The 138,552-nt window shown below is 43.5% G+C and overlaps 1 protein-coding gene and 1 non-coding gene across 2 annotated transcripts; both read left to right on the top strand.

The window, feature by feature from the left end:
• The first annotated feature begins 17,037 nt into the window (after positions 1–17,037).
• Positions 17,038–73,476, top strand: ETV5 (ETS variant transcription factor 5). Its single transcript, XM_044251943.1, has 13 exons — positions 17,038–17,125; positions 20,425–20,543; positions 20,675–20,762; positions 20,895–20,942; positions 21,036–21,086; positions 44,362–44,491; positions 45,412–45,699; positions 57,411–57,670; positions 59,698–59,757; positions 64,133–64,201; positions 64,361–64,530; positions 68,914–69,015; positions 72,624–73,476. Exons 2-13 carry the CDS (start codon positions 20,499–20,501, stop codon positions 72,843–72,845), a joined length of 1,533 nt encoding a protein of 510 aa, XP_044107878.1. The 5' UTR covers positions 17,038–17,125; positions 20,425–20,498; the 3' UTR covers positions 72,846–73,476.
• On the top strand, positions 38,353–38,459 carry LOC122910958. The gene has a single exon (XR_006385310.1). It is a non-coding gene; the product is annotated as a U6 spliceosomal RNA (small nuclear RNA).
• Positions 73,477–138,552: the final 65,076 nt, after the last annotated feature.

The raw sequence follows: 138,552 nt of genomic DNA, 5'->3' as shown, positions 1-138,552 counted from the left end.
CACATCCCCATTTCACTGGCTCTTGCCTCCTCCTAAACTTCCGAAAGCATTATGAAAAGAGCACAGTCTCAGTGGCCCACAGACTGAGACTCAGCTTCCAGCGAGGTGACTGGTTACAGGGAGCTCACTGCAGAAGTTTGGGAGTGATCCCGTGCTATTTACCTTACCTCTCTTGACCTTGATTTCCTCATCTATAAAATGGGGATGATAATATTTCCCTCATAGGTAACCATGAAGATGACATGTATCTTACAAACATCAGACTTTCTGTAAATGTTAGTTTGTGTTCCTTGTCTAATGAAATGGAAATAAATCATTCTTATCTGGCCAACTTTGAATCCTGCAGCAGCTTTGTCCCTATCGAGAGAGGGAAAAGTAATGAAAAGCAAACCAAAATTTGAGAAAGGGAGCCAGCTCCTACCATCTGTCTCCTTGTTTGTTCTTTAAAAAGCTCCACAAAATGCAGATCCAGCCAGGGTAGCCCGTGAGTTAGGAGGAAGCTAGCAATCCCCTTGCTTTCCCAGCAGGTAGACCACACTGTCCTTTCTTCTGACCTTTGCCTCAGGGATTCCTGCCTTTCAACCTCCTCAGGCCCCAAGCCCGGCAGACCCTGTTTTTGCTATTCTGAGCTCAGGAGGCTGGAAGTGCCTGGAACCACGTCTGGGGTAACCACTTAGGTGGAGAAGGTACCCAGGAATCGCTCAGAGATTCTGTCGTAAGGCCCGAGTCTGAGCTGGGGCTGAGCCTCAGGGAAGGCAATGGCTCCTTTAACCAAGAATCTCACATGAGCTCAGGAAGAGGGACAGCTGGGGAAAGCAAAATTGCCATTGTCTGGATAAGAAAGCAGTTATCAAAATTAAACACTCCCTCCTAGCTTATTTCTGACTGTTCACCCTCCCCTCACACACCCCCTCAAGAGTCTTCTCATCTCCAGGCCTTTTCTGGCACAGCTCCTCTGCCTGCTGGGCCCTCCCCCTCCCCTGTCACCACCAGCCTGCTCCTCCCCACCTTCACTGGGCACTGAGCCTTTCCACTTTCTGTCCTACCATGCCATGACCAATAACAAGTACACCGCACACACACACACACACACACACACACACACCATACACATCTACCCCAAAAGTCTTTCTTTGCCTAAAAGTCATCCCTTCCTCACTTCTACGACCACCATGATCAATACCCACCACACACACACACACACACACACACCCCATACATACACAGCATCATCACACACCCATACCCATCACCACTACCACACCCTCACACCCATACTCACCACCATCACTTACTACATACATGTACACTTACTCCCTTGAACACGTACACGGCACCCCCCCCCACACTACAAACACATGCACACACACAGAGCCCCCACACACAGAGACACATATACAACACGCCAACTGTGTCAATTGCCTCCTATTGGTCCCCCCATCCTTACACACACCCAACACAGAATCAGAATAAATACCCACCTCAGAACATTTGATCTCCTGAGTTCTGAAGACTTAATCTCTTTCACCTCGATTAGAGATAATCATATATAAACATCTCACCTCCCCTACTGGACTAGGAGAGCCCTGAGGACTGAGTCCATTTCTCTTTTTGTTTTTGCAAACTGTACGGCTCTTGGTCTATGGTTAGGGCTCAATAATTTTTTTTTTTTAATTTTTCTACTTATTTGAGAGAGAGAGAGAGTGCACAACCAGGGGGAGGGGCCGAGGAAGAAGGAGACAGAGACTCTTAAGCAGGATCCATGCTCAGTGCAGAGCCTGACCTGGGACTCGATTCCAGGACCCTGCAATCAGGACCTGAGCTGAAGTCAGATGCTTAACCGACTGAGCCACCCAGGTGCCCCACAATAATTATTTCTAAATGAATAAATGACTCAGTTAATCAATCACTGTGAGTCTGCAGGGCCTACATGAGGTGAGGGGGAGAACCAATGTTGTAGGCCTGAGCTGGCCTGGCCACCCCAGGGGGGAGGGTGGGAGATGGGGGGGGCTGTCTTTCACGGTTAGTCCTGCCTGATCCTGCTCGGCTGCCTCGGTTTCATTCCAAGGGAAATATTTGTTCTGTGAGCAAATAAAATGTGAATATGTTCTAATCTGTTGCAAAGATACACAGAGCTGCCTTGGGCCTGATGCTTAGCTCTCTGAGGGCACTTCAAAGAAGTGCGAAAATAAAATGTCCCCAGTGGGGGCAGGAGGTGTAACTCTTTCCTTCCCAGAGACAAGAGCAAATGAAGATTAGGTATTACGACTCCCCTTGAACATTTCTAAGGAAAACCTACTCCTCCAGGGTTGCCTGGCCGGCTCAGTCAGTGGGGTATGTGACTCTTGATCTTGGGGTTGTGAGTTCAAATATCATGTTGGGTGTAGAAATTACTTAAGAATAAAATCTTAAAGGGGCACCTGGGTGGCTCAGTGGGTTAAAGCCTCCACCTTCGGCTCAGGTCATGATCCCAGGGTAATGGGATCGAGCCCCGCATCGGGCTCTCTGCTCAGCAGGGAGCCTGCTTCCTCCTCTCTCTCTGCCTGCTTCTCTGCCTACTTGTGATCTCTGTCTGTCAAATAAATAAATAAAATCTTTAAAAAAAAAATAAATAAAATCTTAAAAACAAACAAACAAAAAAACCCTCCTCTGGGCCTGTCAGGATCCCAGACATGACAGGTCATGGTAAGGTTCTATTACCCATTGTTCCTCAGCTTCAGAAGAGCCAAACCCATGAAAACACATCACCGCACACTCACACCAGAAAACTTTGCTGGATGCCCACAGTTAACTAATGGAGAGTCTACCTCCCAGAAATGCATGTGTGTGAGCCGAACTTCTCCATCTCCCTGGCCCTCTGAAGCTAGCCTCCTGCTCACCCGAGCATCACACCCACACCAACATACACCATGGATCCGTGTTTTAACAAACAGGCAGAATGGTTGGAGAAGTCAGGAAGAAACAAAATTCCTAGCTGCGGAAAACCAGGAAGGGAGCTTTCCATTTTGTATGTTTCCTACTAAGGGATTCTTAGAAGTTCAGAACCTTCCATAATAAGCTGTCATCAGATACAGTTGTTGCCGAATATGGCCTCAGGTTTGATTGCAGGGTTTTTAAGCATCTGACCCCAGAATGCAATGTTTCAGTGTTCCCTTAGCCCGGCCCTGTCCCTGCTTACAGCCTGGGACAAAAAAAAACACAGCATTGAACTATCAGTTAAGGAAACTCAGGGTGTCCGAGTGCAACCATTTAGTAAATGCCTCAAGAGGCGTGACTTCAGTCCCGGCAGTAGATTCTGAAAATATAACTCAGGACTCCCCCCTGCATGTCCAGGCACTGGAAATCTGAGTCTTCCAGGTTAAGCTATCCTGAGGCCAGGCATACCTGTCTACGATTCCAGTTCGAGAACAAGCCTCAGCTACTTCTTAGGGCACAGTCTCTGTGCCGTTCGCAGATCCTTCCTTGGTGTTTGAAGCCTCTCAACAAACCTCAGGTGAAAAATATTAGCGTCATCTGCTTCATTTCAGAAGGGTGGGGGGATCTGGGGCTCAGAGAGGCCAAGCAACTTGCCCAGTGCAACCCAGCTAGAGCCAGAATTCTGATTTGCTGACCCCAAAACTCCTTTCCAGGGGACTGCTTCACCAAGAGAGCCAGCCTGCACAGAACTTCAGGAAGCCAATGTCTGCTTATTCCTACTAGTTTGTTATTCAAAGCAACTGCTATTCTCTCCCTCATTAGATCCTCTATTTTTTAACACATACAATTTTAAAAATTTTAACACATGTAAAAGCAACACAATACTAACCCAATCAATTCAAAAGACTTCTTGAAAACCTCTATGTTTCCTTTGAAAATGAATTCTCTTTCAGATTCCTCCATTACGAAATGGAATTGCAAGACCTCTCTGATGCCTTTACAACAGCCCTGTGCTCTGGGCTTTGGTGCCTCTTCCAGGGACCAGGGCAACACCTTCTCCAGGGGTTTGGGGGACACCTCCAGTGTAGCCCTTCCTTCAGCTGACAGCTGTCATTCACAGTGAGAAGGGGGCAGAGGACCCTCATCTGGCATAGTCAACAGGGTCTGGCCCCATCTCCAGCAGTCACACCTGTACTAAAACTAAAACACGCGTGTGTGCACGCGCGTGCACACACACACACACACACAGATTGTCATGGTAGTGTTGTTTCTAACCTCAAAATATTGGAAACAGCCTAATCTCCAACCTCAGGGAAACAAGTACATGATGTTATAGCCATAACTAAGCATACTAAGCAAACCTTAAAAATGAAATTTATGAGAGCTTTTAATGCCCTGGGGACATGCCTATAATCTTGGGCAAAATGCAAAGTTATATATTAAAAAATATATCTCCATTATGTAAAACAGTGAAGAGAAAAGCCAGGGAAGAAATATGTTTAAATGTTAACTGTATTCATTTCTGGAATTATGGGTGCCTGTTAATTTTGAATCATTTTTGTATTTTCCTAATTGTACACAATGAGTATATAATGATTTCATAATTTGTATGATATGTTTTTAGAACTTTTCAAAGACCAAATCCCCAATGTTCGTGAATTAAGAAGACTGGTTTTTAAAAAAGTACAGAAACAAACAATTCTGGGGAAAGTGTAAAAAAAAAAAAGTGAGGCTATTAAATATCTGATTGGAGTTAAGCCATAAATTTAAAAAATTTTAAAGTATCATGATAGATATGTAAGCCTGCCAGTTGAAAGAACAATTTCTACTTCCGATCCTACTCCCTGACAAGTAATAATGTACCAAATCTTTTAAAATAACAAATGTAACAGGCTTCAGAATTCTGTTCCTTGTCAATCCCGGACTTGAGCTCAAAATGCCTTGCACTGACCTCCACCATTCAGGGTCAGTCTTCAGGAGGGGCTCTTGATGAAATCCCATGGGGGAAGGGAGGCAGAGGTGTAAGCAAACAGGAGCCTCCTCTCCAACCTGGTGCGAGCTTAGTCACTTACTGGAGGAATTTAGAACTCTGTTCCCCCTCCACTATGCAAGCTAGCAGAGGCAGAAAGCAGCAGCAGAAGGAAATGTGTTGATTCCAACCATTCTGAGGCACTCAGAGGGCCAATAGCCCATAGCCATTCTTCTTGTATACCCTGTCCTGTTCATTTGCACTTTGGAGCATTCTGATCCAAGACATGGAGGCATCTAGAATGAATGTTTGTTTTTTTTTAAATCCGCCCCCCTCCAACTCTTCATCTGACAGCTGAGCTATTTTTCTCTTACCTCTCTGTTCTGATGTACTTCAAGCCACCCTTCATATCCATTAGATGTGTCTTTCCCAAATTTCCCCTTTTCCTGTGTCACTCCCTTATGCCAGACCCTACCACAGCTCCATTTCCCTCAAGGAATCAGATCCAGACTCCTCAGATCTTCACTACCCAACTTCTGGTCCTTACCCAGGTCCCTCCAAACTCACCCTCCTCTGCTCTACTTCCCCTCTTCACTCCCCCCGACTCCATTCTCCCTACCCTCACCCCAGCCTCCAGCCCAGCCCTCTCCACCCTACAGGCTGCCCTTCAGTGGAACCTCAGAAGTCCCATCAACTGGAAAGAAATGTTCTTTCACTAAAATAGAATAATGGAGTCCTGTCCAAATTATGCTCAAAGATACAATTTTCTCAATGTTAAGTTTTCTCCCACTGACTTTTGTTAAACCTTTGGCACTGGCAGCTCTGCCTATCTCTAGTGAGAGCCCACAGATGGCAGAGCGAAAAAACAAGTCCCTGGTGAAAAATTGTGGGAAAGCCTCAGGAACAGCCCATCGTGTGTCTTCAGTAGCTTATTTATTTCACAGACATGTGCTCACATTGTGGTTGTATATGCACACAAAAAATAAATCCTCATTTTCTGCTAATTAAATTGCTTGGGCCTGTGTGAGAGAATTCTATACCATGTGCTTTTTGTGATCCTCTTTAAAAAAAAAAAAATCCTGGTGTTCTTTGCATAAGAAAATTCTGATTGTTGTGAGCCAGGACACCTGGGTGACTTTATAAATCATTGCTTCAGACCCTCTACCCCCAACATATCACACACATGCATATATGTGCCTTTGTCGTTCTGTTCTGCCCGTGCTCTCCACATCCCCTTCTCTGCCAAAGAATACCTCCTCAGCTTTCTACAAGATCCCATTCATATAACACATCCTCCATGAAAGGCATTCTGCCCTCTGTCCTGAGATCCAACAGAACTCCTTTAGTTCCTTCAGAAATCAATGAAGAGAGACACACTCTCGACATCAGAGAGAAGTAGCTAGGAAGAAAACACCAGTGAGATCTATGAGAAAGGAAAATATCACATCGAAAAGCGAGATGTTAGAAACTCTTTCATTTATCCCAGGAAGTACTGCAAAGGTCAGGCGTGGTCATGCAAGGTTCACCCAACACCTGAATTTGTACAGAGAAGAAAGGAGTGAGAACATGTGTTATGTTTCTAATCTATCCCACTGTGCTAGATGCTTTTCAAATATCCTATTTATTCCTTCTTAGAAACCTAAAGGTTTGCATTGGCATCCCTAGTTTATAGTGATAAAACTGAGGCTCAGAGAGATTAAATTTGCTCAAATTCACCCACTTGGCAAGTGACAGAGCCATGATGGAAACCCAGTCCCACCGCTCCTGCCTGCTCGCCACCGGACATCTTCACACCCAGTCTCCCTGGACAGACTACTTTGTGTAGCAAGAGTTATTATTCCCATTTTTTAGATAGGACACTAACTTGCAGAGAAGCGAAGTGGCCTGCACCAACAGTCACATAATTAACAGTGATGGAGCTGAAGTATGAAGTGGGGCTTTGTCTCTGTATTCACACTCTCCTCCCTCTGTTCACCATACAAGGGAGCACAGGTATAATTTAGTAACTACAAGAGAAGGGAGTGAGTCTGGGAAGCAGGGAGAGGTAGTCTAGCCCACTGAAGATTTTTTAATAAACAAAGAGCTTCTTCCAGACATGAGTCTATAGAGCTATTACCATATTACCTGATGGATTACCTCACAACCATTTACATCTGCGCGGTGTACACAGACTTGGAAATGAATGCTACCCGCATTCTTTTGGGAATGTGTGGGTTGGAAAAGGTAAAACACGGATCCTGTAATGAAAAATTACATCTCATCGTGGAAGGTAGTCTAATACATAGGGAGGAAGAGGAAGACCATATTTAGCATTTATATTCTCCTGTGGTTGAGATGACCCTGTTGGAACAGGCCCTGGGGTCAGTTTCCAGGTATAAAATGAACATTCCATAGTGGGAAGGTGCAGATGAAACCCAGATAAATAGACAAAGCAATTAGTTATGCAGAAAAGAGCAGCAGGAGTGAGGAAAGATTGCAAGGGCAGTTCAAGTCAAAGGGCAGGGGAAATTCTCCCAATCAGGGTGCTACCTGGTGAAAAAAAATTCTTCGAAGTTCAGGTAGAAATGCTGATGTTTCTGGGCTGTCTAAAGGGGACTCTTAGGGGTAGGGGTCTCTTCCAGGGAGCTGACCACAGTTAGGAAGACCAGGCAGACTGAGGAGAAAGGGAAAGTGGTTCTTCCGACCCGTTTCATGTCACCAGTCCAGTGGCTAAGGGGCCATCCACAGGAGAGGATCTAGGTCGAAAGAGTCAACAAGGGGGCTGATCCCCTTTTTCTGAGCAAGGCCTGGATTTCCAAAATGGAAAGGGAAGATGTGGGCATTTTAGTGCAGTATGAATTCCCCTGGGTTGGCAAGGACAGAGATGAGGCTGGAGGGTTTCACCGAGCTCCATGCCATCCCCAATCTGGCTAAACTGAAGCCCCACATTGGGCGCAGGTAGTGTTGCTAAGGAAATGAAGCAATTCCCTCAGCACACAGCCTGAGCTGGTGCAGAAGCCAAGGTTACCAGCTCTTCATTCCTCTCCCACCATGTGGGCAGGCAGAAGCTGGGTATGCCTAAAAACAAATCCACAAAGAGACGCTCACCCACCCACCCTCTTTCTCAGGCACCGTTTTGCAGTGCAGGTGAAATCACTTGCCGCTCATTCATGTACTCATTCATCCTTCGGTGACCACCTGTTAGGTGCAGTAGCTGTGTTTGGGGCGGGGCAATCCAGGCAAGCATGGAAGGGGATCCGTAGGAGAGGGTTTCTTCCTGTGGATAATACAGACCCAGGAACAATGTGATCGATACTTTGATCAAGGGTGTCGTGGAGGAGGTGATGTTGGAAGCAATCATTCCGTGTCTTTTGGCTCATCGTTTTTCAGCACCTAAGAGATGTAGCCCACAATTCCGAAATGTGGATGATCACTCCCAGAATGACTGTCTACATCCCCTGACAGCTTATCCCCCAAATCCCTATCTTACTCCATTTCATTCATCTTCCAGCCCTACCCTCCTTCCATCCTGGGGTCTAACCACACACGTCCCTGAACGTGCCAGTGACTGCCCAGCCTTGCTATGTCTGCGGGAGTCCTTCCTTCTGCCTGGAAGGCCTTCCCCTTCTTGCTCTGCCCAGCAAAACCCTAGTAATTAAACATTCCAGGACTGGCCCAAATATCAACTCTCTCTGATGCCTTCCTTGACCCTAACAGGAAGTACTCACCGCTCCTTCATTTGTACTCTCAGAACCCATTTACCGGTCTCTGTTTCGACACCTGTCAACATCATATCATAGCTATTTGTTCCTGTGCCTTATACCCACCTCCCACCACACTGGGAGCTGTTCTCAGACAAGCCCCACTCTGAGGACACCAGCTGCTCCAGAAATGTGTATGGAAGGAGGCATGAAAGTTCCAGCTGTATAAAGTCACATGTGTCTTACCTTAATAAAAGCACATTCAAAATGATAGCCCGGCTTTGTCTGACAGGAGGGGTGGGCCACTCACCTTCCAGGGCCAGAAACCCTCATCTGATGATTGCCAGGACTCTGTAATGCTTGGGGGGGGCACAGAAATCGAATGTAGTAAAATCCAGTTTGTGGGGTTTTTAATGGTATAATGTATATCCTTAGATATGATTGCCTGAGCAGTAGAAAATACCTAGACCGATACACAAGAAACTATTAATAGGGGATGATTCTGGATATGGGTAAAGGCTAGGAAGATATAGGGGTTTTTGTTTTCCATCCCACACCTTTTTGTGATGTTGAGAATTTTTGTCACGAGTCTCTGTCACTTTTCAAAGAAATAAGACACAAAAAATGGATCTTATGACTATATATTTTTTAATTTTTTAAGTTTTAAATTAAATTTTTTAAGTAATCTCTGTACCCAACTCACAACCCTGAGATCTAGAGTCATGACTGAACCAGGCAGGTGCCCCTTATGACTACATTTAAAATGAACCTCTTCAAGTTAGGTTTATAATGTTACTAAAAAACACAATCTGCAGTCTTACTAGAATGTTCATAGCCATGTCTCTAGGAATAGCAAAAACAAGAAACTGCCTGAATGTCCATGAACAGTAAAATGGATATATCAGCTGTAATATATTCATATGATAGGATACTATGCAGCAAAGACTGAATGAAACAGAGCTACACACTACAAAAAGAATGACTCTTCCAAATATAGTAAAGAAAAGAAGCTGGACACTGAAGAGTTTGTACTGTACAATTCCATCTATAAAAAGTATAGAAAGAGGCAAGACTGGTCCATGATAACAGAAGACACAATAGGGGCTACTTTTGTGGGGAGTGGGGAGAGGGGAGTCACTGGAGAGAAGGGGGCACGAAGAAGTCTTTTGGGAACAGGGAACTGATAACGTTCTCTCTTGTAATCTGGGTCTAGATGCACGGAAGTTCTTGCTTTGTGAAAATTCATCAAGTTCTACACTTACGATTTGTGTCCTTGCCTGTATACATGCTTCAGCAAAAAGTAAACAAAGTCACAAAATAGGTCACAATTGAGAATTCGGAGCAGTCCTTACCTCAAGCTGATAATCTCTCTTAAGAGCAAGATGCCAACCTTCCGGCCTCCCAGAACATTCAGCGATGGGACAATGGAGATGGGAGCCCAACTGTGCCCCTGTGTCCTGCCCCGAGGCAGAGCCCACGAGTGAAGAGGAACAGACAGAGGACCTGAGCACTTCCAGAGAAGTCAGAGCTTTCCTGGGATGGGAGGCTGTTCTCATGTTTTGCTTTTTTTTTTTTTAACGTAGTTTGGCTATTACATGGGAGAGAATGTGGAGAAGGGAGAGGAGCAGGGATGAGGAGAGGTTTTTAGGTGGGCTCTGGTTTAAACAGAAGGTGCCTTATGTCCCGAGGTAAGCGGCAGGTGACAGACTACTAGGAAGAATCATGGTAAAGGAGAGACAGAAGGGGACATTACCTGTATTTAAACACTGACCGTTTGGCTCTATAGGGCAATAAGGGGGAAAGACTGCCTCAGGTCTAAAGGGTAGGCTGGATGTCTGGTTGAAGCCATATGATCAAATCCACAGATGGGGCATTTCACTTGGGAGCTCCCGTACCAGTGGCTGTCCTTGATCTTTCCTTTGTCCAACTCAAACTAAATGCACCCCCCTCCACAGGCCTGACAGAGCCGAGGCAGAGGTGGGCACTTCAGAAGCCAAGCCAAGAGCTGAAAGAACAGCCCTCCTTACCACCCGCTCTCCAGCTGCCACGTTGAAGCAGGCCCATGAGAGAATCCACATTCCAGCCCCGACAGCCTGCCCTTCCAGCAGGCCCAAGGGGCGATGCCAGAGAGAGGCCTTGCAGAGCCCAAGGCGGCAAGTTCTGAGCCTGCTACTCATACGTGGGAGGCTGAACTGAGACCATGGCAGTAAGTGTTAACCCCTGGCCATAAGGAACTCTCCACAATGGCATAAAGGAAGCAAAAAGAGGACTCTGAATGGTCAAAATAGATTTTGCCAAGTCGACACATTCAAGTTCATCCACTTCCTCATTGGAGGGGGCCTTGTGGCTCTCACCCAGAACCCGTGGACCCTTTCTCTACGCCCAATTCAATCTCACTTGGTTGGCTGCTTTCCCTTCGCGGATCAGAGGCAGCAATTTACAGCAGCCATGAAAGGCTGCTGGAGACGCATGTTCTTAACATGCAGACAAGTTCTGACTGACACGCTAGTGCGGCAAAGGAGCAAGAAAACTTTAAAGATAAGACCCAGGATTCCCCCCCAAATTCCAGCAGCTTGGTGGGGCTCCTTTCTGTGAGGACAGGCAGTCCTTCTTGGGCCTGGGGGGTTGAGCAGGATGTTGGGCTGTGACTGTCCCACCGGAGGGCCAAGGAGGCTCAGGAGAGACCAGGGGCACTTGTATACAGCAGAGAGCCCACCACAGAGCCGGACCCCTCCCTGAAGGCTGTGAGAGTCCTAGGAAGTTTCTGAAGATTTTCACTATCTTATTATTTTTCTGTTTAAGGTTTGGGGCTCAAGGAAAAAGAATTCCTCAGCCATGAGGAATCTAAATATGACATGCACTCCAGGTTTCCTGGAGAGTAGATGTTTTCTAAAATCTAAGAATTGAAAGTTAGGAGAAGGAGGCAGGAGAGAGGATGTTCTCAAGCTTAGGAAATGAGCCAGGAGAGGAGTGAGGTCCCACTAGGCCTGGCTTGTGGGTCAGAGGCCTGGCTTTTTCCCTCCTCACGATGACAGCTCAGACAAATTTGTTAATCTCTTGCTATGACTCTCAGTTTTCACAGCTGCTAATTGGGTGTTCTTGCTCCCTCTGACGAGGATTGGGAGTATTAACTAAGACAAAGTACACGAAGCGCCTAGCTTGGCGTCTAGGGGACAGATGATCAGTAAACGCAATTTCCATTCTCTTTCTAAAGTGGCTTCACTGAACACCAAGTCTTGCTGGCCCAGGAGTGTCATTCAGAAGTCAGAGTAGCTCTGTCTTTAAGTGTCTGCGTTCGGCTCAGGTCATGGTCCTGGGGTCTGGGATTGAGCCCCACATCAGGCTCCCTGCTCAGCAGGAAGCCTGCTTCTCCCTCTCCCACTCCCCCTGCTTGTGTTCCCTCTCTCTCTGTCAAATAAATAAATAAAAATCTTTAAAAGACGAAGAAGACGACGACGACGACGATGACCAAGAAGTAGTAGTAGTAGTAGTCAGGTGGGAGTTGCTGGAGCAAGTCCCCAAGGAAGCACTGGGACCTCCGAGGGAGTGGTCAGTAAGCAGCCAGAGCACCTAAAGCAAATGAGGGAAAAACACAGAGGGAAACTGCAGAAACATAGACTTCATGAAGTGTTTCAGGGCAAGGACTCCGTTCAAGATCTACATTCAGCTCCTGACTCCAACTCCTACTCTTAGATCTTAGACCAATTCCCTAACCTCTCTTGGCTTCCTGGTCCATGAAGGTCTAGGAAGGTCAAGGGGGTTAGTACAAGCATACCCCCTCACCTGCCTGGTGCAGCAAAATGCTCTCTCAGCTTTGGCTGTGGTCCTGCAGGTCCTTCCCTTGGGCTGAGGTGTCCCAGCAGAGTGGGGACCCGCGGGCTCTGGAGGGACCCTTAGAGACACTCTCTCTCTCACTGGGTGCTTGTACTGTGACCTGGAGTGATTTATGGAACTTTCCCAGGCTGAAAATCCTTCATCTGTGAAAAGTAGATGTGGTAATAATAGTACCTCCCTCAGAGGACTGTTGTTGGGACTAAATGTGCTAACATGTGTGAAGGGTTTGGGAAAGTGTCTGGCTCATATGAAGCACTCAGTAAATGTCAGCTGTTATTATTCTCCGGCTATAAGGAACCCTGAAGGCAATATGGCCCCTGTTTGTTTAAAGAGACATTGAATCTAAAAAATTTTCTTTTCTCTCTCTTCCATTGTTAGGGTATTTGCTTCTAAATTTTAGAAAGGAAGATATACTAGCCAAATGGAGTTCTTTATTTCTCCCTTGAAGACAAAACAAACAAATGAACAGTTCCTCACCTTTTTGACATTGCCCTCAAGTCTCTTCCTCCATATTATACTGGATGTGTCCATGCAGCCCACACCCTAGCCTCCATCCAGGGCTACACTCACCAGGACAGTTCTAACAGAGGAATGGGAGGCAGTCCCCCAAGGTGAGGGACCAGGAGCAGGACGCTGCCACATTTTCTGCCGCCATTTTGGTGATCAGCTGGAGGAAGAGTTGGCCTTACGCTTTAACCTGCTTTGGGGATTTTAGGGAAAACTTTAAAAGCTGCCCTCTAAGGGAACATGTTTTCAGGCTTGGAGCAAGGAACTTGTTTTTCCATCCTTCCATGTTCTTTTCCTGAAGACATACTGCATATCAAACAACAAGGTGTGAGTTATCCTGTTGTAATTAAGTGAGTTTTGCTACCACTGGAAAACAAAAGTTAGGTTGACACTAGATGAGTGTTCCAGAGGACTGGTCACTCTTTTTGGTATCTTTTCCAGCCCTGTTACTCTCCTGGAACAGAAGAAACAGTACATTATAACATACGTTGGACAAAACCTTCAATGTAAGTGATGTTCTAAGGAGGAAAGACTCAATGTACTAGACAAAGAACTTCTTCTTCTTCTTCTTCTTCTTTTTTTTTTTTTTTAACCAGGGGTACAGGTCTGTGAATCGCCAGGTTTACACTTCACAGCACTCACCATAACAAATACCTTCCCCAATGTCCATAACCCAACCACCCTCTCCCTACCTCACTCCCCACAGCAACCCTCAGTTTGTTTTGTGAGATTAAGAGTCTCTTATGGTCTGTCTCCCTCCCAATCCAATCTTGTTCCATTTATTCCTTTCCTACCATCCAAAACCCCCATGTTGCCTCTCAACTTCCTCAAATCAGGGAGATCAAATGATAATTGTCTTTCTCTGATTGACTTATTTCACTAAGCATAATACCCTCTAGTTCCATCTACATCATCACAAATGGCAAGATTTCATTTCTTTTGATGGCTGCATAGTATTCCATTGTGTATATATATCACATCTTCTTTATCCATTCATCCGTTGATGGACATCTAGGTTCTTTCCATAGTTTGGCTATTGTGGACATTGCTGCTATAAACATTCAGGTGCACGTGCCCCTTCGGATCACCACGTTTGTATTTTTAGGGTAAATACCCAGTAGTGCAATTGCTGGGTTGTAGGGCAGCTCTATTTTCAACTTTTTGAGGAACCTCCATACTGTTTTCCAGAGTGGTTGTACCAGCTTGCATTCCCACCAACAGCGTAGGAGGGTTCCCCTTTCTCCACATCCTTGCCAGCATCTGTCGTTTCCTGACTTGTTAATTTTAGCCATTCTGACTGGTGTGAGGTGGTATCTCATTGTGGTTTTGATTTGTATTTCCCTGATGCCAAGTGATGTGGAGCACTTTTTCATGTGTCTGTTGGCCATCTGGATGTCTTCTTTGCAGAAATGTCTGTTCATTAGACAAAGAACTTCTAAATACTGACACCTCTTTTTTTTTTTAAGATTTTATTTATTTATTTGAGAGAGAAAGCAAGTAGAGGGTGGTGAGGAGCAGAGGGAGAGGGACAAGCAGACTCTGCCCTAAGCACGGGCCCAATGCGGGGCTCAATCCCACCACACTGAGAACATGATCTGAGCCAAGATCAAAAGCCTTAACTGACTGATCCACCCAGGTGCCCCCTAAGAGTAAAGGAACTCTTATAAAGTACAGATAACAGGAGAAGATGGGGAGTAAAATAGGGATGGCAGCAGAGGACATAAGTCACCAAGAAGGAGAAACAGACGAAAAGGAGGAATAGGGGTGGAGAAAAGACATCAGAAATACTAAACAAAAAGGAACCAACTCTGGGCCCAAGAGTCAGCCTGCCAAAGTCGGTCACCATGAGTTACACCATCATGTTTCACACTATAGCTATGGGGCCTGGGCCCCCAAGGACCTCCCTGTTCAACCCAAGCTCCAAATTCCAGAATCATAGACTCTTAGAGCTAGAACAATTCCCTGCATGCATCTATCTGCCCCCCCCACCCCAGTCCTTTCACTGAGCCACTCCAGACATCCCAAAGTCCTGCCTCATACTACACTAAGCTAATATCTGCTTCCCTGTGACATCAGCCAGTTCTGTCCTCTACTATTTGGGGTTCAAATGATATTTCCTGGTGATTTGCTGATCAACTGAGACACATGCAATTTCTCTCACATAGGGACTCTGGAGCCTGCCGGCCTTAGAGCAGTGGATGTAGAGCTAATCTGGGCGGGGAGTCTAGCTGAAGAGAAAAGGCCCTCAGGGCTGGTAGCAACCCAGTGGCAGCACAGGAGTGGGGTAAAATCTCCATCCACCAAACAGAAATAGCATTACCTGGCAATGAATAGAGGTTCTAAGGGAAAAACTGTTCTTGAGCTGGGGTCAGAAGCAAAATACTCTATTGGAAAATTAAATATCATGGAACTGCTTGTTGAAAGTTCAGAGCACCTTCCCACCCATCAACTTGTGCTACCCCCAAGTATCTTGCAGAACCAATAGCTCTCACGGGACCAGTGCTGGGTCCAGGACTCAAGCAGTGTACTCCAGTTTCCTTTGGTGTACCCTAACATTTCTTGGGCTATAAATGACAAAACAAGTGGCTTCTCTCTTTAAGATACACAACTAGAAACAGAAAAGAAGGTGGGCAAATTTTGACTTAAAAAAAAATTTCCCCCCTAAAAATCCATATTGCATTCCCCAGGCAGGGGTGGTGGCAGCCCCACAGTTGGCTACCCTGGGACCCCCTTCACTGGGGGAGGGGCTCTCCTCTAACATTTGATGTTTTTCCTCCCTTCCACGGGCACACGGGGTGAATGGCAGGGCACCCCAGCATCCTGGGGGAGAGCAGAGAGCTGCCCTGCCTTCACAGAAGGGGGTAGAGGGAGCAGAGTGGGGAGAGAATTGCTTATTTATTTGTTTCCTGGAACACCCTGTTAAGAATCTCAGCAATTGCAGTTAGTGCCCGATCGTTTGGCAGGCAGAGTAGCTTCTCGCCGTTCCCAGCTGCACGGGATCTAATTCGCAAATGCACCATCTTGCATTCAATACTTAAATGGAAAACAAGCAGTCCCGGAAGGGAAGCAGGCGGTCTAACTCTGCAGGCCGGTTTCGGAGGGATTTACGTTTCTAGGTCGGTTGACTGGTTAGTGCCATCCCCGGAGAGGATTTCTTTGAGCTCCGACCCTCTCTCATCTCATCTCGGGTCCAGAACCCACTCTGGCGGACGTTGTAAACTGCAATTAAACAGGGGGAGCAAACGGAATTTGTTTGGGCCTTAGGCCTTGCCAGAATAAAATAGTAACTAAAATCTGTTTGAGAGCTCAGATTTTAAAGGGAGATACTGCTTATTTCTCCCCACTGGAAGCCTGGTTAAAAGAAATTAAGGCCTCTCTTAAAGGTACATAAGATTAGAGGGCTTGGTTTCCGTTTTCTGTGTTTCTGTGGGCCAAACGCCCAGGTCGGTCAGCGAGTTTCTTTCTGGGTGGAATGACGAATTTCTCTCGCCTGAATTCTAAAATGATAACTTTGCTTGGTGCTGCAGCTGCGAACGTCTGGCGCCCAGTGGCCCATCCTAGCAGTGGCGTTGCGGGGCGGGGGTTGGGGGCGAGAAGCAGGGGTGAATGGAGATGTGGAAAGAGCCAAGCCTCGGTGAAAAGTTGGGAGAGCTGTGAGGAGGGAAGTAAACGCGACTCTTCGCGGCTTCGTCCCCTTTAAGTGCTTCACTGACTCAGCTAAGCTTCCCCCTCAGGTCGCGTTTTTTATGAATGAAAAACGTCCTTACATTCATTATATAAACAAGCCTGTGCTGATTGGCCAATGGCCCCCGGTGCATAAATTATGTAAAACAGACCCCTGAGGGGGCGGAGAGGGACGCGTTATTGACCAATGGGGGCTGTAGTTGATGGGGCGGCTTGGCTGGATTTGCCCGCAGACAGGGTAAACAAGACGTGATAGACAGGCGGAGGAGCTGCCTCGGGCCAATGAGAACCAGGCTGAGCTAGGACTGCTGGCCAATGGCGGCAGGCGGAGCAGCACGCCCCGGGGGGCCGGGCCAGCGCTCCAGCCTGGTTGGCAGCTGCGGCGCAGAGTCCAGCCGCTGGTGCGCAGAGCGGTTCAGCGTCCCCGGAGCGGTTCGGCCCAGCCATTCGCCCAGGCGCCCAGGCCCGGTGCGCGCGTGCGTGAGCGCGCCTGCGCCCCGGGGCCGCTGCAACGGGAGGAGAGCGGCTGCCTCAGGTGAGGGGGCGTCGAGGACGCAGGGGGGCATCGAAGGGGGTGTCCAGTAACGGGTCCGAAGGGCCCAGCTGGCGAGAATTCACTGGCTGATTCAGAATCTTCAAAGTCCGGGTGTACTTTCTATCTGGACTGAGCTCTCCACCCCCACCCCCGAGCGGGCTGCCCCCTCCTCGCGTGACTCGCTTCGGTTCGGTTCTTGGGAGGCGTAGGGTGGGGATGGCTAACGGTTCCGGAGCGTTCGGAGAGCGGGTTTCCGCACGTCGCGAGGAGGCGCGCCCGGGCGCGAGGTGCTGGGGCTCTCGGGTGGGGATGGGCGGGGGAGGGACGCTGAGTTGCGGGGCTTTACAATCTCTGGAGGTCTGAGAGCCCGGAGGAGACTTGGAGGCTCGCGAGAAGAGACGCCCGGCGAAGCTTTTCTGGTGGGGAGGAGGGGGCGGGAAGCAGCTTGAAGGGGAATATTTGAGAGGTGATGCCCCCCAAAGTACCAGGAAGGGTTAAGTGACACAGGCATGTGCAGCCTGAGGGTTTGAGGGTTGGCCAGGAACTTATGCAGGCCTTGCAAGTTTCAGATTGTGGAAAGTGGACACTCAATCCCCCAACTCCCACCCCCAGCAGCCTGAGGGCGTCAGGCTGCATCGTGGTTCTCGAGAAATCGGGGAGCATCAGTGCAGCGGCCTGAGGATAGTGGGGGGGAAAGCGGGTGCGGGGTGGGGATGGAGAGATGCTGGAGCCTCTCGCTGGATTAGGGATCTGTCCGCATTTTCAGAGGAGAGGAGACCTCTGGGGGGAACCGAACTCCTGGTTGAGGAGGAGTGCCAAGAAGAGCTGTTTGGATGTTTGGGGGTCGGGGGCCGGGGGCCGTTGCGGGTGGTTGGTAGCGCCCGGCGCCGCGGCTCGATTTTATGAATGTGGATGACTTTATGAATGAAGCGGGTTTCTTTCGTTGGCTCGCTGCTCCCTGCGGCTTTTTTTTTTTTTTTCCCTTTCCCTTTTTGTGAATGAAGCATTGAGCTTTCTTCCTAAATCGCTGGGAGAGAGGGGCCTGCGTCGGAGGCTGGGCGTGCGTTGGAAGTGGGGGCGGGGGCTCATCCAAAGGAGTTTTCATGAATGGGGAAGGCTGGGAATTGGGTGGAAGTGTGTCTTGTTTTGTGAATGGGGCCCAGCGCGAGGGATCCAGTTACAGCCTTTACCTGATGTGGCGGCCGCGGCTCGCTCTTCCATTCATAAAACCAGGCCCGCTGCGCGCCGCGGGGGAGGGGCCTCGATCTCGCCGCTGCGCCGTGTTAAAGTTTTCCTGGGGGCACTGGGAAGGGGGGACCACAAAGGAAGTGGTTTAAACTCCCCTAAGGCTTTACAAAAAATTATACTTCGAACAAGATTTTCCTAGCCCTGGAACTCTGAGAGCTGCTTTAAAAATTCTCGATGCCCCTCCCTGGTTCGCTTATGGCAGCTTCTTTCTTTTATTTCATTTTTAAAAAAGGTATTATTGCTCTTCGTGGTGGAGTATCTTGCAACGTATTTCATCGTGAGACTCGGAAATATGTCCCCCTCCGATCTCTTCTCCGTTGTGCCTTTTCCCCTATAGACACTGACATAAATTCTAAGGTCACGATTTAATCTGACAGATTTTGAAGTCTACAGAGGACTTATTTTCATGGCCCTCAACTCACTGCTGACGTTTCTCAGATTTTGTGTATGGGTTAGTGACATTTGAGAAAGACGCTTTATTCGGAACGTTTAGCGCTGTTTGGAAGGCATGCAGGCATGCCAGCGGGAGTGTTTTTCTAGGAAATTATGGACTGTGTACAGTTTTGCTCCTCTCCCTCTTTCTCTTTGACTTTGAAAATTTCTGAGTAGTTGGGCCAGAGTGCTGAGAGGACCATGAAGGGTTTTCTTGTATCCTGCTCACTTAAGAAAAACAAGTTGCGTGGAATTGCCCACTGAGAGAAAGTTCCCTATTTAAAATTTGTATACAAGGTAAACAAAAGAATTATCTGCAAACATTTTGCTTTGTTTAGAGCTGCGTAAATGAAATTACTGTTTTCTCCATTTTGTTGATTTAACCGCATTTCTATTTGGAGAATGAAACAAAGGTGGTACCTTCCTAAAATTGTTATTTATTCTTCTGAAATTAGAAAATGTTCCCTCCTGGGGCGCCTAGGTGGCTCAGTGGGTTAAGCCTCTGCCTTTGGCTCAGGTCATGATCTCAGGGTCCTGGGATGGACCTGAGATTGGCTCTCTGCTCAGCAGGGAGCCTGCTTCCTCCTCTCTCTCTGCCTGCCACTCTACCTACTTGTGATCTCTGTTGGTCAAATACATAAATAAAATCTTAAAAAAAAAAAAAAAGGAAAAGAAAAAAGAAAACTTTCCCTCCTTTCCATTTTGACCTTCAACCTGTCTTCCCAGGCCCAAGACTTGACAGTGCTGAAATAAGTTTTAATATTTTTTTGCAAGTTTGGGGAAAATTGACTTCACTCTAAGAAACAAACTGAATTTTCTGTATATGGATCTTTTGCTTTTAATGCTTTTTTAAGATCTCTGGTAGAGATATATTTAAAATCTGTGTGTTGGAATTTAGTTTCCTTGATTCATTACTTTTCATGGCTATTTTATTTATTTTAGAAGTTGGTGATATCACAGATAATCTCTGTAAGTTGCCATAGGAATATTTGTGACATTACAGACACTAGATCTGTTTGAACAGAAGAATTAGGATTTAAAAGAGTGTTGTGTGAAGATTAGTATATCTCTGATCAATATATGCCTGGAACTATATATGGTATCTTATCACTGACCTACAAACTACTTTTAGAAACACTATGTATGTCAAATTTTTAATTGCCAATAATTTGGAAGGCTTAAACCCATTTTTCTACTTCCTGTCACTGTACTGTCAAAAATTAAATTATCTCTTAAAAAAAAAAAAAAAAGACCTAACATTATAAATGCCCTGGAGAATCTTCTATTGGAGAGAAACTTGAAATCACCCTTTTATAATGACAAGAACAAGTTTTGGTTTTGGTTTTTATAGGGAACAGACAGTAACAAACTTATGATGTTAATGATTAGAGAGAGGGGGAAGGACAACTAGGTAAATGGATTGACACTAAGTACACTGTGAACTTATGATGCCCTTAATCAGGCACACCTTTAGTCTGTAAATCTTACACCCTGACTGGGCTTTAAGTACTTCAGAGAAAGGTAGTGATTTTGCACAGGCCCTACAAAAAGAGCAGTAAAAATTACTTCATTTCTCCTTTTCCCTCTCTCGGTTAAAATCTCCCAAATTCCTATTACAGGAGGACCCCTTTCCCCCCAGAAAGTACTCAATGCTGAAACCTTTCAAAGTGATATTCGAGGCACTGGAAACACCATGGATGGGTTTTATGATCAACAAGTCCCTTTTATGGTCCCAGGGGTAAGTTGATGTGGCTTTGGTTTGTTTTGTTCTCTCTCTTCGAATATGAGTCTTCTCATTGGTTTAGTAGCACAATCCCCTCTGACCCATTTATTACCCTTGAGCCTTCACCGTGTCTTGGCCTCTTTCAGAAATCTCGATCAGAGGAATGTAGAGGACGGCCTGTGATTGACAGAAAGAGGAAGTTTTTGGACACGGATCTGGCCCATGATTCTGAAGGTAGTGAAGCTTTTTCCCTTTGGTCTGTGGCTTCTTCAAATGGTCCCCTGTGAGAGCCACATGTAGACTCACCCTCCCTGTTCTCCCCAGCACAGGAGTTCTCATTCTGGTGTCTTCTGTTTTCAATTCCAGAGTTGTTTCAGGATCTCAGTCAACTTCAAGAGGCTTGGTTAGCTGAAGGCAAGTTTCTTGGCTGTCCGATTTTCCATATAAAACATTTCGCTGTGCTTTGTAATCAAACTTAAAGGTCTAAAATAAAAATCTCTTTTCCAGCACAAGTTCCTGATGATGAACAGTTTGTCCCAGATTTCCAGTCTGATAACTGTAAGTACCTTTCTGGGGGTGGCACGTTTGTTCCGAAAACGTTTGGTCTTGGAACATCCATGTCTGGAAGACTCTTTTCAGCCATTGCCAGCATATTTGGACAGTGGGATGCATTTAGTTTCTTTTAATAATTCAGAGTTAACCCCCAAAACTTTTGTTTCATTCCTTATTGGAGTTATTTCTAAAATGCTTTTATTTCTTTGCAGGTAAGATTTACTGAACATAATTTCACCTAAATTTCTTTTTGCCTAAGAATATTGCAAGCCTTCAAGCTCAGAATTATCAATCAACTGATATCATATAAATAAGATGTTGGACTTAACATCCATTAGCCAGACATTATCTTATGGTGTTTTTTTTGTTTGTTTGTTTTATAAATTAATTCCTCCATGCAGATCATGAGTCTGACATTTTTTTCTCTTTTAAAGGTGCAGAAAATAGTTAATGGAAGATTCCAGTTAATTGTGACCTCACCCAACATGTTGTCAATTTTGTTTCTACTTCTAAGTTGACACAGGGTGGTCACGGTGTGACCTGATTGACTCTTATTTCTCGTGTAGTTCAGGACTTATCTTTCAGAGAGGAGTCTAAACTTACTCTTCGAATGTTCGTGAAGGGCCCCTATCATTGTGTTAATAAACGCAGTGGGAAGCTCAAAAGATGGCTCTCGGTGCTGGCAAGGGCATGGTTAGCTTTGTGCTGATCTTTCCAGGCTGTCCTCAACAGGTCTGGGAGCTTTTATGGTCCAGGCAGAGCTATCAAGGACAAAGCCAGCTGATGAAATGTGAGCAGCACAGGGCAGCTCTAGAGAGCATTAGTCACTGGCGAGTGAGCAGGTTTAAAGAGAGGCCTGGAGAAAATGCTGCCTCTCTTGAGGGTTGCATCATAGAGAAATTCATGTCTCTTAGTCATAGTTTATAATAGCAAGCACCTGAGCCAGGCAAGGATTCGATTTCTCATTTTGTACCAACAAATTCTTCCCTGCTTTGTTTTAGTGTGTGTGTGTGTGTTTATGTGTGTATATGTGTGTGAATGCCACGGGAGAGAGGTGGTTCTTTGTATCTAAGTAAAAGCTGGCTATTCGAAATTATTAGATAAAAGACCAGAGGTACCAGCTAAACATTCTCTAATGCACCCTGTTCAAGGCACAATGCCATGAAATTTAAAAGGGAGTAAACTCTAGCCCACAGATGCGTACTTACCTTAGCCATGTCAGAGCTCGCTATAGTTTTACTATAGGAAGGGGCATGCATGTTAATTATTGCCCTTTGATTGCTTTCAAGTGTTTGGGAGGGTTGCCACTAAAAGGCTAAATAAAGATAACCCAAATATTGTGTATGTGCGTGTGCGTGTGTGTGTGTCCGTGTGTGTGTTGCAAGATAAAAGACAGGATTTGTAATCCCACTTTGTTCTGTGTTGACAATTCGGCCCAGCCTTTCCCGTTCCTGCTCAGAGCAGCATAAACTGCAGTCTGCTTGGGAGGTGGCTTTCTTGGCAGAAGTTCTTTGAAATGCTTTTATGACACTTTTGTTTGTTTCTCTGTAACCCAAAGAGTTAAGAGGGTGTTGAGATGACTGCATTCAAATTGATTTCATGTGCTGAAGCAAAGGTATGCTCTTTAGAGAAAGATGTCAGTAAACAAGATTTATATTTGAGATGAGAGATGTTTATCTGCAGGAATAGGCTAAAGTGAAGGAATCAATAAATGTGTTTTGGCTCCTTAGAAATAATTCCCACTCAGCCAATAGAATGTGCTAAATTCTTCAATTAAATTGCCATACCTACCTAAAATGGAGATGCTTTGAGAGGTTTCTGCTTACCAAGTGGGATGTGTTTTTTACTTTTGTTTGCTTTTTGCCTTAACTTCTTAAGGTTGAGCTTTTCTCTCCTTTAAGGATGAAACAGACAGTTGAGTAGCCTCAAAAAGTGTTTTAATCATTCTCTCCCCTTCTCTGACTCTTATTTCGGGAGATGGAGCTTTAAGAAGGAGGGCTTCAAGCAGATCAGCTTGCCTTAGAAGTTAAGTAAGAGTACAAGGTTGGGGTGGGATGTTCTTGAGCTGTTCGCCTTTCCTGTTGTTTGTGACTGGTTTGACTGCGGTTGTGACTAACAGTGGAGATGGAGGGGGTGCTGGGCAGACTTTTCTGGGAGCACCTCTCACAGCCTTGGATTGAGGATCAGCTTTGACTGCAGTCACCTTCTGGAAGAGCCCATGATTATTCTAGGGGAGGAGGAGAAACTCATTCAAATTTAATAAAACCTTATGAGTTGATTTGAATCAGCCAATCAATGAACTGTAAACCAAACTGCACTTGCCCAGTAAAGTAAACCTTTTCCCTATAGTAGCAAAAGCATTTGTAACAAATATTCTTCTGTAGCCTGCCACACTGATTATACTTGGTCCTTTTAAGATGATTTGATTAATTTTCCTGTGTGTGTGTGTGTGTGTGTGTGTGTGAGGGAGGGTGCAAAGGCAGAGAGAGAGAGTGTGTGTGTAGGAGGGTGCAAAGGCAGAGAGAATCTGTGTGTGTGTGTGTGTATGTGTGTGTATGGGAGAAAAAGAAATACTAAGTAATGTGGTAATTTTTATTTTAGAATGTCAGTTTTGAAGATTATGGCTTACTTTTTTCAGTAAGTGCTATGAGCTCAGCTTCTAAAGAGATTATGTTTTGTAAGTTTTCCAGATTTGGGTTCCTACCCAGAGGCATCTATCCATAAGTGTGATTTGAATAAATGAAACCATTGTTCTTGTAAGTCTTAGAGAAATGTTCAGCTTACTTCTAGCTACATAGACTTCACCTTACCTCACAAATACAGACATTAGCAAAGTATCCCCCCAACTGGAAACTCTTAAAGATCAAATTCAAGGCAACAGAAAGTGCAACCTATAGACGATAGAGGTTCTGCCGATGCCCCCCATTGTCCCCTGATCCTGAGAAGTAACCTTGAAGTCCTAGATTGTTTGGGCTGCAGGTCCCTTGTAGACATAGCCTTCCTAACCCCTTCATTTTACAGAAGGGATAATATAAGGTCCAGATAACTGGAGAGACTGACTGGTAGGTTGGGGCAAAGGGGAGGGGTTAGGTGAAATGAGAAAAAGAAATTATAAAATTTTATCCTTACAAAAGCTCTCACAGAGCTGCAGGGCTGGGGGGTATCGGCACATGCAGGTGTGGTCCAGGCTCTCCCTAATGATTCCAAAAAACCTAGAGCCAGCGCTCAGAAAAAACTTAGGGAGACCAGAGGCCAACCAGTTTGACACCTCAGTTCTCTTCATTCTGTGATCCTGAAAAACTTACTAAATATCTTGGTGCTTTGAGTTTTTCCATCTAGGATTTGGAAGAGATCTATAAAACAGAAAAATTCTAAAACTGACATCTTTCCTATAAGGCACACTAGTGTACATACAGACAAAACTTATCTGTATACATCCTATATAATATAAATAAGTTTGTGTATATATATATCCATATAAATGTGTGTATAGCTAAATATGTGTGTTAACACAGAGCTGCATACCTGGACTCTGGGTCAGTGGTTAGCTGTGTATATGTTTTTACTGTACATTTTCATAGAATTAACTATAAATCAAAACCATGAATAAGATTGGAACTCAAAGTGCTTAGATTTGGGGAGGGGGAGCTTACATTAATTTTTCTGGACTGACTTGGCACTTAAAGGTATTACTAGATTTTAGGATATATCAATAGTATTTTTTAAATGCAGATTTCAGTTCTAATTTTCTTTTAATTACACTCATTTGTTTGAATTGTAATATTGTGAATGTTTACCTGTCAGCATCTTGAATAACAAAAATATTTTATAGTGGGGAAAAGGCATGATAAAAATCTCATTTTAAAACCATGTCCTCCATAGCAAATATAATTTAGAGAACTGTTTGAAAATCCAAATGACCTCATTTTCCCCTTGAAGTGTTCTTTTTTAGATCTGTGTTTCAAAAAGAATGGACCGATCAGAGGAAGTACTAGTAATTTCCTAAGGACTGGCTAATTAACTGATAAAATCGACTTCTCATAAATACATTGTAATAGGTGGCTCGGGAAAAAGGCAGCCCTTGAGCCTAAAACGCATTGATCTTAATCCTGTTTTAATATGAAATTATTCAACTGGACTTTTTTTTTTTTTTTTTTTTTTTAACTACATGTGAAGTTGATCGAGTAGAGACAGAGCCTTCTTTTGGAGAGTGAATGCACATCATTTGGGGCCCACTTTGGAGCAAAACTCTTAAGTTTACTTGCTCTGTGGTCTTAGACCATTTCTATTTGAAAAGATGGTCCCTAAGTCTTTTTGTTTGGAAGCTAAGAAAGTAACAGTAGGCACTTTAAGCACTTGGAAAATGAGAAATGTGGGGAACTTAAAGCTATCAGTTTGTCCTTTTTGGGAGCCAGAAATTCTGAAGGTAGAAGACAGGAGTGTTGGGGGTGGGGGGGTGAGGAGGAAAGAGGCCATGTGACTCCAGGCTACAGTGTATCTTTCAGAGTCTTTGTTCTAGCCCACTACCTTACCACAGAGAGGGTGCTAAGCACTGGAAATCCTTCCTGTTTTGATAGCCTCTAAGATCCATAGACCAGACTCTTAAGGATCCAAGACCTAGAGTCCCCATTTATCTAAGAGAGCCATATGTTCACACGAAATCTATTTTCTCTGACTTTAATTCAGTTAGGCTTATTAAAAACAATGACTTTTTCTCTTCCTCTTTGATGTCTTTCTGCTCTTAGCCCTCTAATAAAACCCAGTAACCTTTCCAGTCCTTTGTGTTTGGCAAGAACTTGGAACGGGGAATTACATGTGTGTCTGCCCCAGGCACATCACTTTTGTAAATGCCAGAGCTCACAAAATCCTGGTATCCTTCGAGAAATTACCATCTACCCTGTTTTCAGCATTCTTTTAGTTTTGTAAGATTAAGATATGGGCGGCACGACAGAGCTGCAGATTTGTATTATCTGCCATTTTTACCATCTAGGGGTATCATTGTTTTTATTCCAGTCTCAGGAGAACTGTTCGTGGTGGTAGGCTTGGGTGGGGTGTGTGATTCTCTACCAAGGGACTGTAGCCTCCACATGTGACTTCAGTTTTAATGGCGGTAAAGTAGAACCAGCCTCAGAGGCTGACAGCCCCCTCTCGGGCGCACGGCTGCCCTTGAGGCAGCTTGGGCCCCATCTGTGCCCTGGCACACAGTGCTTCTCCACTTGGAATCCAAGGAGCTCAGAGTCTTGTCATGTTGCAGCTCCCAGCTCTTGGACAAGTGCCAGGCTTGCTGCTGCCAGTACCGGATTAGGTTGCTTTTTTAAAAATTCATTTTGTGAACTCATCAAGCTCATTTAACAGAGGCTTTGGTCGTCAGTTTCTATCATTGTCCCAGCCCTCTAAGAGGCTCGGCTTAGAGGAGGGGCAAAATACTAGGTCCCCATTGTATACACGGGTGGGCGCAAATGAGAGAGAGAGAGAATATGTGTGTGTGTGTGTGTGTGTGTGTGTGTGTGTAACCACAATGTAAGTACTCCTTTAGGCTTGGTAAGGGAGTAGCAGCTCTTCTTAAGGGAAGAGCCCCCACAAAGCAAACAAAGGGGGGGCTCCGCTGCCCAGAATGAGGAAACCTCGGGGGGGAAGATTGCAGGACAGGGCGCAAAGACTCCAGGGAGCAGAGTAAGATCTAGCTCTTAAGAGACCAGGAGTTTGCCACTGGTCTGCAGAGCAGCCAAGGCATTGAATGGAGGTTCTGAGGTCAGAAAAGCTGTAGAGAAATGCATCCCATGTTGCCCTCCGAGTTCACTAGTGTGGGGGAGGGGGCTGGGAAGGCGAAGAGAAGAGGTAGAGAGGAGGTATTTGAAAATAGCCAAATATGTTCTGAAAAAAAAGGAAACAACCCAAGAGCTAATTTATCTTGTGGATTTGATTTTCACAAAGTAGGATGCTTTTCTTGAAATAAACTCTGGCTGTCAGACTGGCTTCATCAGATCTTCAGGGTAATTATTGAAGATTTGGGGGAAAAAATCTCTAAGAAACCAAACTAGTTTTTAGCCTTGTACTTTGCGTTGTCCTTGGAGTGGATTGCACCCGCCAACCCCAAGATATCCGTGCTCTCCCTTTTGATGTCTCTTGGGCATGGGCGGGGGTGGGGGGGGTGGGGGGATTATAAACCTTTCAAGCCGGATGTGAAGCCAGGAAAGGAACTGTGAAGCTGTTCATAATAGGTAACTCGCACCCTCCTCCCCTCTGCAGCCAGAGTATCTAGTAGTGTCTCTGGAGACCCTCTCCCTTGAGGAGGATGCCAGGTGGCTCCCCATGTAGCTACTGGCAGTGAATGGAAAAGCAAGGAGTCTGCTAAGGCTGACTTCCATAGAGAGCTGTCCTCTAATGCCAACCAGCTTGTCTGGGGGCAGGAGAAATACCAGTGAAGTCTTTTCTCAGCTGGTAGCTACAGTCGGATTCTGAACAGGGCAACGCAAGGTAGTTTGCCTTTCCCCCTTTTGCCGGCGGGCGCTTGCCGACCTTACTTGGAGCCGACTTGCCCATCCTTGCAGATTTCAGCCAGGGTCTTGGCCTTCTGAATCTCAGGGAGGGAGCAGAGCAGGCAGGCGCCTGCAGTGTCTGAATTTCTTACATAAACACAGCGCACTGGGCGAGCAAGCGTCCCTGCGGCGACAGCTGGGCTCTGCTCCGTCCGCCCCAGCGAGCTGAGCTGCCTAGTCCCCCTCTTGCCTGAATGGAGCATTCCAAATTGGTTGTGAATGGAGGGCGGGGCTCCCTTGCAGACTTTTTCAATGAATAACCAGACCCTATTGTGCAGCCTGTGGAAAAACAAGCAACTCAAACAACACTGGGACTGTTAGAAATATGCTTGTGATTGGCAGCTTGGAGAACCTCCAAAATTAGTTTCCTTTGGCTTCCCTGCTGCTCCCAGTTCTCCGAGCCTGGGCTTAATGAGCCTGGGCTTAATGGGGTTCCAGTTTTCTTTTAAGTGCTGGCTTTAACCCTGCAACTGCCGGATGGATGGTCTGGGCTTCAGAGGCAGAGCCGTGCCTGACCACGAAGGCCAGTCCCCTCTCTTTTTCTCCCGTTTTAACTTGAGCTGTCTGAAGGGGCTGCTAACAGAAGAGGGTGGTGTAGCTTTCCTGGATAGAGGGGTGTTGAGACTTGATCTGAGGATATTAGCCTTTTATCTCCCGCTTGCTTGTGGTGGGGCTAGAGCTCTCATTCTCAGTGAAGGTTCCTGTCTGCTCTTTGCCACTCAATCCAGGCTTGACTGTGGGCCTGGGGATTGGGTGTTCTCTGCAGCGCCCGGATCTCTTGGCGAGGCATTCATTTTGACTCGGCAATGACAAAGCTGTAATTTCCCTACTCCTTGGTCTTCTCTGTCCTGTTTAATTTCCCACTGTGGTCGGATACATGTCATTTTAAAATGATACTTCCCAGACTTACTGAGCTACAGGGGAGCCTTGCTCTGGCTGTGACCCTTCTCCAGCACTCCAGCACGCATCAGATGCCTGGCCCCCTCCAGTGAACATCCCAGGAAGTACCAGAAAGAACCCTGCCTCTGAGCAATCCCAAAACCGGAGCGGCCGCCTCACCCCACATGAGGCCAGGTTCTAGGGGGACTCTAGATGTCCTCAGCCACATCCCCTCGAGACACCGTCCACCCTCTTGGCCAACAGCTCACAGAGCACCCCCAGAGGGCTGCGTGGGCTAGACCAGGGCCATGGGATAAACATGAAAAGGACAATCCGTTAAAAAAGCAAAACAAAACTTAATACTGATTCAGTGCAGCTTCCTCGGTGGGTCTTAAAGAGCTCTTCCGAGTGCCTCCTCCTTATCCTCACACCTGAAATGAGGCTCTTTGCATTTGTGTTTCACTAGAAGGTGTTTTTTTCCCCCTTGAAATATTGCCTTTGCTATCAATTGGGCCTGCAAGAATGTCTTCCTTTCCTTATTAAAAAAAAAAGAACAGGCCTGGGCAGATTGTTCTTTTGTGAGAGGGTTTGAAGCCTCTCAGGAGGTGACCTTAGAGAGCAGCCCTGTAAGAGGATGCTGACATTTGTGCTTTTCCAGAGGGGCTGAGGATGACTTCGGCTACCAGAAACACTTTCAGTTGAGTGCCTGGAAAGGCTTTGTGACTCCCTGAAAGGGCACATAATGAGGGTCCTTTATACTTTTCTCATAGGAAAGGTAGATTCAAGGAAGGGATGTGTCTTCTATGGGGGCTGCCCTGCCCACAGTGAAAACCAGATCCTGGAATGTCTATCCCAAGTGTCCGAATCAGACTCTTAATGGGGGAGTAACTTAGTGATGGCTTCCCTGTGCCTGTGCCCATGCCCAGGGAGTCCTCACGTCAGAAGATTTCTGCCCCTCAACTCCCTTTTCCTTTTTTTCCCTCTTGGAATTTCTTGAGGAGTGAGGAGAAAGCCGCAATGGGCTTTAATGTCATTTCTATTTTGATAAATATTAAACTTCGCCCCTGCTTCCCAATGTACATTCTTGTTAAAACAGGAAACAATCTCTCGAAAAGCAGAGAACTCCCATGTTGTTTCTTTCTCTCTGCTGCAGTCCCAGCGCGGGGCTCTGCACACTGCCAGTACTTGGTGAGTATTTTGCATACATACCGCATTCTCTTGTCAGATTCCCTTCCCAACCCGTCTTTCAGCAGCCCCCAGCAGCAGCTTCTGACTGCTCAGAGAAACAGAGGATCTCAAAACCAGAGTTCTGAGAGTCCTTGGGATGACTTTAGAGATGCATAGGGAAAAGCTAGGTAGGACTAGTTCTCATTTTCTAATTCCTCCTTTAAGCACATACATATACAAGCCAAGTGTTCCTAGGCTGCATTTAGACTTTGTGCAGCTCATGCTATGTCTCCCAGTCAGACTGCGTGTGCTAGAGAACAAGTCACGGTGTAGACACCCTTGACACATTTGCCGAGTTTCTGCTTTTAGGAGAAGGAGGGCCAGAAATAGAGGAATGGCTCTCAGAGAAGCTGATTTCCCTAATTTCTCTAGAGTTTGGATTTTTCTCCCGTCAGATTTTAAGTTCAAAGATAAAATTTTCCACAGTGCTTAAGTCCTGTTTCAAGTATCATTAACACTTTTCTTTAATGCTAGTTCAGATGAAATCACATAAATTGGGAATAAATTATAGGAACGGTGTTAAGGTTTAGTTTTGCATTTTTTTCCCCATTCAGGAAAAACGCCCTGTTTCCTCTTTTCTTGACAGTGTGTTCCCACCGTGAGCAGCCCTTCACAGTATAATCTGTGGTTGACGTAAGGCCCACAGGAAAGGAAGCCATCCTGTCCTCTCTACCGCAGAGGCTCTCTTTATAGACCTGTTTCTCACGAGTAGAAATCAAACAAATGGTTATCTATCATATTGGTGAAAGTTCTAAATTCTTGGAGCAGCTGCCCCAGGAAAGGAATTACTATGGATAATGCTCAGATTGTCCTTTTGGGGTAAGCAGGCCAGTCAGTCACCGTTTCATCCTCCTAGTCTCTTCAGCTTGAAAGTAACCAAACGCCCCAGGTAGAAACCTGCTTTCTGGGCTGTGGGTCTAAAAAGACCCACCTGGGGGTAGTCAACATGGGGTGGTTCTTTCAAAGCCAGAAAGACCACTTATTTTTATCTTGACTCTCCTCTGAATCAGCTCTCTGTACTTGCACAACCCTTTTCCTTCACTGTCCAACGCTCTGGTTTCGCCAGTGGCCCACAAATTTGGGGATATGACACACTGATGCAATTAGATATATTCGTTCTGTACAAAATATTTTGGTGGAAGAACCCCATCTCAGTTAATACACAAGCCCTAACTCAGTCAACATGGGGCTGGTAACTTTTCGAAGCTTTCCTCTGTTTAATTTCTACCTCTTCTAATCAAAGCCTCTAGGTTTCCACTTTCAAATTCTAAAGTAATAATCCTAAGTTATTAGGATAAATGAGTCTTTGAAGAAAAGAAACTGCACAGATCCAAGCCATTTCAAAAATAATACTGAGGTGTGGAGAGTGTGAACTTGAAGTAAATCTGAGACTAGTTTATCTGGGTCAAAAAAAAAAACAAAACAAAAAAAACCCCGCCTCTCTGCTACCATTGGCATTAAATTATCTTCCCGATTTGATAACAGAGGTTTTCTATTTGGAAATCACTACTTGAAAGATTTGCGATTCTGTGCTGAGAACAAGAAGGAGCTGTTCTGGGATAGACCCTTGTTCTTCCCCACACTTCCCCATCCGTGAGTCAGGACATCTCTGATTCAGTACTTCTGTCCAAAGTGGGCTCCTTTTACCAACATGACCACTTCTTTTAAGGAGGATTCATACAAAGAATCTCGTTCCTTCTCTTTTAGGCGGACTTAGAATAGAACCCTTCAAACATCATCTGTGTCATTATTGTTAGTACTGATGGAGTTTAAAGAAAGGGTAAGGTCAATATCCCAAATTCTATTTAGAAACTCTCCTCCTACTTGATGAAAAAAGACAGAAAAGACAGGACCTGCCAACTTTTTTACCCTGGCAGACTTGCTACTGGACAGCCCGTGAGGACTCTTGCTTCTAAGGCCTACAATAGGCATGTTATTACCCTGAGCTCTCCCCAGGGCCCGTGCAGCCTTTGGAGGTGGGCAACAGCTTCTAGCCCCTCATGACAGAAGAGGCAAATAGCCTTGAGGACCACTTTTGCTTGTCCTAGCAAAAGCTGTTCCCCCAGCCCCACCCCCTCTCTCCTTTAGAGCCTGAATGTCATCCTTCACTTGGATCACATTTTCTCCTCTCTGGAGGGGGAGTAAAGAGGTAGGGAAAGCCTTGAGCCCCCCTGGAGGCAGAGGTACTCCCCCTTCCCCCATATTCTGAGTGGTCAGCTTGTGTGGTACTAGCCCACCTCTTGGGTTACAGTTGTGTATTACACAATGACCTCCCAAACTGATGTTCATGGGCAAAATTGAGTTTTTCATCTTTTGACCAACAGTATTTCAGCTGGTGATTTGATTCTGGGATACCATGTGCTGGTTCTGCCCGCCAGCTGCTGCCTTTGCTGGAGGAGACCGTGGAAGAGGGGGAAGGGGAGGGAGGAAATTGTTTGTGGGATGTTGTCATCATTGAGCTGAGCCTAGCAGAGGCAAACCTTCAAACCATCCCATTCCTGTCCCCATGACATGAAGTCACTAGATGATACAAACATTATAGTTCAAATAATATGATCCTAGCAGTCTAAGAGAACTCCCAATAAAGCCCTTTCCTGTAAAGTATAACCCCTTGTCAGGTCAGTCACAGAGAAATGTCAGTTGTTTTGTAACTGGTTTTTCTCTTTTTCTGCTTTTACCCTTGTCAGAAGGGCTTTGTTGGAGGGGGCAGGGGCCGACTACCAGAAGTTTCCACCGGGGGCCCCCTCGAGCTCTAACTACAGATGTGCTCTGGCATCTTTGAAGTTGGATTTCTCCATTGTCGTATCTGTCTTGTATCTATTCCACATTACAGGGAGCAGTAAGGGTATACAATGTCCTAACACTGGCCCGATACAAGACAAAATTTAGAAACTCTTTACTTTCCCCAGCCAGTGTGAGCATTGCGGCACCTTGTCATTGCTCCAATGGCAGTCCTAGATACAGCCAGCATCTCCCCAGAGAAGGCAAGTTTCTGCGAGTTCAGTAAATGTGGATGGCCTAGCCTAAACCCATGTCGCCGTGAGCTCCAGACCATAGCAAAGATTTAGGGTTATCCAAGGTAAACAGAAAATGGAAGAGGCTTCCAGAGCATGGCTTCAGGGTTTCAACTGCTTCATGGTATCAATTCCGTTGTCTAATTTAAAACCCAGGTGGGAGAAATTCTATCAATAACTCTCATTCCTGTATCCTGGGAGGAATTCTACTGCCTTTGCAGGTGGCCACTTAGAGATATTTCAGATACCACTTTTCACTAATGCTATTTATACATTTTCAGAGTTGGGCCAGTGCTTTTCTAAGCTCCTTTTCCTTCCCTTTAATTTCTAACTCTTGTATTCAAGGCCTCTGGGTTGCCATTTTCGGAAATCTGAAGTAATCTTCTAATGTCCCCACTAACCCTGTTTCTCTGCCACCCCAGTCATGAATTGAGAGTGGGCTCTCTCGAGATGTAGTCCCCGCCCCGTCTTGCAAGTAAGTGCCTCTCCGGTGTAACAGGATCTCACCAACATGATCCCTGGGCTTGTGTCCTCGAAAACGTTGCCAGCTCTTGATTTCCAAATACTTAGTATAACCTCACCTGTCCTACAGCAAAAAAAAAAAAAAAAAAAAAAGGTTATCTTCTTCCCTCACCTCTCTTCCTTTACGAGACCTGGTTCCCTAGTTATTCTTTCACTCTGGTATTCCCCAGGCCGTGTTCATGCAGGGTCAGAATATTTGAATCTCACTTTTGGATTGGTCCTTTCCGAATACCAGCATAACCCCAATCCTATTTATTGGATCTGTCTTTTCCCACGGTCCACGTCATGATAACAAGGTCAAAGTCTTTTTTTCTTGAGCTTATTCTATTACCCCAAGTTTCTAGCTCTAAATCATGAAAAATAAAGTGGGTTTTTGTTGTTGTTGTTGTTGGGTTTTGTTTTGTTTTTGTTTTTGGCTTTTTTTGGTCCACACTCTAATTCCTGAAGCCTCTCTTTTGCTGACTATAGGTTTTTCCCACTGCATAGAAGAAATCTGATTCCTGAAGCCAGATGTTCTGGGAACTAGCTTTATCAGTTCCTATTTTGGCTCTTGTGATATTTATTGTAGAGAAGATAATATTGGCCGTCTAGGAAGGGCTTCTAGAATTGTTCATTGATGAATTCTGCTACCTCAGGGTTGATTCTGTACCCTGGGGCCCAGAAATATACCACCAGGGTGATAATACTCAGTCCCTTGGTCCCCAACTAGCAGCAAGATAAGTAGGAAAAAATAACCTGGAATAACACTGTAAACCCCCACCCCTACCACCGTGATTAATCACCGATCTAAAATCCTGAATATTGCCACAATGCCAATCCTAAAGAGAACTTTCCCTTTACCTTCTGAGACCAAATCTATTCCAGGGAGGAAGCCTTGCTTTCTCCATGTAGGACTCTGTCCAGGACAAATGAAGCTGTTCCTGCCGAGACTGCAGAAGGAGTCTGCCCTGAAATCCTAGTCCCTGTGTGCGTGTGCTCACCTAGGTGTTGGCCTTGCCGGTGTTTGTCATATCTCCCATGAGTTTTGTAGAGAGCCTTGATTCCACACCAGAGTCCTGCTGACATCCTTGATTCCCAATACACAAATGCACAGGGGGTTGTCCAAGCCAGCATCCCTTTAAAACACAACTTCGGGCTTTCATCTGCATTTCTAGCTGGTCCGGCTGGGTAAGCCAGTTTCGTCCATTGACACTGTCCTTTCAGACACTTTGTGCCTTTTTTCCCTAATGCTCCGAGCACCAAAAGCCAAGGCCACCCATTTCAAGCTGTTTCTCCTGGCTCTGCTCAGCCTTTATGGACAGAAGGAGCCAAACCAGCTGTGTAGAAAGAAAGAGAACAAAAGAGAACCTCAAGGAAGAGGACTTTAATTCTTTTTTATTCTGCCAATCTTCACAGATTGGTGACGACTACACTGTGTCCTCTTGAGGATTGGGGGGATAAAATCTAAGGAGTTGTCCAGCTGTTCTGTTAATGTTCTAAACCTGTTGCACATTTATATTTACAAGGGTAGACATTCTCCATCTTTTTCCAAGAATGCTCTGTGGTCTTGAGTTGGGCATATGTTTTAGTTTCTGTTATGTGTGTATTGATATGTATGTGGAATTACTGATAGATTTTACTTTTGTTAATGTATTGTACTTATGTAATTACTGTCTTTTTACCCAGACAATGGTGAAGGTGGCCATGGGCCATAGTCATGATGGTAGAAGTGGTGATTTTCATTTTGCCCTCTCTTGGGTGTTCCTTTCTCCTTTCTAAGTGGACCAGGGCCAAAAAGGATTTGAGAACCACTGGCTTAGATGTTAGAATGTGACCAACATTTGTCTTTGTGTAATTTTAGTTCCTGGAGCTGTATTATCCAAACATGGTCAAGGATAAAAAGGATAGTACCCTTCCAATTTGGTAATGAGCCAGGGGTGACTTTTTACTTGTGTGAATGCATGGTTTTGAAGTTTTTAGCACATCTACTTTTGACCTGTTAGTCAACCGTAAGTTAAAGGCATTTTTTTCCCTCCAAGTATCTCAGAGGAGATGGACTACGTCTGTCTGATTGATTTATTTTTATTTTTTTTTAAAGATTTACTTATTAGAGAGAGCACAGTGGGCAGGGGCAGAGGGGGAGGGAAAGAGAGAATCCCAAACAGACTCCCCAGTGAGCATGGAGCCCAACATGGGGCTTGGTCTCCTGACCCTGAGATCATGACCTGAGCTAAAATCAAGAGTTAGACAGTCAACTGGCTAACCCAGACACCCCCTTATTGACTGATTTTGAAAACATATTCCTATATTTGCTTCATTTCTCTGTGTATAGATTATTTTTTTCTTCCTCAACCATTCAAAAGCAAGTTGCAGACATGAATTTCACCTCTAAATACTTTAGTGTGCATCTCCAAAGATTAAGGATATTCTACATAGCCTAGGAAAATTAATTTTTATACAGTAATATTCAGAATTCCCCAGTTGTCCCCCAAATATCTTTTATAGCTGATATTAATATTGTTTTTGATCTAATTCAATTAAGAATCCCATATTGCATTTATTGTTACCTTTTATCTTCTTTACAACACTCTGTCCTTTTTTTCCCCCCATAACATTGACCTTTTCTTGAAGGGTCCTAGACAGTTGTTTTGGGAGGGTACTTTTAAAAAAGATTTTATTTATTTGAAAGAAAGAGAACATAGGTGTGTGTGTGCATAGAGGGGGAGGGGGAGGGAGAAGGAGAGGGAATCTGAAGCAGACTCCATCCTAAGTATGGAGCCTAATGCGGGGCTTGATCTCATGAGAGATCAGGACCTGAGCCGAAACCAAGAATTAACTGAGCCACACAAGTGCCCCTGGGGGGGTACATTTTTAAAGGATACATAGAAATGGAAACAACACACAAAAATGCTGGCCTTAGGCCCAGAAATATCCTATGTTGCTGATTCCCTTACTCTTCTATCCATGTTATTACACTGACCTTAAAATACTAATATAAAAGAACAGTGAGTCAGATGAGATATTTAGGTCAGAGATAGTTTGCGCATGTTTGGGGAGAGGGTTTTTGAGGGAATCATTAAAATTTTTTTAGCACAGCTTACTAAATAGTTGATTTTACTATTTATGGGTGATTTTTCACTATATTCAATTTTTTAAATTTAAGCTTAGCAAGGTTAGCTGTGTCAGATATTAAAGAAAACAGCACATTCTCCCATACCTCCTCCAATTCTGCTTTTAGAACTTGTGCCCCCTAACTACATTTGATAACATTTCAAATTTTTATTTTTGGAAACTGTTGCCAGGCAGAATTAATGTTAACTGTTCAAATGGGTTTGAGCATGTTTCTTATTTGGTTTGGAAATCCAAGAGGCGTCTCTTTTTCCAGATGCTCTTTTAAGTGCCAGAACCTATCCACTTACTTTATCTCCCTCGAACCTTCTTGGTTCCCAGAACAGAGTATTATCTCCTGTCCTTGTCATTCACTAGTAGTGCTATAGCAATTACAAAGAATATCGAAACATTAGGAATACATTTTATGCTTGAAATGAATTTTTAATCTACTCAGCCCTAAAATAAAGACCTATTTCTGACCTCTTCTGGTAATAAGGTAGAACTTAAAAAATAAGCCTCGTTCTCTCTACTTCTTTTTTCTTACTAACTGGCTGTTTGCACTTTTTCTCAGAATTTGTCCAAAAAAGGCCAGAGCTAAGGAAAGGCAGCAGTACATTGGAAAGTAGGCCTGTTGGCTTTGTTGTGCTCTTCAAACCACAGGTCCCAAGGGATACTACATCTGGTGACTTAAAGCCCTCTGGTCTTTGCTAGTGGGGCACTCTGACAAATTAAGGGTACATGAGGAGAGAAGAGATCACACCTGCTCTTCCTGGTGGCTTCTTTGGTTCATTTTACATCCTGTTTGTATTCCCATGTCCTTCTGCTTGATGGTTTTCCCCTGCCTTCTTTCCTCGTGCTCTACTCACTGCCATAACCAAAGAATAATACAGGCAGACGTCTCGGGCTCTCCCACCCCCCCACTCTTGAACTAATCAGTACGTATTTCCTTACTATGGAGGGACATGAGGTGAGATGGTAGTGGTCTAAGAAAGGAACAGTGCCTAAAGTTGGGGCAAAGGGAATAGTAAAGCTCAAGAATAGACCGTCACTGTAGGACTATCACTCCAGAATCTCGAGAAGTCTGACCACGACTACCTACATTCCACATTCAGGAGTGCTATGAGAAGTTCTGGAGACATAGGCTGGCCACCTAAGACGTAGCCCCATGGACATGCCATTTGGGAGCAGGTGTTGGGGTTCTGACCAACTTTGTTATGACACACAGCTTTCTGTGTAAAGTAAGAAGATCATGGCTGTCGAGTGTGACCACATAAGGTCCCCCCTACCCATGGCAGGCCTGCATAACTCATTTGGAAAAGATGAGTCTGCTCCAGATGAAGGTACTGAAACTGAATAAGGGAGGAGGAAAATCCCAAAACAAAACCCGAGCAATGACCATAAACAGGAAAGTAGGCAAAGCCTGTGTGTGAAGTGGGAGAAATAACGATGGGCTTAGTCTTTCTCCCTCTCAGACTGCAGTATCACTGATCAGCAATTTCTTTAACACTCAATAACTACGTGAATGTTATACGTATTCACAACAAAGTTAGTGGCAAATTGAAACTTTGAGATTATGGGGACACCGAAGGAAAGCGGTATTAGAGGAGGTGGGTTTTGTCTTAGTAAAAAAAAAAAAATCCTTTTAAATCAAACTGTCGTTCATCATAACATTCAACAAAAGTGTTTTCCTTTGTTTTGATCGTATGTGCTGTAATAGTGAAGTTCACTGCCAGCACTGGCATGGGGTAGCTGCCTTGGACAGAGTCCACAAGCCTGTACTTGTGGGCAGGAAACAGATTTTGTCAGCAGAGGGAATTATTATTTCTCTTGAATGGGCCAGTTTGTCTATTTTTTCTATTTCAAAACAATTGGGTTATTTCTTTGGAAGACTGTTTCTATACCATCAAAGAAGAAAGATTTTCTAAAATTTGAGAATTCTTAATAAGTATTAACTCAATGATGCTATTGAGCAGGGCTGCTTGCTTTAAAAATGAGAAACTTGTGCTCCCTTCAGCAGCACATAAACTAAAATTGGAATGATACAGAGAAGATTAGCATGGCTCCTGCGCAAGGATGACACGCAAATTCGTGGAGTGTTCCATAGTTTTCCCAAAATAACCATGTATCTTAACAATGCTGGAATTAAACTAAAAAACTTAATACAAAAAACAGAGAAACTTGACTGATATGATGTATAGATCATAAAGCTTCACAAACTGTACAAGCATTTGGATCAAGACCCAGAACTTATCAGAGCACAAGAAGACTCCTTATGCCCCCTGAACAGGCACTACCCTCAGGGTAACCTTCATTCTGACTTTAAACACCATCTATTAGTTTCCTGCCCTTTTGAATGTTATATAAATGGACTAACGCAGTTTGTGCTCTTTTGTGTCTGGCTTTTACTAAGCATATTTCTGAGATTCCACGTTGGTCAATGTAATTGGGATGTCTTTATTCTCATTTCTGTGTAGTGCTGAGATTTAGTTTGGGGTTGCAATGAGCCTGTAGATAAATTTGGGAAGAATTCATATCGCTATAATGTTAAGCTTTCTAAATGATGAACATGATATATCCTTCCATATATTGAGAGTTCTTTTATTTTCTTGTGTTTTACAGTTCTCAGTTTAGGCATCTTACATGTCTTTTATTAGATGTGCTCCTAGGCATTTGATGTCATTTGTTGCTCTTGTAAATTTATTTTTTAAATTTCACATGTATACAGAAATGGTTCGTTTTTGTATTAGGCTTGTAGCCATTGGTCTTGGTAAATTAGTTTACTGATTCCTATATTTGGGGGATACTTCTATATTTTCTACATACCAAATCAGGCCATCTTTTAATAATGACAGTTATATTTCTCCTTTTCTAATCCATTTGCCTTGTATTTATTTTTCTTGCCTTATTACGTTGGCTAAGATCAGGGCTGATTTTAAATTATTTGTTTGTTTGTTTATTTATTTATTTATCTTTCAGAGAGAGAGAGCACAAGCAGGGGGAGCAGTAAACAGAGGGAGAGGGAGAAGCAGGCTCCCTGCTGAGCAAGGAGCCTGATGTGGGATTTGATCCCAGGACCCTGGGGTCATGCCCTGAGACAATAGTAGATGCTTAATCAACTGAGCCACCCAGGAGTCCCTCAGGCTTGATTTTTGTGTCAGATAGAAAAATCTCCCAAAGAGTTCCCTAATAAGAAAACCAACTATAAAGTTAAGTTGATTGATCTTGAACATAATATCTAGATTTAAAATGGTGTTATGGTGGTCTACAAAGCAATATATTGTACTTTGTGGTACACGTCCTTAGCTACAGACTTAAATCTGGTTAAACAGGAATCCTTATCTTTCCTACCCCTGACAAGCAGAGACTCTCATAGTGTATGGATCCTTAACAGAGTTTTTTGAAGTTCAGTAAGAGTCCAGTTAGCTCACTCAAAGTGTTCTTTCCTCACAGGTGGCATTGAGAGGGAATTGTCTAGAAGCACTTTCAGGAGAGGCAGGGAGATGGTATCCATGGCCATAAGGTGGGATCTGGCCAGTCAGTGACTGGCTGTGGAAGATACCAGGTCTTCAAATTCCTATGGCTGTCTTAATCAGAAAATATTGGTCAGCTGGATTATAGAAGGGAGGGGAGATCTTTTAGGTGGAATGGGTGGCAAGGATTGCTAAGAAGTAAAGGCTACTGGAGTCAAGAGATGTTGGTTCAAGATAGGAGTGAAAGAGGGATCTTGGGCATTTTGGTGGCCTAGGGACAAGAAAGGTATGAGTTGGATGGATGCAGGTGTATCAGGTGTGTCTCCCGCTGGAGACTGCAGAGTAAACATGAGGGCTGAGTAAACATGAGGGATCCTGAGAGCGTGTCTCCCGGTGGAGACTGCAGAGTAAACATGAGGGCAGAGGAAACATGAGGGACCCTGAGAGCTGGCAAAAAGTATTCTTCTGCTCTCTTCTCAGGTGGTGTCTTTCTTCTCTCTCTTCCCCCATTTCTTTTAATACCTTTTGAATTTAGTCTTTTTCTTGCAGATTCTCTCAGGAGGCAATATGGTAGAGTCACTAAGCACTGTTTAAGTAGGAATCTTGACCACTTATAGCTAAGAGACTATGCCAGATTACTTACCTTTTTGAGCCTGGGTTTTCTATCCTATGAAAAGGGAATACTAGAAATAGCTTTTTCATTGTGTTGGGAAGATGGACTGAAATTATGTATGTAAGAGCAACTTACCACAAAGTAAATGCTTAAGGGGTCTGTCTGGCTGCCTCTTTCTTGTCTGTCTACCTTGTTCTTTTCCAGAGGTTTTAGTACTTATTTCATTTTTTTCTTTGTTCTAGAGTACTTTCTCTCCACCAGGTGTAATGTGTTATTTTTGTTTTTGTTGTGGGGGGGGGTTCGTGTCCTCTATTTTTAGTGTACGAAGTGGGTGAGCAAAATGTCTCCCATTTCTGTCAGTGCCGTAGATTACTGAAATGACAGAAACACTTGCTTTCTTTCCCCTCTAATAGCAGCTCCAAGACCTTGAGCAATTACTTTAATTCCTTTGGGCCTCACAGTCCTTATAAATGTAGGACCCTGAATGAAGAGGACTGTGTGGTCTTAGTCTAACTATAAGTGCATCTAAGAGATGATGCTAGAAGTCAGATTCCTCACTAAATTGTGCATGCCATGAGAAAGGGGCCATGGCTGTAAGGCATACATCCTGTCCCCAGCATCTCCAGAATGCCTGGCCCATAGAAGATGCGCAGTGAGTGGGTGAATGGATGAATGAATGAATGGTATCTTTATAACAGCAAAGGTTGTCTGTATTCAGCGGGGATTATTGGGCCCATTTTCTGTAACTCTGAGCTTAAACTCAAAATTTCTAATTGCAGAAAATGTTTATCTACTTACCTAGTCAACTCTTTTGGCATTTCTTCGCCAACCTCCTCAGGAGTTCATGACCTTTCTTCTTTCCAGTAGGTTGCCATGCTTTGTAGTCCTAGGTCTCTGTCATCATTTAGGAAGTTGCCTGTGCGAAGTTAAATACTCTATTTTTGAAAGCACAGTGTGTAATTACACAACATCACAGCACTGTAAGGTGCTGTGCCATTTTCTGTATTTCTCAAGGCAGCATCACATATCTCATTTTACAAAGGAGGGAGCAGACTGAAAGCAAGGAGCATTCCTTGGGCTTCTAAGTTCCTGCTTTAAATACACCACTATCTCTGACTAATGCATGCCATAATTAGGTTCCTTCACACATCCTCTGGCCCAGCAGTCCGTTTGGAGAGCTGAGCCTTCTTCCTTACCACTCCAATGGCCCCTAATGATTGTCTTCTCACTAACCTGTGGAACTTTCAATTCTTCCTCTGGCCATTCTACTTTCTTCTCTCTCTTTGCAGTGGTTCATTCCTGGGGAAAACATATTTATGACTAACACTGCCTTGCCTTGTAGGTTAGAAGCGGTCCCAGCCTTCAAGGTTAAGAATTAATTGGAAACAATCCGCTCAGTCACTCATTGTCTTAGTCCATTCAGGCTGCTGTAACAAAATACCACAGACAGGATAACATATAAACAACAAACACTTATTTTGAAAGTTTTGGAGGCTGGAAGTTTGAGATCAGGGTGCCAATATGGTCAGGTGAAGGCTCTCTTCTTGTTTTGTCCTCACATATCTCTGCCCTCATGATCTAATCACCTCCCAAAGCACACCACCACCACCACCACCCCCCTGCCAATACCATCACTTCGGGATTAGGATTTCAACATATGAATCTGAAGGGGGACACAAACATTCAGACCATAGCACTCACCAGATATTTCTTGAACTCCTCCTTTGTGTAGAGAACATAAGATTCCAGGTATAAGACAGTTTGGGGGGTAGTAGAAGATGCCATTTTACTTTATAGGCAAAATGATAGGTTACACACTAAGAGTACTGTGTAGATCTGAAGAAATCAGGACATCAGGCTTAGCTGTCAGTTTAGATTCTCTTTCAAAATGGGTATATGCTCTTCCTGAAGCCATTAGAAAAATGTTTCCTTCCGGACAACTTTGGCTTACCCTCTGGAGTTCGTCTTGTCAGCAGAACTGGTAACTTTTTAAATAATCCTGTGAAAATGTCAATACATTTCCAAAACCTGAAATAGGAAAATTGAGTGATACCATAAATTTTTAACTTTCTAAATGTAGATAAAGTCATGATTAGAAAGGATTTTCTTTAGATAAAGAAAAGTAGACTTTCCAAGGACATGTAACTTGTGTTTACACCGGGGCATCATCAACCTTCCCTCATGATTTTTCCAAAACTTTTATGGCAGAAGGCTAATGAGAGGCAATGACAAAGGGACCGTGCTGAGAACCACCAGAATACCACTGCATTGGAGAAGTGCTTTTCGGTGTCAAGCTGTCTGACTCTCCCTTTTCATGTACTAACAACATTCTCACAACAACAAGCTTAGCCATTTTCTGTGTCTGAATGTCTGAAAACATTTGATAACAATTGAGGGTTGCTGCCATGATGTCACCATCAAAAAATCACGAGAGCGACTCTAATGACTTCTAAATATAGTCTTCCAGTTCCGAACTTATTGCATGTATTTAGGAAAAGCAGTTGGCATTATGTAGGAAAAGAATTATAAAAACCTGTCCTTTCCAGTCAGTCACTGGCAGGACTTTGCTTTATAAACTTGTCATCTGTGAAGGAGTCATTTGTCGCATTTGTTCACGTCGGAGACCTGAACTTGGGGTTGTAGATGGCACCTGAGCAAGCAGTTGGTCAGAAGATTGTTCAATCTTCTCAGCAGAAAACAGATGATCGTTTCGCTAATTCTGCCTGGTATCATCACTAAGAATGAACTAAGCTCCTGAAAGTGTTCTAGGGGCAAGCACTAAGTCAGACCTCAATTTTGGTGGGATACCAGGGCAGTGATGGTGGTTAGCTATCTAATGAGACCTTTGATAGGGTGGAGAGTTGCTGGCAACTCGTCTCTCTCCCACCCTTCATGAGAGCTGGACTGGGAGCAGCAATCCTAACTCATAAGGAACAAACAGCCCCCGTGGTGTAGCGTCTTTTAGAGTTTGTCCTTCTACTTTGGGTAAAATGCTCTCACTAAAATGAGTCAGCTCCTAGATGAGACAGAAAAGGCAAACCTGGTTTTATTTTGTTTCATTTTGCTACCCTGTAAGTCACCTTGATTTGAAAAACTTTGCACTCTCAGAATCACTTAAGGAATACGCACTTTATTTCCGAACGTTAGGCAAGAGCTCTGTGTACTGTTTCATCGGTTTTGGAGAAGTAATTGGCACTTATCTGAAAAGATTGGTTATGAAAACCTACCCTCAGGGGTTGATCTGTAGGAAAGGCACAGAGCAGACATAAGCACAAAGGTTTCCAGGACTTGTACTTATGCAGTTACCCTTAGCTAAGGTTGAGGTTTGGGCCATTGTTGGATTTCTTTGCTCTTAAATTTTTTGAAATCCCTTTAAAGCTCAGTATTTCTTACTCAGAGCTGATATTTAGAGCTGCTTGAGGAAGGACTTTTAAAAAGTCAAATATTTAATTTATATGCCTCTGAATAAGAAATATACTTACCAGAGCAGTTTCAAGCCTTTGGTAAGTTAATGTGTACTGTCTCCCAATGTATCTATGGCTATTTTGTTCCTTTTGGAAACAGATTTCTTCCATGTCTGCAACCCTTGGTATTCTGTCGCACCTGCATTTTTCTGGACGAACCATCCCCTGCAGGAATTTTAAGGAAGTAGACCCAACACCACAGATATGGGGGAATAAAGACATGGCTAATTAAAAGTGTCAGATGATGACTTCCGACTTGAAAGAGCTTTTCATTGGTTTTAGATGGAAGGCTCTGTGTTTCAGCGTTTGGCTTTCCCCCGCATGTGACTCGTATGACTTCCAAGAACCATCCACTGGTGACAGGGGTTACAGAAGGAAAGCATTGTGCTTGCTGTTAATCAGCTATCCTCTCTCTGCCTCCCCCCCCCCCCCCGGCCTGGCCCCAACCCTCTTCTGATTGCAGTGGTGCTTCACGCCCCACCTCCAACCAAGATCAAACGGGAGCTGCATAGCCCCTCCTCGGAGCTGTCATCCTGCAGCCACGAGCAGGCTCTCGGTGCTAACTATGGAGAAAAGTGCCTCTACAGCTATTGGTAAGTGGACCCAGAGAAGGGCCAGCCGGAAAGGAGCCCCCCGGCAGGCTGCTTCAAGGACCCTTAGCAGACACTTAGAGTAGAACTCAGAGTCGCCTCTCAGGGCAATGTCGTCCTCTAGATGGGGGTTTGGTACAAATGGGGGCCTTTGTGCTGCACATGAAAAGCTAAACTGTGAAACGGGCTCTGCAGGGGAACTGAGCGCAGGGGGTACTGAGCCCTCCTGAGGGAAAGAACCCTGAATACTGGGATATTTGATCTGGGGCTTCTAGGGAGGGAATATATACTTCTTCATGTCTATCATATGTTAATGTGAACTTTAAGCACCAAAGAAGTAATCTTCAAATCAGAATATATGAAAAAGTCCCCGTGCCTGTGCCCTTTACTTAAGAATATCCAGGCCCCAGGAATGAAGCTTTAATTTTAAATCAGTCTTTGCTCTAGAAGATAAACACAGATCTGCCTGGGAAAGGGGGAGAAGAGTCGTTAACTCAAGCGATGTTACTGTTACGGCAGAAATGTGTCTTCCACAGAGAACCTAATTCCTGGGGACGCTGGAATCCTCGGGAGAGGGGGCCAGAAACCCCCCAGGACACAAACTCTGCCCCCCCCATCTATCCCTACACATGGCATATATGGAGAGTGCTTTTAGAAGGGGGAAAAAGGAAACCGGAAATAGAGGCTAAAATTATCTTTGAGAAGAATCACTAGAAGTGTTAAACAAGTCTCTGTGACGCAGTGTGTTTGTCACTTTTCAGAGGTACAAATATTCCCTCGGGGCTGCCAGCAATTTAACTATGTTAATGCTGTCATTTCCTGGCAATGTGGCCTGCCACCCAGCCTAGCTGTCCTGCCAGACCAGCGACCAGGCTAATGGCTTCATCGTGGCTTAATGGTTCCTTCTCTCTTTCTGTTTACAGTGCCTATGATCGGAAGCCTCCCTCTGGGTTCAAGCCATTAACTCCTCCCACCACCCCCCTGTCACCTACCCATCAGAACTCCCTGTTCCCCCCACCCCAGGGAACTCTGCCCACCTCTGCACACGCCCCCGCAGCGGGCCCAGTACCAGGTGTGGGCCCCGCCCCCGCCCCTCACTCGCTTCCTGAACCTGGACCACAGCAGCAAACCTTTGCGGTCCCCCGGCCACCACATCAGCCCCTGCAGATGCCAAAGATGATGCCTGAAAACCAGTATCCATCAGAACAGAGGTGGGTGCTGATCTGGGCTTCTTTCACTGCCTTCATCCCCTCCCTTGTGCCCCACCAGGAGAAAGGAAGCAGTTAGTCATGTTTCCAAGGGACATATATCGTTCTCATGACACTGAGGCGTATTTCGAGGTAAGACAAATGACAGGAATGTGACCCATTTATATAGCACCCTGTTCTTGAGGTACTCCAGACGATTTATGAAGTAGATAAAGGAGAGATCGTTAGTACCATCCCCCCATTATGAAGGTAGAAGACTGACAGAACCAGGTTCTACAGTCTGTTGACCCTCACTGAGGGCTGTGGCTTCTCACTGGATACTCCCTGCTAGCATTAAACCCTGGTTTATGCTACCTACAAATACTTTATTAACATTTTACTCATGTACTAGGGAGGATTGCTAAATTACAAAACATATTATCATTCATCTGATTTTAACATATTTTAACAGGGAATTAACTAAAGACATTTTTGTAATTACCTACTTTGGAGATAGAAATCTTCTGTTTTTTTTTCACTCCAGGTAGGTCCTGTGTTCAATAAGGAAATTGAGACATCAGGAATAACTTGCCCAGAGTCTTTCATTCATCAAATAAACTAAAGTGGAAAGGGAACCTACTCGAAAAACACCAAACTTAACATCTTAGGTCCCAGCCTTGTAAATCCATTATCTGGGTATTCTAGAATTTTGGTTGCCTGGGGCCTTCCTTTATAAAGGGTGTTCTGGAGACCCATCTTTTTAATTCAAGTCTCTCTAGACATATAGGTAGGGAGTTGTCAGTGATGTTACCAAGGATCTCAAGATGGTGACTGGTATTTCCTTCCTCACTTTCTTGTTCTGCTCTGCCTGGGTGTAGGGGCCAAGGGGCAGGAGAGGGAGGATATAGGAGTATACCTTCCTCAGGCTTGGTCCAACCCACATACATCCCAGGATTTACTCAGGGGTCACTTTATTTCTAGATGAAACACTGAAAAGAAAGCAGACATTCTTGTCTGATTCTTTTTTTTTTTTTAAGATTTTATTTATTTATTTGACAGACAGAGATTATAAATAGCCAGAGAGGCAGGCAGAGAGAGGGAGTAGGAAGCAGGCTCCCCACTGAGCAGAGAGCCTGATGCAAGGCTTGATCCCAGGACCCTGGGTAGAGGCTTTAACCCACTGAGCCACCCAGGTGCCCCTCTTGTCTGATTCTGATTCCCTTTCCCCCTTGCTGTGAAAGTCACCATAAAGAACTATGTAATTTGGCTGGTTAGTCGTTATTCCCTTAGCGAGGCCAAGAGCCATGAACACCAATGATACATGGGTCCCAAGAGGCAAACACTGACTCAAGTGTCTCAATAGCGGGCCTCGGTTTCAATAGGGAGCTCATCTGAAGGAGATAGCTACCACTAAGCTTTGCCAGTTTATTACCTTGTTAATAGCCTTGCACTTCTTCGGGAGAATTCAGAAATTGGATTTTCATGTGAAAATTCCAGGTTGTATGGGTTTGGGTTTTTTTTGTTTTTTGGGGTTTTTTTTTTTTGTTCTTTTTTTAAGTTGGCAACTAATTCAAATTGAAAACAAAAGCAACACTTTGCAGACTAAACAAAACTTCTTGGGGCAAAATCACTCTGCAAGGCTGCCAGTTTGTGCACTCAGACCTGGATAGCATTTTTATTTCTAAAGTTTTTTTAGTTTTGTGTTTTTTAAACAGTATCTTCCTGATTTTCTGCAGGGATCATTAATTGAGGAGGAGGGATGAAGGAGGTCATATATTTGGTATTTGAAATACTTAACAAACCTTGTATTTGTTATATCATGTGTAAAGGAAAATTACTTCATGTTCAGTCTCTTTTATTCATAGTTCCCCCTCAATCCTGTTTCTTATCCAGAGGGCTTGTGTAAGGAGAATGTTTGTCCTCTCGCAGCCCTGGCAGACAGGAAGCCTTAGTCTCCATGGTGAAATAGGTTTGTCACCAGGCTACCCAGCCCTCTGTCCTCCAAAAGGGGAGGTTTGATCCCTGAGATATAGGAGTATCTGCCCTCAGGTGTCCAGAGAGAGAGAGGCAGGAACCAGAAACCAGGTATTTCTTTTTGGAGAGGATTCCTCCCTGAGGCCTGCCTGGGTATTTTAGACTTACTTCCCCTATACTCTGCCATTGGGACTGTGGGTCTAGAATAAAAAGACCCCACACATGCTGGGCTGATACAGAGGTCCTTGGGAGAACTGGGGTGAAGGGCAAAGTCCTAAATTGATAAAATAAGAGCAACACTGGGACACTCAGTCTTCTACCCTAAGGCACTGTAGCCACCAGGTTGCGAGTGTACAGGAGTTCCCAAAGGGGCTCATTAAAAATGCAGATTCCTTCCTTGGCCCCAGATTTTGAGTTGGTGGGTCTGGGGCGTGGCCTGGATATTTTAGTGTCACACTTTGAGAAAACATGATCCAGCTGTTTCTTCTACCCCCATCCTTACTCCAGCCCCCCTTTTTCTTAAGCATCAAATACCCAGTATTCTGAATTTTGTTCTTATTGCCCTTATCAGTTCTTAATGATGGTATCCGTGTGATATTTGGGTGATGTAAATTATACCAAAGACATGACAAATTATTTTGCTTATAGATACTGGAGAACACACAGAAAATGAGGCAAACTAAAATCCCTGGTCTGATTTTGTAAAAGTCATAGTAATTGCACTTCTTTAGGAGATCCCAGGACCCTGGGCATCTTGTGTATGATATGACCCTACATCTTGTGTATGATAACAAGCTTCATAATGCCACCTTTCATAATGATTATGCCTGCCTAAAATGGAGCAGATCATTTTTTTTGGTAACTGGAGTTTGTTCTTTGATTTATTTTTAAAAGAAAAATTAAATTTTTATTTAATTACAATCTAAGAATATTACTTCAAAAAATAACCCCCTAACAAAATATATGGTATTTTTCAAGATATGAGATATGAAGGAAATACAATTTTTTTTTTTAAAGATTTTACTTATTTATTTGAGAGAAAGACAGAGCGTGAGTGGAGGAAGGGCAGAGGGAGAGAGATAAGCAGACTGTCTGGTGAGGGGCCCGATCCTAGGAACCTGAGATCATTATCCTTAAGTTTGATGCTTAACCAACTGAGCCACCCAGGCATCTGGGCAAATAGTCTCATTTGAGCTTTTTAACAATCCTCTAACCAAAGCAGAGTAAAAAAACCTATTCCACGGATAAGAGTATCGGGCCTCAGAACAGCTAAGGGACTTCCTAATGGTCACATAGCCAACTATAGGGACCTACATTTATAAACAAAGCATGCACTGTTTGTTTTGGTTATGATTTGGTGGGGGGGGGGGTTGCTAACATTCTCTTAAACTACCAGAACTCTCTCCTTATTTTAAATTACAAAATCCTACTAAATTCCTATTTTACTCGTCTAAACTCGTGTTGTGACAGTTACCTTATTTGTATTGCTCACAGTATGCCTTATTTCTGCAGTTGAATAAACTTTCTGAGGTTTAAAAACCATGACTTAGAACCTTCTCAGCCCAGTATCTTACTTGTCCTCAGTGTATGTTTATTGACAGTGCTCGTAGTTTATGAGGATTATGCTTTAAACAAATAAAATATAATCTATTCAAAAGTACATTCTTAATGTTCCATATAATCTTACTATATAATTTTTCACAACTCATAAGTTATTCTTAGAAGATAAATACTGTGTTTGGAAGCCATGATTTATATTCGTGATTTCCTCCCCCTCGAGGGGAAGGGGGGACTAACATGTAATTTGGCATGTTGAGACATGTTCCATTTATCCTTAAAGACCAGCTGTTCCTTAAAGAGGAGGCGTGTTTTTTCATTCAGCCATCCCAATCTCAAAAGTTTTTTCATCATGTTGCTTATGATGTTTACATGGGCTAAGTGGAGAAATTTAGAAAATGTTCCTATGTTATACCCATCGTTCTGGCTAGGTATGATTTTGTCCTTTGTTTTACCATTTCTCATTACATCTCGAGTTGAGGTAGTCCCCCACAATTCAACTGAAGAGGCTCCACTAGGAAATTTTTCATCTAAAAATTTTGGAATACACTGCTCTCTCACTCAGCATCAAGAGGCAGATCTCAAGAAATGACAACATTTAAGACAGTACTTCTGGTGGAAAAATCCTCTGCTTCTTGATGTTCCCCAAGGGATCAGTATTGTCATAGGCTGTCCTGCTGAATTGATAGAATAGAATGTCCCAGAGTCACCAAGAAAGGGTCAGTTATGCGAATCGCCTAACCTGTTTGAGAAAATTCTCCCCCTCAGTGTTTACGATCCAGTCTTCAAAGCTTAAAGGAATGAGCTTACATTTTGTGGAATTGGGATTAAATAGATAACTATTCATTCCCTAAAGATGCTGTGCAGATTAAGAGATTTAATAAACTCAAGGCTTTTTGTTGTTTCTACTTCCTCCCTTAAAATCCATCCCCAATAAATTGCTGTTCATTTTTGTCCTTCAGATTTTGTAGTTTTTAGAGAGGGAAGAACCTGACTGTGAGTCATATTTGTAGCCTGGCCTGGAATGAAGTGAATGTGTCTGACGCATCTCCTCTCCACGCACTGCTGTTAATAGCATGTTACGTATGGCGGCACCAATTCACTTTGGGATCCAAAACTGAGTTTCGGAGATGCTTAATGGAACCTTCTTTGATAGACTGGCTGATGTATTTCTAATGCTTAGAGTGGGGGGTGTTTTAGTTTTGAATCTTAAGAGGGATTGTTTTTAGCATTTCACCATGTTTACCCTAGTTATTTTGTTACTTTGTGTCAAGTTAAAGGAAATTTCCTTCTATTCCTAGTTTACTCAGAGTTTTTAATATGAATGGATGTTGAATTTTATCAAACATTTTTTCTGCCTATGGACATCATCAACTGAATTTTCTCCTTCCATTTAATGTAGTGAGTTACCTTGGTTTATATATGAAACCAGCCTTGTATTCATGTGCTAAACCTAACTTACTTGTTATGTGTTACCTTTTCTGCATTGCTGGACTTTTTATTCCAATACATATTGAGGACTTTTGCATCTGTATTTATAATTGAGAATAATGTATAATTTTTTTACTTATATTATCCCTGTTGGGTGTTAGCACTGAAGTTATTCTCATCAAAGGAGTGGGGTGTGGGGTGTCCTCCTTTTTATGTATACCAGAATAGTTCATGTGAAATTGGAATTCTTTATTCCTTGAATTTTTGGAAGAATTTACCAGTAAAACCATTTGGGCCTGATATTTTCTTTGTGGGCAGATTTTTAATTACCGGTTAAGCATCTTCACTTCTCTGGTCTTGCTCTGAATTTCTATTTAGTTCAGTGAATTTAGTAAATTACTTTTTCTGGGAATTTTTCCATTTTGTCTGAGTTTTAAAATTAATTGCCATAAAATCTCTAGTTAGTCCTTGGCAGACAATATCATTTGTCTTTTCAACAAATCGACATCGGTTTTGCTCATCCTCTCTCTGAGATGTTTTCTTTTTCATTGATTTCTCCCTGCTCTTACTAAAATTTTTTATTCTTTCTACTTCCTTGCATTGTTTTTCTTTTCCTAAGTGCTTTGGTTTGATTCACTCGTCACTTTTTTAGCTTTTTTTTCTTTATAGTATAACATGTAAGCAAATAAAACTTCTCCTAAGTGAACACATTCACTTCATTCCGTTTGTCTCAGGTCACTTATGGTTTATGGCTAATCGAAGTTATTGCTCGTAGCTTTCCTTTTTACTCCCCCAAATGTCCTGCTTTATACAATCAGTTACTTGATTTCCCTACCCAAGTCCTGCTTTAGCTGCATCCCTGAAGTTCCGATTTAAATTAAAATTCTGATTTGATTTAAAACCTCAGTTCTAAGTGTTTTCTATTTTTTCTCTCAATCCTGCAGTTCTTTAAAAATATAGTTCTTAATTTCCAAACATATGGGAGTTTTCTAGCTGTCTGGACTATATGATTTTTATTTAAATATCATCAAGAGAGTATTTAAAAGTAGTTACAGAAACAGTATAGGCTCTGGAGTTGGGCCTGGGATTGAATCCCACCTCTGCTACTTCCTATCTGCATGACCTCAGGCAGGCACTTAACTTTGTCTAAGCTTTGGTTTCTTTGTCTGAAAACGGTAGAAGCGTAGTTACTTGCCACATAGAATCATCGGGCAGATTAAATGACATCATACTGGCACAGAGAAGGGGCTCAGTAAATGCTAGCTCTTGTGACACTGTTTAAAGATAGTTTTCACATTCCATAAAGGAATCTTCCTAAAATGATGCAGATACCACAGCTTAGAAACTTCTGTTGCTTCATTGGTTAAGGGTAAGTTCTTACCGTGTGAATCTCCCTTTATCCCTAATCTTTTCATCATCAGACGCATTAGTGTTGTACATATAAAGCTAACACTCTCACCACCTGATATTCTGAGGACATCCTGTATTTCCATCCCCATCCTTCTTTCTGTGTTTGATGTTAGGAAATCAGACAAACATCTAGGCCTTTAAAGGACATATTTTGTTCCTCATCTATCAATGTTTTATCACAGTTTAGATGGGCCAAATTTGAGTTGTGGCAGTGCTGACAGACCTCGCAGAGCCTTGAGAGCTTTTTCAGAGTTCTGTGGTGTGCTTTTAGGGAGTGTTCGAGTTTTGTTTGGTAACAGCGTCTGGCTCTTGGTATATGGCAGGAAAGTAAACGTTAGTATGAAATAAATGTGAATAAAAATCAGCATTTTTATTCTGAGAGAGTAGATATCGGGTAGGCAACTAGTGGACTCTTTTTATGTGTGCGTGATAGTTTTCTCCCAATTCTTTAAGATCTCCCTGTACAGTTGTGTAGCTTCTGAATTTTGCTTGTTGGGGGGAGGGGAGGTGGGGGAGGATTTGGGACAGTTGATGGTGGTGTTTGAAAGTCATGTAAGGTGGGGCACCTGGGTGGCTCAGTGGGTTAAGTCTCTGCCTTTGGCTCAGATCATGATCTCAGGGTCCTGGGATCAAGTCCCACATTGGGCGCTCTGCTTGGCAGGGAGCCTGCTTCCTCCTCTCTCTCTCTCTCTCTGCCTGCCTCTCTGCCTACTTGTGATCTCTGTCTGTCAAATAAATTAAGAATTTAAAAAAATATTGTTTAAAAAAAATAAGAAAGAAAGTAATGTAAGGAAAACTTAACAGCTAGCCGGGCCCTGTTTCATGCATTAGCTTTTGTAATCTTTACAACAAGACTTTGGATGGGTATCCTGGTCATCCTTACTTTACTGTCAAGGAAAATGAGGCTCAGAGCAGTTACATAACTCACCCAAGGTCACACAGCCAGTAAGTGGTAAAGATTGGATTTCAGCCCGGAATCTTCTGCCTTCATGGCCACAGCCTCTTATCCGGCTCTGCTGCTTCCCTGTTCTACCTTCTCTTAGCCTTAATGGAAACATTAAGGGAAACATTAAGGACATGGTGTTGGTTTCCTGGCCGATTTTATGTCTCATCTCCCAGCTGACCTCTGGACCATAGCTACTTTACCTGGTACCCATAGCCACTGTGTAGCCTTTGTCAAATCCACACTTTTCTCCTTTCGTCCTCCAAGCATTGTGTTTACTCTGTGTGTTGGCAGCAGAAACCGAAAAGGAAATGCAGAAAAAGCATCTAACGGTTTTCATAACGTAAACCAAATGTTGGTAGCGTGGGTGAGCTCTTGGGAGGAAAGGCGCTATATAAATCTGACAAATAAATAAATAACTGGTTCTTTAAATAAACTGGCACCAAAAGAGCCTTCATCCGTCACCTATTGGATTTAAGCTCACTCAAAAGTCAGAAATCTTTTGCTCCCTAGCTGTGAGTTCACTACGGCCACCACGGAGGAGTTCCGCTGGGATGGCGGTGTGGGAGGGAGAAGGGAGGGGGGCGAGTCGGAGAAGGGGCTTGTGAGGAACCAAGCAGCTCCTCCACTGAACATGATTGCCTGCCTCAGTAAACAGGAGGCATCCTTGTCAGAGCTGTATTATATATACAACACATTCTTAGATACTTCAAAAGGATTGCAGAAAGGGGAAGGGGGTTCAAATGAAGGTCAGTGAGTAAAGTTCACAGAATGTATTTTGAGGACAAGAACGGAATTACTTTACTAATCTCTGAGAATAAAACCCATTATCAGCAGCAAGCTCTGAGAGACTCTTTCTCCAAATATGTTGGTTTTGTGACCTACCCTTAAGATCCCCTTTGCCATTCCACTCCCTCAAAACAAACCAGGACTGAACCATCCCAATTATAGACTCTCTCCTGCAGATCCCCGGCCTCTAAGCTCCATGCACCCTTGTAGTGGGGCTTGGGGGAGGGACAGAGGCTGCTGGCTGGTACCCATATGGAAGTACCTTTTCCTGAAGGGGCCACACCAGGCCGACTCTAGAGTTTCATTCTGGAAGGTGAGAAGCTAGGCACCCGGAGGAAGTGAAGGACTTGGGCCTGCCAGCTGCAGAGGCTCTGGTTACAGAACTAAGCGGTTCGGTGCCCTCTCAGAGCCATCAAAGGAAGTGATTTGTGGAGGTCACCTTTGAAGGTGCTAAGATGGTGGCGGAGGGAAGAGCGTGTGGAAGATGGGTGCCTTTGTTCCTGTTCCTTCCTGCGGGTGTAAGGCTTGGTACTTTATAAAAATAAGGCCTTGAGAATATCTTCGTCTTTCTTTTCTGCCCACTTCTTCAGAATTCTCTTCAGAAATTCAGGTTTGCAGTGTGCTGCTGCTGCCTGTATTCTAAATGTCAAGCCTAAACCCGGGTTTCAAATTTACACTTCTTCAAAGACCATGGAAGGGTTTCCTTAAATAACAGCAACCTTGAAAATCCGCATTCCTGATGAAGTTCCACTGTAATGCATTCAGCACCACAGGGAAAGGCTCTCAGCCCACCAAACCTTCTACAGTTGGTACAACTTGTGTAATACATTGACCAGGCAGATTCCGAGGCCTTTGGTGTCTGGGATAAAAGAATGAGCGTATGTAAAATTGTTTGGTGATCTTCATGTTAGGGCATGATCTTACGGCACTGCTTTTGGTAAGGTAGTAAAGATTCCCACAGAGGAGTGCCGTGCTAAACCCCGATCTAAACAATGTTTTATCTGCATCCAAATCTCTTCAGTTAAAGATTTTAAATCTTGATATTCTAGAAATCTGTTGGCCACCTGTTGCCACAGATTGATTCAAATCAAATTCATATGATTTTATGAAAACTATTCATAGGAGTCAAGCTATAATTAGAGTAAGACCTTAATATTACAGGATTCTATTGTTGATTTTAAATAACCTATTGGAATTTGCTGTTGTGAACAGGTTATTTCTGAACCTGAACCTCAGCTCTTGCTTTCTGCCTGAGGGCATATATTCACAAATGCTTTTCTTTATACACAGAGATCAGTGCCTTACGCATATTTCCTGGATGGAGACCTCACCTTGACGGTTACCATCTCTGACTTCTAAACCCATCCTCCTGAAGTCTGGTAGTGCTTACAGCCGTGGTGCAAACTGTGCTTTGTAGGCATGATTTTTATTTCGTCATTCCAGTAGCATTATGATGCAGAATACACCCCCATGTTACAGACAAGGAAACTGAAGCCAAGAAAATTTACCGTCTATCACTTTCCCTTTCACTATACTGCCCTTCCAACAGAGAAAGGGCAGTTGGCACACTTCCGAATTTTTCTGACAGCTCGAGGATATTAATGCTACCCAGTTAATAACAAAAGGCTTTTATTGCGCTGTCTTATCATAAAGTAGTGTATATTTATTAAACTGTAGATGAGCAAAAAAAGAGAATCCTCTAATATCATAACCAACCAAAGATAAGCAGTATTCACATTTATATAAGTATGCAGATCTCTCCAAGGTTTGTATGACACCATACTTTTTTCATAATTTTTATCTTTGCAAAAATTTGATGCTCTTTGGAACTATTTCGCAATACGTCAAAAATATCTTTCCACATTCTTACATATTTGTGTATTACATCATATTCGATTGTTGCTTTCAACTCAGTCGCTGTATTACAATGTGCTTAGCCAGTTTCCTTGTTGGAGGCTTGCACTGGTGGCTGTGCTTGTAGCTAGATCTCATCATATCTATGATTTCAGTGCTTTTTGTGTACCAGGCACAGTTCTGTTAACCACCTGTTCATCCTCCAAGTATCCAGAACAAACCCTTCTCTCTTAGTACTTTTTTGATCACTGATGAAATTGAACTGCTTTTTTGTTGACAATCATTAGTATTTCTTCTTTATATACGTCTGTTACCAATTTTTTTCTACTGGGATAGTCATTCTCTACTGATTTTTAAAAACTGCTTGTTGTCAACGGTATTAACATTGCTGTACCTGTTAGAGGCTTTTCCCCAGCTTGTTCGGTTTTTGTTTTTGATGTTTTCTATTAGAAACGTTCTCCTCAGTTTGTTTTCTTTTGATTTTGTTTCTGATGTCTTTTGACCTGTAGAAATTTATACAATGAGGAATATCCATATTTATCTTGATGATTTCCATTGTTGGTATGATGCATAGAAAGCTTTTCTCTCACTTCAAGATCTTATGTTTCCACATATATTTTCCCTGCCATTAAGGTTTCACATTGAGGGGCTCTTGGGTGTCTCAGTGGGTTAAGCCTCTGCATTTGGCTCAGGTCATGATCTCAGGGTCCTGGGATCCAGCCCCGCATTGGGCTCTGCTCAGCAGGGAGCCTACTTCCCCCTCTCTCTATCTGCCTCTCTGCCTACTTATGATTTCTCTGTCAAATAAATAAATAAAATCTTTAAAAAAAAAAGTTTCACATTGAAATCTTGAATCCATTTGAAATTTATTTTGACATGTGGTATAAAACAGGGACCTAACTCCCCCCCACACACACATACCAATTTGAAATGCTAACTTTAACAAGTAGTAAATTTTGGAATATACCTCAGTTTTCTACTTCCCTTTCAATTCCTTTGTTATGCCTATCTTTCATTCCTTGTATTGCTGTTTTCATTACTGCAGTTTTAGAAAATTTGTGAATATCTAATATATCATCATTTCTTTTCAAAAGTTATTTAATATTTTAAATAAAATTTAGAATCATTTTATCAAGTTGATTGGGAAATCATTGCTTTAAAAAATAATTGTTAACAAAAGAATAGCTTCAAAGTCCTAAATATTTTCTCTTTAATTAAATTTTCATTCTTTTCCTCAGAAAATAGTTTTAAGGCTTTATTCTTATATGACCTGCACATTTCTTGATTATTCCTAGAGATTTTTCTGGTTTTTATTACTATTATGAATGGGTTTCTTAAATTACATTTTCTAACTGGTCAATCTGTACTCTTTGGTATTTAAATTTTAGTTCTACCTACAGGTAAAAGAAGGAATGAAGTAGTAAATATATGTATATGTTAGTCATATTTGCAAAAATAAGTGGTCGTATATATTTAGACACATAATCTGGCCCAACTGTACAGATGGACTGTGTGAGATAAATGTGCGTGGGAAACAAAGGCTATGTGTCATTGCTTTGATTGTGTTTTTTGCTTTTTGGGGTTTTTTTTTGCCATTCCCTGACTCAAGAGGTCTGAACTATGCCATATAATTTGAGGAAGAGGGTAAAATGTTCAGAAATAAGCATTAAGTACTTTGCAAATAATTTCATTTATCTGAACTTCTAATTCCTATGCTAAATCGAGGAGGCATATATCATGTTCTTAGTTAAAAACTATAACTACTTTCTTCTTACAGATTTCAGAGACAACTGTCTGAACCCTGCCACCCCTTCCCTCCTCAATCAGGAGTTCCTGGAGATACTCGCCCCAATTACCACCGGCAAATGTCAGAACCTATTGTCCCTGCAGCTCCCCCGCCCCCTCAGGGATTCAAACAAGAATACCATGATCCACTCTATGAACATGGGGTCCCAGGCATGCCAGGCCCCCCAGCACATGGGTTCCAGTCACCAATGGGAATCAAGCAGGAGCCCCGGGATTACTGCGTTGATTCAGGTTAGCATAAAATCATGCCATTCCTTTCTTCGTTCTCTCATTTATCTGTCTGGCTGTTATTGTCTTCTGTGTGTGCAGCTTTAGGAAATAGCTTTACTAAAAATCACCCTCAAAGAACTTAGGAGCTAGTAAAGCAGACTTGTTTATACACAACTGAGTATAAAACCAAACAGAAAAGCCATCCCATGGTAGGAACAGCAGTTGGCGTTGAGAGGTGGTGGGGAGGACCCCTCTGCATCCAAGCCTAAAGATCCAGTCATGGTGATGCCCTTTTTTAAGATCTTAGGATCCCTGGACCTAGGAAATATCCTTTCTGCATTTTAGTCCTTGCCCCTAGCCTTATGGCTTTCCTTTTGAATATAGTAGACTCACCAACTCCCAATATGGGCATAAGGAAGTGAGTCTACACGTAGGATGGAATTCTTTCTATTCTTGAAATGAACGGTATTTTGAGAAAGCACCTGGTATGTCATGACTATATGGGGTGCTGGGTACACCAGGGAGAAGGCTGTCTTGTTGATTGCTTCATGGGATTCACTGCCCTATTGCATTGCTTTCACCTGGGAAAGTTCCTGGTGTCCTTCAGAGGCTGTTGGTGTACGCAGGGAGAGGACACCTGTTGTCTGTTTGTGGGTTACCTCTTGTCTAGAAATGTAAGCACTTCATGAAGTTTAAGCTGTACTTGGGGGCTCTCCCCCCACCACCACACACACTCATTCACTAACTATGTATCTTCTAGGCCCGGCATATAAAGTGACATCATTAGGGGAAAGAAGAGTTGGAATTTTGCAGTTTGCACATTTTGAAACTGTTTCCTCCTCTTCTTTTCCTCTTCTTTCAGAAATTACTTAAACTTCTTCAGTCTTTTCTTGCAGTTGGTGCTAAAGGAATTTGAGGGTAGTAGGTAGGCTTTCAGCCTTTTCCCTGGGTGCTTTTCTTGAAGAACCTGAGGGAGCAGTGGGGCAGTACGTATTTGAACGACTTTTGCAAATGGAATAGGATATACAGTTTGCTCTTGGCCTTCTGGGAGATAATATAGATTGCTCAATTCAGGCAGAAATGGATTATGGGAAAGGCTGGGAAGTAGACAGAAGGGAGACATCTGTTGCTTTATGATATTAAAAAAAATTACCAAGTGTATGTATAGGTATTGATAGCTTATAAAATTCCCACTGGCACTCCTGAAGGCTTTGGTGTATTTTTCTCAGGAACAGGCGTGACCAGCAACATTTTTCCTTTGGGATTGACATTTTAATCCATCCTGGCAAGTTTTTCACCCCACCCCACTCCCTTAAAGCAAGACACTCAGCAGATGTTAACATATCTGCAACTCATGTGTCCCGCATGGGCACAACTCAACCTTCCAGCCTTCCTCTCAGTGGACATCTTGGTAACCTGACGCTCGAAGAAGAACTCCCTTGAGCACGGGTTTCATTCCAACACTTCCAATATGGGGAAATGTACGTGCAAATGGCAGGTTCCCCCCTCCCCTCCTGCCAGCTCTTGTACTGGCTTCCTAACCTCAAATCCCCAAATCTCTTTGGCCCAGAAAGCACCCTCATCCATTGGAGCAGAATTGGATGTGACTGTCAACTGTAAAGGGGAGCTAATCGGGAAATATCTAAAGCACCCCCTCATCCCAGTCTAACCCCTAGAGCCCCTGAGTCAGTAGAGACAGAAGGCCAAGCTTGGCCTTTTGAAAGCCAAGTTTCTTTTTCTACCATTAACTCTCTCCCCAGAGTTGGTGCTAACTAATTTCTAAGATGAACAAGTTATGAGAATAAAGCATTATTTTTTCCTACTCACTCTTTTGATGAGGAGCCAAGAGTCCTACTTTCAAATGGTGGGTGATGGTGTTGCCCATGTTGTCTGTTAGGGTGACAACTCTCTCCCAGGTCAAGAAAAGAAAGACATGACCTGGGAGCAGGAGACTATCTAGGGGGCTTTACCACAGGGCTACAGGTCAAGAGATGTGCTGACTCACCTGCAGAAACTACTGACGGAGTGTATGTCTGTTTTTCTTTCAGAAGTGCCTAACTGCCAGTCGTCCTACATCAGAGGGGGATATTTCTCCAGCAGCCATGAAGGTAAGTAACTTTTAAAAAAAAGAATATTTAAGCAAGCTGAAAATTGTTCAGCTTCCACGCTGAGATTTGGGATCATAGATAAGTTAAACCTTTCTTGAGTCATGAAAATGAGAACTCATTGACAGTAACCTTCAGTCATTCTTTGGCATGGTCCTGAACGCAGTGAGGGCCACCATCATTTTCAATAGTAATGACTCTAACTTTTCAGAGTTAATGAGATGATATGAAGAAAAAATAAACCAATAAACCAAATAAAATTTCCATCCAAGGAGGTGTATCTAGCGGTATATAACATTACCAGCCTGAATGAGCACTTGGGAACTGTGTGACGACTTGAGATGGTAGGTTTAGGACTTCTTCTCTGAACACTGAAACAGGGAAGGGTTTTTGTTTTTTTTTCTTAGAACATTTTCCCCAGAAGTAGGTCTTGTCTTTTGTCATATACATCTCTCCTTAAATACCCAGAGACGTATGATTCCCCAAAGCTATGGCATCAGCTTCACCTGGGATCTGTTGGAAAGGCAGGTTCTTGGGAAACCCCCTCCACCTACTGCCTCAGAGGCTGCAAGGACCCAGCACTCCATGTGGTGACATGCCTTCCACGTGGTCCTGATGCTCGCTCTGGTTTGAGAACTATTATAGCACTGGAAGTTGCAGCTTTGGCTGGGAGCTTTCAAAACTTTTGGTGTCTGGGCTTCACCCAGAACAAGTAAATCAGAAATTCTGGGGTGGGTCTTAGGCATTCGTTCTTTTTAAAGGTCCCCAGGTGATTCCAATGTGTATCCAAGGAGGACTGAAAAGCTAATGGGACAGTACTAGGAAGCACCTGCTCGTTTGTGTCATGATTGGTTCACAAGCATGATCTCTATGGGGAGCTGCTTCCCACTGACCTGGAGAGAGATGAGAGTCTCTCTCTTGTGGGGTTGCACTGGGTGCCCAAGAATAGTGCCCGAAAATATTCGGAGTGCGTGTCCAGCCCTGGGAAGGAAGGGCTGTCTACCGGACCTCTGACTGCGATTGATCAGCACAGCTGTGCGAGGCTCTCTTCCAGGTTCCTGAATGTTTCTGCGGCAGCAATTGATGTCTGCAGCAGGCAAACTGGGAGGGGGTAGGGGAAGAGAGGGAGGAAAACATTTTGCATAATTACAACATTTAGGAAGGAGCATGCTCTTAAAGGAAATATTTTTAGTAAAGCATTGGGCTGCTTACTACACACAGAATATCTGGCGAGTTTGTGTGTTTTCCCCCTACTCTCTTCCATGCCTCTCCCTGACCCCCCACGCAGCGGAGAAACTAGTTTCAAAGAGACCTGCATTCTTAATTGCTCTAAATTACTGTGATGTGGCTTCTCCTTCCTTCTTCTAGAGGCTTGACCACGGATGCCAGTTAGTGAAACAAGTGTTTCTGATTGGCATCTGTGATTACTAAGATAGCCATCCTGCCTTAGCATTCGTTCACCTGGAATCTCTGCACAGCGGGTAAATCTTTCATTTCCACTGGGCTCCTCAAATAGGTTCTTCCTTCCTGCCACCTTTGAGTGGTGGGATGGTTGTGGCCACAACTGCTGTAACTGCTGGGGCAAATTCAACTGACTTAATTTCACATAAGCCAACAGCATCTTGCAGATGTTTAGAGAACCTCGTGGGGCAGCAACTAGAAACCACAGATACACTGAAATGACACTCACGGCAGGCCCTCATCTGATTGGTTTGAAAGCCAAACCTAGAATTTCATTTAGGTTTACCTTTTTTTTCCCTGTATACAGTGAATGTATTATCCTTACAGATAATACAAGTTTGACAGATGTGTAAATTTCGAAGAGTTTCCTTATAATGGCTTTATAATAAGGCCATTAAAACATCACTGGAGTATCAGAATCCAGAGGAAAAGTCAGGAAATTTATAGCTTCCTGGCAGCCATAGCAGAAAGAGAGAGAGAGAGAGAAAGAAAGACAGAAAGGAAAGAAAGAAAAGAAAAGAAAAAGAAAGGGAAAAATAGAAAGAAAGGAGGGAGGGAGGGAAAGAAAGGAGAGAGAGATAGAAAGGAAGGAAAGAAGGCAGAAAGAAGGAAAGAAAGAAAGGAAGGGAGAAGGAAGAAACATGAGGAGGGATTATGTAATACTTATTGATAATAGAAAGTGTAACAGTTTGTCATAAAAGTCAGTTTCCTGGTACCAGATTGGAAAATAAATTTATCATAGGATTCACTGAAACCCTGACTTAAAAGCAAGCGTTGTGTTCTTAAATCTTTTTTTAATGGAGATTCTTTCATATTTATTCAAATATTTGTTGAGCATTTATTATGTACAAGGCGATGTGATATTACGAAGATATTCAGGACATGTTCTTTATCCTCAAGGAATTTAGAACCCATAACAGAGACTATACGAGATTAAGTTCTCACATTATCCAGTTAATTTCTTTTTTGGGGAGGGGGTGAGGGAGACAGAGAATCTTCAGGCCCAATTTCACAACCCTGAGATCATGACCTGAGCCTAAATGAAGAGTCGGACGCTTAACCGACTGAGCCACTCGGGCCCCCCTACTGTTAATCTCTTAATAGTACTCATCACAATGTACGGTTACTATCTTAATCTTTTTAACTATCATTTGTTGTACACTTATGTGCCAGGCACTACTCTTGACACCGAGGTATAAAGATAAACAGATCAACGTAACAAAGTATATGTTAATAACCCATATTCTCGCACAGCCAATTCTCATACAATTAACATCTTCCCTGTCTGCAAATGAGGAAGCTGGAGCGCAGAGAGGTCACACAGTGAATCCAGGTCCGTCAGTCCGGCTCCATGGCCCACACTCTATAATGCTCCCCACTACCTCAAGTCTCACTTTTCTTTCCCAATAGTCTCATGCTTTTGGGATACAAGCTGCAGGAGAGCAAGCACCAAGTCTCTGTTCTTCTTGTTACCCACCCTCTTCCAGCACAGTGCCTGGCATAGATATTTATTGGATTAAATAATAAATGTCAATAAAATATACTAATAAATAAATGTCAGTAAAATAGACTTCCTTTGATATCGTGCGGCAAACCAAGAAATAGTGCTTCGGGCTGAGAAAATAAAAATGAGTAGCACACACCCTAAGATAATCTCAGTCTCTTCCAAGGTGGGCAGTGCTTTCCCAGTCCCAGGCCTTTTAAACACAGCACTGGTCCTGCCAAGAAGAACTTAATCTTGGCCGATTGTGAAGAAAGAACAAATTATTTCCTGGCGTCTTTACCCGTGAACTTTTCAAGTCCTAGCAAATCCTTCTCAAAATCTCATGCTAGTCATTCACTGCAGCGTAGGCTCATGGCATCTCCCGACCGCACACCTGCCATGCACACACCCGACACACGCACACCCCCCTGTACTGCCCACCCAGCTGGACAGAGCAGGGCACATGGCTGAGTTCACGGGAGCTGCCAGGACTCTCTGCTGAAGAGTGTGCTGGAAGGGAGCAGGGCTGGCATGCTCACCCCTGAGAAACAGGCTTGGCCACAGGGAGGGATGTGGTCCCATCAAGCCTGTTAACTGACTTTGATTTGAACCGCTGATCCTGTCAGGGTACCTGGTGACGTGACTGGGTGGTCAGCACAGAAGGCACACATTCTGGATTGAGAGTGCTGGCCATCTTCCCTCTCCTTGACCTCTTTCACTTTTTGCCCTCCCTTCCTTTCATTTACACTTACACGTGTTGAGCCCATCAGTTCCCCTTTTTTGACCTCTGGTTTGTTAACTCTACGATGAGCAAGTTTTTATTGCTAGGAAGTCTCTTCAGATTTCTTCCATTATGTCTGGTGATAATACTTCCAGCTTGCTTTTAAATTTATTGCTGGTCACAATCCTCCACAGGCCCAAGTCTTGACTCATTTTGGCATCGTTGTCCACCCTCCAAGCTCTTTCATAATTGAATGAGGTACACAGGCAGCCTCGACAAGTCCTGGGAAAGGTTGAAATTAATATTTGCTAAAAGGAAAATGGTAAGACTATGTGCAGATCAACCAAATCCTCCCAGGTAGGCCAACTGAAATACATGAGTTGTCTTTTCAGATATTAAAGCTCAGTCATGGCAACACTGACCTGTACAGACCTTATAACAAGATATGAAGGAACTTACTGGTGACTCAGCACTTCTCTGAAGTCTTAGCTCGAATAGGAGGAATCGATGCTTCTCTGACTGAGGCATCAGAACACCAATGCCTAAGTCCTTCTGAAGCCCTGTCAGATTGAGTCTGGCAAACATAAGGCAATTAGTAGGGCTTAGGACCCGAAATAGCAGAATTCCATTTTAGTCCTTAAAACCAGAGTTTTAGTAGGATACAGATAGAATTTGTTAAGCAACATGTTCATTCTTTTTAAATTTTCCTTCAGGTTTTTCATATGAAAAAGATCCCCGGTTGTACTTTGACGACACTTGTGTTGTTCCTGAGAGACTGGAAGGTAAGTAGCTCCTCCAGTTTGTTGCTAAGACAGAATGTCAGCGATATCAGAGCCCCTCAATCTTGTGAATGCTAGGTTGGCATTCACAAATCCTTCATGCCCAAATTGTCCAAGAAACCTAAGACTAAACTATTGTATGTATATCCTCATCCCAAATAGGCAAAGTCAAACAAGAGCCCACCATGTATCGGGAGGGGCCCCCTTACCAGAGGCGAGGTTCTCTTCAGCTGTGGCAGTTCCTGGTTACCCTGCTTGATGACCCGGCCAATGCCCACTTCATTGCCTGGACGGGCCGTGGCATGGAGTTTAAGCTGATAGAACCTGAGGAGGTAAGCACCGGTGCCAAGCTTGGGTGATGTTTGATTGGTTGATGATGACAACAATGATGATGATGATGTCTGCTCTTGTTCAGTTCTCAATGGAAGCTTCTTGCTGTGTTAAGGATGCTCTTCTCATTCAGATTCTGACCCGGCCAGTGGATTTCGCAGTTCTCTTCCTGTTACTAGGACAAGTTACAATTCGGGGACAGGCAAAGTTCTCCACTGTAGAAAACACAAGAAGTATTAGTAACACGTCTGTAAAATCGGAAGAGTGTGGCCACAAAGACTTGCATCCAGAGAGCATCTGTTTTCCATATCGAAAAGTCTTTTTCAAGTGTTGTTTCAGTGATACCAATATGTTGGTGATACCAACTTGTATTGGTGTGGGTCCTCATTTGTTACAGGCTATATTTGAGGTTATGTTAACATATTATATGACTTGTGGTAATATCAGATGCAATTACAATACAACAGATTGTATATTTCAAATGACTCTACCCTAGAGAAATAAAATGATCAGAAATGAGTCATTCTTATGGGCTTGGATTTTTCTTAAGTGTATTATGTGGCATCACAATAGTTGAGAGGTAGCCCAAACCTTCATTATCCTAATAGAAAAAGAAACACTATTACTATTTGTGTGCCCAGAACTATTGACAGAAAGGCCTATAGACAGCATCAGTATCATTTCTTCAATGGGGAAAATCTACAGAACCCCTTTCCTGAATATCACATAGGGAAGTAAATTAAATCATGTTCTCAGTTTGGCATATTCCAAAGGGGTTGATTTTAAATTTCTATTTGATTTAGACTCTAGAGAAATTATAAATGAGGGGGGAAAAAACTGTCCTGAATATCTGATATAGGCTTCTTCTGGTAGCTTATACTTGGGCATTATACGTTAAACCAGCAGAGCAAAAGCTATCTGGGTTGGATGTAAATGAAATGGCAACAGTCCTCTTAGCAGGCATTTGAGCAAGAATGGCAGTTTTAGATGTTGTTGGATTAACTCCAGGGCTCACCTTGGCACACCAAAGGGATCAGTTGGCCTGGGGGTCAACAGCAGGAAATAGCCACTTGGCACTTGGTTTGGAAAAAGAAAATGTTCTGAAAGTTAAGATGAGAAAAGGAGACTATGTGGATTGGAAATGTCTCAAGAATCCCGGCTAGTAGGAGGGTAAGGAAGGCTTCACTGAAGGCAGTTATAGAAGAAGGATCTGTGGTGTTCCTGTCTTGCGTCTTTCATAAAAATGAAAGTATGTCACCATCTCCCGTCGTCACCCATTTCCGTTAAGACTGAGTCTCCCTTCAAAGCCGGAGTTTGGTACTCCTGTGTTTCTCGAAGGTTTTCCTGGAGCAAGTCAGATGGAAAATGGAGGCATGCCCAAGAGCCATCCACCCTACAGGCTCTTCCTCCTAACCTGGACTGGTTGACCAGATGCTTGAAGAAAGCATGTTGCCTGGACTCACCAAGGCTTGCTGCAAGCAAGTCTGTGTCTGTCACGGGGGCCGTCCTTATTGATTTATCTCATTTCACAAACAGGAGCTTTTATTCCTTTATCGCCACTGCCTTGGGCCTGATCACAGGCTGTGCTATTGCAGGTGAACCTGGCTATGATCCTCTGTAAAGCCTTATTGAATCTTTGGCTCTCCTACCAGCTGGAAAGACAATGATGAACCGATGGTAAAAGGCTCCTGCTTTCATACTTCTTAGAGAAACTAACATTAGTCCAAAATGCTCATAAATGCCAAGTAGCCAAGTCACACGAGAGGCCTCTTGTGGCTTTGCGCCTCCCTCAGCCAACAGGACGGCTTCGTTTCTGCAGGAATCCTTCTTTCCACCCCACCCTGAAATCCCCTGGTACTCCGCGAGCTCTGAGTGATCAGCTCTCTGACGTTCCAGAACCACTTCTATTCCGCGTGCACACTCTGGCCTCAGGACACGCAGCGGGCAGCGTTGGCTGAGCTCTTTCCCTCCCGGTTGTGTTAACTTCACCATCCCCACTCTTTGTTAAAGCCAGGAAGATACCAACTCCTCGAGAAAGCTGGAAGACGTTGTCATGGGGGGAGCTTGAAGGGTGAAGCGGAGGAGGAAGCTGTTTGGGACGTAATTGTAGGCAGCTGTGTGGCTGAGTAGTGCACTCTGGGTAATTATCCATAATATCCATTACACTGTGCATGGAAATTGTGGTTTTAGAGCTGCGTTTTGGCAGGCCCCCTAATCAAATGTCTTTTGATAGTCATCCAGCTTAGCACCCTCTCAATTATGACTGACTCGGCTTTAATCTGGAGCCATTTTAACTGTGAATCTGCATTAATGAATATTTTGGGGGGTAGGGTTGTTTGTTGAACATGTGGCAGATAACTGATGCCATGGGGAGGTTTAAAAGGATGGGCTTCGAGAAAGAGCTGCTCCCCGTGCTGTGGCTTGCTGTCTCTTGAAGAGGGAGGAAGAGAAATGTGAGGGTTTTTTTTAACTCTTTCAGCCTCTGTCCTCAAGATGTGTGTGATCAAAGTAATGAATGGGAAAATGACAGAAAGAGCTGCTAACAAGCTCTTGCCTGCTCCCCTTCCCCCAGAAATGGGGCAGCCCTCATTTCCAGCAGCTTGCCATTGTGCTTCATCATGCATTACTGTAGAAGGAGCAGCCCTGGGGAGGGCTCCTGAATCACAGGGCCCTGGCCCAAGAGGATGAGTCAGTAACTATGGCTACCAGAGCTGCTTGGAAGTCGGTGCGGATGCAGAACCGCGCTCCAGGAAGCCATTGCATATGCAAGTGACAGCAGAGAGAGGTCAGGGCTGGAGCTGAAGAATCTTCCAGAATTGATTTCCACCACTGAATACAGGAAGACGATGAGACTGGGCTTCCTTTTGGGTTCCCGGCAACTAGTGGGCTCACAGCAGTTCAAAGTCAGCTTCGTAGTCATTGCTTTTGAACAGGGTAGAAGGTTGTGTATTGGTTGAGCAGGTCTCTCTTGCACCGCTGTTTCTTTTGGTTGAAAATGTTTATCTTCTGTAGCCAAGGGATGGATTTTTGGTGAACTGTGCCTTTTTGGCTATTTCAAAGAGAGACTTGGATGGGTACAGTATGGAGAAAGAAGGAGAGCCAGGGACTTCGTGCGTGCCATAGGGGCCCAAAGCAAACGAATGGAAACTTCACTTTCACACGGTCTGTTGCAAGGCAGAGAGGAATCAGAATCATGGCTATTGAATTATTCTAATGTAATTAGGACAGACGCATTCTTCCTTGCTTATCAGATCATTTCTGGCATTTTTAAAGGTCATTTTAGAATCCTGATTTCAGAAGATGTTGCTTTTATTCTGCCCAGATGCTTTAAGTGAAATGCTTTTTTTTTTATCCACTTTCCCATTTGCAGTCTCCCTGCTTCCCACTCCATGAGTAAACATCTGTTTTTTTAAAGATCAAAGGAATATAGTTATTTTGTTTTTGTTTTTTTCTTAAGTTTCCAAAAGTGACCCCAAATATTCAAAACATGACCCCTGGTTTCCATACATTTAAAGACTTCTGAGGAGACTCCCATTTCTAAAGTTACTCTTCTATATGGATGGTCATCCTTACAAGTAGGATTTGGACTTTGGGATTCTTGAGAACAGGAATTGCTTGGCTGTCCTGACAATTGAGTAAACTCTACTAGGAAGTTTTCTTGCTATCAGGCATCTTTGCCTAAAACTCCAATTACATCTCCCCATCACTGCACCTCAGGTGGACTGGGTTGGATATAATGTACTTCAGAACTGTTTGGGAAGCCCTGTTAATTTTTCATTAAGTGGATAATGGTGCTGCATGTTTTAATGTCCATTCTGCAAGTCTGCTGGGAGCAGGGGATTGGATGGCAGTGGGCTGGAATGATCTGGTTCCCCCTTACTCCATGAGCTGCAGTAAGTAAACAGCTCCCAGCCCCTCGCCAATCTTATTAGAATTGAACTTTTGCTCTGCTGGCCCATTAGCAACTCACTAGTGTGTTTCTAATGTTTCAGGAATGACCATTCTAATTATTCCTTATTGACTGCTACAGAAACCATAGCACTTAATGGCAACATGTTAATGGTCTATGGGTATTGGTCAATAATTCATATGTGGAGAAACAGTAGAGAGCCTGCTTCCTCTGGGCCATTAGCCAAGCCCTCTGTAATCTTAAAGTGCTAGGATCCTTCCACCTCTGGATCTCACCTCTCTTAGCGGTTGTGACTGACTCATCACCTTTGTTGAATATTGGGTCTTGAAGGAATTAAGTATTTTTGCTTCCAGGTCAGGGAAGCAGACCATTGGCCAAAGCAGTAAGTCTCAGAACTGGCGCTCCCAGGATTGGGAGAATACCACTAGGCCCAAGGAACGAGTTTCCATTGCTCTCTACTTCTCTGTCTCTTTAGGTTGCTCGGCGCTGGGGTATCCAAAAGAACCGGCCAGCCATGAACTATGACAAGCTCAGCCGTTCTCTACGCTATTACTACGAAAAGGGCATCATGCAGAAGGTGAGCAGTTACAAGAGGCACCTAGACCACTCTGACCACTTTCAAACATGTCAAGGGCTTCTGTAATATGACTGTGTGTAATGGCTGGGAGAAAATGTTAGCCTCGTAAGCGATTCTGTGGTAGGAAAAAACTTGGGAGAAAAAACTTAAGAGTGAAATGAGATATAAAGAGTATTTCTAATGCTCTTGGGTACGCAAACACCAGAGGTTGCACGTGGAACACACTATAGGAAAATTAGGCCCCCCAGCTTTACTTAACCTGCCTCTAATTACCAAAATGTCCAGAAACATAGGCCAACAGTTACATCTGTAAAGGAGTACATGGAGGAGTCAGTTTGAAGGCCTCCACTTCCATAAGAGCTGAGCTCAAGTCTTTAGTTATCAAAATACCCAGACCTCTAAATCTCTTGGTTTCATACTCTCAATAGTGTTAGAGGAGTAAGGAAATCCTATTTCTCTTTCAGAACCTATAGAAAAAACTGGAACTCAAATGTAAAAAACAACAACAACAACAAAAAACCCCACAAGGTTTATAGAATGGCAGCAGAATCAACTAGTACCAGGTCACTCTTTGCAGAATGAAGGCTAAGGCATATTTTGAGGAAGCCGGTACAAAAATCCTCATTGGCCGGGTGGAAAGGGACCACGATCTGAAAATTCCTTGGATAGGCAGAAGATGGGAATGATTAATCACTGGTTCATCTTTCTTAGCCACCGTATTTTATGCCACACTCTTACCCAGATTCTAACATTTACACATTTAGGCCGTCTGTGGTGGATAGCCAGTAAGATGCAGTGGTAAAAGTGTACAGCCATGGCTGCTGAAAACCTGTCTGTGCTGAAGCCAGGCTTACCTCTTTCATAGGCAGGTGGTAATGGGACCCCAGTTTCCTCTCACCGCCTTCAAAAGTATTAAACAGTTTGCCATGGGCCTCTCGATAGAGAAGAAAGGTGAAGATAAAGGTAAAGTCTTATAGACTTTCTAGTGTTTCATACAGACTCTAAGGCTATTGCTGGTCTGGGTACCATCAACAACTCATTTCCTCACCCACGCTTGACTGCTTTCACTAGTATGGCCATCTTCTCTTAATTCATGTAGAATTTGTTTACCAAAGAATATACACCACGTGCATGGAAGTCATTAGGCATATCAGAAAGTGGGGGGAAAAAAACCTATTAAACTGTCATTCTATTTAAGAACTAGAACATTCCTAATGCCTTCATTACCTGGCCAGCCGATCATCACCTCATCACTCCCAAGAATCTGAAGTCCTAAGGCTGGGTCTCCTTTCTTGCCCCCAGTAGCCCCCGCGCACCTCTCCATCACAGTCCTTCTCTCTGTACTGTACTGTGAGCTCCTCTGGGGCAGCGCTGAGGGTTCGACTATAGTGCTTGGCACAGAGTTGATAGACAATCTAAATGGGCAGTCTCTTGACTTCCCCTTTCTGTAAAGCATACAATTCAGTGGTTTTTTAAATATATTCACATAGTTGTGCAACCATCACCACAATCAATTTTAGAAGATTTTATCACCCCAGAAAGAAACCCCAAACCCATTCGCAATCACTTTCCATTTTCCCCCAAACCTCTCTCTCTTTCTCTCTCTCTCTCTCTCTCTCTCTCTCACACAGACACACACACACACACACACCCCTTTTAATGTTAATACTATCAGGTGGAATCCTAAAATTCAGGAAGAAGAGCTATTATTCCTTTGCTATTCCCAACTCCAGATCCAATCTGAGGGAATGTGACCAAGACACAATAACTTGAACTACCAACAATGAGTTTTCCCTGGGACCAGGTCCTCAGTTGTTTCAGGAAGTGGAAGAGAACTTCATTTCTGAGGACGAAACAGGCAGAGTGCCGGGAGGCACAAGAATGAGGCTTGGATGGCTTCCAATCCTAACACTCTCATTTATTAGTTGGATGCTTTAGATTGACCTGCCAAAACTTCTCTTCCCCAAAAAAACAAAACAAAACAAAACAAATAAACAAAACAATAAAAAAAAAACCCCTACTGTAATTTCACAGGGTAATATATGTGAAAATGTCCCAGAGGTAATACTGTGCTATGCCATGTAAGGAATTGTTATATTTATGGCATGACCCATGAGTGAAAGAAAACTAATTAAGGGTGAATGATAGGATGCCCGCATGGGGAGAGATATAGAAAACCTGGAGTCTCATACTCTCAGCTTTTGAAAGGGAAAATTGAGGTGCACAGAGGTTAAGACTCATTAGTGACTGAACGAGGATGGGAAGCCATCCACTCCTGGCCCCTGATCTCGTATTATTTCCACTCTGCCCTTCTGCCTCACTCTGCTGCATATATGTACTGGCTTTCGAGGTGGGCCATCAAGAGATTTAGCATTAAGCCTGTAACTAAATAGGGTTGTTTGGTTATATCTGCTACCCTTATATCTTGTTTTGGTGATGATGCTGCTTGTTCAGTTTTGCTCACACAGCCCCTAATTCCTAGTGCTTGAGTTCCAAAGAACATTGGTGCAGACAACCGTGTTCTGGTCACTAGACAGACATGTCACCATAAAATAAGCTTTCGGACCTATTAGGAGAATTCTACCATTCCCTCTCTAAGCTGCCACCATAGCAACAGATGTTTTAAACCCAAGATTTGGAAGCAAAGCCATATTTCTGCAATTGAAAAGAGATTCTAGAATTACAACATAATGACCGAAGGGCAGGGTAAAACTCGACCTTTTGAATTTTTGAGCTTAAGCATGTTCATTTTATCAGTAATTTCAGCGGCCTTCCCTTTCCCCTTTGCATTATCCAAGCCAAGCACATTATCAGGCTTGATTTTCAATGGTGGAGTTCCTCTTGCACTGATGCTAACCAACCAGCAGAGAATGGCTGATCCCATGGACCTGGATGGCTCATCAGCAACATTGTGAGGCCTTTGAATCAAGACCTTTGGTTCTAATAATAAGATAATGCATAAAATTCATAAAAAGGTAGTTAGCAGTTCTTCGATGTAGCAGAACTGTGGAATGCAAAATTTTAAATCATTGGTAAGCCAAAAAGCAGTTCTGTTTGGCTTTGGAACACATTCAAATTTCCGCATAGGCTTTAATGATCAAATTCCTAGCCCTTTGAAATAACAAAGCTGTACCGTGAAGACTGTGGACTTTGGAGGTAACTGAAAACATGGCCTGACTTCTGCTTTTCACTTTTCAATCTTCCTTGTAACACCAAGCACCGGCCTCAGTATAACCTTTCTTTCTCACCTGTGAATATAACACAGTGAGAATTTTCCTCTAAAAGAACATAAACAAACAAACAAAAGGTGAGCCTATCCAGTGTGAATTTGAAATTGGGGTGTCTTTCAGTCGGTCAGATGACACCGCTGCTGAGCACTGGTGTCAACAAAACACTTGGCACATGAGAGGTCTCCCAGATTTCTCCAAATAAATCGGAATGGTCTGGGCCATCAGCTACTAATGCGCGTCCTTTGGTCCCCGGCTTCTTGAGAACTTGTTGACATATGAATACCTCACCATCCTTCCCTTCCCTGGTTTCCTCCCCCTACCCCTGCAACCCCGTGCCCTGTTCCAGCTGGGTCTGAAAAGGTGTGCTTTCTCTCTCAGGTGGCCGGGGAGCGATATGTCTACAAATTTGTCTGTGACCCAGATGCCCTTTTCTCCATGGCCTTCCCCGACAACCAGCGTCCGTTCCTGAAAGCAGAGTCTGAGTGTCACCTCAACGAGGAAGATACCCTGCCGCTGACCCACTTTGAAGACAACCCAGCTTACCTCCTGGACATGGATCGCTGCGGCAGCCTCCCCTATGCCGAGGGCTTTGCTTACTAAGTTTCTGAGTGGCTGAGCGGCCGAACCCTAGAGCTAGCAGTTCCCATTCAGGCAAACGAGGGCAGTGGTTTTGTGTGTGTTTTTGGCTGTTCCTAAAGCTTGCCCTTTGAGTATTATCTGGAGAACCCAAGCTGTCTCTGGATTGGCACCCTTAACGACAGATATCTTGGCTGGGGAGTGGGAACAGGGAAGGGACCGAAAAACCACCAAAAGGCTGGTGCCTCAGCTCTGATCCTGACAAGGTTTCTGGGAAGAGATTGCAAAGGAGCCTCCTTCCCACGGACAATATCTGCAAAGCAATACCTTGTTCAGGTTAGTGCCCACAAACCGGGACAGAGTGTGTGACAATCTGCATTGGTCATGGACTACTAATTGCCTTTACATCGAAGGGCTCTGATTTGCACAATTTATTGACAAAGAAATGAAAAACCCATAGAACGTTCGGCGAAGAAGCTGGGGCAGCTCATCCCGTGAAGGGTTAAATGTAGATCTTAAAATTCGGAGAGCTCTTCAAGCTCAAGCTGAAATGTTTCCCCCTGGGTCTAGAAAGAAGGGGGTGAAAGTCAGAACAGCTGTTACCCACTCCGTGGTTCTCAAATAATAAACCGTCGCTACTCTTGGGAACCTTCTAGCCATGTGGTCACCACGTAGAACAAGCCCCCTTTCTCTTCCCAGTCACACGGCTGTGTGTGGACGGCTTTCATTGTAGAAGGGTGATTTACACTTTTGACAGTATTTTGTTTTGCTTCGATTCGGGGGATCGTTTTGTTTTGGTGGTTGTTTTGGGAAAACAGTTTATAAACTGATTTTTGTAGTTTTGGTATTTAAAGCAAAAAAAAAAAAACAAACCTTTTGGTAACTGTGCACTGCGTCCTTAGCACGGCGGTGCCAACTGATGAAGACGCTGCAGCTTGAAAGGGGCTTTGCTGGGGGCGCCCCCTTAGCCACGCACAAGCCCCCTCTATTGCCTGCTTTGTGCTTTCTGCACCAGACAGCCTGACGGAACATTTGCACCTGAGTTGTACATTTTTGAGGTGTGCAGGGCAGCCTGGACACACCGCTTAGATTCCATGTGTATAGTTCCCCGTGTCCTCTAACACGCCCTCTCTGGAAAGCATATGTACATAATACGCGTAATGTCCATTTGACACCTGGCCACCCGGTGGGAACCCTGGGGCTGTCTGCTGTCTCCCCAGGCATGACCGATGACCATTTCCATTTCATCAGTTCGTTTTCTTTTTTTATTTTTTTCTTTAATTCTTGGACTTTAAACCCTGCATAGGATTCAACAGGGTTTGAGATGTACGTGGGACACTGACAGGTAAAACAGTGCTAGCAGTTTAGTTTCCCTCCACCTTATCAAAAAAAAAGAAAAGAAAAGAAAAAAAAAGTTTACTCCAGATGCTGTATGATACTGGAAAAGTTTCCCACCACCCAGCTAAAGCAATGTGCAAGTCAGCCTCAGAGTAGAGGAGAAGTTCTTAGGAAGTAAGTGGTAGTGCCTTGCTGCCTGCTCTGCTGATAGGATCCCTTGCTCCCCACCTCCCGCCCCCCCCCCCCCGCCCCGCGGCACTTAGCACGTTGATAATGAGCCCTGGTCTGCACCTGCACCAGACAGTGCTGACCCAGTGAGGGGAAGAAACATGCTTTCCGTTGTTGCCTCTGAACGGGGTGCGCACCCATCTCCACTAGTCCCCCTTCTGACCAGCAGCAGCACGTTCGCAAAGAGGTTCACTAGGGAGAAGGGGCGCGTTTTACAGCTATGAACACATGAGGTTTTCCCCTATTGGAAGCTAATTAGCCCGCCAAGGTATTGAACCTCTAGCTTGGGCCTTAATTAGCATTGTACTCTAATCAAAGGACTCTTCCCCAACCATATTTATAGCTCTCTAACCTACACATAGTCTATATATAGATGCATACTTCACCCCCAGCTGGCTAGAGATTTATTTGTTGTAAATGCTGTATAGGATTTGTTTTTTTTCTTCCTTCTCCTGGTTTGGGTTTTCTTTTCTTGATGGATTTACGCTGTCTTAGCAAGTATGAAACTAACCTTCTGTAGCCTGAGCTCTCCTCCCCGCCCCCCACCCCACGCTGTAACTACCGGGCCTGTGCTGTCACGGGACACAGGATGGCGTATCACCGTTGCATTCCCATTGGACTCATGCACCTCCCGGATGGTTTTGGGTTTTTTTTTATTTCTTTTGTTTTGTTTTATTTTTGCTTCTTTTCCAGAGTGTGGAAAGTCTACAGTGCAGAAAGGCTTTAACCTGCCAGTTGATTTGAAATACTTTCCCCCCGCGCAGGGCCGTATGCAATCCTGCCAAGCTGCGTTATATTCTGTACTGTGTACAATAAAGAAGTTTGCTTTCAGTTTACCAAGTGCCTGAAACCTGCCTCTTTCTTGCCCTCCGTGGTCTCACTGGAAAGCAAGCAGAAGCCACCTGGCTTTCTCTCTCTCTCATTCTCTCTGATGTCCCTCTCCCTTAACCTTAATTAACCTGAATTATTATTTAACCTTACCAGTGGACTGGAGTTGAGACTAATTAAAGGAAGCTGGAAATAGAAGTGCCCCATGCTCTTTGGCCTCACCTCTCAAACTCTTGCGAATAATTGGGATCTGATGCATGAGGAGGTAGAGAGGTCCTCTTCGAGCCAATGGTGAGCGGAGACCACCCCATCCCCTTGTGCCCACCTACCTGCTCAAAATTTGTAACCATTTGCCAAAGCCTAGCTCCCATTTGGACCCTGGATTTTGTGAAAGATTACTAACTAGGCTAGAACTGTGAGTTCCAGAGTGATTGGAGCTCAGCCCCTCAGATACATACTTAAAAAACCAAGAAGCACCTAAGGAATTTTTTTTTTCAAAGATTTTATTTATTTATTTGACAGAGAGAGATTACAAGTAGGCAGACAGGCAGGCAGAGAGAGAGGAGGAAGCAGGCTCCCTGCTGAGCAGAGAGCCCGATGCGGGACTCGATCCCAGGACCCTGAGATCATGACCCGAGCTGAAGGCAGCGGCTTAACCCACTGAGCCACCCAGGCGCCCCTAAGGAATTCTTCATTACTAATTTTCTCCCAACAAACTTTGATCTTAACAAGTAAAATTTTTACCAGTATCATCAGGATGTTCCTTGAGAATGACAACAAAGACTTGGGAAAGTCTTGGCCTGTTTCTTTCCTGGCCATGCAGCAGAAGGAATTTTTCTTCCCGCGGTTTCTCCTCCTCGTGGGCATGTATTGTTGGGGGCGGGGGTGTGTGGAAGGAAATACCGGCTGGGTGTGGGGCGAGGCCATGCCGTGTTACTCTTTCACGCTTTTCTGCACCTTCCTTTGGGCTTTTCAAGACTCCGATTACAGGAGAGAAATAAGTAGAACCTTTTTCCAGGCCTCTTAACAGAAGGCTTTCTGTAAATTTATCTAACGTCTTTCTTTCACTGTTTTACAAGCCCATAAGTGTACAAACATCTGAGACTGAATCCGTGCATAGCGGCTCGAATTGGAGCTTGTGGGGCCTGAATGCCTGCCACATAAACCCATTAGCTTCGACAGATTAAGAGGAGATGCCTGGGGACAAGGCAGGGGAGCCCAGGACAAAGCGAGCTCTGCCTCTTAGCTTCACCACGATAAGTCTGTGACAATCAGTTCCCTATTATTCACGGGCTCATTATCCAACCCGGGCCTGGACCCAGATCGTTAACCTAATGCCGGAGGTCACCAAACACCGGGCCGTCCTTCTAGCGTTGGGCGCTAGGATAAGGAAGCCCAGAAAATGTGAAGTTTACTCTTCATCGAGGTCCCCTTTCGTGAGCCAAGCCAGGCAGACAATGCCTACTCAGTTGTTAGAGGACAAAGAGGTAGTGTGAGGGCGAAAGAATGCAGTCATGAGAGCCCGGGTATGTGCAGAATCTAAATTCTAACGCAGCTGGGACAAACGTAGACGAAAGTGGAAGAAAAACACTCATGTACCCAGATGGTTGGACCCCTTAGACAATCCATTGCCCGGTGGTATAGGTGGCTGGAGCTCCGTGTGTGGGCTCTGGAACACAAGCAAAAGGGTTCGTAAAAGGCCAGAAAAGCATCAGTGTTAGCACATATATTTACGTAAGCATTGATTTTATTTAGCATAAGTGCACTGTACTTAAAGTAGGCGGTGGGAGTGAGAGTGGTGGTCAGACCAGACGCTGGGTCCTGACCCCGGCAAATACACTGATGTCCCAGACGCTGGTCCTTGAGCCATCAGCCTTGCTTCTGCTCCTCCGGTTTAAAACCTGCATCCATACCCAAGCCTTGTTTGTTGACCTTCGCAGTGAACCTCAGAGAGCTCACTTTTGAATGGCACTTAACAGTTTACAGAGCACTTTTTTGTCCCCATTATCTTTTTGGCAGGCTTTCTTAAATGGTAACACTCTGTTGAAATCGAATCTGAAAATACGGCTGTTAAGCCTCCCAGAGTACTTTCTTGGAATGTTCACAGTGGCTGCTGTGGGGAGAGGACTAGACACGGAGGTTCTGGCCCCAACTCTGGGACTGACCGGATTAACTCGATGATCTCAGAGCCGTCCTGATCCTACCCCCCAGGTCAGCGAGGGCTATGACAAGCCGATGCCTCTGGATCTTTTAGGAGGTATGGGAGAGAGGAGTTTCTTCGGGAGTTCAAGGTGTGTGTGTGTGTGTGTGTGTGTGTGTACGTACACATGTGTGCAAAGGTTTAACAGTTAAAAACATTCTCAAGTCATTACTTCTGAGGAAGCTCTGAAGATTGCTGAGTCCCACCATTAAAGGTATATGCTTGTACATTTCCCAGGCCTCTGCGGGGCACCTGCTAGAAGCCAGGCACTGCTGGATGCTGAAGATAAATGACCTCAGATGGCCTTTTTCAAATAAAACCCTGTTCGTGGCACGGTAGTACCTTAGTGACTCCATAAACGGTGTAGTCGCTGGCTCACGGCGGCTCGGTCACAAACGCCACTGACACCGCCTTCTTCGGACCACACTGACCAGAGGCTGAGGAGGGAGGGCATTTCCCCTCGAGGTACTTCCCACCAGGAAGAGCAGAGGGTAGACCCAGGGGTTTGTGCTCTGGGAACTGTTGGCAGAGGCGGGAACGCTGGCAAAGGGCTTAGGCAAAGCAGAGCAGGGATGTGGGGTGGCAACTCCCACTTCCCGCATTAGCAGGGCTCTCCTGGATGACCTTGGTTGTTGGGTCTCCATACTTAAGGTGGGTGATTCTTTGCTTCCGTCGTTCTGTTAACCAACATTTATCAAGCATCTCTTTTGCATAAGACAGTGCAATAGATGCTTCAAGAAGGGCGTGGAGGTCACACAGGGAAACCCACCCTCCCCTTAAACAGCTCACAGGCTAGTGGGGAAAATGGTTTTCTACATGAAACTAGAATACAAGTTGTAACTATTACTCATCCAGTAAATTGTGCCTCTGCTATGCCAGGCACAGCTCTGTGATCAGTGGTGGGAAGACAAAAAGAGGTGCAAGTCTCTTGCTCTCAGGGATCTTACCTTTGGGGGAGGAGGTAAAAACCACATGAAACACATAGTGATGGTGTTCTTTAGATGGTGTTCAGTACTGCGGCGAAAATAAAGCAAGGAAGGGAAATAGTGAACGGTGAGGTGTGGGGGTTGTGATTCTAAGCAGGGATGTCAGGGAAGACCTCACGGCTGGGTAAAGACTTGAAAAAAGTAAAATACCCAGATGGATCGCTGAAGGAAAAGCATGTGGACAGAGGGAAGAGCAAGTGCGAGGCCCTGGAACTTTGAATACTGAGGAATATTGAGGAATAGCAAGGCCTGTGATTCACATCAGAGGGAGTGAGATACGGCGGGGCACACAGAGAGAGAAAGGCAGAAAGAAGTTGTGGTTGTATTATCTAGGGACAGGCAGGCTCTCCAAAGACTCTGACCTTTGCTCTCTTAATGTTTAGCTGTCAGAGGTTTTGAGAGACAAGTGACATAATCTGACCTGTATTTGAAAGGACCCCTCTGGCTGCAGAGTTGAAAATAGATTATAGGGAACAGGGAAGGAAGCCCAAGCCTGTATCGTGGGCTATACAGTAATGCAGGCAAGGTGACACATGGTTTGGTCCAGGCCACAAAGAGGCCATAGTCTGCTAGAGCCAATAGGTTTTAGATGTGTAGAGTGAGAGAAAGAGAGGAATCTGTTATGGCTCCAAGGTTTTTTGGCCTGGGCACAAGGAAGTTGCAAAGCTGCCATTTACAGCTACTAACTGAGATAGAGGAGGAGAGATTGGGGGCGGGAGGGGGAGAAGAATAGGCCTCCTGTTTTGAACGCATTAACTTTGAGATGCCTATTAGTAAACCAAATGGGAACACTGATTTGGATATACAAGTCAGGAGTTCAGGGGAGAGACCCAGACCATAGAGACAAAGAAGTCATCGATGTGTATTTAGAGCTGAAGCTGGATGAGATCACTAAGGGAATATATCTAGATAGAAAAAAGAAAAGTTCCCAGGACTGAGCCCCGAGGACTTCAAGATTAAGAGGTTGAGGCATGGAAAAGAACCATCAGAAAAGGGGGAAAGTGGCTAGTCAGGAAGGGACGATCAGAACAGTATTTTCAGGAGAAAGGAGAAATCAATACGGCAGATAATTCTGATTCCCTGTCAGTAGGGTGAGGAAAGAATTAGCAACATGGAGGTCGTGGATTACTTGTGCATTTCCACAGTGAGAGAGAGACACACACGGCTGAATGATCCGAAGAAGGTTTTAGGCAGGGATCAGCCAAGGCTCCATGGACTCTGAATCCTGGGCTTGAGTTCAGCTCAGACTCTCTCACTAGCCCTTGGATTCCCTGACTCTCAAAGTCTGAAAGAGCCCTGGGCATCCCTGCCAGGTGCCCTGCCCAGGAGATACTAGGTGAGCGATTCAGGGATAGAGGAGGAGAGATTACATTGCTGTCATCACCATCTTTGCCATTCCTGTGGGACTCTGTTCTTGTTCTGTGCTCCTCAATTTCCTTTTTTGAAATGTTAAGTGTTTTTAAATAACCTTTCTTCATATTACACAATTAGCATATGTTCTTTGTAGAAAAACAGAAAAAAGACTTAGCCCAAATTTAAAACTATTCTGAAAACTCCACCTAGAAATCACAGTTAACCCTCTATCATACATCCTTCCACATGGCTTTTCTTTTTTTTTTTTTTTAGTTAATTAATTAATTTGAGAGAGAGAGAGAGAGAGAGTGTGTGTGTGTGTGTGTGTGTGCATGCAAGCAGCAGTGGGGCAGGGCAGAGGGAGAGAAAGAGAGATTCCTCTAGCAGACTCCCCACTTAGGGGGAAGTCCAAAAGGGAGCTGGATCCCAGGACCCTGAGATCATGCCCTGAGCCAAAATCAAGAGCCGGTTGCTTAACCAACTGAGCCACCCAGGAGCTCCATCCACATGCCTTTTCTCTGTACTAGTATTTAATTATGAAAAAAAGGTCATGCTATACAGTGAACATAGTTTTGTAACTTATTTTTTAAACAATATATTTTGAATATCTTTCCAGATCAAGAAGTCTTTCTCTTACAGTATCATTGTTAGCGCCTGCATCATATTTCACAGTACATTCATACTATAACATTTTTGAGCAGTCCCTTTGCTAAAGATTAAGGCACCACAAATATATATCCAAAATCAAGCCAAATGATCTCCATCCTCCAAAATCAAATAAATAAAAACAAGAACTGGGTTTTTTTCTGGGGTTCCCAATTAACAACCAACTCTGACTAATTTTACCTCCCAGAAATCTCTCAAATCCACATCCACCATCATTGCCATAACTGAACCACAACCACCTCTCACCGGACTATTGCCATCACTACCTAACCCACCTCACTTCATCCATCCTTACCTCCCCCAACCCCTTCTCCCTACTCTAGTCAGAGTGATGATTTTTAAGCCCAAGGCACTCCCTCACTTGAGACTCCCCATCGACACCACTGAAGTACCTAAAATTTAAAAAGCCTAATGTCACCACATGTTGGCGAGAATACAGTGCTGAGGGCATGTAAAATGGGGTGACCTCCTTTGGAAAATGGGTGGTTTCTTATGAAGGTAAACAGACATCCACCTGATGATCAAGCAAGTCCAGTCATGAGTATTTAGCCCAGAGAGATAAGATATGTGTTCACCAGAAGACCTCTGCGAGAACATTAGAGAAGCCTCATGCACAAGAGCCACCAAAAGCAACCCAAGTGTCCATCCAGGGAGGATCCCATAAACTGGTTGTGGTATCCACAGAACAAAAGACTACACAGTAATTAAAAAAAGAAGGCCACGGAGAAGGAGGAGGAGAAGAAGAAGAAGAAGAAGAGGAGGAGGAGGAGGAGGAGGAGGAGGAGGAGGGGGGAGGGGCAGGAGAAGAAGGAGAAGAAGAAGAATGGGCTGTGGTGATAGAAATGCTCTAGATGTTGGTTCCCATGGTTGTTACGCGTCCATCTGTCAGCACTGGGCAAACTGAACACCTGAAGTCTGCATTTTAGATCATGTGAAGTAGTCCTCAAAAGAATATTTCTAGTCATTTCCTGGGATGAACCAAAGTCCTTAACTTGGCCTTACAGTGTGGGTCCTTGCCTAGCTCTTCGGCTCCATCTTGCCCCATCCTCTCTTATTGTAGATGTTCCAGCCCGCTGGCCTCCTGGTGCTTCAACCCTGCCTCACCCCCTCCTGCTTCAGCAAGACACAAACTATTCCCGGGACCCAAAATGTGACACTGCCTTCAAAACCATCCCTCCAGCTTAACCTCAACAAGTGCTTAAATCTCAATTCAAAGGTCACCCCAGAGGAAAACAATCAACTGCTCTCACAAGAAAGTGAGTAATTTCAGTTTCCTCGCCTTCCTAGCTTTGCTCTCACCTCCCATTATCCACTTGTCCCACACTATCTTTTTTCCCATAGCACTTCTCACAACCCTTAATTATTCATTCATTTGCAAGATTAGTTGATTGTCTTTTTTTTAATAGGCTATAAAGTCCTTGAAAGCATGGACCCTGTATACTTTGCTAAGAACTTTATCTCCAAGACAGAGTAGGTGATTAACAAAGATCTATTAGGGGTTCCTGGGTGGCTCAGTGGGTTAAGCCTCTGCCTTTTGCTCAGGTCATGATTCCAGGGTCCTGGGATCGAGCCCCGAATCATGCTCTCTGCTCAGCGGGGAGCCTGCTCCCCCCCCCCTTTGCTTGGCCTTCTGCCTACTTGTGATCTCTGTCTGTCAAATAAATAAATAAAATCTTTAAAAAAAAAAAAAGATCTATTGAACAAGTATATACAGTAATCAGAGTCTGTTCTTTTATGCCTTTTGGATAAATCCTACAAGATAGACATTTAAGCAAAGAGTAGGCATATTTTAAGGTTATTTGTAGGAACTGCAAAAGGTTCACCAAAAAGACTGTGATACATACTTGGCTCTTATACCCTTTGGCTGCACTGTACATTACTTATGCTTATACCTCAATATGCCATTCCCTCTTTCTTTTCTTTAACTTGTTTATTCAAATATTTATTGAGCACCTATTACATACCATACACCAAGCCAGCTATCTAGAATTCATTGATGAAGTATATCAGTAGTATCAGCTAGGTACCAGAGAAGCTGGAATAACCTCTGGAGCCCGCACACAGCAACAAGGAAGTAAAACCCTTTCTCCTTCAGGGTCACTCCGGCACTTTCTACAGACAAAGTGTCACTGCCCCCTGGGAAAGAAAGAATGCATGTGGGGCCCAAGTTCATTTCACAGAGCAAACAAAAAGGATGAATTTGAGCTGAGTGACGATGTATTGATAATGGGCACAGCAACAGCAAAGGATGCTGGGGAATAAAGTCTAGCCAATGTTATGCCAGCAATCTTATTACCATGGGAGAAGAAGAAAATGAATTTGGTAGACAGCTAGCACTGTCTGTCCCACGGTGTATTTTTGCATTTACTCAAAAATTGAAAATTAAGACTCAAACTGACATTAAAGCCTATCTCCTTCATACAGTGAACTAATGGAAAAACAAGAGCACTCCCAACCCAGGGATCATGGACAGATTCCTTTTTGATAAATTTTTACTACTTAATTTTAATACATATCTACCAGATTTGCTATTTCATTACATTGTTTTGATCAAGCGTGAACTACTAATTTAGTAATCACTCAATACAGAATAGTTGTTTAACATGTAAAGCCTTATTGCCAAAGGAGATTATTTAAAAACAATTGATTGTATACAAGTATAATAGAGTAAGATTAAAAGGCAGGATAAAGAAGCAGGATAAAGCATAAAAATAGATTGTATCAGCATGAAATTCATTTGGGGGTGTACATGGAAATACGATTCGGGATTAAAGAAAGAATGACGTAAGGGCAGCTGGGTGGTCAATTGCTTAAATTTACCCAACTCTTGATTTTGGTTCAAGACATGATTTCAGGGTCGTGAGATGGAGCCCTGTGTTGGGCTGTGTGCTGGGTGTGAGCTTGCTCAGGATTCTCCCTCTCCCTCTGCTCCTCCTTCCCCTCTATTAAAAAAAAAGTGACATAAGTCTATGAAAGAAGAGATTATATAGTTTGGTGATAATCAATGATGAAAGTTTAGTAATGGTGGTGATTAAATTGGTAGCATATATAGAATCCATCGTTAAATTGGAATAATTATATTTTTCAATGTAAGAATTTACAATAAATTGGAGATTGCATCCTTTTCAACATCTCATGATATGATAGAAAATATTAAATGTTGACTTAAGGTAGTGCTAACATAACAGGTGTCTAGTTTTTTGTTGTTTTTTTTTTAATTTTTTTTATTAACATGTAATGTATTATTAGCCCCAGGGGCATAGGTCTGTGAATCGCCAGGTTTACACACTTCACAGCACTCACCATAGCACATACCTTCCCCGATGTCCGTAACCCAACCACCCTCTCCCTACCCTCCTCTGCCTGGCAACACTCGGTTTGTTTTGTGAGATTATGTGGTGTATATATATATATATATATATATATAATGGAATACTATGCAGCCCTCAAAAGAGATGAAATCTTGCCATTTGCAATGACATGGATGGAACTAGAGGGTATTATGTTTGGCAAAATAAGTCAATCAGAGAAAGACAATTATCATATGATTTCCCTGATATAAGGAAGTTGAGAGGCAACATAGAGGTTTTGGGGGTAGGAAAAGAATAAATGAAACAAGTTGGGATCGGGAGGGAGATAAACCACAGGTGTCTAGTTTTTTAAAAATGTGAAAACTACTGATATAGTTCATCACCGAATTCTAAATAGCTGGCTTGGTGTATGGTATGTAACAGGTGCTCAATAAATAATATTTAAATAAATAAATTAAAGAAAAGAAGGAAGGAATGGCATATTAAGGCATAAGTGTAAGTAATGTCCAGCATAGACAAAGGGTATAAGAACCAAGTACGAATCACAGTCTTTTTGGTGAACCTTTTGCAGTTCATACAAAGAACCTTGTTTAAGTCTATCTGTAACAGCAGTTTAACTTCCCCTAATGTACCTTGTTCACTGAAACAAATCCTTAGGAATGGAATACTGTGTGTGTGTAATAGAAACGGCACACTCCTTTATAGAATCGTCCATCCGTGTTATATGCCAAAGTGTCCACATACTAATCTTCATCAGAAATTATCTTAAATGATCTTTCAATTGACAATTCCATTAGGTCCTCCTTCAACTTCCTTGAAAACGAAAGACTGGAATCAATTTAACTTATAAAACTGGAAGTTACCAGTTATTTCTGATAAGTATACCAGAAATGTTTTATCAAGACTTCGCTACCAAATGCTTCTACATCAGTGGCTCTTGGAGTGTGGATTCCAGGCAAGTGCACTAGCCATCATCTGGCAACTTGTTAGAAATGCAAATTTTAGGCCCTACCCAGACCTACTGAATCGGAAATTCTGGGGATGAGACCAGCAGTCTGTGTTTTACCAAACAAGCCCTCTGGGTGATTCTGATGCTCTAGTTTGAGAATCACTACTGTATGTTATATCTGCAATCCTTCTGCCTGGACCTTTATTTAATCTGATAGTTTCCAAGAGCACTCAAATATTGAAATATGAATTTCAACATATCTTTGCCACTTGTATTAGTTACCTATTAGTGCATGACAGTATTACCTGCAAACTTAGCGGCTTCAAACAGCACATATTTATTTTCTCTCAATTTCTGTGGGTCAGGAGTCCAGGCGTGATTGACTGGGTCCTTTCTTAAGGATCTTATAAGTGCCAGCTGTCCCAGTGCCAGCTGGGACAGCAGTCTCATCAGAAGCAGAGTGCCTTCTAAATTCACATGGTTGTTGGCAGCAGAAAGTTCTCTGCTGTCTACTAGCTAAAGGCTACCTTCAGCTCCTTGCCATACTGACATCTGCCCAGTAGGGCCATTTACTGCTACAGAGCCAACAAGGCAAAGTCTCTCCTAATAAAACTGGAGCTAAGCTTTTATATAACCAAAATTACTTAAACGTACTCACGTACATGCCATCATCATTGCCATATTCCCTAAGTTAAAAGCAAGTTTTGGGTCCTGCCCATACGGAAGGGGAGGCTATTACATTGCGGCAAGAGTACAAGGGAGTAGGGATCATCAGAGCCACCCTGACCTCTGCTGCATCACTCGGGACTGTTTGTTTAAGGGCCCTTGTTTCATCACTTGCTTGAACTCTATTTGGTCAAACTTCAGAGGTTCCCTGTCGATCGTTCAATAATAATATACATTCTGAAAAATATTTACTAAAATAATTTTTTGCAAAGCTGGGCCTCATGGCCAAACCCATCAGCCAAGCCAGACCACTTTCTGTCAGAAAAAGTCAGATGTCATTTTTCAGTTCAAATAAATGTGTTAATACAAAATTTAAGAAATACAAAAACCTTTAAATAATACATGGTATAGCATGTATTGTAAGAAAGATTACCAAAAGCAGTCAAGATCAAACTGATGCGTATTTAATGTAATGGATCACGTCTGAGTTATCAGAATAAAATGATAATAGTAGTACTCATTGCTTTATAATTATTCAGTGTGATGTGTAACTAAAGTTATCAATTACTATTAATGTGATAAGTATTACTGAAAACAAGATACTCCTTCAGTAAATGTGTGTTCATGTGGGTGTTGAACTCTGGCGGACAGCTTCTGGGGATAATGCAATAAAATAATGCATTAAAAAGGCCAAAATAGCTCCATTAATTTCATTAGACCTTATGATTAAATTTCCCATGTATTTAATGAAAAAGAAAGGTATATACTGCTAAAACTAATTGGTCCAGCAGCTAGCATATAATTTTATTTTTTGTTAATAAGAACTGGAAAATCTTATTATAAGCTGAAATAAGATGAGTATTGACTATAATTGCAATGCACATTTCATAATATGATTTGACAAAAGAGGTTTTAACTATTTTATTGAACGAGGCATACCAAATTTGAAACCCCACCAGGTTTTTATATAGAACCTATTTTTGTGGGCTTGCATGAAGGATACTTTGTTTGAAAATTCATCTTTTTTTAATTTCAAATCTATGATGAAATAAAAGCGTAATATAATAGACACCTGTAAACATTTTACCTAAATTCATCTAAACTTCTACCTATTTATAAAAATATATAAAATGGAAATGCCTAAGTTGTAAGAATTTACCAAGCCTATTGTGTAGGAAAATACATCACAAGCTGGCTTTGTCTGATGTTCTCTCATGATTAGAGTCAACGAAACATTTTTGGGCAGGAATACTACTTAAGTGTTAGTGTACTTCCCATCCCATCACCTTGAGAGGCACATGATGTCAGTTTACCCTTAGAGGACAGATCCTGAAGCTGATCACATGGTTAAGGTGCTAACATCAGTTCCTTCTATTATAAAATTACTCTTTCCCTATGGGGTTAATAAGTAGTCCATTCCCCAGTTAAATATTACCTGATGGCTTTATCAGGCTCTGATGATCTTGCCTGGGCATTGGTGATTGACAATGTTCATTTTTGGTATATCTTAAAAGGTGAGTAGGCCTCTTGGCTCACATCACAGAAAAGTCCAGGAGTAAGACAGAGTTGAACTCAGGTAAATTCACCGGTACCTAGTCTCCTTCTATCACACAGGCTCTCCTTTTCACTTTGTCGGTTTTATTCTTGGGTTACACATGGTGGCAGTCCCTGTAAACCCAGGCTTACACTTTTGTAGCTTCAAGTCCAATAGAAAAAGATGATGTATTCTGAAATAATACCAATAGAAGTCTTAGAGCTAAGTCTTCTTGACTCCGATTGTCTTAGCTTAGCTCAGGCCCCATACCCAAGGCAATGACTGTGGCTGTGGAGAAGACACCCAGTTTGATTTATATGCCCAACCTTGTAGCAGGAGTTAGTGTCAGTTCTAGACAAACCATATGGACTGAGAGGTAGTAGTTCCCCAGGGAAAACAGAGGGGCTGTTATTAAAGAGAGAGGCAAAGGATGCTGGGCAGAAGGCAGAAACAACAGATGTCTCCTATAACTGATTATCCAATAAAGATGTTTAGACATCTGATAAGCCATCTGAGAAGACCAACGTTCGGGAGTAGGAAGCAAAGCTAGGCACCTATTCACTCTTTACATCAAAATAAATTCCAGATGATTTTTTAAATTTTTATGTAAGAAACAAAACCACAAACGTACTGGAAGAAAGCATGACTGAATAATTTTAAAAACTGGGATTAGAGATAGTATTTTTAAATACAACATAAAATACAGAAACCAGAAAGGATAATTTTGATAAAACATGACTACATAAAACCTTAAAAGTTTTTATACATCAAAAATACGACACTGAGGGTACATGGATGACTTAGTAGGCTAAAGCCTCTGCCTTTGGCTCAGGTCATGATCCCAGCTCCTGGGATCGAGCCCTGCATTGGGCTTCTCTACTCACCAAGGAGCCTGCTTCCCGCCCCTTCTCTGTCTGCCTGCCTCTCTGCCTACTTGTGATCTCTGTCTGTCAAATAAATAAATAAATCTTTAACAAAATACTACACTAAATGAGGTCATGAAGATATAATAGTTATAAAAATCTATACACTAAGAAATGTAACAATGACCATCATGTAGCATAACTTAGAAATGATACAAAAAGAAATAAACACAAATACCTCTCTCAGTCCATGACAGGACAAGAGGTTAAATGATAGATAAGCAATGACAGATAAGACCTTATATACATAATTATTAGTAAGGAAGTTCTGATAGATAAAATTTCAACTCTGTACCCTGAAAATAAAGAATACATACCGTTACCCCACAAGGGCCCCTGAAACATTCATGAGACTTGATCTGGTGTTGGGACCATAGGAAAGCATTCTCTGACCAATGTACAATATTACCAGTAATTCTAAAATCTAAAAATAAAAAGACCTTCCACCTTCAGAAATGTTTTTAAATGAATTTTTTTTTAAGATTTTGTGTAATTTATTTGACACAGAGAGAGAACACAAGCAGGGGGAACAGCGGGCAGAGGGAGAAGCGGGCTCCCCACAGAGCAGAGCGCCTGATGTGGGGCTCAGTCTCAAGGTCCCAGGACCATTACGCAAGCTGAAGGCAGACATTTAACCAAGCCACCCAGGTGCCCCGCATCTTCAGAAATTTTTAAAAAGTGTTAGAATTCTGTCTTAAACATTTCTTGGGTTTAAGGAAAGATAACTAAAGTTCTAGTCTACATAGAAGCAGTAACAATGAAAACAACATAGCAGCACCCGTGGGCTAACATTAAAACAGTGTTCAGGGAAAATTCCATAATTTTATTTAAACTGATAAAGAAGATAGAAGAAAAACCAATAATTGAGCATCTCACTCCGAAATTTAAAAAAAGAACAACAACATAAACTATAGGAAACTAGAAAGAAAAAAGAACAAATGTTGGAAAACAGAAAAAAATAGAAATAAGGATAAATTAAGACATAATGAATAAATAAGGGTAAAATAATAAAATAGATTAAAATTTCCTATCTTGGGGCGCCTAGGTGGCTCAGTGGGTTAAGCCTCTGCCTTCGGCTCAGGTCATGATCTCAGGGTCCTTGGATCGAGCCCCGCATCAGGCTCTCTGCTCAGCAGGGAGCCTGCTTCTCCATCTGTCTCTGCCTGCCTCTCTGCCTACTTGTGATCTCTCTCTGTCAAATAAATAAATAAAATCATTAAAAAAAAAAAAGGTTTAAAAAAATTTCCAATCTTATTAAGGAAAAAAATTGGTATGGTAGACAGAATAATGCCCCCCCCCCAACAAGGTGTCTACACTCTCATCTGCAGGACCTAGGAATATGGGACTTTGCAGATGTGATTAAGGTGAAGCCCCTTGGGACAGAAGAGCATCCTGGATTATCCAGGTAGGCTCAACCTAATCATAGGAGTCTCTAAAATCAGAGAACCTTTCCCTGAGTCAGAAAGAAATGTTACGATGGGTGAAGTGTCCAAGAGATGTCTGTGAGAATTTGGTGTGCTATTGCTTGCTTGAAGATGAAAGTAGAAGACCATAAGCCAAAGAATGCGGGCAGCTTTAGAAACTAGAGAAGGCAGAGAAAGAGCTTTTCTTCCCGAGCCTCTGGAAAGGAATGCAGCCTTGTCAGCATCCTCATTTTAGCCTGGCAGTCCCCAAGTCAGACTTCCCACCTACTAAAATGTGAGATAATAGGCCACTATGTTTGTGGTAATTTGTTACAGCAACCAAAAAAAAGGAATACAATGAAGAAGTTCAATTCCACAAAATAAGAAATGACAAGGGAGAAATATACCCAGAATTAGAGGACACTAAAATGGCATGAGACTGATTTGGTAACTCTATGCAGATAACTTTGAAAACCTGAATGACCTTGACCAACTTCTAGGAAAATGTGATTCCCTAAAGTCAACCCCAGAACAGGTGGAAAATAAAAATAGAACAATTTCCATAAAAGGGGGTGAGAAATTTATCAAAGAGCTACTCCCTCAAAAAGCAGCAAACTCAGAGAATTTTACGAGGAATCCCCACACACACACACACACAAAATTTTTACTAGACTTCTTGGCAGCTGCTAATGCCCATGTTATTTAAACTGTTCTACAGCTTTGGAAAAAACAAAAACCATGTAAATGTCTCTTATAATGAGAATTTAATACCCATACAGATAAATAACAAATATTGCATACACAAAAGCTGCAGGTCAAGCTAATTTGTAAATAAAGATACAAAAATCCTAAATGAAGTATTAACAAACAGATCCAGAAGAATTAAAAAAAAAAAAAAAGACAACTACATGAAGATACTCAATGAATGCATGGATGGCTCAATACTAGGAAATCAACCAATATAGTTCATATTACTAGATTTAAGAAGAGAAATAATATCATGCCCATAGAGGCTGAAAAAGCAATTGACAAAATTAAAAGAGCAAGCATTGGATTCACTAATAAATGTAAAAAGAATAAAAGAATTAGAAAATCATAATTCAGCAACCATTACAATAGTATAATTAATGCAAACTAAGAACCATCAGTGAATGCCAAAATTAGTAAAGGAAAATTTTGAGGACTTAAAGATATTTGCACAGTCTCAGAGTATCTCCCCAAAGATACTTATTAATTGCAATGGAAAAAATAGTAACTTTACAGGAGAAAAACCTGGTCAACACCATCGAGTGATGAAGGTTAGTATCACCAGTAATAAGACAAATCAACATCCCGTGCCTCCTGATGTGATGCACGGAGAAAACAGAGCATCCCTTCTGTAGTATTCCTACGAAGGAGTATAACCTTATCCTCATCACGAAGAAACATCAGACAAATTTAAACTGAGGGATTTTCTACAAAAAAGACTGGCCTCTACTTTTTAAAATGTCAGCGTCATGAAACAGAAAAAACTGAGGAACTGTTTCCGACGAAAAAAGAACAACTAAAGAAACATGACAAATGAATTTTCCTTCCTTCTAAAGGACGCTATTGGGATAATGGTTGAATCTGAATGAGATTTATAGATCAGATAACATTGCAGTAATGTTAAGTTCCTGATTTTCTTTCAAAGATTTATTTATTTTAGAGAGAAGGAGAGCGCACATGCGAGTGGAGGTGGGGGTGGGGGAGGGGCAGAGGGAGAGTAAATCTCCAGCAGACTCCCTGATGAGCATGGAGTCCATAGTGGGGCTGAATCTCATGATGCAGAGATCATGACCTGAGCAGAAATCAGGAGTCTGACGCTCAACCCACTGAGCCACCCAGGTGCCCCAATTTCCTGATTTTGACGGTTGACTTATGTTCCTAGAAAATACACAACAAAGTAGATAGGGGTAAGTAAGCATCCTGTGTGCAACAGTTCAGAAAAAATATATATATACAAAAATAAATCAATGTGCGGGGCATTTGGGTGGCTCAGTGGGTTGAGCATCTGACTCTTGATTTCGGCTCAGGCCATGATCTCAGCTCAGGTCATGATCTCAGGGTCCTGGGATTGAGCCCCATGTCATTTTCAGCACTGGGCGTGGAGACTGTTGGGGATTCTCTCTTTCCCTCTGCTCTGCCCACTACCCCATAAAAAAAAAAAAAAAGAATAAATCAATGTGTTAGAAAACAGAAAAGTATAAATAAGAATAAATCAAAACATAATGAATAAATTAAGGGGAAAATAATAAAATATATAAATACAAACATATCTATTTATATGTTTGGGTGAAATTAGATCCAGAGAGAGAAAACAAATATGGTAAAAGGGAAACATTTGGGAAATCTGGGCCAAAAGTACGTGGGATGTCTTTGTACTGCTCTTGTTATTTGTTAAACAGCCTTGATTGTGATGAGGAAGGGGAGAAAAGTTGGTCAAAGATTGGGGAGTTTGGGGGTATTTTTTTAAGATTTTTTTTTAATTTAAGTAATCTCTACACCCAACTTGAGGCTCCAGCTCACAACCCTGAGATCAAGAGTCATAAGCTCCACCGACTAAGCCAGCTAGGCGCCCCCGGGGGTATTTTTAATGAGAAACGTAAGCATACTGAAATACAGACAGCAGTAGTGGGTAACGGGTGATAAATGGGGGAGAGAGTATGCGTGAGAATGAGAAAGAGCAAACAAATGTGAGTGAGAACAGAAGATGAGGAATTGCTTGAGATTGTAAAAGAGAGTAAATGTTCAAGGTTGAAGGATGCCTGGGTGGCTCAGTCGCTTAAATGTCTGCCTTTGGCTGGGGTCATGATCTCAGGGTCATGGGACTGAGGCCAGGGTCAGGGTCTCTGCTCAGTGGGGAGTCTGTTACTCCCTCTGCCTCTGCCCCTCCCCAACTCATGCACTGCTCTCCCTCTGTCTCTCACTCTTTCTCTCAAATAAAGTTTAAAAAAATCTTTAAAAAAGCTTGCTCCCTATGTCTCTCACTCTTTCTCTCAAATAAATTTTTTTTAAAAATCTTAAAAAAAAAAAAAGATGACAGGATGCTGCTGCCATTCAGTGGATGGGAAGCAGAGATGTTAAAATTGCTACAGTGATCCAGGAAATCCTACACAATGGAGACAGGACTGTCCAAAATATTAGTGGGTTCAACGATCAGCCAACCCACCATTACTGAACCATGTGACTGGGCAAGGCACCAAGGCACTCATTCGTCTTGAAAAGGAGCATTTTATACCAGATGGGAACTCACATCCTTCAGCCTCTGATGTGCCCAGATTCTGTCATCACCTTGGGTTAGCCCCCCAGAGGCGACCAACAGTGGTCACGGGCTGATCCTGCCAATGATACACAGGTGTAGGCAGAGTTAATCCCCGAACCCTCCATTTTGTAACCTCCTCAGCCTGGGCGGGGTCCTTACTAAGCTCCTCATCTAGAATTTAAATGGTAACTGTGCTTTCCATAAAAGTCTATAGTTACAAAGAATCTTCACCTGGGTTCTTTCATTCAGTGGCCCCATTAGTCCAGGGAAGTAGTTATTACAACTCCAGGTTTATAAACAAGAGAAACTAGATTCCAGAGTCCAAATGACTTTCCCAGATAACTGGGTTGGTCAGTGAAAGATGGCGCAGGGAGGAAGCCCTGCTTCTGAGGCCAGATCCCCTCACCCCACCCCGACTCTCACCATTGCCCTCAGGGCAAATGCCAGTGTTCTGGTCCCTTTGGTCCAGGCTGGGATCTCTCTCCGCCATGCTCCTGTCTCAGATGATTCTTTTCCCTGGGATCAGAAATCACCCAAAGAGCAAGTAAGAGGGTCTCGAGCTTTCTCTCAGCTTCCTGAGCAAACAACAATAGATGGCCAACTGGTCTGAAAGGTAGTGAGCTCTCTGTCCCTGGAGGTGTTTAAGAAGACACTGAGTGACTATCTGGCAAAGATGTAGTAGAGGAGATGCCTAATGTGCAGATTAAAAGGATCTCTGAGGTCCCTCCCAAATCTGAGAGCAGAGGATTCCATGCTTCAGGAGACAGCATGAGGTTCGGAAGCTGGCTGGGCAGAGGCCCAGGCCATGGAATAGAGACAAGTCTGCAGAGGGAAAGAAAGAAAGAGGAAAAAAAATCTGAAAGTGATTGTGAAGACGAAAGCGGATTCTTCTCTTCCAAGAAAGAGACACTGGAGCCCCGACAGGGATGGGGAGACAAACTGGGTTGATGCCTAAAGAGAAAAGTTAGAGGAAATGTCAGTATTTCTCAAATAGCCTTGCCCAGAAAATGTGTCAACAAACACGCAGCCAAACTCCACTGACTACAACTCAGACAACACAGACGAGAAAAAAGAGGAGCAATCTCTTGAGAGAGAAGCACTTGAATTGAGTTAAAAATATATTAAATTCACAATCAATCAAAAATGCTAAAGGCCCAGAGAATGTCTCTGGACTAGACTTCTTCCTTTTCCCTGAAAGGAGATGGTGTGGAATTCTTTTTAAAGAATTATCTGAATCAACTTTTGGGGACGGAGAGTGGGAAGGAATGGCCTGTGGTGGGAAATCTGCATTTCATCTTGCAGCCAGAGCAGGACTTCAAGTTCAATTCCAGAGAGAATTCTGGGGCCTACTGCTCTCCTTACAATGGAAACCGGGTCCAGAATGTCTCTTTGCAGGCTGTCAGCCTGAAGTAATAAACAGTATCATGTGGAAGAAGGATTCACATTGATGGTATCCGACAGGACCACCCTTCCCCCAAATCCTTTAGAAATCTCGTTCAGCTTCTCTTTTCAACCAAGGGTACAAAGACTTTAGTAAGTTTAGAGAAAAAATGTTTTTAAATAACTCCTTTTCTGACACATGAAAAACATTGAGAAAATGCAGATGCACTAAAAAGAAGGAAATAAACATGACATGTTTCTCCACCACCCAAAATTAGCATTTTGGTATGTCTACTCGATTTTTTTAATGTAATTTTCATTTTCTTGAATGGTTCAAAGCAAAGTGGTATTGAATTGATATTCCTTGAGAAGTGTTGTCCCAGCCCCCCCTCCAGCTGTGATTCCCACCCCCTCCCACCCTCTCAGGTCTAATCTTTTGGGTTGTTTGTGTATCCTTGTAAGGCTCCTGAACACAAACACCCAAGTACAAACAGAACTTCCTGTTCTACACCTTTCTTACTATAAGAGGCATCAGACCACATATACCGCATCTTGCTTTTTGCTCTTGATCGTATATCTTGGTTCAGATTTTTTCCTATGTTTCTTCAAACATTTTAATTTTTACTAAAATGGGATCACACTTTTGTAACTGGCTTTTTTCACGGAAGAATGTTTTATGGACATGTTTGTATAGGATCAAACACTCCACGTGTGACTTTTGAAGGCTAGGATGTTAGGAAAAAGACCTGGGATACTAATATGGCTGGTTTTGGCCCTCCCCCGCCTCCTCCCCCACCATCAGATAATCTCCCGACCAGGAAAGAAGAATGCTTCGGTCCCCTGGTGTCAAAAGGCTTGTGGATGTGGATGAGTTTCAGCTCAGCCGGCTGGTTAGCACTCTGTACACCAAGGCAGGGTTGAGGCTGTTAGTGTGAGTTTGCCACATTGACATTAACCTGCCCACAGTAATGCCAGCCTGGCCTCTAACCCTGGACTGCAGAGAAGGTTAAATGAGATAATGGTTAGGAAAATACCATTCCATGGAGACCAACAAGGTTTTAAAATAGTGATACATCAGGACGCCTGGGTGGCTCAGTTGGTTAAGCAGCTGCCTTCGGCCCAGGTCATGATCCCAGCGTCCTGGGATCGAGTCCCGCATCGGGCTCCTTGCTCGGCGGGGAGCCTGCTTCTGCCTCTGCCTGCCATTCTGTCTGCCTGTGCTCGCTCGCTCTCCCTCTCTCTCTCTGACAAATAAATAAAAAATCCTTAAAAAAAAAAAAATAGTGATACATCTACGCCATATACACAAGCATAGACCCCTGCATAAAAACACACATGCACACACAGGGCTTTGCATTTCAACAGAGAATTCTTTTTGGCTACCGCTTTATGGTTTTTCAAGAAACTTTTGTTTTTAAAGAGTTTATTTATTTATTTGACAGACAGAGTTCACAAGTAGGCAGAGAGGAGACAGAGAGAAAGAGGGGGAAGCAGGCTCCCTGCTGAGCAGAGACACCCCCCCCATGCAGGGCTCGATCCCAGGACCCTGAGATCATGACCTGAGCCCAAGGTAGAGGTTTAACCCACTGAGCCACCCAGGTGCCCCTCAAGAAATATTTTTCCTCAAAATCTGAGTCTTCTGGAAACATTTTTCATATTACATCTTTAACGTAGATGCATTATAGAGAAATTAGGAAGAGTGGATAACCAAAAGGAGAAAATTGAAATAATCTGTAATTTGTAAAAATCCTTGCCCAAAATTCATATATACACCTATATGTATGTATGTGTGTCTCTACACACACACACACACACACACACACAATTTACAAAACTGGGTTCATATTGTATATTTTGTTTTTGTAAACTCCTATCCCCACTCAACAACATGTTATAAGTACTGTTCCATATTCATAAATATTATGAATCATGGGTATACAGAATTCTATTGCATTAGTAAAGATACCATACTTGGTTTAACCAATCCACTTTTGTTGGGAATCTCAGTTCCTTTTTTTTTTTTTTTAAAGATTTTATTTATTTATTTGGCAGAGAGAGATATCACAAGTAGCAGAGCAGCAAACAGAGAGAGAGGGGGAAGCAGGCTCCCTGCTGAGCAGAGAGCCCAATGCAGGGCTCGATCCCAGGACCCTGAGATCACGACCTGAGCCGAAGGCAGAGGCTTAACCCACTGAGCCACCCAGGCGCTCCTGTTGGGAATCTTAGTTCTTTTGAGATTCTTATTATTACCTATAATGCTACACTGGACATCATAAAGCCAAATATTCACACTCACTGAAGCAGTCAGTTTAGAGCGAGTGCCATGTGTTCTCATTTCTTCACTCAGCCACACCCCTGAGCACCTACTCTTCACCATGAACCATCCTGGGGCTAGAGTTACAAAGGTGAATCTGGCACAGGGCCTGTTCATCGAGGCAAGGACACTGAAGGAATCAGTAATTACACTTTGGGCTCACTAGACTCCCCAGGGTTCCTAATGTGGCTGGAACCTATGTCTTATTGAGGCAGCCACCCTACTCCCTAACTGAAAGGACCCTTTCTTTGCCTGCCTGATAAACTTCTATCCATTTGTCCAAATATCCCTTGCTCTGTGGAGCCTTCCCCAACCCCTCAAGAGACAATAAGTCTCTCCTGGAGAATTTGATGGCCCCAGAACACCTGTCACATTCCATTTGTAATTATTCATGTCTCTCCCATCCTTTGAGTTGGAGACTTTGTTGTCTTATCTCCAACTATGCAGAAAGATGCCTAACACACAAATGTTCTCCCTGGGCAGTTATTAAATGAGTCACTAGTACCATGTGCTTAGTAAAATAACAACTGAAATTATATTATTGGCAAAGAAGTGCTTTTAGCAAAGACCCATGGTCAGCAACCAGTTTAAGAGAAGGCTCAGCTGTCCTGGCCCATGGGCTAGGCCAGCTTTTTCCCATGTTCATATTTTGTCATTCTCTCACTTGACCTTGACTTTTGAAGACTTTGATTTCATTCCTAAATGTCTTGGCTCACTTATAGAAACAAGGGCACACCAAGGACTCCCCAGGGCCTAAAACTTCTCTAATTGGAGGGACTTTCTAAAAGAAAAACAAACAAAATCATGAATACCGAATTAGGTATAAAGATAATATTTATTTTAGCCAAGCAAAGAAAGCATAGCAAATTACGAATTTTGAAAGCTGACCAACATCATAAAATCCCTAGCAGCCTGACACACTTGTCTAATACTTTTTAAATTTTTCAATTATTCTCAGAAAAATATACATTAATCTTAAATTAAGGAGAACACAACAATATTAATACATTTCTAGATGGCTACAATCTAGGGCATGATGAGCCTGTTGTAGCATGTTGTAGTTCTACAAACTAAGGAAGTGTTTGAAAAAAAGAAAAAAACCGATGGTCATATGTCAGAGTGACACCTGAGCCAACTAAAAGCACTCCCAATGGCCAGAGCCGGAGCATTCTGAGAAACAAAATAGAGAAGCACTAGATTAGAACCCCCAAGTATAAAACAAATGTCCGAAGTATATCTATTATATATTGTTATAAATATATGATTGACTAAATAAAAAGAAAGAAGGGCTAAAAGAAAGCAAAAGAGAAATCTCCCAAGTAGAAGAATTACAAATAATTTATGGAGATACTACCCCCTCAAGGAGGGTTACATAACTCCCCATCCCTCAAGTGTGGGCTGCACAAAGTGATTGCCTTCCAAAGAACACAGTAGGGCAAGAGCAGGGATGGGAGGAATAACTGAACAATGGAGAAACCAGACAAATACCACTTCAGCCAGGTATGGAGGTCACCATCGACAGTGACAAGTCATGTTGATAGTCTGTGCTCTTGATATGGTGCGATGAGAATGGTCCTTTACCTCTGTGGCCTTCCTCCCCAAAACCCACAACCCTAGTCCATCCATGTGAAAAACAGACAAATTCCAATATACAGCGGCTCTAAAAACCCTAACCAGCCCTCCTCAAAACTGGCCAAAGTCTTCAGATAGAGGAAAATGTGAGAAATTGTCACAAGCAGGGAAAGTATAAGGGGCACATGACAACCAAATGTGGTGTCCTGGGTGAGATCCTGAGGCAGGAAAGGGACATTAGGTAAAAACTAAGGAAACTGGAAAAAAGTATGAACTTTAGTTAGTAGTAATGTATCAACATTGGTTCACTCATTATAACCAATGTATATTACTAATATAAGATATTAATCATAAAGGAAACCTTGGTGCAGGATATGTGGGAATTCTGAACTATCTCCACAACTCTTCTGTAAACCTAAAACCGTTCTGAAAATTAAAGTCCATTCAGAAAAATGGCTATAAGGTTACAATGACCTCCGCAAATGCGGATTTTTTTTTTTTAAGATTTTATTTATTTGGCAGAGAGAGAGACAGCAAGAGAAGGAACACAAACAGGGTGAGTGGGAGAGGGAGAAGCAGACTTCTGGCTGAGCAGGGAGTCCCATGTGGGGCTCCATCCCAGGACCCTGGGATCATAGCCTGAGCCAAAGGCAGACGCTTAACCACTGAGCCACCCAGGCACCTCCACAAATGTGTTCTCAAATTATAAAACTTGTTAATGAATATGTGTTGGAGTTTGATGAGAAAACTTATTCTTGGGCCATTTTGCTGCAACAGGGGACATTGTCGCTATTCTTTTATGTAAAACATCCAGACTTCATCAGTAAATGAGGGGTTTCCATGTTTTATATGGAAGCATGTATTTAAAATTTAACAGATAAATGTGAGCACTCCAGGTGAGGTAGTGTTGGGGGTCTGGAGCCCAGTAAATTTGCTCTCTGCTACCCAGCACTCGGGGGCATCCAAGGAACTGCCCACGGCTCTGAGGAGTGTGGTTCATTCACTAATTCAACAAATATTTGTGCTGCTAGTGGCTACTGCGATACACAAGAGACATGAGGTCTCTGCCTTCAGTCAGGGGTGGTCAGAAAACTCTGGACTGGCTCTCAGTCCTGGCGGGACTTTAGAATCACCTGAAAAGATTTTTACTATTTTTTAAAGATTTTATTTTTAAGTAATCTCTCCATCAAACATGGCGCTGGAACCCACGAACCCGAGATCAAGAGTCGTGCACCCCAACCGTGGAGCCAGCCAGGCAAGCCCATCACCTGAGAAGCTTTTTTCAAACATACCAGTGTCTGGGCTTCCCCCCAGAATCTCTGAAGGTGAGACCCTGGAATCTGTATGCTTCCAAATCTCCACCAAGAGATTCTAAAGTGTAGCCAAGATTGAGAAACAGAGCCTAACTGCTGTCAGAACAACCTGCTCTAAAATCCCAATTCGGTGATCTTTGTCATCAAGGGGAAAAGGAGAAAAGGGCTGAAGTCCAGACCCTGGAGGGTGCCCCTCCCCCCTGAGGGAGTCTGGAGAGAAAGGCGCGGGGGTGGCAGAGGTTCCTCCGCTGAAGGCAAGGCTGGCGTCGCAGAAGTGGGGGCGAGGGGCGGGTGCTGAGGAGCAATGGTGCGTAGCATCCCACGCACTTGCTAGTTTTAGAACAAATCAGTTCTTCTCCGACATATGTACTGAAGAAGCCTCCTCCTGGAATTTTCCAGACAGAGCTGAGGACTACTTACAGCATAAAAGCAACAAGCCTAGATTCTGCTTCTTTTGATACAAAGAATCCTAAGACTGGAAGGTCCTCAAGGGGTCACCAACCCAGCCACCCACCCACCCCTACCTTCCCCCCCTCAACACACACACACACACACACACCCCTCAATAATGTTAGTGTCACAAGCTGTATGTTTTGGAGCAAGTTTTCATGGTGGGTGCGTCTGAACATTCCATGCAGATATTTGAGCTGCATTTTGGCATCTTTGCAACTGTAACCAAGAACTCTGCTTAAGGAAAAGCCTAGGAAGCGTGGCTGAGGGACAAAGAAAGGGAAGAACGGATGACCAGGTGGCCTAGAATTGAACAACCTCTCACCCCCCTTATAACCTTAGAGAAAAGACAGGGCTCTCCCACTTTACAGAGGAGGATATGGTGCATCTGGGGGGTCGAGTATTTTCTCGGCGCTCCTTTAGCTAGCACAGGGCAGAGCCACGATCTGTTTCACCTTCACAACTCTGTGGGTAGCTTTCTTGCCCCTGTCCTCCCATGAGCAAAGTGAGGGAGGCAGGAAGATGGTGGGTGGCAGAATGAGGCTTTCACGTGTGTCTCCTGCTCCAAGGTCAGTGTTCTCTTCTAGACATCCCAGCCACCTGTCCTCTGGCAGGCCCTGTCTGTGCCCCCACCCCCAGCCACAACAGAAAAGTGTCTGGCCAACTCTCTGCACCATCTTTGCAACTTTTCTGTACCTGTAAAATTGTTCCAAGTGAAGTTTATTTAAAAACGGCAAATAGTACCATTGCTTTCTTACTCCAGATTCTTTGCAAACAGTAAGTAAGTTGCAATTCTTTTTAAAATACTAGTTTATTCAGGGCAGGGGGCTGGCTGTCAGTAGAGCCTGCAACTATGATCTCAGGGTCCTGGGTTGGAAGCCCACCCTGGATATAGGGATTACTGAAAGAAAGAAAGAAAGAAAGAAAGAAGACTTTTTAAAAAAAATATTAGTTTTTTCATCTTCACACATTCTTCAATATCTGTTTCTGTGTACATTTTGTAATGTGTGTAATATACCCATACAGGAGTCTATGTACAAATTATATTAGTTTCTTAGGGCTGTTGTAACAAAGTATCACTAACTGCCCCACTGAAATCTCACAGTTCTGAAGGTTGGAAGTCTTAAGGCGAAGTGTGGGCAAGGGTCATCATCTCTCTCAAAAGGCTCTAGGGGAGAATCCATTCCATGCCTTTCTCTTTGGTTCTGGTATTAATGGCAGTCCTTGCTCTTCCTTCCTCTGCCCCTGTCATGTGGCCTTCTCCCTGCATCTCTGTCTACGTATATTCCCTTCTTATAAAGACACCAGTCATATTGGATTACTGGAGCCCACCCTGCTCCAACATGACCTTGTCTTATCTTAGATCTTACATCTTCAACGACCCTATTTCCAAATAAGATCAAATTCTGTGTTTCCAGGAAGGGATTGAATTTGGGGGAGGACGGAGACACCAGTCAACCTAGTATAATCTGCCCTCTTGCCCCCCAAATTTCACATCTGTCCCATGTACTAAATATCCCCAAACGTCCCCAAAAGTTTTAAGTCATTCCAGAATCAGCTCTAAATCCAAAATCTCATCTGAATATCATCAACTCCAAAAAGCCCAAATTTCATCATCTAAGTCATTTATGGCGTGAAACTTGGGATATGGTACATCCTGATGCAAAGTTCCACTCTTATCTGTGGAGCTGTGAAACCAGAAAACAACTCATCTAGTTCCAAAATACAGTGGAGGGAGAGACATGGGATAGGTATTCTCAGTCCAAAAGGGAGAAAGAAGAGGGCAAAAGCATAAAGGGGCTATGGGTCCCAAGCGAGTCTGAAATGCACAGCACAACCCTAAGTGACAGTCTAGCTTTTTTGTCTAGTCTAAAATTTTCCAAAACTAAAGAAAAGGAAAAATAGTTCCCTTTTCTCTGATGGAAGAACTTCAGGTTTAATGCAGAAAAAAATAGGAACAAACAAGCAAAAAATAAATATGACTTCTAATTCATGACATAGAGTAACCCACTCTTCACACTTAGTGCATTTCCACAGGTACATAATTTATTTTTCTTATTTTATCCCTTTGTTTACATTATGCCTGCACTACATATGTAAAAAAGGAAAACAATGTATGTATATGTATGCATATATATTCTATATACTATATATAGAATAATATATATATAGAATAATATACATGTATGATTCTAACTACTTTGTTTAAGCAGTGTCCCATAATATACGTATAATATATATTATATATTATAATAATATATATAGAATAATATATATTTATATATAGGATTTTATATATATATATACACACGCATATATATATATGATTCTAATTACTTTGTCTAAACAGTATCCCATACCACATATTTCTTAGTCTTGTTACAAACGGCCTTGTTTGTTTGAAGAGGCAGGTGCAATTGCAGGTGATCTCCAGCCGCCAGCTGCCAATCACCACGGAGATACCCTGGAATGGGGAAGTTTTCTAAGACTGGAATGTGAAGTTACCTTTTCAGATGAAAACCCCAGGTTTTTTAGGCTTTCTGTACAGTGACTCGTATTCTTTCTTTTCTCCTGCAGCTGACTATAATGGAGGCTCTAAAGAAATCAAACTCTGAAATATATTATCACAATAGGTTGTAAAGGAAGATAGTCACAAAAATCATTCTTTGAGCTAAGGTATCTGCAGCTGTCAGAATACACGGAGTTGCTTATTCTTAAATATTGACTAAAATTCTGGAGCTGCACATCAATTCTGGGAGGGATATTATTCCACCAAATAAACATAAACTTATTTATTTTTTATTTTTTTGTTTTTTATTTATTTTTAAATTTTATTTTGTTTTCTCAGTGTTCCAAGTTTCATTGTTTATGCACCACACCCAGTGCTCCATGCAATATGTGCCCTCCTTAGTAGCCCCCACCAGGCTTACACATCCCCACAGTCCCCTTTTCCAAAACCCTCAGTTTGTTTCTCAGAGTCCACAGTCTCTTATGGTTCGTCTCCCCCTCCGATTTCCCCCAACTCACTTTTGCTTTCCTTCTTCTAATGTAGGCTCCGTGCCCAGAGTGGAGCCTGGTTTGGGGCTTGAACTCATGACCCTGAGATCAAGACCTGAGCTGAGATCCAGAGTTGGCTGCCTAACCTATGGAGCCACCCAGTTGTCTCTAAATGTGAATTTGAAAGAAACGTCCCTACTTATGACTAGAAACAAGTTAGAATTTGGATTAAAATAGTTGATAATACAATGTTGAAAACTATTCAAGATAGCTCATAAAATTCCATCTACGCATTTATAGCTCTAAATACGTGCTTAGTAAATTCACTTTTTTGAGTTAAGTTTTGATAATACTGTTTAAGCTCAACTATTTAATAAACTGGTCTTTATTCAATTTAAAAATAAATAAAATTCCAGTGAAATGCAACCATCCCCCCAGCCTAGCATCAATCAGCTTCCCTTCCATCAGACCATGCATCCTTCGCCCACAAGTGTTTTTATTAACTGGGATACCATCCATCTCTGTGCAACTTTATGAAATGTGTTTTGGCTTGGAGCACAGAAAATCCATTTAGACATTAATAGTCTAGTTGCGAGTTATGTTATTCACTCACAAGAGTAACAACAGTGTGCTGTGATTTTTTTCCAGCATTTCCCCCTTAATTTTACTGGCTAATAAAATCCAAACACTGGAACCTTTTGCCCAGAAAGTGGCGCCAAAGGAAAGCAGCTTCCCACCCGGACCCCCAGGGGCTTTGCAAGTAAGACCTGAGTCTTGGGTGAGGCCCCAGGGGAGAGAGGAAGACCTGCCCTCCAACCTCAAGCCCTCCCCACAGGGTCAGCCAGAGGTTTTTCTTTACTCTTCCTGACTGAAGGAAGAAAACCTGTTTCTCCTTGTAGTTCTAGAAATTCAAAATGGTAGGATCTCTGCAAAGCATTCTTCCTTTACTTCTTTCAATCAAGCGTTCTTTTTCTTCCAAACCCAACAAGCAATTTTAAGCAAATAATTATGTGCCAGATTCTATGTAATGTGGGCATATGTAAAGACGCTCACGGTTCAGTAGGGGAGAGAGGTACGTAAACCAATAATTGCAACAGAACCTGGTAAGAATGGTAATGAGACGGGATCAAAGTACATGAAAGCCCAGCAGATATTTGGCACAAATACAGTCACACTAAGATTTAAAAAGTATAACTATTTGTAAAAATAATGACCAAAGGGCTATTATCTATCCTAGCATCAAATATATACAAGAACATCATCTTGATCCCATTTGACAATGGTGAGGGACATGAAGCAATTAACACAAGAAAAAAAGGAGTAACAAGCGAGAAGTTTTCAAAGACCCTCTATTTCATTAGTCTTCAAAACACAAAAATCAGAACAATGAAACCAAAAATTTATAAAATTCATTTCTCAGAAGTCTACAGAAAAATTAAAAACGCCACTTCATCTGGTAGCAATGTAAATTTATACAAGCTTCTAGGAAGGCAGTGGGGCCATATGACACAATTCAAAACAATAGTTATCTTTCTAAATCTAGAATACCAATTCCATGGAATGCATCCTAAGGAAATAATTGTAATGACCAAAAAAAGCTACATGTGTAAAGGTATTTGTCACCATCTGTCATTTATATTAATGATAAACAGAATATAACATACATACCTAATACAAGGGGAGGGTTCAGTGGATTACAAAAAATAATTAGAAAGTCTCTGTAGCAACACATGAAATTATTTACTTGTAAATATAAAATTTAATAAGAGGAAAACACAAAACTGTACATGATAATAAATACAGTCCTAACCCCCAGATCCCAGGGATTCCAGCATCAGAAACCTACAGCTAGAACAGGTTTCAAAGTGATTTGGCAAACATGAGTCTAGGTAATCCCACAGGCAGCATTAAGCAGCTCTTCTAGCCGTCCTTCTCCCTGGCCACCTCCCACCCTGTCACCTTCTGCTTTGTTTATTCTATTTTTAAGATTTTTTTTTTTTTACCTCTTCATCTCCCTCCCTTTGAGTAGAAACTATGACCTATTCACTTTTGTAAACCACCTATCCCTTCCCCAGCAGCTAAGAGATTCAATACCGTCATGATTCTTCAATTTACTTTACAATGTACAAATACGTGATGAGGGGAATGCAGAGAAATGACAATAATTTTGTTAGGCTGGTGAAACTGAGAGAATATTTTTTAAAAATATTTTTCGTTTCTGTTTTGTTTTACTTTTTTTTTTTTTTTTTAAAGGCAGAATCTCAATTGCCTGGACAGGATTTCACTGTGATACCTGAAATCAGGCTTTGGGTATTTATGTCCCATATGCATAAGCAAGTTTATCTGGAAAAATAAATTTATAAGCTAAAAAGACAAGCCAAGACATTTTTGGAAAAAAGTAAGGAAGAGGGACTTATTCTATAGATATTATAACTTCTTTTAAAGCTATCATTATGTGAGTGAGAGAGAAGCCAAGAACCCCAACACCTCACAGAGTATGACTGTGTTGTTTCATTATTACTGGAATAGGTCTGACTTGAAAACACACACAGAGCAAAGACATCCAAGTCTTTAATAGTGCTGGACACCCACACATTTTTCTCTGTGAGCCATGATGAGTCTAAAGGACCACACTTGGCAGAACAGTATAGGACCTATCTTGGACATGACTCAAGTTCATAGTGAAGCATCCTTTACTGCCTTTGTCCTCTTGTCAGTAATTCTCCAAAATGCTCGCTTTGTGATAAGGCTTTTAAAGGACTTAAACTTGAATAGCACGGAATTGTATAATTATGTTACAATTCCACTGCAATTATTAAGAGATCCCAGTCTGCTACATCATTATTAGGTAATGAAGATGATGATAATAGTAATGATAGCTAACATCCAAAGTCTGTGTACTGTGTGCCAGTTACAGTGCTAAACAGTTGGGAAGATGATCAGGCCACTACCTGCGAGTTCACATGCACTACTTAATTAGCGTGAAAACTTCTAAGATCTTCAGGTGGCCGCAGTCCAGAGACAGATGAGTCATATTTTGCTTCCAGAAATCATATCGGATGCATAGGTCAGTGTCCACACCCCCGCATGGCAACAATGGGCAGGAGATGAATTGCTGAGATTCTATTTAGAAAAGGGATGCACCTTCTACTTTTCCACAGTCCTCACTGCTCCCTGTTGGGCTTATACCCCAGCCTTCTTAATAGGTTGCTTATCTCCTATCCATTTGAATTTTCTACCCTTCCCCCTAGACATCGTGACAGCAAGTCAGGCATCTGCCACTAAATGGTACCATGCCAATAAGTAGACATAAATCTAAAAGGAACATTGGCAATTACGTAGACTGATAGATAGCTTCTCCAAACCTTTTATAGCAGTGAAGTATTTCTTCTAATGAAATCCTACACAAGGCCTGATCTCTAAATACAAAGGGAAGCGAATCCAGCTGGAGTGGGGAAAATGCCAAGAAGGACCCAATCTTCTCCCCGTCCTTCTCCCTTTCACCCTCTGTGAGACCCCCCTCGACACTCTAGGGGCGTTGGTAACAGTCTTATCTCCTGATTATAAAGCAGAAGACACAAACAAGTCACCTGTCCTCAGTCACACAACTAATTAGTGGTAGAGAACCCAGGTCTCTGATAAATGATTCAGGGTCTGGCAGCTTCCTCCCTTAAAAAGTTGTTGAATTTGTAGAATGGAAAAGAAAAACTATAAGAATAATGATTCTAGGGGCACCTGGGTGGCTCAGTGGGTTAAAGCCTCTGCCTTCGGCTCAGGTCATGATCCCAGGGTCCTGGGATCGAGCCCCACATTAGGCTCTCTGCTCCCTCCTCTCTCTCTCTCTCTCTCTGCCTGCCTCTCTGCCTACTTGTGATCTCTGTCTGTCAAATAAGTAAATAAATAAAATCTTTAAAAAAAAAAGAATAATGATTCTCTATTAGCTACTTTTCTCAAGCCCTCGTTACTCCATGTTACATACCTTTATTAGAAAAGTTTTAAACTAAGTAGTCAAGCATAGAATTATGAAACCACATGGTCTTAGAGCAGAAAGGAATATCAGAAGTTTTTTTTCATCCCACCCCCTCACTTTACAGGCCAGAAAGATGAGGGAAACCAATTTCCCTCTTAGGTGTTCCTGGTTACCATCCCATTCAACATATCAAGTACTGTTACATTTTGACTGGACAGTCAGAAGCCAGAGCTTTCTATTTTAACCAGTTTCTCTCTGAAAATCATGAAGTTAAAATATAAATTAAAGTTGTTATTTCTTTCTTTTCATGATTTTCTTCAATCTTAAATGCACTCTCCCAGGTGGGCATTCAAACATCTCTTTACTCCAAAAAGTGTGTTTACACTCTTAAAGGAAGATTGTTTATTTCAGACTAAACTTTCCAGAATTCAACTCTAACTATCTGTGATCAAGAGCTTTTATTTTAAAATTTCCAATTAATCTTCTGATAGACCAAGTATTTGAAAAGGACAATAAAATCCAAGTAATAGGCAAATTGAATTTTTAAAAGCCTCACAAAATACAACTTTTTAATTATTAGATTCCAGACAGAAAATTACTCTATCAAATTGCTGGAACAGTTTTTAACCACATACTTTCTATTCTTGTCCTCACCCATTGTGAACCAGTTATATACGCTTCCTGAGCAAATCCTGGAGCTACTCTGAGTAGCTCCAGATAAAGCACCAGGGTTGGTCAGGATGCAAGGCATGATAGTGAGACCACTCATGTGGACAAGGTAGTGCTTCCCATCTAGCATCTGGCAGCCCAGCCAGCCATTCTGAGAATATGGTTGTGGTCCTCAAAGATCTGGGTCATGGTCTCTGCTCAGAAGGAAGGAGATGTACATAACCTTCTAACTGCACCACCTGGAAAAGAGTAGGGCAGGGTTCAGATCAAGGAGCCCATGCAAATGAACTCAGAAATGTTGGGAATTCATCCTGAAAGTAATGGGAAGTTGTTAAACTTGACTTGAGTGATATTTGGATAGGAGAACAGTAATAGGTGAGCCTGCAAGGTGAAGCATGGCCGAGAAGGGAACAAGACCCATCAGAAGGCTTCCGCGATCATTTTTGGAAAGAGATGTTATAGCCTGAACTCAAGTAGTAGCAGTAGGGTTTCAAGAGCAATTCAGAGGACTTGGCTATTGATCGAATGTAGGTGATGAAGAGCAGGGAGAAGTCACTAATGACACCCAGGCTTTGGCTTGAATGACTACATGGCTAGGGGTACCAGTTACTAAGATGGGGAATCCAGAAGGAGGAAGGTGCTGAGAACGAGTCCAGTCCCTGACAGGCTGTCTTTGAGCTGCCTGACCCTGTACTCTGGCTCATGGTGGTCTCTAAACTGGAGTGCCCAGCACTAAAATCAAACCTAAACCATAAAAAAGACATTGCAACCATAAAGGAACATATTAAGAACACTAAAGCAACATGGCAAGACATTTATTAAGTAACATTAGGTAAAGTAATAAAAATGCAAATTAAAACAAGGTGAAGTTCTTCCCCTGTTAAATTGGCAAAAAAAAAAAAATTTTTTTTAATTAAAATGCTCCAAACTGCCAAGGATGTGGGAAAACTGGCACTGTCACACATTGCTGGTGGCAATGTAAATTGGTACAAACCTTTTGGAAAGAATTTGGCCACATGCATGAAGAACCATAAAAGAGTTTGTTCCTGTGACCCTGTAATTCCACTTCTGGAAATCTATTCTAAGGAAATAACTCAAAATGTGGGAGGAAGTATTTCACACACAAAAATGTTTATCATAGCAGAAACTGGAAACAACCAAAATGTTCAATACTAGGAGGTGGGTTAAATAAGTTATGATATATTGATTTGCTAGCCTCTCGTGCAGAACGAAGCAGCTCAGTAACGAAGAAGAATGCTCGTGCTAGGATGTAAAGTACGTGTGGATAATACTTCTCTGCTTCCATCCTTCTTGTGTAAACAATTTCCAAGGGAAAAGGACTAGAAGGAAATGATCATGATGATTAGGTTACAGTGATGAGCCCGTAGATAATTTCTAAAGTTGTTTTAAATGATTTTCCCCAAAGTCATTCATTGTGAGTGGTCAAAACGCTTATATAAGAAAAACTACAGTGTATCAGGAAGAAAACTGGTAAGTAAAAAAGTAAACTAGAAAATTGTATTTGTGTTAGTTATTTAAAAAAAAAAGTGTAGGTTTTTTCATGGATCAGGAATGGAAAAGATCGGTGGTTAAAAAAATAAAATTAAATTAAAAAGGTCATGTTTTGGGGTAAGAGATTTTTATGTTTACAGTATTACAATTAATTATATTATTATGAGTGAACTTGTAGTCATTTCAAGCCACCTGCCCAATCTTCAAGACCCACCTCAAAGAACTTTTCTTTTCTCTCCTTTTTTTGAGTATTGAAGTATAATTACCAGGCAATGCTGTATTAGTTCAGGTGTACAACATAGTAATTTGACAATTCTATACCTTACCCCATGCTCACCAGAGTAAATGTAGTCTCCATTCATCGCCACTCACTGTTATTCCAATATTGTTGATTATAGTCCCTGTATGGACTATATATTGACTCTATTTCCTATTCCCCATTTCATCTCCATGACCTACTTATTTTATAACTAGAAGTTCGTGTCTCTTAATTCCCTTCATCTACACTGCCCATCCCCCCCTCCACCTTCCCTCTGACGACCTTCAGTTTGTCCTCTGTATTTATGAGTGTGTTTCTGCTTTTTTTGTTTACTTTTTTAGATTCCACATATAAGTGAAATCATATGATACTGCCTTTCTCTGTCTGCGTTTTTTCACTTAGCATAATATCCTCTTGGTCCATCCGTGTTGTCACAAGTGGCCAGATTTCCTTCTCTTCAATGGCTGAGTACTAGTCCATTCTAGACATATGCTACCTCTTCTTTATCCACTTATCTATCAATGGCCACTTAGGTTGCCTCCATATTTTGATTATTGAAAGTAATGCTGCCATGAACATAGGGATGCATCTATCTTTTCAAATGAGCGTTTTCATTTTCTTTGGGTAAATACCCAGTAGAGGAATCCCTAGATCAAAGGGTAGTTCTATTTTTAATTTTTTTTCCAATTTATTTATTTTCAGAAAAACAGTATTCATTATTTTTTCACCACACCCAGTGCTCCATGCAAGCCGTGCCCTCTATAATACCCACCACCTGGTACCCCAACCTCCCACCGCTCCGCCACTTCAAACCCCTCAGATTGTTTTTCAGAGTCCATAGTCTCTCATGGTTCACCACCCCTTCCAATTTACCCAAAAGCACATACCCTCCCCAATGTCCATAACCCTACCCCCCTTCTCCCAACCCCCCTCCCCCCAGCAACCCACAGTTTGTTTCATGAGATTAAGAGTCACTTATGGTTTGTCTCCCTCCCTATCCCATCTTGTTTCATGGATTCTTCTCCTACCCACTTAAGCCCCCATGTTGCATCACTACTTCCTCATATCAGGGAGATCATATGATATTTCTATTTTTAATTTTTTGAAGGACCTCCATCCTGCTTCCCACAGTGGCTGTCCCAGTCTTCATTCCCAGCCACAGTGCACCAGGGTTTCCTTTTCTCCATATTCTCATTGGCACCTGTCATTTCTCGAAAGACCTCTTAAGGCTTTTCCTTAAGGCTTTTCCTCTGATCAAACATTGCTCCTTCCTTCAGCCACTATGGCATTTTGTTTTCATTCTTGTGGGAATGGGGCCCAGTGGTTCTCGGACATCAGTGCACATCAGAATACATGGTGGCCATTGCCAGGGCTCACGCCCCGAGCTTCTGATTCAGGATATCTGGGGTAGGGTCTTAAAATGTGCATTTCTGGCCATTTTCCTGGGCTATTTACTGCTAGCCTGGGGATCACACTTTGGAAACCAGAGTAGTGGGGCCCCTGGGTGATTCAGTAGGTTAAGCATGTTTGCCTTCGGTTTGTGTCATGATCCCGGGGTCCTGGGATTGAGTTCCGCATCGGGCTTTCTGCTCGGCGGGGAGCCTGCTTCCCACTCTCTCTCTCTGCCTGCCTCTCTGCCTGCTTATGATCTCTCTCTCTCTGTCAAATAAATGAATGAAATTTTTAAAAAAGAAAGAAAGAAAGGAAGGAAGGAAGGAAGGAAGCAAGCAAGCAAGCCAGAGTAGGATAGCTGCTGTTTCTCCTCCCTATCGCATCATGGGAGTTTGTCCCATCAGCTTTCGAAAGTTCAAATAAAATAGCATCCACTGAATGAGGCACTAGGCAGGGATGGGGAAACATAAATAAAGCTTAGTCCTGTCCCCAAAGTCACAGGTGGCACGCGTAAACAAATGCAGTACACAGCCCTGCGGAGGAGAGAGGAGGCGGCCTCGGCATTGCCTGGAGGAAGAGAGAAAGGCTGCCCAGAAAGAACCGTATTAGAATTATGATCTCGAGGGTGAGGAGGGATCCACCTGGCAAAGGTGGGGACCAGGTGAGAGCAGTCCAGGCAGAGAGGCCAGCCAGGGCAAAGGCTCCAAGACAGGTACTGGCCCACAGTGGGGTAGCACGGACCCACCTGGAGGTTTGAGAGGTTTGTGCTCAGTAAGGGATGTGATGGCGGCAGATAGAAGTCTGGGGTCACCCAGATAAACACTGGGGAGCTTTGGATGATCTTAAGTAGAAAAAAAACTAACAGTCGTGTTTAGGAAGAACCAGAGGAACAGGAAGGCAGATCGGAAAGTATCGCTGTCATTAGTGAGGGTGACGAGGGCCAGGACAGGGGGCAGTGCTAGAGAAGAACAGGAAGGGACGGCTTAAGAGATGTTATGGGGGTGGAAGCACAAGGAGCCAAACCTGTTCAGCATTGTGAATCCTTCCAAATCCCTTTTATACACCTACCCCCTCAGCCCCCAGGCCCCCAGCTCCTCTGCGCATCCTTCTTCCCTCCTTGGCTGTTAAATTCTAAGGCAAGGAGATTCCAAATGCTGACTACATCTTCCTTGGCCCATCTCAGCTTTTGGCAAATAAACTGGTGCTGTTCCCCAGAAAGCTTTTCTTGAACTTCATAAAGTTAGCAAAGAGAAGAAGTGTTAACAGTATGATCTGTTGAGTCTCAAATTCTAATCCCAGCCCTCACACTAACCCAGCTTTTTCACTCCCTGAAGCTCTGCCAAAATCAAAAGAGAAGGTCTGTGCCAGACGCAAGTAATTCCAGCTGAACAAGCACTCGGAGGGTCACAGAGCACTGCTGTGCTCACAAAATGTCCTGCCGCTGGGGAACGGGCTTGGGGCGGCTGCCGGTGCGTGTGGTGGTGCATGTGTGTGACACAGGCAAGACGAGAGGGAAAAGGGGTTTTCTTTGCTAAGTAAATATTCTGCTGTTTATGCTGAATTACATGAGGCTGAGAGAAGACAGGTGTCATTCGTTTATTTTAAAAATGGAGAAAGAGAGAGGCATGATTCTAGATGGCTTTTCAGTGAGAGACAAAAGCAATTTATCCCCAGCAGCTTGAGAAAAGTCAACGTTTGGGAGGCATGCGATGCACATTCTCATGTGGCTATCAGTTGTGTATTCCTTTAGAAAAACCATTGCATTTAATCCCCACGAATCACTCTAGAAGGCAAATGGTATTATGCCCATTTCACAGATGACAGAGCTGAGGTTTAGAAAGATGAAGTCATGTGGGAATGTGCAAGCAAACTTCATCACAGTGAAGTAAAGACTGTATGGAAGAAATATTCTGACCAACTTGGGGGCACAAAAGGCAAAAATGATGCTGATTACCTCACCTCTGCGTACAACGCTCCAGTTTGCAGACCACACTCACATCCTTATTCTCACGGCGTGCTCGGGAGAGTGACAGTCCCGTTGCAGAGGTGGGGGAACTGAGAGTCAGGGAGAAGGGAGCTGAACACAGAAATGAGTCCAGACCCAGCCCCTCCCTCAAAGAGGGAGGCTTTGTAAAAGGCGTAGGGTGTGCTAAGAAAGGAGAAGAAGGGGCGCCTGGGTAGCTCAGTTGGTTAAGAGTCCAAATCTTGGCTTGGCTCAGGTCATGATCTCAGGATCATGAGATCGAGCCCTGAGTCAGGCTCTACAGTGGGTGTGGAATCTGCTTGAGATATTCTCTCCTTCTGCTCCCCCCAACCCCCTCACTCTCGAAAGAAAGAAGCATAAGAGCATTCCCAGGAGACAGAGGACAGGAAAAAAGATTTTATGGGGTATGATAGAGAGCCAAGATCCACATGGCCATGGTGGTATGGTCATATGTGTTGGGCCTGGAGCCACGCCACCAGGTTTTGAAACCAGAGTCTACCATTTAGTCCACATGCCTCAGTTTCTTCCTGTGTCAGCGCTGACAGTAACAGTCCCTCCTTAGCAGAGAATGTTGTGAAGAGTGAGAAAGGGGAGAAGCCCTGAGAAGGGGGCGCTGGGGCCTGGATGACCTTCATGCCACTTTGCTGCTGTGGCCATTGTTCCTCTCCTACCACTTCTACCACCATCAGCGAGTTCTGAGGACAGGGCTGACCTGAGGAGAGAAAGGTTGGAGTCTCAGGTTGTAAAGTTGAGCTTCATCTCAGCCTCTTCGGGGAGCTATAACAAAGCACCACAGACAGGATGGCTTATAAACACTGGAAGTGGACCCCGCACAGTTCTGGAGGCTGGAAGTCTGGAGTCAAGGGGCCAGCTTGGTCTGGTTCTGGTGGGAACCTTCTTCTGGGTTGCAGACTGCTGACATCTTGTGGGATCCTCACATGGCAGAAAGGGTGAGCAGGCTGTCTGGGGTCCCTTCAACAAGGGCACTAATCCCATTCTTGATGGCTCCACCCCAAGACCTCATGACCTCCGAAAGCACCGCCACCTAACAACATCACATTGGGGATTAGGGTTTCAACATATGAATTTTTTTGAAGATTTTATTTATTTATTTGACAGAGAGAGAGAAAGAGATCACAAGTAGGCAGAGAGGCAGGCAGAAGGAGAGGGGGAAGCAGGCTCCCCACTGAGCAGAGAGCCCGACCTGGGGCTCAATCCGAGGTCCCTGAGATCATGACCCCAGTCAAAGACAGAGGCTTAACCCACTGAGCCACCCCGGTGCCCTCAACATGAATTTTGATGGGACACATTCAGCTTATTGCAAACCTGAAGGAGCAAAAGGAATAGAGGGCCAATTTTTGGTAAAACAGGATAGAAGGGTCTGTGGGATGACAATGAGCATGGTCGGCACCTGCGGGGCTCCCCTCACACGGTTCCCTGTGTGGACGAGGACCCCACCTGTGGGCTTCCTCAACTGCCTGCACTTCCTCCGTCACCACACTCACCCCAAATCACCATACATGCTTGATGACTGCTTTCTTCCCTGGCTGGACCGTGCTTCCTCACCATGCATCAGGCATCTAGTACACTGTGGGGCACCTAGTGGGTCCTCAGTGAATGCCCTCCTGATGAAAGAATAATTAACTACACCCAGTGGAATGACAGTTTGGAGAGGAAAGTCTATGTGGAGACCAGCCAAGAAGCAGGTGCGAGAGGCAGGTGCGAGACTCTGGGTTAGGACGGGAGAGGGAGTGAGGAAAAAAGAAGAAACACAGGAGGCATGCACAAGAAAGGACAGATAGGGCTTTGCGAATGACGGACTATGGGAGTTCAGGGGAAAGGAACTGAACTCCAGCCCCGGGGTCCCGGACACTGACAATGACCCTCTAAAAATGGGAAGAAAGAAGGAGACATTGGTTTGTGAGAGAAGATCCAGCCATCACTTTGCCTTGTTGAGCTTCGTAGAAGTTGCTGGTGATGCAGACGGAGTCACAGAGGGCCGTGTGGAGTGAGAGGGGCCAGCTGGAGGTGGAGGTTCAATGAGTGACTCTTCTGTGAACGGGGCAGCAGCAGGAGTGGGTAGGGACTGCCCAGTCTAAGAAGGCATAGAGCAGAAACAGGTAGATGGAAACAGGTAGATGGCGAGGAGAGCTGGATAGAACAATGGGACAGTCCTTCCCAAGCTGGATGGCCCCATGTTTGCCCCAGGCGGCCCAATCCATCTGGGGAAGGTGGTTTTAAAGCCAACCCTGGTCCTGCCCAGATGTCCTCTTTCACTCTTCCCCCTCCCCTGCCCTTCTCTGCTCCTCCCTTCCCTCCAGCAGTCACTCCATCCTTTCTCTGCTCTACCAAGAAAATCCTAAAACACAAGCAGGGGAAGGCACATTCACCAAGTGTCCTAGAGAAAGGCGGTGCTTAGCTCTTGGGACTGCTGACTCTCCTCTTCCTTTTCTCTACAGTCTGTACCTGCCCAAGACCTGCCGATGAAAGAACAGAATCCGAAAGGAAAGCCATTGATACAGGAAAGCCAATTTTCCTTAAAGTAAGCACACAAAAAGAAGAACACGCCATTTATTTTTTATTTTTCTTCCTTGAAACATTTTATTTCAATCGTGGCTGCTGTGAACCCACAACTTCTCATTGCCTCGTTTCTGCGGGAAAACTGCGGCCGCTGGAGTTCTCCCGAGAGAGAAAGAGCACAGAGCCGCTTCTGCATGTTTCTGCCTCCCTGTGGCAGGTGGAAAACCCGCGGAGAGAAGGCTAATGTTCATCCACGCTATCAGACGACGCGAGAAGACGAACTCTGGAATCAGCTACACTTGGGTGTGCTCTATAACTAGGGGGCTGACTCGTGTTTTAGAGCTGCTGGTTCCTCACCGATCAAACACAGTGAGAATGACTCCGGCCTTGGGAAGGGACAGGAGGGTGACTTAACACGGTCAGTGACTTTGCCCAACCTAGGTGTTCCCAGAAGACTGGCCCGGTGGGCCTAGCTGCTTCTCACCAGAACCACCAATCCTCTAGGGGAGCCCCACAGGAGGCACAAGCTAGGGACCCACTCCCACGAGCTTTCTACCTAATGGCTTCCAAGAATTTTAACTTTGTGATACATTTATTCAGGCTTCAGTCTGATTTGACTAAAATTGTAGAGAGACCTCACAAATCTGGGGCGGCCAGACCAGCATGCCTTCCTAAGCTTATCACACTGTGTAGGCCCAAGTTTAACACCATCTCCAAACAAAACATCTCTTTCAGGCCAAAAGAAGGCCCTAGAAGGCCTGAACGGTCGACTTCATCAAGTGGAGCACTTGCTTGGAAGTAGGCCAAGTGTGTGGGAGTCCTGGCCAGCCAAAAGGACCCCAGCCACTTTTGGAGAGGGCAGGCGGAAGTGAGGGCTCTGATTTTCATGTTAAATCCCCATTTGGCCTCGGAAATGTTAAAAATAAACTTTCACCTGCATCTGATTTTCCTCTTTGTTATTGCAACCATTGTCTGTTTGAACAAAGAGGTAGCAAGAGCCTCTTTGAGCAGTTCACAGAGTTCAAGCCAGAGCCCAAATTGGAGGGACACAGATGTTAATGAACAAGGGGACCGAGCAAGAGTGCCACTGGGAATCAAAACTCTTCCCTAGGACTGTCAGGCCACACTCTGCTCCGTCAGCGGCCCCTCCTGGCTCTCAGGAGAAAGACTTGGGAGCCACCTCTGCAAGTCACCCTCTACAAGGAGGTACTGAAGGGAGGTGATCCAGCCCTCCCCCAGGCCCCCGTTTTTCTGTCCACTTGCTTGCATTTTTTTAAGGCACCCATCAAATTTGGAGGTGGGTAGGTTAGTTATAATAGAATGAGAAACCACAAATTAAACACTATAGAATTTATTGGCTACCTTAGAAGCAGTATGTTGTTATAGACAGAGCTTGGCAGCTGGATAAACCTGGGTTCAAATTCATTTATTTTCCGCAGTGTGACCTTGGGCAAATTACTTGACCTCTCTGAGCCTCAGTTTTCTCTGCTATAAAATGGGCATAAAAACACCCTATTGGGGGGGCACCTGGGTGGCTCAGTGGGTTAAGCCGCTGCCTTCGGCTCAGGTCATGATCTCAGGGTCCTGGGATCGAGTCCCGCATCGGGCTCTCTGCTCAGCGGGGAGCCTGCTTCCTCCTCTCTCTCTCTGCCTGCCTCTCTGCCTACTTGTGATCTGTCTCTGTCAAATAAATAAATAAAATCTTTAAAAAAAAAAAAAAAACACCCTATTGGGGCGTCTGGGTGGCTCAGTGGGTTAAGCCACTGCCTTCGGCTCAGGTCATGATCTCAGGGTCCTGGGATTGAGTCCCGCATCGGGCTCTCTGCTCAGCAGGGAGCCTGCTTCCTCCTCTCTCTCTCTCTGCCTGCCTCTCCATCTACTTGTGATTTCTCTCTGTCAAATAAATACATAAAATCTTTAAAAAAACAAACAAACAAACAAACAAAAAACACCCTATTGGTTCAGGTAATGCTAGCTGTTGTAATAAACACACACACACACGAAGTTACTTGGCTCTAACATTGTTGAAGTTCATTTCCAATTCACATAAAGTACAAAACAGGTATTCCTAATCTGCAGGCTGTTCTCCTGCAGGAGAGGAGTTACATGCCTGGGTCCCTTGTCTGGTTTCCTCATTTTCTAAACGTGGCTCTCCAGATCATCAGGTTCTTTAGGTGTCAATGCAAAGGTGGGAGGAAGATGATGGAGGGCTGTGGGCAGTGGAAGAGCTTTATACTAAGCCTACAAACATCGCACAGCACTTCCACTCAGAGGCTAGTGTCTATAGCACAGGTACGTGGCTGCAATTAATTACAAAGAACACTTAGAATCGAGGTCCACCCAGGAAGGTGAGGAAACAAGTTTAATGACGATCTACCTAGTCTTGGCCACATACACCAACTTTCCAGGGCAATGATGGGGCTAAAGGAAATAATGTCTACGAAATAGGGCAGCTTTCAACACAGGTTGTTTCCTCTCCTCTTTCTCTTTCTCCAGGGCCAAACTTTTGCAAGAAGCAGTGAGAGAACCTTCGTTTGTAATGATGTACAAGGAGCAGCTGGTGCCAACAAGCTCCTGACCTCCGCAAGCCCTCGCCCGACATTTCCCCATTGCTGATGTGGGGGACCCTGGAACCATGTTTGTGCTCCTTCCCTGCATCTTCCAGCACTCTCCCCACAGCCGTGACAGCTTCACCAGGTCCCTACCCTTCCATGACATTGGAACTTGGAGCTGTTAAACTTGGGGTCAGAAAATCATCGCTTTAGGAACAGGTGAGGTCAGTTACCAGTGATGTTCCTGTATTTCTGTTAAATGTTATTCTTCGTGCCTGCAGGTGGGGTATACGGTCTCTCACTTCCATGGTCCCCACACTTCCCTGTTGATGATATCCCTTCTGCTTCATTCCCATTGACCTGCCTGGTTCCTGGAAACCCTTGGATTTGATGCCCCCCAAGACCTCTTGGGGGCTCCCTGGGTCTCCACGCAGGGCTGCCACTCTCAAGCCCAGCCCCCCTTTCTTGGGTGCATTCCCAGTTGGCCATTCAGACCTCATGGGTTTTGCCTGTACCCTGAGTCACACCTTGGCTCTGCTTTCTCTCTCTGTACACATACACGGCTTCGGGGATACCCTCCTCGTGACTCCCCCCAAGTACTGCCTTGTCCTCACCTTAGCATCAATTTCATCATTCATCTGGGTGAAAGGGTCGACGAGCGACATCTTACTGAATCTTGTGGTTTCAGAGCGTAGGACTGGACGAGGTGTCCCTGACTTCTGGACGGTTGATTTAGATACAGTGTGGCCGGCTAGCGCTTCCACCTTGTCTCTAAGAGCAAATGGGTCCCAAACGCCAAACAAATGAATTCAGGATGAACATTATGATCCAAACCTTCCATAACTTGAGAATTGCGTTGGTCAAAGTTCTGATATGGTGGAAAGCTCACGGACTTCAGAGACGGACAGACTTCAATTTAAATCCTGGCTCTGTCACCTTCAAAGTGTATGAGTTTGGGCAAAATAGCTGAACTCTCTGACCTGGTGTCTCTTTTTCTGTAAGTTGAGGAGATAGTCTTGTTGATAGCATTGATACAAAGACTTTGTGAAAGCACATATATGCAGTTTCAGAGCACAGTGATGATATCAAGTGAATGATCATAAATAATTATTATAGCTTGCCATGATGTAAGGAAGCATTAGGTTGATCTATGCTCTTCATTAAATTTTACTTTTTACTTATTTCTTATTGATGTTTAATTGACATACAATGTTTTGTTAGTTTTAGGTGTACAACATAGTGCTTTGACCTTTATCTATATTATGAAATGATCCCCACAATAAGTGTAGTTACCGTCTGTCACCATACATAGTCATTACGGTATTATTGACTATGTTCTCTATGCTGTACGTTGCATATTTATTTTATAAATATCTGACTTTTTATTTTATAACTATAAGTTTGTACCTCTTAACCCCCTTCACCTATTTTGCCCCTCCCCCCACCCTCTGCTCTGGAAAGCACCCATTCTCTGTATTTACGGTTCTGTTTCGGTTTTGTTGTTTGTTCATTTGTTTTGTTTTTTTAGATTACTTGTTGAATTTTTAAAGTTACCTTTTTTTCTCATAAAGTTTCAACGTATAATTAACGTATTTTTACTAAGAAAAATGAGAAGAAAGGAGAAGCTTAAAAGAGGAAAAAAGGAGTCAACCAAAAACCTCACTATTCAGTAAAAACCACTATTACCATCTTGGTGGTTTTCTCCTCAGGATTTTACTATGTACGTGTATAATTTACACCATTGGAATTAAGCTCACTATAATGTTTCACATTTAACATTTTCCACTTAAAACGTAATAAGCCTTTTTCAGTAAATATTCTTTACAAATGCTCGTTTTGGGGTTTGGTTTTGTTTTTAAGATTTTATTTACTTATTTGAAAGAGAGAGCATGTGTGAGTGAGGGGAGGGATAGAGGGAGCGCAAAGCCTGCCGGGCCCTAAGACTCTGAGATGGAGACCTGAGTAGAAGTAGAGGCTTAACCCACTGAGCCAGCCAGGCACCCCACAAATGCTAGTTTTAAAGAACTTGAAATTCAAGGAAATTTTAAAACTATCCAATTATTTATTTATCCATTTTTTTAGTGCTGAACATTTAGATTATTTCCATTTTCTTACTGTCATGAACAATAGTTCCATATAAAATGCTGCAACTTTTATTTGTATCAGGACCTGTGTTTACTTACTTAAAATAGCTTCCTAGAAGTGATATTGCCAAGTCAAAAGGGATGTACATTTCTAATCCTCCTGCAACAGGCCGCTCAGTATTTCCTTCAGAAATTCGATTACATCTTATTCTCTGGAGTGTTTTAAAATCCATGCTGTTGTTTTCCTATTCACTTCTGCAGGGAGCCCATGAGCTGACTCTATTACAGGGGACAGTGACTTTGGAGAGTGCACAGTTTGGTGGGTAGGGAGGTTGGGGGAGGGGCTGCCCAGCATGCACTTTCTTTTCCTAACAATGCCCTGAATTCCTTTGGGGGAATTGTCTCTGCCCCTTGTACAGTTCTGGTGTACAGAGTTGGAAGGGTCCCTGGGCAGGATATAGAATGACACTGAAGCCAACTGCTGAAGCACGCAGACCCAGGCTCTGCTCCGCTCCCCTCCCCCCTGGGCTAGAGAGCAGTGCTTTGTGCTCCTGGGGCAGGAGCCCTCTTTCCGTGAAAGGTTCACCCTCCACCAGAAAACCTCTCTCCATGCTGGGTCAGGCCAGTTCTGGAGCCTTTGGATAATACCCTGGCTCTTCCTTTCCTTTCCTTAATCCCAAAGTACGCACAGAGGAGGCACTTAATCCCACAGTGCCAGGTGCAAAGACAGTGTCTAGCACATGTTTGTTGAAATGACCTTGGAGGGGGACTGAGAGAGCCTAAAAGAGAGAGACCAAAGGGCTGTACTATGCACCATCTTAACTGTCTGCTGGAGCCTCGTTCTCAGTGAAAGCCCCTGGAGAAATCCAAGTGGGTCAAGGCCAATGTCAACCTTTCTAATGGAAGGCTCGTCCTGCCATCTAGTGGTGGGCAAAGGGAGCTGGGCAGGGACAAGACCCCAGCAGAGGGCAGTCAGGGTAGGAGGAACACGCAGTACAGAAGGCCACAACTGGGTGGGCAGGTCAGGAGAGACCCAGAGCACTCTGGGGATACCACAGAAGTCGGGGTGCCATGTGACGGAGATAAGGGCAGGAATTATTCCCAATAATATTTACAGCTACTCTTCACTGAGCGCTTACGGTCGGCCAAGGACTATGCAAGTTGTTCTTTGTGCTTTCAATCTTTTGGTCCTCCCAGCAGCCCCTTGGGAGGATGGAAACCAGTGCCCAGAGAAGTCAAGTGACTTGCCCAAGTACCCACAATTAGTTAGTGCCACAGGGAGGGATGAAATCCAGCATTATCTGACTTCATAGCTTCGGTTTCTAGGAACATCTCCAAAATTGAAGAAAGAGAGAGAGAGATCTCCTGTGTCCCTTCTGTTTAATCGCCCCAGCCCGCCTTACTTTCATCCAACCCATCCCCTGGGCAACAGAGGGCAGTTTTGTTCACGGTAGTACACAGCCCTATGTTCACTTCGGGACCTCTCTTGGCTCCCCATGTCTCTACTCGGAGCAAATCCAAAGGGAAGTTTTCCTCTCCTAAGCCCAGAGATTGTTGAGGGGGGAGGACAGGCTGATAGTGGGCTCCTTTGTCTACTGTCAACAAATATTAAAATATTGTAGACTTTCTGTCACAGTTCTTTTCCCTTATTGATTATGGGAGAGGAAGACGCAAAGGAGGCCCCTACAAGCACAATCTCCTTTCCAAAGAGCCACTGTAAAGTTCGCTTCTAAGCCCAGAAGAGGCTTCATGCACCTTCCAAGAACAATGGTGCGGCTGGCCCAGGGCTACCCCAGCCTTGTCCCAATGCCCGAAAGGACCACCCAGCAAATACACAAGGGGGCCAGGAAACCCACCAGCCTGCAAACACTCCCCATTAGAGGATACTGAGATTTACCTAGGAAAGAGCAGCCATTTTTTCCTGACTGGTCCACCCAGATGAATAATAAACTGCCTATTTTTAGTTTAGGGTTTTGTTTTCCTTTTCCCTTTTTAGAGATCTATCCAGACCCATTTTGACAGGGTTGAGAGCTTCAATGGCCTTAAGTTTGTTGTTCAGGGGATAAGGAAAGTGCTCTTTGAAAAGGAGAGTGGTCCTCAAATGCACTGTGACTGTGACTCCCCCCCAAGAATCAAGATTGCCTGCAATAGCCTGGACCACCCCGTCAGTGCTGGGGCTAAACACCAAGCTTATGGAATGGATAAATGAGAGATCGATAATAAATCGACGAAGAGCTGAATGATGAGTCAATAGATGGTTTAACGAACGAACCAGGAAATGAAATTCCATCCTTGAAGCAAAACTGAATTTTAGAGTTTCCAACACTCGTGCTTGCTCACTGAAGACAGTGCTCCCCAGAAAATTCCCTAAAAAGATTTTTTTAAGATTTTATTTATTTATTTGACAGAGAGAGAAGGAGGGGGCACAAGCAGGGGGGAGCAGCAGGAGAGGGAGAGGGAGAAGCAGACTCCCTGCCTAGCAGAGAGTCATGACCCTGGGATCATGACCTGAGCCGAAGGCAGATGCTTAGCCAGCTGAGCCACCCAGGTGCCCCACTATGATGAATTTTTAATTTAAGAAATTCAAGTTACGTAAAAGTTTATTGAGAATGTGACAATCGTCTCGGAGAGGCTACAGCTGCAGAGAGAGAATTTCAGTACCAAGGTTCAGAGTCATTTATGCAGGGGAACGTTGAATGGCCCCCAACTCATGTGAGGGAATAAGCTTCAAATTCCTCAGGACAGAGCCTTTTGAGGCAATTTGACAGCTGGGGGGCGGGGGAGCAGCTACAAAAGGTGATAGGTTTGGGGCTTCTAGCTTAACCAAATAGGGGTACCACTCTGAACGCTGGCTGGAAATTTATGTGTGAGTGAAAGCACTGTGTCAGATCACCACAGCCTTGTTCCTACTGAGAAGAGAACCACAGGGACATCTCTGGCATTCCAGCAACCGCGTTTTGACATTATCTCTTCCATAAATGTAGATGCTGTTCTATAAAGAGGACCAGGACCAGGCAGAAAGAGCGTTTTGTGGTCAGGGGCCTGTCTGAACAGTTTAAATGCCCTCCAAGGCTCCCTGGTTCTCTGAGATAAGCTGGCTGAAGCTTTTGACTTTGGGGTTTAGTCGGTGGGGGAGCCTGACATCACGATCTGGCTTCGTTTGAGAGGCGTGACAGATGTTGGCCATTTCTTGCGCTGCAGGAAATCCCAGCTTCCCGTAAGCCTTGGGGGGTGATCTTTTAAGAACAAGTTAAAAGGCAAGGAATACTGTAGCCCACATTTAAAGTAGTTTGAAATGAAATTATTCCCCTTAGTAATGAGACAGGTCCACAATGCTTTAGCCCAACTCTAAAACCCAAGATACTCTGAACATTCTTCACGAGCAACTGGGCAGCACACTGACTTTTCTCACTTCATTTGGTGGCAGAACCTGATCTGAACTTTCGTGAAGCCATTTGTGGTGTTCAGTGATCCCATTCAGTCGAAATAGTCATATATTTTTCTGCAGAGACATTGATGTGTTGATTACAGTTTCCTGCTCCCGTCCCTGCTGGTGATCTTACATAATACATGTGGACCATAACCTACCTAAAATTGCTGGAAGTCCTAAAAGCTACATTATTCCTGCCCCAGGTGTTTTGAATAAGGTGCTTCGGACCTGTACCCCCCTTCACCTGACTGGCTTCCATAGACATGTCTTCATGGAATTCACGAGGCAGTCCATTAACCCCTTGCAGCACCAAGACTCCTTCACTCTGGCACCAGGCTCTCTCCCCTTTCCTTCTGCCTGACACCCTTTCCATCATCACTCCCCTCCTTGGTTAAAAATGAGCATTCTGAGCATCCCAGCCTCTGCCAGGTAGGTCCAGGCCCCCACAGAAATGCTACTGATCACGCACCAACCGAGCCACCTTCTGTCACCTTCCATAAAATCCACCCACCTGAGTCCCTTCGGACCCTGACTAGACCAACAGTTGCCCACCTGAATCAGCAAAGACCATTTCTAACCTTTGGGTCCAGTGTGATCTGTCTTTAGTCTCCATAGATAAACTCTCACCTTGTTATACCACTTGGCTTTAAAAAATGTGGCAGGCACAAAAAATGTACATAAAACAGCGATCATCATGTGCCATTTATAGTTATGAAAAATCAATAACAAGGGCGCCTGGGTGGCTCAGTGGGTTGAAGCCTCTGCCTTCGGCTCAGGTCCTGTTCCCGGGGTCCTGGGATCGAGTCCCGCATCGGGCTCTCTGCTCAGCAGGGAGCTTGCTTCCCTTCCTCTCTCTCTGCCTGCCTCTCTGCCTCCTTTGAGCTGTCTGTCAAATAAATAAATAAAATCTTTAAAAAAAATCAATAAAAAATTACATGTCCCAAAAAAAGAATGGCAAAATAAATGTAGATAAATTTTCTCTAAGAATATTATGCTGCTATTAAAAGTAATGTTTCTGAAGAAGTTTAACAGAATAGAAAAATGCTCATAATATAACATTAAACAAAAAGCCAAACACAAAATGGTACATATAGTGCTATTTTAATTTTATTGCATAAATACACTGGGAAAAGACCAGAAGAAATTGTGCTAAATCTTAACAGTTGCTATCTCTGATAAATTGAATTATGTGATTTTTATTTTCTCTTTTATAATTTTCTTTATTTTCTGAGTTGTCTGCAGAAAGCTCTGTTATTTTTGAAAACAGAAAAAAAATTAAAATTTTAGTGAGTCTGCAACTAGAACACTAGATGAGAAGCATGAAGCATGATTTCTTGTCTCCTTGGGTCACTCTTTCATCCTGTAATTTGGATTACTAATATCTCTCGGTCAAATAAGAGATTCTTTTCTGTAGATTTTTGAAGGAAGAAGATTTGTTCTGCTGTGTCTCAACTCCTGAGAGAACTGTGTTCCTTTTGGGATTAGACAGTTTCAACCAGACCAGAGTCGTTTTGGTTTTGGTTTTGGTTTTGGTTTTTTTTTTAAGATTTTATTTATTTATTTGACACAGAGAGAAATCACAGGCAGGCAGAGAGGCAGGCAGGGTGGGGTTGGGGGGAAGCGGGCTCCCCGCTGAGCAGAGAGCCAACCCGGGGCTGGATCCCAGGACCCTGAGATCATGGCATGAGCCGAAGGCAGAGGATTAACCTAGACTACATTTCTTGATGGGAGTTTGCTCTGAGCCGCGTATTCCCTGAAGTGATTAAACCCACGGCCTCGGTCTGACCAGACTCGGAGGAAAGTCAGACTTCCAGGGCTGGAGCGCCACCTCGTGGCCACATGCATCCTTCCCCTGAGGAGCACGGTGCCGAAGCCCTTCCCCACTTAGACAGTGGAGAGCACGTTCAGGTTACTAAGAACAGGATCAACCACCCTGTAGAACACCCAACATCTAAAGCCCTTGAACTTTTGGTGCCAGAGAAGTTTCCGCTGCATTGTGGAACAACTCGGTGTACCAAGAATAGTCAAGCACCAGGTATATGATTGAAAGATGCTTGGAAGGTCCTGAGCCCTCCAAAATAATGTCTTCTCAGTCCACTGAGAATGAACACACACACACACAAACACACACTCACACTGCATGCTCACACTCATTCGCTTTTCTCCACCTCTCCCTTACAGAACTCAAACCCCACACCTCAAACCGAATATAAGACCCAAATGTAAATTCCCTCGGAGAGAGGTTGATCACAGAGAAGTAAATTTGTACCCAGGTGTAAGTGACTTGGCAGGTCTTCTCAGAGGTCCATTTTTTTGCATGGGATTGGGAGTAACATATTCTCTCCATGAAACTGTGTGTAGTTTTTAGTGAGATTCCCCAGATGGGTTTTGTGACTAGATTGAAAGCTACAATGGCTCCCACTCCTCAAAACAAAACAAAAACCAAACCAAAACAAAACAAAAATCCCGTGGTTCCAGTACCTGAGGCAGCGTGAGGAATCTAGATAGCCCCGCAAGACCGCGAGACTCGCTTGGACCAAGAGTTGCGGATAAAAACAAAAGTAAGGTCTATCCCTAACCCCAGGAAGCATTTTACCGCAGGGATCATCAAGCTTTCTCTTAAAGGGCGAGATAAAAATATTTTAGGCTTTGTGGGCCGTATGGTCTCTAACTATACAGCCCTGTCACTGAATCATGAACAGAGCCACAGGCAATACACAAACAATGGAGTGTCTGTGTTCCAATAAATCATTATTTACATAAAGCAGGCTTGGGCTCAGTAAGGAAGAAGGGGGCCCCTACTCTGAAGAGATGTTAGTGCTGGATTGGGCTTTAGAAATCATCCAAACAACAGTTTTGTTTCACAGCTGTGAGAACCACAGCCAAGAGAGTCAAAGAGCGGATTAGTTAATGCTTGCCAGCCTGAGAGAAGGCCTGGGCCCCTCTTCAGCTCTGACAGACTCGGTGTGAGGCACACACAGACACACACTTCCTTCTCAGAACCCTCGTTCTCTTTCCCCTTCCTTGGAGAAATGGCCAGAAGTGCTCAATACCATCAGTTTCTCTAGATTTTCTGTGAAAGGGCTGTCCTTAGGGCGCCTGGGTGGCTCAGTTGGTTAAGCGTCTGCCTTCGGCTCACGTCATGATCTCAGGGTCCTGGAATCGACTGCCGCATCTTGTTCACTGGGCTCCTTGTTCACTGGGAAATCTGCTTCTCCCCCTCCCTCTGCCTGCCACTCCCCCTGCTTGTGTACCTGCTCTCTCTCTTTCTCTCTCTCTCTCTCTCTCTGTCAAATAAATAAATAAAATCTTAGAAAGAGAGAGAGAAAGGAAGGAAGGAAGAAAGAAAGAGAAGGAAAGAAAAAGAAAGAAAGAAAGAAAGAAAGAAAGAAAGAAAAAATCTGTCCTAGCCACACTCTAGGCCAGACCATTCCCGCCTGATCAGCTCCTGAGGGCTTACTGAGCACCAGACCCCATGCCAGGCCCCTCCCATGTGTTCCTCATTTCAGCCTTGCAACAGTCCCAGGAGAGAGAGACGTGATAATCTTTTTTTTTTTTTTTTTAAGATTTATTTATTTATTTGACAGACAGAGATTACAAGTAGGCAGAGAGGCAGGCAGAGAGAGAGGAGGAAGCAGGCTCCCTGCTGAGCAGAGAGCCAGATGTGGGGCTCGATCCCAGGACCCTGGGACCATGACCTGAGCTGAAAGCAGAGGCTTTAACCCACTGAGCCACCCAGGCGCCCCTCTTTTTTTTTTTTTTTAAAGATTTTATTTATTTATTTGACAGAGAGAGACCACAAGTAGGCAGAGAGGCAGGCAGAGAGAGAGGAAGGGAAGCAGGCTCCCTGCCGAGCAGAGAGCCCGATGCGGGACTCGATTCCAGGACCCTGAGATAATGACCCGAGCCGAAGGCAGCAGCTTAACCCACTGAGCCACCCAGGCGCCCCCGTGATAATCTTTTTAAACATATGAATAAACTGAGGCTGGAGAGGCTACCTATCTTGCCAAGATTCCACAGATAGGTGGAGGATTTGCTACTTCCAGATTTGCTTACTTCCCCCAAAGAGCCTCTGGTTCACTCATGTTGACTCTAGAATTTAACCAGACCAGCCCTATCACTCCCTCCACCCAGCCACAGTCTTGCCCACGCGCAAGGACCACCTCCTGACCTCTTTCTTCTCCAGGAAGCTTCTCCTGCTGGTCTTTGGTCATGTCCAGCACAAATCGTGTGAGCAGCACAGCTGAGCACCTATGGCCTTCTGTTCAGTACTGAGCACTGTGACTTCAGGTGCATTAACATTTTTACCACAACCCTCCCCCCGTAAACTCCTCAAAAATACCATTGGGACATAACAGGGGCCTGACATGTATGTATTGCCTGCCAAACACTTCTCCTGTCTTCACTGCTACCACACTGGTCCCAGCCACCACTCCCTTTGACTTGAGTTATTGCCAAGTTGTTCTCCCTGTTTCCACTCTTGCCCTTCCATGGTCTCTTTTCAACACAAGTGGGAATGATTCTGTAAAAACTGAAGTCAGCTCATGTCTGCTTATACCTCCAATGGCTCTCTGTGTCTTTCAGAAAACAAAAAACAAACAAACAAAAATATGGCTTATAGGCCCAGCCCCTCTGTTAGCTCTGGCCTCATGTCCCACTTTCCCCTGCATTTCCTCTGATCCAGCCATATTGGCTGTTCTCTTTGCCAAAAGCCTCTTGCCCTGAATATTCACAAAGCCCATTATTTACCTCCATGAAAAGGTGCTCTGACAGTCACCTCCTCCAGGAAGCCCACCAGTTGTCTCATTTAAATCCCACATCCTGGGGCACCTGAGTGGCTCAGTGGTTTAAAGCCTCTGCCTTCGACTCAGGTCATGATCCCGCCCTGGGATCAAGCCCCAGAGAGTCTGCTTCCTCCTCTCTCTCTCTCTCTCTCTCTCTGCCTGCCTCTCTGCCTACTTGTGATCTCTGTCTGTCAAATAAATAAATAAATAAATAATCTTTAAAAATAAATAAATAAATCTCACATCCTCTCCTTCCTGCTATCTTTCCACATATACTGACCCTGCCCTGCATTTTCCATAGCACTGTCACCTCCTGACACACACTGTGTTTTACTTCTCTGGTATGTTTGCTATCTGTCATCTTCATGAACATGAGCTTCACGATGGCAGAGCATCGTCTGTTTTGAACTGTTTATTACGGATTTCTCAATAAGAAACTGGCAAACAGACAAACATGTTGGCTAGTTTGATCCTCAAAACAGCCTTGAAACACAGGAACATCAGGTACTTGCCTGAAGGGACTCAGCCAGCAAGCAGCGGAAGTGGGTTCAAACCCTCCTCTGTTACTCCCAACACAATGCCCTGCCTACAGGGTGGTATAGCCTCTCACAGATTCCCAGAATCCCAGACCAGAACCCAATGCAGACATGACTTAACCCCAGCATGCTTTTTCTTTTACATGAAGAAACTAAGTCTATTTACTCGCCCAGTGCCTCACGGCTAGAGGGCAGCCAGCAGAGACAAGCGTCATGGCCCCCGACTGTCATTACAGGAAAAGTGACCTCAGGCTTAGCAGACAGGGACTAATAACCACATTTAGTCTTTTATAGCAAAATTTGCTTCCTTGATTAGATCTAGGCAAAATGTCTGCTCATTCCTTGGATTAAATTGTATTTTGTGTTTGTCAAGCAGTTAGAGCCTTTTGAGGCACTCGGAGTCAAGTCTGTTCTGACTTGGAGAACTGTTTTTACTTCAGGGTTGACGTTCTTGGGCCAAGCTCAAACCAGCTGTGGGACTGTGGTAAAGAATATGGCACTGGAGCCCAAGTGCCTGGGTCTAAGCCCTGGTTCTACCTTCGGATTCTTGGGGAAGTTACTTGGTAAATCTGTCCCTTGGCTTCCTCATCTGTAAAATGCACACAATTAGCACAGTACCAAGCACCTAGTAAGTGCTTAGTAAATGTTACTTATTCCTATAGTGTGGGGGCGGGGAGGTGAGATGTGGGGATATCTGACGTTGGGTTTTACAGACTTTGTGGCTCCTAATGGGACGGGGTATCAGCAGAAGTAAAAGGCATCATCTTTTCACCGAGGCCCGATCTGGGAAATGTCGGACGAGCTGGCCTCTGAAACCTAGTAGAGGCATGGGAAGAAAGGGGGGTGGGGGTGAAGAGATGTGCCACATTTATACACTTATCTAGTCATTTGTTGAGCTATTACTGGAGTCACGTATGTGGCAGGGGATGTGCTTCTGGCTCTAGCCCAGGTCTACTCTGCCTGCCCCAAGTTACGCCTCTGAAGAGTCTTAATAGTACACCACGGAAGAAAGGTTAAGTTGCTGCCATTGATACAGCAGTATTCCTTCCACACCCCAGAACCAGCCCGGACTCTGGGTAAAGAAAACAGCCCCAAAGGGTAAGGGGACACTGACCAGTGGACTGACAGCGATGGAATTCCCAGACGTCCTCGTTAAAACTAGTCTTTCAGGCCCCAGCCCAGACTGATGGAATCGGGCTCCGCAGGCAGAGCTGGGAACCTGTCCCTGGGGAGCCAGGGTCCCTCGGGGGATTCTGACCACAGGACCCACCCAGGTCAAGAGGAGAATGCTTTCTCCTATTGCCCCAGAAGGTCAGGTGGATGAGCTAGAAGAAGTCATATTGTCCAGTTTTCCCATCACACATGAGAAACTAAGGCTTGAGGTCACGAAGCTAACTACTTATAGAAGGAGCGTCAGAATGTTGAGACTGGAAGCATAACCCTTTGTGTTCCCAGTCCAAGACCCCGTTCTCTGTGAATTCTGGGAGAGTCTACTATCCCTTTCAGCTCTTCACACAGAACTAAGCACAGAGTAGGCACACAAATGTCCACTGAGGAGAAGACGCCAGGGAAAGAGGGAGGGGTAAAAGGGAGGACAGCAGCTATCTGGCTAACTTTAACTACAACCTTCCAGGGGTGCCTGGCTGGCTCAGTAGGTAGAGTGTGTGACCCTTGATCTCAGAGTCGTGAGTTTGAGCCCCACGTAGGACACAGAGTTTACTTAAAAAGAGAGAGCATTGCAACCTTCCATTTACCTAAGGTGTAGCAATCACGGGCTTCCGCATGGTGAGAAAGTTTTCAAAGAGGCTGCCATGCAGACACTAGTCATGGGGATGCCAATGGACCAGAAATACCCTTCTACCTCTCCCTTCCCATCAAACTGTGGCACCTCCAACTTGCCACCTACCCAGGCACTTTCCCTTCTCCAGGCAGCTCTGTATCACCTGCTTCCCACCCAGGGGCTTGGCAGCCTCTGCCATGAGCTTTCCTTAAGGGACAAATTCTTTCTATAGATGACTAGATTTGCATAGAGACTAGAGGACAGGTGCTGTGTCCCCTCCACTCCCTCCTTTTCTTACCACTCTCCTTGGAAAGGGGGCTGTCCAGGATAAAAATATATTTAAGGTATCATACGAGGGTCCACCAGAATGGGCAAGCAGAGACTCCACTGCGTCAAAATGCTGAAGCCAGTGGCCTGCTCCCAGTAGAGGTGGAAGACCCTGGGACACTGAGGAGGTGGTTGGGAGTTGAACAGGAAAAAGAGAGGAGGAGCAGAGAAGAAAGGAATTCCAGGGATCTCTGGGAAGCTGAGAGGCAACCTGGTGGAATAATCCACATTGGCCCCTCCTTCTGGCCTTTCAGAGTCTTTGTAGTGGATGGTCACATTTATGTATATATATAAAATATGGTTTTCCACTAATGGAGTCTATCTGCACATCATTCGGACATGGGGGGCATAACTGAGGAGATATAGATATATTACACACTGACAGTTTGTTTATACAATTTATAAAATATGTAAATTTGTATGTATAAAATATATACTTACAGAAAACATATCTATCTTCTCTTTTTTTGTGTTTTTAATTCCAAATTTTCCAAAACACCTTCATTTTTCTCTCTCTCTCTCTTTTCCCTCTTTTCTCTTTTCTTTCTTACAAAACCCATGGAGCAGGCAGAGAAGACATCATTAACCTGAAATAGTAGATGCAGAAAGTAGAACAGAGAAGTGACTTGCACTCCTCGTTCCACAGTGAGTGGAGATCTGATTTAGAACCCAGAGTTACTAAAATAAGCCCGCCTAAAGTTTATCATTAAAAGACAAGCTGTAAATGGTAGAATTCCTTTAACAGACATTCCTTAAACGGTTCAATCTTGCTCTTAATTTTTTGAATTGTGCCACTTCTGCAAGAGGCTGACCCCATCTATTGCATTTTTAAAATCCAATTTTCATAATTTTTTCTAATTTATACATATATATCATTTTCAAATAGTGCTGTCAGGAGGGAAAACGTAGATCTTAAAATGACAAAGCCATTCTCTGAGCCCCAGTGCTGATAACTGCTCTCCATAAGTAACTATTTTCATCTCTTAGCTGTTTCATTATTTCTAAATAACATATTAACTCTGCTAACTCTTGGTTTTTTCCAGTTTACGGTGTCATCTCCTAAATTCCTGCTATGAAAGCTAAGCTCTCATTTTAGTGTTCTCTCTCAATTCTCTCTCATACACACAGTCCATTGCTATCACCGCCACACGTATACACAGTTTCCTCCAGTTCTTCCTCCTAACACCGTATCTGTGGGTTAGATCAGGAATCAGGGCTCACACACAGCTGAGGCTGAGCCAAATGATATTCTATGGTTTCATTTGCTTTTTCTACAAACTCTTGTATTCTCAGGAGTTAATGCTGTGGGTTTATTTGCTTGTTTATTTCTTTTTCTGTGTATCCATTACTAATTCATCCCCAAATTCTCGACCAGAAGTGTGAATATACTCATTGCACTTTTGTTCTTCCCTTTCCACTGTCAGAGTAACCTGAATATGTGGGGTGTCCTTCCTGCCACCCCTCCTATTCCATCTACATGCAAATGGGAAGCCAAGAATCTAATGACTGGCTCCATTACTCAGTCCCTCTCAGGTATCCTAGGTCTGGAGATTTGGACAAGTGACACATAACACTGATTTCACAATCAAAGACACTCTACCAGGCACTGAAAGTACATCTATTTCTTAAATGCCAGAGGGATGTTGTGGAGTGAGATCTATATTTTTGCCCAGACTGAAGGCCTACCCTCTTCTAAGGAGGGTAGAGCAGCCAAAGAGGATAAAAGGAAAGGTCTCAGAGGTCATTGCCACCAGACATGCTTCTTTCTCTTGGTCCCTTGGCTGAGATGGTCCCAGAAGTTGGTTCCCACAGAAGCCCCCTAGGCACCTTTTAAGGCGGCATCTGCTTCATAATTCAGGTCTCCTTTTACCACCAGGGCACCAAAGCTTGAGAGCACCAGTGCATTTGGTGGAATCACAGACCTGGTCAGTCGTCTCCGAGCCAACATTTTGCTCCAAGAGAGCCCTGGTCATAGAGCCATCCTGAGCTCCTGCAGGATCAGGGAGAGGAGAAACACAGGAAGGATCAGAAAGAAAGTTCACTAAAGGAGGTTGAGCTCCACTTTTCAGAGTCGAGCTGCCCTAGTAGCCACATCAGAAGGTGTCCCCCTACCTTACCACATTGGTTTTCAAACTAGTTTGAGTCATTTGTTGAACTATGACCAGAGTCACCTTTGGGGCAGGGGAGGTGCTCCTGGCACCTTTGCAGAAGTCATGGGGAGGAAGGATGGGAGAGGCTCGAGGCAAAAAATCGCCAAATGAGTAGGATGCCAGAGCCTGCCCCAGATTCAACTGAGCAACCCTTCTCTTAGCGGGTTAAAGATTTTATTTTGAGATTATTCAGACAGTTTTATTTTCCAAAGAGGCTCCTAGCCTGACCTCTTTTCTAAGATAAATATACTCATGGAATACAGTCAGATATATCACAAGAGAGACACGCGATGCCTCTGCTGCCCTAGAGCACACACAGTCCTGTGCTCTAGCTGGTTGGAGAATTCTCAGGACCATTCCAAGCCAGCAGGCAAAAGAGACAAAGATTTATATTCAGAGCAGTTTATCCATAGCATTGTTTGAATTGTAACATAATCTAAATGTTTACCACTAAGGAATCAGTTAAATTATGGCATAGCCATAGGACAGAATGGTATACCTCCATTAAAAATTACATTTTCTAAGACTTTTCGTACTATGGGAAAATACAACATAAAGTGATGTGCTATCAGTAGAATAGAGAACTCAATATAGGGTGTGATTCCGGGTTGTAAGGAAAAATAATTATATATGCATACACTATTGAAGGCTTTTATGCAATACGTTGGTGGTGGCGCCCAAGGACTAGGCATAACATGAGAGTATCACACTCACACTTTTCTTGCTGCTATGACATGTGGAGTGGAAAGGTAGAGGAACACCTAGCATATGATTCAGTCGACATTAAATTTAAAAGGAAAAACTGACCTGCAGTGATAGAAGTCAGAATTGTGGTTACTCTGGGGGATAGTGACCCAAAGGAGCTTAACAAGGCCTTTTTTTTTCTTTAATAAATTTTTTTAAAGATTTTATTTATTTATTTGTCAGAGAGAGAGAGAGCAAGAGTGAGCCACATGCAGACAGAGTGGCAGGGAGAGACAGAGAGAAGCTGGCTCCCTGCTGAGCAAGAAGCCTGATGTGGGATCCCAGGATGCTGGGATCATGACCTGAGCCGAAGGCAGCCACTTAACCAACTGAGCCACCCAGGCGTCCCAACAAGGCCTTTATATATACACACACACAAATACATATATACAAATACACAAATATATACAAGTATTTGTGTATATACAAACATATGCAAATCTTATATATAGATATATAATATATAATTATTAAAATAAAATATATTTTAAATTATTAATATAAAATATATTTAAATTATTATTATAATATTTAAAATTAATGTAAAATCACATGCCATTATTATAAATAATTTATGTATTATAATATATAGGTATATGTTATATAAAATATATTATATTATATATTATAAAGTTATATGTAGGGGCGCCTGGGTGGCTCAGTTGTTAAGCATCTGCCTTTGGCTCAGGTCATGATCCCAGGGTCCTGGGATCGAGCCCCGCATCGGGCTCCCTGCTCAGCGGGAAGCCTGCTTCTCCCTCTCCCACTCCCTTTGTTTCTGTTCCCTCTTTTACTGTGTCTCTCTCCGTCAAACAAATAAATATAATCTTTTAAAACTACACACATTTTTTAAAAAGCTATATATATATATAAAGTTATATATATATGTATATATATCTTACATATATATGTATATATATCTTACACCTCATTGGAAAATTTACTTCAAGGAAAAATAAATTTAAAGTGACCCAACAGGAGAAGCTAAAGTGGGCAGCCTGTAAGCATATACACAGGGTGGAAACAAAAACCTGTGGCTTTTTTTTTATTGTATATTTTCTGCAATTTATTGCAGTTTCTATGACTTTTTTTTTTAATTAATTTCTTTTCAGCCTAACAGAATTCATTGTCTAAGCTAATCCCCAGCAGGGTAAATAGTGACTCTTTAAGACCATGTGCTCACAGAGAACAGTCAATGCCTTTTTCTTTGTAGTTTGAAGGCATCCTGAGCTGATGTCCAAGTGTTAATTTAGGGTTCCCTGGATGAAAGGAGTCTGTGTTTTTGGTCCACCCAGTGGAGAGAATGGGCAGGATTCTCAGCTCTTAAAGTTCGGCGGCACACTGCCTTGCCTGCCTTTGCCTCTCACTTGGAGTGTAATTGCCTCCAGCTCGTCAACGCTCAGCTAAAAGGCTGTATAACATGATTCGAGCGGCGGAGTATGACCATCCTGGGTTCAACACCCAGCTCCAACCCTTACTAGCTGTGTGAGCTGAGACAAGTTTCACACTTCCCCTGAGCTTCGATTTCCTCATTTACAGGCTGGGTGTTAGAGTAGTATCTACCGCATATCGGCGTAGTGAAGATTAAATGAAATTAAACCACTTAACCTATGGGGTGCGGTCAAAAGAAATGAACTGCTATTATTTCTCAACCCACTTTGCCCTCACAGGCTAGCTTCCTCACCGCAACCAGCCTCTTACCCCACATTGCCATTCATCTTCTCCCCTGCACTAAACTGATATATGCTCAAAGAGCAGCAGTTAGCTTATCAAAAAGGAAAATATGGAAATAAATCTGGCTGGGAGTGGGGGAGGCATGAAGCATGTTCAAATCCAAACAGAAGATGTAGTTGTTAGGCCAGGTTGGAGAGTTCCCGGTCTCCCACTCTCCACCGCAGTTTCTCTTGAAGGATGAATGGCACCTTGGCTCTAACGTTTTCCTTGGGTCTTAGTGACACCATCCAAGGAGACAGAGAAGCTTGGGGGTTCTGGGGAGGTTGCCCTGAGGAGGATTTGACAAGTGAGGCACTCAACTCAGTACACAATTTAAGAGATTCCCAAGGACTCCTGGGTGGCTCAGTTGGTTAAGCGAACACCTTTGGCTCAGATCATAAGAGACTGCCAAAAAATCCATGATGAAGATAAAGATCTTAATGCAAGATTTTTAAAAATCAAAATGAATCCCCACCATCCATGGTGAACATATTTCAAAACGTTCAGTAAAGACAGGATCCAGCAAGGCCAGGATTGGGGGAGGGAGGTGAGACTAAGTCTCCTTAGCATGGACAGGACTCCTAGGCATCTTAAATTCTAGTTTTACCCAAGAGAAACACCGCTGTCTGGTAAAACACACATTTGTGTAATTATCTTTTTTTTTTTTTTAAAGATTTTATTTATTTATTTGACAGAGAGAAATCACAAGTAGACAGAGAGGCAGGCAGAGAGAGAGGGAAGCAGGCTCCCTGCTGAGCAGAGAGCCCAATGAGGGACTCGATCCCAGGACTCTGAGATCATGACCTGAGCCGAAGGCAACAGCTTAACCCACTGAGCCATCCAGGCGCCCTTGTGTAATTATCCTTTAAACTAGATAGTTCCCTTTCTGTAGGAACCTGGCCCAGGATCCTGCATCCTCTTGGTTCCCTTTGGAGCAGACCAAGACTTGTTATATACCTGCATTTCCCAGAGCAGCAGCAAGAGTGTGTGTGTGTGTGTGTGTGTGTGTGTGTTCTCTCTCCTGAGAATGGAGGTAAATTCTCAGGGTAAAGTATTGACCTGCCTAACTTGAGTTAAGTGTCCACCCACTCAGCTGAGACATGCTATGCCTAGTCTGTCCCAGTCACTATGCCAGGTATTAGCAAAATACTTACTCCTTATACCAACCCTGTGATCGCTTTTCAGAGGAGGAAAGTGAGTTACAGCTAAATGCACAGAACTAGGAATGGGCAGAGCCAAGGTTAGAATTCAGTTCTTCTTTCTGTCTGGATGCAAAGTCCGTGCTGTTTTCAATAAACACACAGCCTCCCTTTCTATATAAGAAGGACATGGTAACTGTCCAATAATTCCTCCATATTATAGTAAATATAAGCTAAATTATTGGTGTTCTAAAGAGGGAAAAGAATCATTTATCACTTGGAGAGAAGAGTAAAGGGGAAAAGTCAGGGGAAGGACTTAGGAAAGGCCTCATATTCTACTTCAGGTAAGAATTTGGACTGTAAGGGCGCCTGGGTGGCTCAGTGGGTTAAGCTGCTGCCTTTGGCTCGGGTCATGATCTCAAGGTCCTGGGATCAAGTCCCGCATCGGGCTCTCTGCTCAGCAGGGAGCCTGCTTCCCTTCCTCTCTCTCTCTGCCTGCCTCTCTGCCTACTTGTGATCTCTCTCTCTCTCTCTGTCAAATAAATAAATAAATAAATCTTTAAAAAAAAAAAGAATTCGGACTGTAGAACTGGGTAAGAAAGTTATTCCTGCCAAAGGACAAAGCTTTACAAGCCCATAACAGTTTTTTTTTTTTCAAGGAGTTTATTTTTGTTTTTATATATATTTTTTTATAAACATATAATGTATTATTAGCCCCAAGGGTATAGGTCTGTGAATCGCCAGGTTTACACACTTCACAGCACTCACCATAGCACATACCTTCCCCAATGGTCATAGCCCCACCACCATAACAGTTTTAAGCATTAAAAAGTTTAGGGCACCTGGGTGGCTCAATCTGTTTAGCCTCTGCCTTCAGCTCAGGTCATGATCCCAGGACCTGGGGATCAAGTCCCACATCAGGCTCCCTGCTCACTGGGGAGTCTGTTTCTCCCTCTACCCTTATCCCCTGTTCATGATATCTCTCTCTCTATCTCAAAAAATAAAGAAATAAAATATTTAAAAAAATTTTTTAAAAATTTAGATGAAGTTCTTTCATTATGTTTATGTTTCTCAGAGTTGAATGGATTTTTCTAATTTATCAAATAATGTTTTCCCCTCCAGAAGATTTGGAAAATTCTAGTACGTGTAGATTAGGATCACTTTCCTCATAATATCACTACCTTCCGAGGGAATGCCATTTAACATATTTGGTCTCATATTTTTTTATTCATTTTTGTCTTTATATAGTTGAGGTCATTCTTTATATACCGGTGGGTAGCTCTTAGGTAAAATAAAGGTGAACAAAATATAATAAAATCATGTTAGTATATTGAAGATTTTACTAGTGAGGATTCTCATTTGCAAACAATAGACACTGATTGTGGAAATTATTCAAAAGATACAAGTCAATTTTAGAAACTTCAGAAATTCTGAGGACAAATCTCCGAGGCTGAATGGTAAGGACATGCCTCAAAATGATGTCACAGAGCTGGTCTGGCAAAGATACCAGGGCTGCTGTCCCCTGTCCCCACCACAACTTAGTCACCAACACTGCTGACCCTGGGTGAGGGAAGATGGCAACTTCAAGATAAATCTGTATACAAATGGGGACATAATTTACAATGAAAATAGAACCACACAGGAAAGGACAAGTTATTTACTACCCCATGTTGGAGAAGCTGGTGATCCCTCTATGGGGAAAAAAATAAAACAATCTATGTCCCATGCTACACACAAAAGAGGACTGTACTTGGAATTTCACCTAAATGTGATAGATGAAAACAGCAAATAGAACAAAGGATAGAAGATCTTTGTAACTTATGATCGAGGAAAGATTCATAAAAAATTCATAAACAAAATTTCTCAGTACACTGGCAGCCAGTTTAACACCTTAATAAGAAGGTACCAAATAAGAGAGCTACAGCACCGGAATCTCCCTCAGATGCAGAGAAAAAAAAGCCAGCAGTGTGAATCAGAGCCCCAAGGGCCCTCCTACCTCCTGGTGAGGAAAAGTAGAGGAATGCCACAAGGAGGAGGCAGGTGACAGACACCTCCTTAGGGCCTCCGTGGACTGAATCAGGAGTGACTGAGGATGAGAGGGAAGGTTCCAGATTTTCGGCTGGTTGAGCATCAAATCCTGCATTGTAACTGATCATTCGACTTCTCGCCTCACTGTGCTGATGTGGTCTGGGAAGACTTGTGTTGATTTAAAAAAAAAAAAAAAAACAACTCTATCTACTCATTTTTAATGATATTGGCCCTATAAATATTCTGGTGAAGGAGTTATTAACATGAAGACATTCATTTTCCCATAGCAAATCAATAAAAAAAAAATCTCTCATATCAGATTTGTCTGAGAAGACAAATATCAGAAGACAAACAGAGTTTTAATCTTCCCTCTCACTTCTGTCTGGTTCAGAAAATTTTTCCTGCACGCCAAACCCTCTTTCTTTATTTCCTCCTGCATTGTCATAATGAAAACTGTGCAACTG

This window comes from Neovison vison, chromosome 6 (genome assembly GCF_020171115.1).
Source record: "Neovison vison isolate M4711 chromosome 6, ASM_NN_V1, whole genome shotgun sequence".
NCBI lineage: Eukaryota > Metazoa > Chordata > Mammalia > Carnivora > Mustelidae > Neogale > Neogale vison.
Note: the sequence above shows the minus strand (reverse complement) of the source record. Positions and strands in the feature narration are given on the sequence as shown.

Bases quoted from the DNA above. Each gene is read 5' to 3' on its own strand.
- ETV5 (XM_044251943.1), top strand. From the start codon at position 20,499: ATGGATGGGTTTTATGATCAACAAGTCCCTTTTATGGTCCCAGGG. The intron at 45,700-57,410 runs GTGGGTGCTGAT...TTCTTCTTACAG, and splicing joins CAGTATCCATCAGAACAGAG to ATTTCAGAGACAACTGTCTG. The intron at 64,202-64,360 runs GTAAGTAGCTCC...CATCCCAAATAG, and splicing joins TGTTCCTGAGAGACTGGAAG to GCAAAGTCAAACAAGAGCCC.